At 51.9% G+C, this 122,030-nt stretch overlaps 6 protein-coding genes and 1 long non-coding RNA gene across 9 annotated transcripts in view; 3 read left to right on the forward strand and 4 right to left on the reverse strand.

The window, feature by feature from the left end:
* LOC144260848 (alanine aminotransferase 2-like) overlaps positions 1-1,374 on the forward strand; it is a 19,672-nt gene extending 18,298 nt beyond the window's left edge. For both annotated transcript variants that reach the window (XM_077809688.1, XM_077809687.1), the window contains 2 exons: positions 47-159; positions 507-1,374. In XM_077809688.1, coding sequence (XP_077665814.1) covers positions 47-159; positions 507-597 — 204 coding nt within the window. In that variant the 3' untranslated portion in view covers positions 598-1,374. The remainder of the gene's footprint in view (positions 1-46; positions 160-506) is intronic.
* A 6,744-nt stretch (positions 1,375-8,118) lies between these two features.
* Positions 8,119-23,088, forward strand: LOC144261330 (alanine aminotransferase 1-like). Its single transcript, XM_077810769.1, has 10 exons — positions 8,119-8,241; positions 8,872-8,961; positions 11,458-11,566; positions 11,978-12,056; positions 14,579-14,711; positions 15,049-15,292; positions 20,566-20,675; positions 21,370-21,525; positions 21,633-21,745; positions 22,998-23,088. Exons 1-10 carry the CDS (start codon positions 8,119-8,121, stop codon positions 23,086-23,088), a joined length of 1,248 nt encoding a protein of 415 aa, XP_077666895.1.
* A 2,438-nt stretch (positions 23,089-25,526) lies between these two features.
* On the reverse strand, positions 25,527-33,096 carry LOC144261331 (fucolectin-4-like). Its single transcript, XM_077810770.1, has 5 exons — positions 32,900-33,096; positions 32,139-32,436; positions 27,277-27,448; positions 26,404-26,606; positions 25,527-25,698 (listed from the first exon to the last, which is right to left on the reverse strand). The coding sequence occupies exons 1-5, from the start codon at positions 32,982-32,984 to the stop codon at positions 25,542-25,544; spliced, it is 915 nt and encodes a 304-aa protein (XP_077666896.1). The 5' UTR covers positions 32,985-33,096; the 3' UTR covers positions 25,527-25,541.
* Positions 33,097-46,864: 13,768 nt separating this feature from the next.
* SLC33A2 (solute carrier family 33 member 2) lies at positions 46,865-51,446 on the reverse strand. 2 transcript variants are annotated; one of them, XM_077809690.1, is made up of 6 exons: positions 51,111-51,446; positions 49,654-50,392; positions 49,240-49,387; positions 48,834-48,940; positions 47,982-48,091; positions 46,865-47,486 (listed from the first exon to the last, which is right to left on the reverse strand). In XM_077809690.1, exons 2-6 carry the CDS (start codon positions 50,333-50,335, stop codon positions 47,313-47,315), a joined length of 1,221 nt encoding a protein of 406 aa, XP_077665816.1. In that variant the 5' UTR covers positions 50,336-50,392; positions 51,111-51,446; the 3' UTR covers positions 46,865-47,312. The 2 variants fall into 2 exon arrangements, with proteins under 2 accessions (XP_077665816.1, XP_077665815.1); XM_077809689.1 differs by having other exon boundaries at positions 51,075-51,446.
* A 1,814-nt stretch (positions 51,447-53,260) lies between these two features.
* Positions 53,261-96,062, reverse strand: RECQL4 (RecQ like helicase 4). Its single transcript, XM_077809691.1, has 25 exons — positions 95,950-96,062; positions 94,448-94,571; positions 91,781-91,814; positions 90,461-90,570; positions 88,851-88,994; positions 85,542-86,707; positions 84,263-84,362; positions 78,589-78,718; positions 72,884-73,006; positions 69,494-69,640; positions 68,787-68,879; positions 68,371-68,507; positions 67,763-67,846; positions 66,756-66,944; positions 66,156-66,338; positions 65,429-65,624; positions 64,240-64,517; positions 63,553-63,690; positions 62,747-62,909; positions 61,115-61,244; positions 59,681-59,853; positions 59,136-59,322; positions 58,124-58,289; positions 56,038-56,146; positions 53,261-54,425 (listed from the first exon to the last, which is right to left on the reverse strand). The coding sequence occupies exons 1-25, from the start codon at positions 96,060-96,062 to the stop codon at positions 54,304-54,306; spliced, it is 4,539 nt and encodes a 1,512-aa protein (XP_077665817.1). The 3' UTR covers positions 53,261-54,303.
* An 88-nt stretch (positions 96,063-96,150) lies between these two features.
* LRRC14 (leucine rich repeat containing 14) lies at positions 96,151-105,738 on the forward strand. The gene is made up of 4 exons (XM_077809692.1): positions 96,151-96,215; positions 100,104-100,471; positions 103,880-104,521; positions 104,964-105,738. Exons 2-4 carry the CDS (start codon positions 100,149-100,151, stop codon positions 105,532-105,534), a joined length of 1,536 nt encoding a protein of 511 aa, XP_077665818.1. The 5' UTR covers positions 96,151-96,215; positions 100,104-100,148; the 3' UTR covers positions 105,535-105,738.
* On the reverse strand, positions 105,573-119,469 carry LOC144260852 (uncharacterized). Its single transcript, XR_013345060.1, has 2 exons — positions 118,767-119,469; positions 105,573-110,565 (listed from the first exon to the last, which is right to left on the reverse strand). It is a non-coding gene; the product is annotated as an uncharacterized LOC144260852 (long non-coding RNA).
* Positions 119,470-122,030: the final 2,561 nt, after the last annotated feature.

The raw sequence follows: 122,030 nt of genomic DNA on the forward strand, positions 1-122,030 counted from the left end.
TGCTCCCCTCCCATCTCCCCTAAGCCCAGCCCTTGCTCCTCCCCAGGCCCGGGGCTTTGCCCCAGACATGTTCTTCTGCCTCCAGCTGCTGGAGGAGACGGGCATCTGCGTGGTGCCAGGGAGTGGCTTTGGGCAGCGAGAGGGCACCTATCACTTCAGGTAAGGGCCCCCCTGGCCACGCTCCGCACCCAGATCCCCTGGGAAGGGCTGGCAATGTGGAGCTGGGAGAGACCCAGCAGTCTGCACCCCCGCCCGAATCCTGACACCCACCCCCTCCGCCCGACTCCCACAGCTGCTCACACCCCCAGTCCTACCTGCCATCCTCCTGCCCCTCAATCCTGACCCACAGCCCTGCCCCCTCAGGAGGTCTCTGACTCCCGCTTTCTCTTGTGCCCGCTTGCGCCCAGCTGTGCAGGGTGATGGGGGGGTGTTAACAGGAGCGGGCGGGGGCTGGCAGGATGGGCTCAGCCAGGTGTCCGGGGCTGAGGGGATCTCTCTGCCCACAGAATGACCATCCTGCCGCCTGCGGAGAAGCTCCAGATCCTGCTGAAGAAACTCAGCCAGTTCTATGCCAAGTTCACCCGGGAATATTCCTAAGGTGCTGCCCGGGGCAGCCGCCCGCTCTGCCCTGCCTGTCCATCCAGCGCCCGCCGGGGGCTGGGGCAGCTTCTCCCTCTGGCCGTGGGACTGGCCCTCCCCGCCCCCGTGGCCCAGCTGGCTGAATTCCACTAGCCCCGTGCAGCCTGCTGGGCACTGCTGGATGAGGTGCCCTGGCATCTGGGCAGGCCCTGGCATCGCCAGTCAGTGGGACCTGCAGCTGGGCTCCGGCAGCACCCTCTGTGGTGCACCCCCATGCTCCCTCTCACGCACGTCCCCTGGCCAGGCTGTATCAACAGCACTGCTCCTGCCCCCTGGTCGGTGCCAAGCCCCAGGTGCCCACCAGCTCCTCCCCACCCACATACTGCCTTGAGCCATCTCGTCCTGAAGTGCCTTGTTCCCCCACCTCCTCTGCTGGCCCCCGTGGCTCTGTCTGCCCCACAGGCCAGGCCAGCAGGGATCCCTGCGCCACCCCCTTCCCCGGGCTACAGCGGGTCGGACAGAGCCACCCAGGGATCCAGGCTGGGCACACGGTGCCTGCCCAGGTGGAGAGCTGCCTGCCGGGGGCATGGACAGCTGCAGCCCACGGAGGGACGTGCCCAGCCCAGGAGGGTCTAAGTGTCCCTATTTGAGCCTGCGGGGCTTTGCTCTGCCCCCGCCCAGCTCGTCCCCAGGGCCTCCCTGCGCCCGGGTCCTGGGCAGAGACGCAGCCGGGGGCTGCGCGTGGGCCTGGCCTGGAGCCCCCAGAGCAGCAATAAACAGTTAATGACTGAACAAGGGCTGCCATGCTGTGTAGGGGGGGTGGGGGGTCATTGCTCTGGAGGGGGGGCCCACGCTGGGACACACGGCCACCCCAATCCCTGCCAGTGTACGGCCCCGCAGGAGTGAGCGCCACCTGCTGGCCACGCTGCTGCTGCTGCCCCACCACCAGCCGGGCACCGGCAGGCAGGTGGCAGTGGTGGGGCTCTGCCCCCATCTTGCCGCCCCACTGTGGGTCTCTGCAGCCCCCTTGTAGCTGAAGGATGAAGAGCAACAGCTCTACTAAGCAGGAACCTGCCCACATGCTGCAGCCAGCCCTTGCCAGGCCCGAGGGGCCTGCTGTGTCTGGGTGTGGGGCTGGCCAGGGTGGGCGCAGTGATGCTGGGGAGCTTGCCAGCTTTCACCCCTGTTTTGTGCTCAGTGTAGCTGGGCCCTGGAGCCACAGGGCCGGGCTGCAGGGAACGGGCGGGATTCAGCATCCCATGGAGAGCGAGCCGGGTCCCCTGGTTCTCCCGTGGGGAGGTGGCCACAGCTGGGGGCAGGGGAGACATCCCATGGGGCAGAGGACAGGAGCTCGAGAAAGGAGGAGGCCGGGGAGGGAGGTGCGTCCCTGGGGATGGAGTCAGCTCTCTGCCCCACTTAGTGCCATAGTTGATACAGGGGCAGGACATGGGGGCGGGGGTTAAGCTCAGGGGTCAGCCCCCGGTCATGTGTCCTGTCCCCCGCACCTGCCCCACTCAAGACTGGCGCCTGCAGGATGCCCCGCCGGACTCCCAACAGCAGCGAGAGATCGGGAGGGCACCGTCCCTGGGGTGAGCACAGCGCCGGCGTCCCCTCTGTGATGAGCTGCAGAATGGCCACTGTACACCTGGGCTCGGAGACATGACGGCGCCACGCGGCCTGTGGTACCCTGTGCCCCCTGCCACTGCCCAGGCCTCGCCCCTCTGCATGCCGGGCCTGCCTGCCGCCTGGGCCACTAACAGCTGCTGCTGCCCTGCCGGGGGGTCAGCACCCACCAGAGCCAGCCGGGGAGTCGCTGCAGCTTGGCTGGCACTTGGCACTGCCCGACGCTGGTAGGGGCAGAGCTCTGGCTGCCCAGGCCGCAGCCAGCTGACTGATAAACCCACCGCTGTATGGAGAAGGCTGGTTGGTGTCAGGGCAGATCCTGGCTAGGGGCGCTGGGCCCTGACGAGGAGCCAAGTCTCTGCCAGGCGTCAAGGGCAGAGCTCCCTGGGAAGGCAGGAGGGCTGGAGCCCAGACGGGCAGTCTAGGAGGCGGGGAGGCCGTGTGGCCTGCCCTGAAGCAGAGTGGGACCCCTGGGGGGTCTGCCCCACTGTGGGGGTTTCTCCAAGGGACTGTTTACAAGGTGGGGGAGTGTCACAGTGGTCCTGTGGATCCGTGACAGTGGGGTAGGACGCTGCTTGTGGAGTAGGGGGGCAGGGTGAGGGCGCAGCCTGGAGATATGGGTGGGGGGGGTCAGGGTGCTGCTGGGGGGAAGGACCAGGGGATCAGGGTGCCACCCTGATGTCAGATACAAAGAGGGTCAGGGCACCACTTGGGATAGGCACCGGGGCGGGGGGGGGGGATCAGGAGGGCTTGGCCTTGTTTCAGCACCCATCAGCCCAAGGGCTCAGCCAGCAGAGCCGCTCTGGGTATGAGGAGCCGCCTGAAACCCAAGCGGCGGGCTTGGCCCATGTCCGCGGCCCGGGAGCTGGCCAGGCTGTGTGTGCCTGCCAGTGCGTTGGCAAGGCCAGCCCATGGGGCGCGAGCGCTGTCAGCAGTGGGCACCACTGGGGAAGGAGCAGCCGTCCTGCCCCAGCCAGCAGAAGCAGGTTCTCTTCAGCAGCCAGCTGGATGGCGCCATCCATGCACCACCTGCCCTGGACCCAACCTGCCACGAGGAGCAGGACAGCACGGCACGAGCCGGGGCCATGTGGGCGGCAGGAATCGAACCTGCAACCTGACTCCCAAAGCACCAGTGCTAAGGCCAGACCCTCCAACCCAGCAGTGCCCAGCAGGCTGCGATGTAGAGGGCGACATGGACGTGGGTCACCAGGACACTAGTAACAGACAGGGTCTTTCCTTCTACCATCTCACGGCACGTCCCGGGGCAGGGCAGGAGGGGAAACTGAGGCATGGGGAGGGGAAGGGGCTTGGTCACACATTACACGGCAAGTCAGTGGCAGAGCTGGAAAATGAACCCAGGTGTCCAGACCCCACTGAGGTGCTCTGACCCACCAGGTGAGGCTGCCTCTGCCAGGACAGTCCCAGGCATTTGTAGCCAGCGTCCCCAGGCAGCTTGTGTCACGCAGGCAGAAGTGCGACTAGGACAGGCTGAGAATGGCCGGGCGCTCGCCCCCAGGACTGACCGTGCCAGCCCCAAAGGGGCTCTTGTCTCTGACTCACCCGTCAGGCACCCAGGGTTGATGACGCACAGCACTTTGGGGGGCTGCAGTGCCCCCGGCTTTCCCAAGTACCCGCCTTGATCTCCCCGATATCCAGGGCCCAGGCGCCTCCTCGTCCAGGTGGTACTGCACCCTGACGGCACCGGTCAGTGCTACGGCGTCCGCATAGAGAGGGTGCCCGGGCACCAGCAGCAGCATGCCCGCCCTCCCGGGGTCCTGCTCATTGACCACCAGGGGGAGGACAAACTGGGCAAGGAATCAGAGAGGTCAGACAGCTCGGCTCTGACCTCCCGGCCCCCAGGAACGTGGAACCCCCTGCTCCCAGTGACATACACCACCTCAATAGCTGAGCTCGCCCACCCCCACAGCTTCCAAACAGGGCCTGTCCAGCCCTAGGAACTAGGTGAGCCATCCACTCTCCCAGTGAGGCTGTAGGGAAAGCCCCAGTAACTGGGGGTGCTGCGGGGAGCTGGGTAGGGGCACTGGCTGTGGGGGAGCTCCCAGCTACTCCATTCCCAGCCTCACCCAGCAGGGGGTGCTGTGGGGAGCAGGGCAGGTGCTCTGGCGGGGGGAGGCGCTCCTGGCTACTCCAGTCCCAATCTCTCCCAGCAGGGGGCGCTGCAGGGGGGCGCAGGCTGGGAGCTCCCGGGCAGCTCGGCCATGGCAGACGGGGCGTTATGGTCTCTCACATGGTGCTAGGATTAGCGACTTGGTTACGTGGGGGAGCTCAGCAGCTGAAGGGGAGCCCGCCCCCCTGGCCCCGCACCTGGGCAGGGCAGTGCCCAGGTTACCTTGCCTATGAAGGTGATGGGTTTCCGGCCCATCACATGTGTGGCTTGGAGCTGCAGTCAGTGATCTCCTGTCAGGGTCTGGGTGCGCCCTAGGGGAGGATCAGCTGGACATTCCCCAGGGCCTGCTGCCCACGGCCCTCAGCACTTGTTACCCACATTGACCCAGTAACCCCACAGCCCCCTCCACCTCTGCGAGGCAGCTCTGGGTTAGCCCCTACGAATACCTGGGAAACTGAGGCACGGAGTGAGGGAGGGATTTGCCGAAGGCCCCACAGCTCGTTAGTTGCAGAGCCACAAATAGAACCCAGGAGTCCTGGCTCCCAGGCCCACCCTCCCTCCTGATACTGTGGGGCTCAGGGGCTGCCTCCGCCATGTACCAGGCTCACCCAGCAGCGAAGGACTGACCGTGCCCAGTTCACGCTGCAGCCCTTGCCAGGAGAGGTCCCAGCACACCTCCAGTCCCAGGCAGTGGGGGCCAGGGTCTCCAGGTTCCTCCAGCTCATCCTGGCGCTGGGGTTTCAGGACTGCTCTGAGCACCGGGGCCAGGGCAGAGCGCCCACAGGATGCCCCCAGACTGGCACCTCCCCCCCTGCAGATGGTGACTGCAGGGGCCCTTTGCCAGAGCCCTGTGCCCTGCCCACAAACAGCCCGTGGTTGAAGTTTAACCTGCCCTGTCCCTGCAGCTCAGCCCATTACGCCAACGCTGGGCAGAGGAAAGCACACAGGCAGCCACCCGCCCGGGGCCCTGTGGGGGCAACCCGAGATCTCCCCACATGTCGATTCCCTTGGCTCTCTCAGCCTGGCAGGCTGTTCCATTCGCTCCCTGCCGTCTGGCCCGGGTTAGCCTGGGCAGAGAGGGGGCATGGGCTGTGCCCACATGGGCACTGAGACACGACGGGCCTGGCCTGGGAACAGCGTGAGTGTCTCCGCTCTGATCCCATGCCAGTGGCTCACAATGCCACCCAGCCCTGCTCAGAGGAGTAAAGCCTCCGAGTGGGGCTGCTGGCCACCTGCAGGCCTGTCTGGCTGACCCATCTCTCTCTGCAGCCCTAAGGCATCACAGAGCTAGTCCGGAGGTAAGGGAGGGTGATCACAGTCCAGGTCCAAGAATCAATCCTGAAGCACTTACATGAGAGGAAAGTGATCAGGAACAGTCAGCATGGATTCACCAAGGGAAGGTCATGCCTGACTAATCTAATCGCCTTCTATGATGAGATAACTGGTTCTGTGGATGAAGGGAAAGCAGTGGATGTATTGTTTCTTGACTTCAGCAAAGCTTTAGACACGGTCTCCCACAGTATTCTTGTCAGCAAGTTAAAGAAGTATGGGCTGGATGAATGCACTATAAGGTGGGTAGAAAGTTGGCTAGATTGTCGGGCTCAACGGGTAGTGATCAATGGCTCCATGTCTATTTGGCAGCCGGTGTCAAGTGGAGTGCCCCAGGGGTCGGTCCTGGGGCCGGTTTTGTTCAATATCTTCATAAATGATCTGGAGGATGGTGTGGATTGCACCCTCAGCAAATTTGCGGATGATACTAAACTGGGAGGAGTGGTAGATACGCTGGAGGGCAGGGATAGGATACAGAGGGACCTGGACAAATTGAAGGATTGGGCCAAAAGAAATCTGATGAGGTTCAATAAGGATAAGTGCAGCGTCCTGCACTTAGGACGGAAGAACCCAATGCACAGCTACAGACTAGGGACCGAATGGCTAGGCAGCAGTTCTGCGGAAAAGGACCTAGGGGTGACAGTGGACGAGAAGCTGGATATGAGTCAGCAGTGTGCCCTTGTTGCCAAGAAGGCCAATGGCATTTTGGGATGTATAAGTAGGGGCATAGCGAGCAGATCGAGGGACGTGATCGTTCCCCTCTATTCGACATTGGTGAGGCCTCATCTGGAGTACTGTGTCCAGTTTTGGGCCCCACACTACAAGAAGGATGTGGATAAATTGGAGAGAGTCCAGCGAAGGGCAACAAAAATGATTAGGGGTCTGGAACACATGACTTATGAGGAGAGGCTGAGGGAACTGGGATTGTTTAGTCTGCAGAAGAGAAGAATGAGGGGGGATTTGATAGCTGCTTTCAATTCCCTGAGAGGTGGTTCCAGAGAGGATGGTTCTAGACTGTTCTCAGTGGTAGAAGAGGACAGGACAAGGAGTAATGGTCTCAAGTTGCAGTGGGGGAGGTTTAGGTTGGATATTAGGAAAAACTTTTTCACTAGAAGGGTGGTGCAACACTGGAATGCGTTGCCTAGGGCGGTGGTGGAATCTCCTTCCTTAGAAGTTTTTAAGGTCAGGCTTGACAAAGCCCTGGCTGGGATGATTTAATTGGGGATTGGTCCTGCTTTTGAGCAGGGGGTTGGACTAGATGACCTCCTGAGGTCCCTTCCAACCCTGATATTCTATGATTCTATGATTCTAGGTGCTCCCCAGCCAGAAGAGGAATCCACCTGGCACAAAATTGGCACAGCTGGCATCAATGCCCAGCAGAGACCAAGGTCCATGGCAACCTGGCTCCCCTTGGGAAGAATGTCTGCCCCAGATGGGCACACTAACCCCTTCCAGGCACCAGGGCCACCAAGCTTTGTTCCCATCCCGGACAGCTGGCAGGAGCCTGGCCAGGGCAGAGGCATCTTGTGTCTGAGCAGCAGGCATGGTCCCTTGGGAAGGAACATGCCTCTTAGCATCTCTCAGCTGTGCCCCTTGGCCAGACGCAGCAGGGCACCAACAGGGATTGAACCCATGGCACGCAGCACCAAACCACAGGCAGGTGCGGCTCCAGCCCTTGGCTGAGCGACTAGCCGGCTGTGCTGGGGCTGGCCACTGGTGGGAGCCATGATCACACACCTGGTCCCAGGCATTATCCAAGTCACAGACGGTGTCTCCGCTGCCCGTGGGCCACAGTGAGTCCCCGGGGAGCTGAGCTGGGTCAGAGCTGCGCTGGCCAAGCCTGCTCCGGCCCCCCCAGAACCAGCGAGGGGCCACGCACCATTCGCTAGTGCAGGGATTTTGCAGTGCACTGGGGGATGCCTGGGACACACAGTCCCAGGGGAGGGCTGGTCACAGCCGTGGGGCAGGCAGGCCCTGGCCCAGCCCTTGCCGAGGGGGAAGCAGACCCACGGGAGGGCATTGCAAAGCCCGCTGTGCAGAGCAGCGCCCAGGGGCAAGGACTCAGGCCCACCTAGAGCTGTAATGCCCCGAGTGTCCCCGAGGGGGCAGCATCTTCCCCTTGGTGTAAAGCATCCGTGGTGCTGCGGGGGCCCTGGCCAGGAAGGATGCTCGGGCGTGTTGCAGGGGGCCGCTCCGCGCAGGGGGCTGGCTGGAGCCGAGCCTGTGGCCCGTGCCCTGTGCAGTGCTCCGGGGGAGGCGGCGCTAATGGCAAACCCAGCAGTGCCGGAGCTGAGGGCGACTCTCGGGCTCATTAACGAGTAACCCAAAGGGCCACCTTTGTCCTCTGGTGGGGGAAGGCGAATTGGACCTTCGAGCCGGTCTGCCCCCCACCCCCGGCAGGGCTTTCGGCAGCCCTGCAGCGAGGCAGGCAGCAGCCCCGCTGTGCGCCCAGCGCGGGGATGGCGGCGCGGAGGAAGGTCCTGACCCTGGACTCCGTGAATCCGCGCGTCAAAGGCTCCAGGCTCCCCACGCTGGGGCCCCTGCTGGAGGGGGCCTCGCAGATCCAGCGCCAGCTGGCGCAGGTGAGGGGCATTCTGGGAAAGTGTTCGGGGTATTCTGGGCACCGGGGGGCACAGGTCCTGGGTCCTGGCTGCGGGCGCTGGAAGTGCGGGTCTCTGCTGAACAATGGCTCCAGCGCCGGCCCCCTGGGCTGCCTGTTTGCTGCCCTTGCTGAACCCAGGGCACCGTCGCCTGCGTGGCCAGCCAGAGGGAGGCCTGTGGAACGGCCAGCACCACTGCCCCCGGGCATCGAGCGTCCCGCAGCCCAGCCCTGCCCTGGTGGGCCTTGGCAACCGGTTCAGTCAGTCTCACCTGGGCAGGGCCAGTCCCCAGCTCCCTGCCCTCTCTCTGGGCCAGCCCTGCGGGGCTCAGGGGGCCAGCCCCTAGCTCCCTGCCGCGATCCAGTCACCCCTCCTCACATCTCCCCCTGGGCGGGTGCACCAGCCTGGCTAGAAGAAAGGGGCTGCAGGGTGAGGGTGAATCTGGGCCAGCCAACCTGTGCCAGAGCTGCCCAGGGGGAGAAGGGCAAATGCAGCCTGTGCTGGGGAGCCTGTCCCCAGGGGAAGGGCGGGGAGGGTCCAGCTCTGGTAACGATGACTCAAAGCCCCCCTCCTCCCCCCCCCCGGTGGGGGCACTTTGCTCTCTGCCCCCAGGGAGAGGAGAAGCCCTTCCGGGAGGTCATCTGGTGCCACTCGAGGGACCCCCACGCTGCAGGCCGAAGACCCATCACCTTCCTACGCCAGGTGAGGAGCAAGGATCCCCCTTGCAGCCCCTGTGGAGAGCAGAGACCATCAGGACCCGCTGGGATGCCCCCCGCACCCATTCCTGCCGCACCCCGTGTGGGAGGGAGCAGCTAGCAGGAAAGCCCCAGCCGGGTTTTCCCCCGCCCAGCTGCAATGCAGAAAGCAGCCTCCTGCCCATCCCTGCCCCTGGCGCCATGCAGTGCCCCCAGCCATTCTCAGACTCAGGGGCACAGACCTGGGCCCTGGGGAGCTGCACAAAGCCAGCGACCAGCAGCCCCTGCCGTGGGGAGACCAGCTGAAATAGCAAGACATGCAAAGGGCAAGAGGGGAAACTGAGGCTCACAGTCACCCAGCTGCAGAGCTCAGGGTCATCCTGAGCATGAGCTTCCCCTACCTGTATGAGCTACCACCCATGTCATTGAGTGTCTTTATGAGTCCCCCCCCATGAGCACCCCACAGCATACACGTCCCCCTCGCTATGCCCCTGGCCTTCCTCTGCCAGCTTCCATCGGAGCATCCCAACACGCAGGAGAAGCCCTGGGGTGAAAGTCATCCCCGCGTGGAGACCTAGCCTTGTGCGAGTCCTAATTCAGCCCTCAGACTCAGGGCTGTGCCAAACACCCCCACCCCCACCCCCCAGTGCACTAGGCCTGGCAGGAAGGGGGAGTGAGCCCAGAGCCACGCGAGTCACATGGGGATGCAGGAGACTCAAGCCCAGATCTCATGACTCCCAGCCCTGGGCCCGACCCCCCCCCGATCCTCTGCCTGACCCCAATGCCACAGCTTGGGCCGGTTCCTGTCTGCGAGACCCCCCGGCTGGCTCCACATCGGAGTTTACCCCTTAGTAGCTAATTGGGTCCTCATTCATTGTATAGCCTGCGCAAGCCCTCCCTTAGACTCCCTACTCTGGCCACCGGGCGGCGCTCACGCGCCACAGTGCGAGGGGCTGTGGGGCTTTACAGCACTGAGGGTGCTCTGGGCAGGAGTTAGGGTGGCTAGTGATCTCGACTGGGGCAAAGCCATGGGGCCAATCCGGCCGGCCGCTGCATTGCGCCTAGTGGGACACTAGCCGAAGGTCGTGCACGGAGCCCCTCGGCAGGGCATGCTCCCCTGCTGTGCGGTCCTCGGAGCAGGGAGGGAGTCAGATCGGCTGCCCTGGAGCTGGCCGCGGCTCCGGCATCCCCTGCCGCCCTACAACGGACCAATGGCCCCAGGATCCTGCCCCTGAGTAATGGCCAATACCAGACGCGAAGCGCCCAGAAGCTGTAATGATGGGCATTGTCAGGGTTCCCTTCCCCACCCTGAACTCTGGGGTACAGATGTGGGGACCCGCACGAACGACCCCCTAAGCTTATTTCTACCATCTTAGGTTAAAAATTCCCCAAGGCACAAATCCCTTTTGTCCTTGGACGGTATTACCACCACCGCCAAGTGATTTAAACAAACATTCAGGGAGGGCCTCTTGGAGCCCTATTCCCTCCGCCCCCCAAAATATCCCCCCAAGCCCTTACACCCCCTTTCCTGGGGAGGCTTGAGAATAATATCTTAACCAATTGGTTTTAAAGTGAGCACATATCAACCCCCCCTGGGTCTTAGGACACTGAAAATCAATCAGGTTCTTAAAAGAAGAATTTTATTTAAAGACTCCTGGTCAGGGACCGATGTACGTCAGCCAGGGTTTGCAGTGACGCCCCGAACAGAGCAGGATTTATTAGCCAAGGGGCACCCGGCCTCTCAAGTCCTTAGGTCAGCAGAGAAATGCAAAGGTGAAGGGCTGTCACCTCCAGTTTGGCACCGTCTCTGTCCGTCCCTGGGGGGAGCTGCTGTGTCTTTCCAAGGGGCAGCCCTTGCCCCAGCTGCCTGCCCCCTTTGCTCCCCAGCTCAAGGCCCTTGCTCTGTGGTCCTGCAGCCAGGTGGGGGAATCTCCTCCCTCCTGTCCCTGACCTGCACTGACGGGAGCTGGTCCTAGCCAGTCCTGAATGACCCATTGGTACCACCCCAGACGCTTACCTCACATGACCCCCACCACAGGTCTCCTGCTTTGCCCAGGAGCATTTTAACCTTTCTGCAGCCACGGGGGAGTAAACCCCTGTCAAGTGCAGCCCTGCCCTGCTTCAGTCCGAGAGATCGGCCAGACCATTCCCAGCCCTCCCCACGCAATGCTCTGCCACGACAGGGGCTTCCTAGCCCCCAGCTGGGGTGACCGGATAATCTCACCATGGGGGAGGGGAGGGAATGGGGCACCTTTCGGGGGGTGGGTGGGTAGGAGGGAGCTGGGTCCAGTCTAAGGGTTGAATGTCCCACCCTCCCTTGCTGGCTGATCCGCCCCTGATTGCGGGGGGCTGGCTGCTTGGGAGGGCTGGGGGCTGAATGCAGGGAAAGGGGTGTTTTCCAAAGGGCACTTGGCTGGGCGTGGCTATTGGTGCGCTGGGCTGTCAGTCACCTTCGCTCCATTCCACCCCGTGCGCTGACTGCCTCTGGGCTCTGCTGTTACAGGTGGCTGCCATCTGCGCTTACCCAGAGCTGCTGCATGCCGACTCCATGCCACGGGACGCCAAGCAGCGAGCCAGCCGCATCCTGCCGGAGCTGCACAGCTCCAGTGCGGGTACCTGAGCACCGCAGCCTCCGTCGGGATAGACCTCGCCCGGGGAGCTGGGCCTCCGGGCCCCGCCGCGCCCAGGAGTAGCAGCTGAAACCTTCAAAGAGAGGGGCCATTAGTGCCAGCTGTGGGGTGGGGGAGGCAGTGTACTGGCCCCATCTGCGTTCCCCCCGGGCCATCGACTGGCCATGAACAGAGCTGGGGGGCCTTCCCCGTGGCTGATCCAGAGAAGTTTGCCGGTGGAGGCACTGGCTGTGGTGGGGACTGTGTGGCACAGAGTGGGGGGCTCTGCCAGGACCTGTGGGCTGGCTGACTGCCCCTGGTTCTGGGGGCAGAAGGAGCGGGAGGGTCCTTGCTCTTTGCCGTTCAGCGGCAGAGTCTGTACCTGACACTGGGCTGGGTCCTTCTCCCATGGAGCGTATAACATGGAGTACGTCACCGCTGCCATCCCCCAGAGGGTGGCCCGCTACCTGGAGAGGAGAGATGGGGGCATCCGGTGCGACCCCGGTGTCACGGAGTCCCCGAGCGATGCTCTGGAACTGCTCCCTACGACGCCAAGAAGAAAGCCAAGGAAAGTGTGGGCCCCTTACTGAATGAGGGAGGCAACCTAGTGACAGAGGATGTGGAAAAAGCTAATGTACTCAATGCTTTTTTTGCCTCTGTTTTCACTAACAAGGTCAGCTCCCAGACTGCTACGCTGGGCATCACAAAATGGGGAAGAGATGGCCAGCCCTCTGTGGAGATAGAGGTGGTTAGGGACTATTTAGAAAAGCTGGACGTGCACAAGTCCATGGGGCCGGACGAGTTGCATCCGAGAGTGCTGAAGGAATTGGCGGCTGTGATTGCAGAGCCATTGGCCATTATCTTTGAAAACTCGTGGCGAACCGGGGAAGTCCCGGATGACTGGAAAAAGGCTAATGTAGTGCCAATCTTTAAAAAAGGGAAGAAGGAGGATCCAGGGAACTACAGGCCAGTCAGCCTCACCTCAGTCCCTGGAAAAATCATGGAGCAGGTCCTCAAAGAATCAATCTTGAAATACTTGCATGAGAGGAAAGTGATCAGGAACAGCCAGCATGGATTCACCAAGGGAAGGTCATGCCTGACTAATCTAATCGCCTTTTATCATGAGATTACTGGTTCTGTGGATGAAGGGAAAGCAGTGGATGTATTGTTTCTTGACTTTAGCAAAGCTTTTGACACGGTCTCCCACAGTATTCTTGTCAGCAAGTTAAGGAAGTATGGGCTGGATGAATGCACTATAGGGTGGGTAGAAAGTGGGCTAGATTGTCGGGCTCAACGGGTAGTGATCAATGGCTCCATGTCTATTTGGCAGCCGGTGTCAAGTGGAGTGCCCCAGGGGTCTGTCCTGGGGCCGGTTTTGTTCAATATCTTCATAAATGATCTGGAGGATGGTGTGGATTGCACTCTCAGCAAATTTGCGGACGATACTAAACTGGGAGGAGTGGTAGATACGCTGGAGGGGAGGGATAGGATACAGAAGGACCTAGACAAATTGGAGGATTGGGCCAAAAGAAATCTGATGAGGTTCAATAAGGATAAGTGCAGGGTCCTGCACTTAGGACGGAAGAATCCAATGCACCGCTACAGACTAGGGACCGAATGGCTAGGCAGCAGTTCTGCGGAAAAGGACCTAGGGGTGACAGTGGACGAGAAGCTGGATATGAGTCAGCAGTGTGCCCTTGTTGCCAAGAAGGCCAATGGCATTTTGGGATGTATAAGTAGGGGCATAGCGAGCAGATCGAGGGACGTGATCGTCCCCCTCTATTCGACATTGGTGAGGCCTCATCTGGAGTACTGTGTCCAGTTTTGGGCCCCACACTACAAGAAGGATGTGGATAAATTGGAGAGAGTCCAGCGAAGGGCAACAAAAATGATTAGGGGTCTAGAACACATGACTTATGAGGAGAGGCTGAGGGAACTGGGATTGTTTAGCCTGCAGAAGAGAAGAGTGCGGGGGGATTTGATAGCTGCTTTCAACTACCTGAAAGGGGGTTCCAAAGAGGATGGCTCTAGACTGTTCTCAATGGTAGCAGATGACAGAACGAGGAGTAATGGCCTCAAGTTGCAGTGGGGGAGGTTTAGATTGGATATTAGGAAAAACTTTTTCACTAAGAGGGTGGTGAAACACTGGAATGCGTTGCCTAGGGAGGTGGTGGAATCTCCTTCCTTGGAAGTTTTTAAGGTCAGGCTTGACAAAGCCCTGGCTGGGATGATTTAACTGGGAATTGGTCCTGCTTCGAGCAGGGGGTTGGACTAGATGACCTTCAGGGGTCCCTTCCAACCCTGATATTCTATGACTCTATGATTCTATGATTCTATGACTCTGGGGAAGTCTCCTCTCTGGGATCAGCCTGTCTGCAGGACACACAGCTCACCCAGCTTCCACCTTCCTGGGTCTGACCTCGGAGCATTCAGCATCCTCTGCCCCTCCGTGCGCTTCCCACAGCGAGTCTGCCCAGGTGGGGTCCTGGAGAAGCCAGAGGGTCCTGCACCCCAACTTCGCAGTCAGACGTGACTCTCAGCCAGCCAGTAAAACAGAGATTTATTAGACGACAGGAACATGGTCTAAAACAGAGCTTGCAGGTGCAGAGAACAGGACCCCTCAGCTGGGTCCATTTTCGGGGGCAGTGAGCCAGACAACCACGTCTGCCCTTCACTCCATGTCCCGGCCAGCCCCAAACTGAAACTCCCTCCAGCCCCTCCTCCTCTGGGCTTTGTCCCTTTCCCGGGCCAGGAGGGCACCTGATTCCTTTGTTCTCCAACCCTTTAGCTCTCACCTTGCAGGGGGGAAGGGCCCAGGCCATCAGTTGCCAGGAAACAGGGTGTCGGCCATTCTCTGTGTCCAGACCCCCGCACACACCTGCCCTCTAGGGCTCTGCAATGATCATACACCCTTACCCCACCCCCTAGATACATAAGAACTGCCTAGGGGAAACTGAGGCACCCCCACACTATTCAGAGGAAACATTAAGAACACTCCCACTTCGTCACACCCAGGAACATCGTCACATGTGGGGGCATCACCATGGCCATAGCGGTGAGTCCACCCTGCAATCTGCCCAGACCCCAGTCTCTGCTGCAGGCCATGAGCAGCTCCAGACGACCTCAGGGGAGATGCTGCAGCCCCCAGGTGAGGTGGAGTTGGCCACTGTCCCAGGGAGATAACGGGGCGGCTTTAGAGCTCTCAGCCAGAGCTCCCAAAATAGGAGAATCCCCTGTGCTGGGAGGGCCGAGGAGGGGCTAGAAGAGGGGCCGGGACAAGGCCAGGGCTTAGTAATGGGCCACCTGGGTCCCTGCTGTAACGCCAGCAGCGCTGGGCCAAGGTCTTCAGGCGGGGACTGCTGAGGGGCAGCAGGCCCATCAGCAGAGAGGGTCCCACCCAGAAGGTCCTGCCAGCCCTTGTCCTCCCTCGCCCCAGTGGTGTTGCGTGAGCCCGGGGCAGCCTGTGCTCTCTCTTCCTCCTCCAGGATTTCCTCTCCCTGGTGGTCAATGAGCTGGACCCCAGGAGGGCGGGCATGCTGCTGCCTGTGCCCGGGCACCCTCTCTATGCGGACACTGTCGCCCTGGCCGGTGCCGTCGGGGTGCAGTACCACCTGGATGAGGAGGGCGGCTGGGCTCTGGACGTTGGGGAGATCAGGTGGGTGCTCGGCCAAGCCAGGGGGTACTGTCCCCCCAAAGTGCTGTGTGTCATCAACCCCGGGTACCCGACGGGTGAGTCAGAGAGAGCGGTCCCCTGCCCCACTCTGCCCTCATCAGCTCTCCTCCAGTGTGCCTCGGGTTGCTGGGGAGCAGGCAGCCTGACCCTGCTGTGGGTCCCGCAGGGAACCCACCTTGAGGATCTGCTGGGCTCTTCCCCGTAACTGCTGCACCCTGGCACCCAGACGCCAGGCCCTGGTTCACCCAGCGCTGCCCCGCCCAGGAGGAGAGCCCAGTGGGGTCAGGGCCCACACGGGGTGGGAGATCACAGCCAGGGCCATCAACGCACAGAGCCTCTCTGGGGCAGGACGGAAAGGCCATAGTCTCCCAGGGGAGCTAGGAGAACAGCACACTCTGGCTGCCTCAAACATAGGCCCTTGGCACGGAGCAAACCCCGTTCCCTGGCCTGCCTTGCCCGGGTGACGTATCAGCCAGGAGACAGAGGGGCAAGAAATGGCTGTGAAAGCTTTGTGGGGCAGGGGAGGGAGACAGCACCCAGCACCAGCGACACACCCTGCTGGCTGCGGGGGGCAGGGGCCCTGGCTGGTAGGGCAAGCGGGCAGCAGCAGCCCTGGCTCACAGGGAAAACTGGGCTGGAGGGGGGACTGGGTAGCAGGGCCCCAGTCTGCAGCTGAGGGGTAGAAGGGGTTCTCAGCAGGTGGTGTTGGCTGGAACGATCAGGGTGGGAGCGGCCAGGCCAGGCTGGCAGGATGGCTCCACATCTGACTCAGTCCCAGCCTTGGCAGACCGGGCGACCCCACCCTCTGCCATGGGGGACTTCAATCTGAGCGACATATGCTGAAGGTCTCATGCTGCCAGTACTAAAACATTCTTGGAATTTCTAAACATTATAGATGACAATTTCCTAACTCAAAAAGTGTTGCAGCCAAGGGAGAGAATTATTAGACCTTGTCCTAACAGATAAAGAGGAACTGATCACAGAACTAAAAGTTAATGGTAGCTTAGGTACAAGTGACTTGACTGGATCACATTGATAATGCACAAGCAGAATAAAGTCTAGACCACTCATGTATATAAAAATCCAAAATCATACCATTGAGGAAGAAGGCCATGGTGTTTGAAAAAAACCAACCTGGATTATAGTGGAAGTGAAGGCAGCTGTAAAAAATAAAAAATATATATACAATAAATGGAAGAAAGGGGAAACTGATAGTAATGAATATAAATCAGGAGTTAGGAATTGTAGAAAATTGATAAGGGAAGCAAAGGGACACAAGGTGAACGCTAAGGCCAGCAGGGTTAAAGACAATAAGAAGGAGTTTTTAAATATATTAGGAACAAAAAGAATCCTCACAACAGTATTGGTCCATTGCTAGATGGAAATGGTAGAACTATCAATAATAATGCAGAAAAAGTGGAACTGTTCAATAAATATTTCTGTTCTGAATTTGGGGAAAAAACAAATGATACACTCTCATCATACAGTGGTGACAACATCCTTCATTCCACTAGTATCTCTGGAGGATGTTAAACAGAAGGTAATAAAGTCAGACATTTTAAAATCAGCAGGTCCAGATAATTTTCATCCAAGAGTTTACAAAGAGCTGGATGAGGAGCTCACTGAACCATTAATGTTGATTTTCAGTAAGTTTTGGAACACTTGGGAAGTTCTGGAAGACTGAAAGAGAGCTAATGTTATGCCAGTTTTTTAAAAGGATAAACAGGATGACTTGGATGATTATAGGCCTGTCAGCTTGACATTGGTCCCAGGCAAGATGGTGGAACAGCTGATATGGGACTCAATTGATAAATAATGAAAGGAGGGTAATATAATTAATGCAAATCAAAATGGGTTTATGTAAAATAGATCATGTCATACTAACTTGATATCTTTTTGATGAGATTACAAGTTTGGTTGATCAAGGTAATAGTGTTGACATAATACACTTAGCATTTGACTTGGTATCACACAACATTTTGATTGAAAAACTAGAATGATATAAAATTAACCTGGTGCCCATTAAATGGATTAAAAACTGGTTAACTGATAGATCTCAAAATGTAACTGTAAACGGGTAATTATCATTGAGTGGGTCCCGCAGAGATTGCTTCTTGGCCCGATGCTATTTAACATTTTTATCAGTGACCTGGAAGAAACCATAAAATCATCACTGATAAAGTTTGCAGACGACACAGAAATTGGGGAAGTGGTATAGAACCATAGACTATCAGGGTTGGAAGGGACCTCAGGAGGTCATCTAGTCCCATCCCCTGCTCAAAGCAGGACCAATCCCCAACTAAATCATCCCAACCAGGGCTTTGTCAAGCCTGACCTTAAAAACTTCTAAGGAAGGAGATTCCACCACCTCCCTACGTAACACATTCCAGTGTTTCACCACTCTCCTAGTGAAAAAGTTTTTCCTAATATCCAACCTAAACCTCCCCCACTGCAACTTGAGACCATTAATCCTTGTTCTGTCCTCTGCTACCACTGAGAACAGTCTCGATCCATCTTCTTTGGAACCCCCTTTCAGGTAGTTGAAAGCAGCTATCAAATCCCCCCTCATTCTTCTCTTCTGCAGACTAAACAATCCCAGTTCCCTCAGCCTCTCCTCATAAGTCATGTGTTCCAGTCCCCTAATCATTTTTGTTGCCCTCCGCTGGACTCTTTCCAATTTTTCCACATCCTTCTTGTAGTGTGGGGCCCAAAACTGGACACAGTACTCCAGATGAGGCTTCACCAATGTCGAATAGAGGGGAACGATCACGTCCCTCGATCTGCTGGCAATGCCCCTACTTATACATCCCCAAATGCCATTGGCCTTCGTGGCAACAAGGGCACACTGTTGACTCATATCCAGCTTCTCGTCCACTGTCACCCCTAGGTCCTTTTCCGCAGAACTGCTGCCTAGCCATTCGGTCCCTAGTCTGTAGCGGTGCATGGGATTCTTCTGTCCTAAGTGCAGGACTCTGCACTTGTCCTTGTTGAACCTCATCAGATTTCTTTTGGCCCAATCCTCCAATTTGTCTAGGGCCCTCTGTATCCTATCCCTACCCTCCAGCGTATCTACCTCTCCTCCCAGTTTAGTGTCATCTGCAAACTTGCTGAGGGTGCAATCCACACCATCCTCCAGATCATTTATGAAGATATTGAACAAAACCGGCCCGAGGACCGACCCCTGGGGCACTCCACTTGATACCGGCTGCCAACTAGACATGGAGCCATTGATCGCTACCCGTTGAGCCCGACAATCTAGCCAACTTTCTACCCACCTTATAGTGCATTCATCCAGCCCATACTTCTTTAACTTGCTGGCAAGAATACTGTGGGAGACCGTGTCAAAAGCTTTGCTAAAGTCAAGGAACAACACGTCCACTGCTTTCCCCTCATCCACAGAGCCAGTTATCTCATCATAGAAGGCAATTAGGTTAATCAGGCATGACTTGCCCTTGGTGAATCCATGCTGACTGTTCCTGAACACTTTCCTCTCCTCTAAGTGCTTCAGAATTGATTCCTTGAGGACCTGCTCCATTATTTTTCCAGGGACTGAGGTGAGGCTGACTGGCCTGTAGTTCCCAGGATTCTCCTTCTTCCCTTTTTTAAAGGTGAGCACTACATTAGCCTTTTTCCAGTCTTCCGGGACTTCCCCCGATTGCCATGAGTTTTAGACTGACAATGAAGAGGCCATATCACTGATACAGAGCGATCTAGACCACTTGGTAAACTGGGTGCAAGCAAACAATTTGTGTATTAATATGGGAAAATGTTAATGCGTACCTCTGGGAACAAAGAATATAGGCCGTACTTACAGGCTGGGGGTGGTCATGGTGGAGAATAAGCTGAATACATGCTCCCAGGGTAACGCTGTGGCCAGAAGAGCAAATGGGATCCTGGGATGCAGAAACAGGGAAATCTCGAGGAGGAGCAGAGAGGTTATGTCACCTCTGTATGTGGCCCTGGTGTGAGCGCTGCTGGGATCCTCGGTCCAGTTCCAGCCTCCACAATTCAAGAAGGATGTTGATAAATTGGAGAGGAGTCAGAGAAGAGCCATGAGAATGATTCCAGGATTAGAAAACCTGCTTACAGGGGTAGACTCAAGGAGCTCCATCTATTTAGCTTAACAAAGAGAAGATTAAGGAATAACTTGATCACACTCTGTAAGTATCTACATGGGTGGGGTGACCAGATGTCCTGATTTTATAGGGACAGTCCCAATTTTGGCGGCTTTTTCTTATATAGGCACCTATTATCCCCCCACCCCCATCCTGATTTTTCACATTTGCTGTCTGGTCACCCTATACTTGGGGAACAAATATTTGATAATAGCCTCTTTGATCTAGCCGAGACAGGTCTAACAGCATCCAATAGCTGGAAGCTGAAGCTAGACATATTCACGCTGGAAATAAGGTGTACGTTTACCAAGGGCAGTGGGGGTTTCTCGATCACTGACAGGGTTTAAATCCAGATGGGCTGTGTTTCTAACAGCTGTGCTCTGGGAATGACCTGGGGGCAGGGCTCTGGCCTGTGTTACACAGGAGGTCTGACTGGGTGATCACAATGGTCCTTTCTGGCCTTGGAGCCTGGGAAGCTAGGAAAGAGAGACAATAGTGGTTCTTATTGGGGTCCCTGCTGGGAGGCCGGGGGAGGGGGACAGAAGTGCCTGGGTGCCCTCTCCAGTCCAGTCTCTATTCCAGCAAATAGGAGCTTCCAGGTTTCCAGGCCAGGCTCAGTTAGCGTCTCTCACTGGGACCCCTCTGCACTGGCTCCCTGCCCAGCCATTGCCAACTCTCACAGACCCATACAGACCTGCTCCTGGCGCTCACAGCCTGCTCCCTGGCTCCTGCGGCAGCAGGTTCTGCACACAGGTCCCTGGGGTCTGTTCCCTGCACCTGGTGTCCGATCTGCTTTCAGCTCGCCACAGAGCCACCGCCCTCCTTCCCCATGGGCCAGGTCACCGCCTGGGGCAGGGCCCCCTCCCGTGGGCAGGGGTATGTGCCTGCGTGTTCATCCTAGGGGTCATGGATCAGCGGGGAGGGGGTTGTTTCATCAGGAGACAGATCAAACCAGGGGCACAGATCCTGTAGTGACTGCTGGGGGGGGGCCTAATCCACCCTAGTGCCAATGGGGCTTGGGGCAGAATCCTCTCCTAGCACCAACTCCATGGGGAAGAGCCTTGCTGGCAGCTGATGGCACTGACTCTAGAGGTGGAAGAGCCCTGACCAGTCCAGCCCCTTCTACCCAGAAGCTGTGCCCCAGGGCTCTGACTCTCAGTGACCGGGGTGCAGGGGTGGGCATGGCCCCTGGAGCTCACCTCTTCTCTGCTCAGGCAGGGGCGGTTTCCGGGCCGGCTTCTTTGAGCTTGTGAACATTGACCCAGCAATCATGAAATGCTTCTGCTCCTGGGGAATGTCCGTCTACCCCCTGATCCTGGGCCAGGTTCTGCTGGATGCCCTGATGGAGGCGCTGCTGCCTGGGGACCCCTCCTGCCCGCACCTTTATGGCAGTGGGTGATGCATGCTGCATGGCAGCGTGGGAGGGATGGGGGAGTGGGGAGGGACACAGCTGCAGGGTGCAGGGAAAGGCATGCTGGGGGAAAGCAAGGCAGGATGGTCAGGGACTGGGGATGCAGCACCTGGGTTCAGGGGGAGAGGCAGAGACGCTAGGCAGAACATGCCAAGGGCAGGTCCAGAGCACAGGTAAGGCGTGAGGGCACAGGTGGCTCCAGGGCATGGCAGGTGAAGAAGCAAGAGGGCATGGTGCTGAGGGTTGATGCTGGGGCACAGCCGACAGCTGGGGTGTGGCAGAGTCAGGGCGGCTCGAGGGATGCCAGGGTGGTGCCCAGCTCAGGAGGAACCAGTCTCCTCTGCTGCTGAGCTGAGCCCATCAGGCAACACTTGGCCTGGGGCCGGGGCAGGTGTTGGTGGAGAGCTTGGCCCCCCGAGCTGCTCTGGGGCTGCAGGCTAGTGGTTAGAGCAGCATCTGACAGCCAGGGCTCCGGGTTCTACCCCTGTCTCTAAGCGGGAGAGGAGTCTAGTGGTTACAGCAAGGAGCAGGACTCCTGGGTTCTAGTCCCAGAGGATAACACCTGCCTCCCCCACTCAGCGCTGTGGGTCTCTCTCTCGGCTCCCAGGGGAAGCAGGCAGTGCTGAGCAACCTGGCCCACAAAGCGCAGCTGACCCAGGAGATCTTCGGCCCAGTGCCCGGGATCCGCTGTAACCCCGTGCAGGGCGCCATGTACTCCTTCCCCAGGATCCAGATCCCAGCCAGGGCGGTGCAGGAGGCCCAGGTGAGAACCGGACATGGAGCAGCCCAGTGGTGGGTGGGGAGCAGGCGTGGCCCAGCCCAGCCAAGAGCATGGGGCGTGACCCTCCTGACGCCCTGTCTTCCTCCTAGGCCCTCAGTCTGGAGCCTGATTTCTTCTTCTGTCAGAAGCTGCTGGAGGCGACGGGGATCGTGCTGGCCCCAGGGAGCACCTTCGGGCAGCGCCGGGGCACCCACCTCGTCAGGTACCGCAGGACGAGGAATTCCATTTCAGTGACAGGCAACGGGGTCGGGGCAGGTGACTGAGGACAGAGGTGGGGTTTGATGAGGGTGGCAGGTTGGGGTTCAGTGACGGGTGATGGGGTCAGGTTCAGTGATGGCATTTGGTGATGGAGGCATGGGAACAAGTGAGAAGGAGGCGATGAGAAATGGGGTCGGGTTCAGCGATGGGTCAGGCGTTGGGTGGTGGATGACAGGGTGGGGTGGGGAGATGGGGTCAGGGTCAGTGATGGGGTTTGGTGATGGAGGCGTGGGGATGGGTGAGAAGGTGGGGTTGGGTGATGGGGTCAAGGCCAGAGATGGGTCAGGGGTTGGGGGATAAGTGACAGGGTGGGGTGGGGAGATGGGGTCAGGGTCAGTGATGAGTTGGGTGATGGGTGACAAGGCAGTGTTGTGTGATGGGGTCAGGGTTAGTGATGGGTTGGGGGGTTGGGTGATGGGGTCAGGGACAGAGATGGGTCAGGGGTTGGGTGATGGGTGACAGGCAATGGGTGACAGGGTCAGGGTCAGTGACGGTTTGGGGGTTGGGGGATTGGTGACAGGCGTTGGGTGACAGGGTCAGGGTCATAGAATCATGGAAGATCAGGGTTGGAAGGGACCTCAGGAGGTCATCTAGTCCAACCCCGTGCTCAAAGCAGGGAGTTACTCCTGCCCCCAGCGAAGACGCTGAGGATTGTCTTACAAACCATCACAGACTTCCACTCCCAGTTCCTGCAGAGATGGGTCAGGGGTGGGGGGATGGGTGACAGGCGTTGGGTGACGGGTTCAGGGTCAGTGATGGTTTCGGGATTGGACGATGGGTTAGGAATGAGCTCAGGTTGGCCTCGACTCGTGCCTGGTGCCTACAGCCCAGACGGGGTAAAGTCCCTTAATTGCATCCACAACATGATCCTTTTCATAATCAGGCTTCCCCCATGAATCAGGCCCTGGGCCGCAGGCTCCTGCAGAGCCGAGCCCTCCTGTATCCCTGCACCGGGGCCGTTAGAGAGGGAGGTGCACCGGCAGGGACCAGCCGGCCCATCTGCATCTAGGACCAGGGCAGCAGTGCCCCCTACAGCAGCGTCCCGGAACTCTGCCCGCTGAGGGTTCAGTGGCCCAGCGCTGAGGCTCTCAGCCCTTCTCTTCAGAGGGTCGCTCAGGGAAGAACCCCCAGCCCAGGCAGGAGCGAGGTCTTAGCCCAGCACCTTCTCCCCAGTGACCTTCCCTACCCCTCCTCAGGGTGACGCTGCTGTCCCCAGTGAAGACGCTGAGGATTGTCTTACAAACCACTGCAGACTTCCACTCCCAGTTCCTGCAGCAATATTCCTGAAGAGTGGGTAATTATTCCTGGTAGTTACATTGAAGAAGATGGGGATTAATTTGAGAATTGAAAGGTGGATAAAGAGGAGACTACAATGGCCATACTGAAAGGTGATCTGTCAGGCTGGAGGGAGACTACAGATGGAATTCTTCAGGGATCGGTCTTGGGACCAATCATATTTCACATCTTTATTAATGTCCTTGGCACAAAAAGTGGGAGTTTGCTAATAAAATTTGCAGATGACACAAAGTTGGGAGGTATTTTCAATATGGAGGAGGACTGGAATATCATACAAGAAGGTCTGAATGACTTTGAAACCTGGGATAATAGCAATAGGATGAAATTTAATAGTGCAACATGCAAGGTCAGGCACTTAGGGACGAACAAGAATTTTTGCTATAAGCTTATCAATTGGAAGTGACAGAGGAGGGGAAAGACCTGAGTTGATCACAGGATGACTATGAGCTGCCAATGTGAGGCGACCATGAAAAAGGAGAATGCAGTCCGAGGATGTATCAGGCGAGGTGTTTTCAGTAGAGACAGGGAAGTGTTAGTACATTATACAAGGCACTGGTGAGCCCTCATCTGCAACACTGTGTGCAGCTCTGGTCTCCCACATTTAAGAAGGATGAATTCAAACTGGAACAGGTGCAGAGAAGGGCTACTAGGATGATCCGAGGAATGGCAAACCTGTCTTATGAGAGGAGACTCAAGAGCTTGGCTTGTTTAGCCGAACCAAAAGAAGGCTGAGGGGAGATCTGCTTGCTCTCTGTAAATACATCAGAGGGATAAATACCAGGGAGGGAGAGGAGTTATTTATGTTAAGCACCAATGTGGACACAAGACCAAAGGGATATAAACTGGCCAGCAACAAGTTTAGGCTTGAAATTAGACGAAGGTTTCTAACCATCAGAGGAGTGAAGTTCTGGAGCAGCCTCCCAAGGGGAGCAGTCAGGGTAAAAAAACCTAACTGGCTTCAAGGCTGCGCTTGATACGTTTACGGAGGGGATGGTAGGATGGGATTGCCTGCAATGGCGTGTCACCGATCTGCGACTGCTAGCAGCAAATACCTCCAACGTCTGGTGATGGGATGCTAGCCGGGGAGGGCTCTGAGTTACGATGACAGAGATTCTTTCCCAGGTGTCTGTCTGGTGGGTCTTGCCCACATGCTCAGGGTCTAACTGGCCATATTTGGGATTGGGAAGGAATTTTCCCCTGAGTCATATTGGCAGAGACCCTGGGGATTTTTCACCTTTCTCTGCGGCATTGGGCATGGGTCACTTGCAGGTTTAAACAAGTGTAAATGGTGGATTTTCTGTAAGGTGTTGTCTTCAGATCATGATGTGAGGACGTCAGTAACTCAGCCAGAGGTTAGGGGTTTGTTACAGGAGTGGGTGGGTGAGGGTCTGTGGCCTGCAATGTGCAGAATGTCAGACTAGATGATCATGCTGGTCCCTTCTGACCTTTAAGCCTATGAGTCTACAGAAAGTGAATGTCTCCTTTGGCCATTTGCCCACAGCAGAGTCACAATACAAAGTGCCACGAATGTCTGGGTCTGCTCAGCAAACACGGCTCCCTGGGATAGCAGGAGGCTGGGGGGCAGGATTGAGGGGCATCGGCCGAGCCGTGGGGGAGGACGCCAGGATGATGACAGCAGACGTACATCAAACTGTTATGACGGGAACTTGGCCGCACTCCTCCACACGTTAATAGTCACCTTGCTGCCCAGGCTCGGGGCTGGACACCGCTTTGTTGCCACTGCCTGGCTCACATTTACTGTGCACGATATATGGGTGAAATTCAGCCCTGGCATAAGCGGCTGCACAGCAGAGTTGTGCCCAATTGCACCTGCCGGGAATCTGGCCCCATGTCAGCTGTCAGCTCTGCTCTTCCAACCTCCTGGGGCTCCTCAGGGTCAGAAGCGTCCCAGAAGGGGCCAAGCAGCTGCAGAGTTCGTGGATGGGCAGGCCAAAGCCAGCCCCGCTCTGCTGATGGCCCAGGACTAGCAACGACAGCAGGGCAGCTGGAGTTGTGGGGAGAGCTGTTAAGGAGCGTTGGGTTGATGGGGGAATGGAGAACAGGTGCCTCAGCCCCAGATTGGGAGAAGGGGCAGGGGAGCCAGAGAGCGGGTTGTACTTAGGGGGTGAGCAAGCTGGGGAATGGGCACTGGGAGGAGGGAAGGGCCGGAAGCAGCAGCAGAAGAGCTGGATTAACCCAAAGCCATCTGGGGTTTGGAGCTGAGGCCCCCGTGGCTCATGTGGGATCAGAACCACGTTGCTGTAGGGGCAGGGAAGGGGAGGGGAGACATGGCCAGAATGGCGCGGAATGGAGACAAACGACAGGAGAGACGCAGGAAGGGACCAATGGAGTTTATCAGGTGAAAGCGGCTCATTTCTGCACCAACCTCCCTCTTCTCCTGCCCCCATGCTTCCCCTCACCCTGGACTGTGTCACTCCTGCTTCCTAGCAGGCACCCACGGGGGTGCCGTAGACCTCGACCTCACACAGGATGAGATACTCCTCCCTGTCCGGGATGGTGATGGTGACGTAACGGCCCTCCATCCCTTTACAGGAGATGTTGCTGAGGGATCCTGGTGCGGTGTCGGTGATGGTCCCGCAGCTGCAAAGAGCAGAAGACAAGAGCGAGAGGCTGAGATTAGGGAGCACAGGCGAGTTGGCAGCAGGACTGACGACCCTTTAACTCTGAGCCTGCAGAGCCCAATGCACGGAGTGAATGACAGACTGTAAGAGACGCTGTGTCCCTCTTCCCGTCACAACCCAACTCCGACTAGAAATAGGGTACGCATTTCATCAGTCAGGGTCATTAACTGAGGGAGCAGATAACCAAGGACACGGTGGATTCTCCTTCCCTTGGAGTCTTTAAATCAAGACTAGACAACTGTCTAATAGATACACTGCAGCTCACACTGAAATGATGGGCTCAGCATAGAATCACTCTGTGAAGTTTTCTGACCAGTGTGATACTGGAGGTCAGCCTAAGTGATCGGAAAGGTCCCTTCAGGTCTTAGAAATCTATGATCCTAGGAAAATCAGTTCCTGTTGACTTGGATGAGATAATTCTACACGAGGAGCAGCTCTGAGGGCAGAGAGAGAACATGCAGGGGGGCCTGGAGAGGTCGCTGTGCTCAGCGACATGCGGTTCCCTTCCAGCCAGGAGCTGAGAGCACCGCCAGCCCAGCGCCTCCAGCCCCAGGCAGCTCCGAGGGGAATAGACCTCGCCCTGGCCCCGGTGGCAATGAGACCCAACCCCTGTGACTGAGCTGGGAGGAGTCGTCTCACTCCAGAGCATGGGAAAGCAACTCACATGGGGTCGTCCTTGCCATGGCCAGCCTTGGAGTGTCCCGCGTGGATCTGGGCCCCCTTGATTCTCTCCCCACAGCAGTCCTCCCTGTTCTTCACGATCACCGTGGAGATAGAATGCTGAGAGTCCAAGTCCATGTTCCACCACGGCTCTGTCTCCTGCTCGGTGTGGGTGCAGGAGTCATCGTCCAAAATCCAAGTTCTGAGCTGGAATCAAAGGGCGGGAAGAGGGGAAGTGGGACATGCCCATCGTTAGGGTACGGGGCGCCGGAACAAGGAGGGGGCAGGGGAACATGGCTCTCCCATTTTTTACTGGCCATAAGGACTAGCAACGGGGGGAGGGGACGAAGTCTTGGGGGGGAAAGAGGCGGTGCAGGAGCAGGGACTCGGGGGAAGGGGTGGCATGAGGGTGGGGTCTTGGTTCAGCTGCTGGTGGCCCCCCCCCCACACAGTTAGGAAGTTTCCGCCGCCTCTGCTAGGGGGGCTCTAGACACCCTTTATCCCACACGGAGCCAGAGCCATGTCCCAGCAGCGACACACAAACCAGCCTCTGCATGAGAGCCAGGTTCCTAGTGGGAGCCATCGCCCCAGGGGACAGGAGTGACAGCAGGTGAGTGCTGGGTTCTCAGCCCCGACTGAGCCTCTCAGCCCCCCCACGTCCCATACCCAGCTGGAGCTGGTCCCCCCAAGGCAGAGATGGGGCAAGATGTTCAGATGGAACCTCCCCCCTCTGCCCCTGCCAGCTGGAGCCCCTGCCCAGGTCAGCGGTGGGAAGGGAAGAGTGTCCCAGGGTTTCTGCTGTCTCACTAGGCAGAGGTTGGGGCAGAAGGGAATGGGGTAGAACATAAAAGGGAATAAGTTTCCATTCACATTATGCCAGCTCCTTACCCACTGGTGATAGGGGACAGCCCTGAGCTATGACCTCAACCTCACACAGAGTGAGAATCCCCCTCCTGCCTGGGATGATGATGGTGACGTAGCGGCCCTTCAGCCCGTTGCAGGAGATGGTGCTGACGGATCCCAGTCTGGTGTCGGTGATGGTCCCGCACCTAAAAACAGAGCAGAAGCCAAGAAGACAAAACAAGATAGATGTATTCAAGTCAACAGGGCCTGATGAAATTCATCCTAGAGTTCTTAAGCAATCTCAGAACTATTAACGATTTGTTCAAGAACTTATGGAGGAAGGGTAAGGTCCCAGAGGAAAGAAAAAGGATAAACATAGAACCTCTCTCTAAAAAGGGAAACAAGGAGGATGTCAGGAATTCTAGATCAATCAGCCCAACTTCCATACCTGGAACGAGACAGGAAGAAATTATTGAACAATAAGTTCGTTCAAACCTAGAGGATAACAAAGTTATATTTTGTAGCCAGCATGGATTAGTTGAGAGCAAATCATGCCAAACTATCTAATTTCCTTCTTTGACATTGGTCTAGTACACAGGGGAAGTGGCAGATGTGATATATCTGGACTTCAGTGTGGCTTTTGACACAGTCCCATGTGACATTCTCACAAGCAAACTAGGGAAATGTGATCTAGAGGAAATTACTAGAAGGTGGGTGCACAACTGGTTGGAAAACCATACTCAATGAGTAGTTATTAATGTCAAACTGAGGGATGTTTCTCGGGGTTTCCCATAAGGGTCGTTCTGTTTTGAGTACTGTTCAATATTTTTATTAAGGACTTCGATGATGGAGTGGAGAGTGTGCTTATAAGATTTATGGGTGACACCAAGTTGGGAGGGAGCGCAAGCACTTTGGGGGAAAGGATTTGAATTCAAAATAACCTTGATACATTTGAGAACTGGTCTGAAATCAACAAGATTCAATTCAATAAAGACAAGGGCAAAGTACTGCCCGTAGGAAGGAAAAATCAAATGCACCACCACAAAAGGGGGCTTAGCTGGAGTACCGCTGGACAGGATCTGGAGTATCACGGATCCCAAACTGAATAGGACGTAAGAGTGTGATTTCATTGCAAAAAAAAGCAAATGTCATTCTAGGATGTATCAACAAAAGTGTTGTACGCAAGACATGGGAGGTAATTGTCCTGCTCTATTCAGGACTGGTGAGGCCTCAGCAGGAATACTGTATCTAGGGTCCTTCGGGTTTGGGTTTTATTTTGTTTAATTTTTCCCAGGTATTTATCTATGTTTATTATAACAACAAAAACAGGTGAAAAAGCGATGGAAAAAACTTAATTTTTCTGGATAAATATGGAGGTTTATTTTGGTGGATGGAAGGACTGGGGGAAAAAGGATGCAGTAGATGAATGCTTGGATGAACAGAATTCAACGTGGTTTGCTGCAGAACTAAAAGAGAACTCAAAACACAAGGCCACCTCCGAGTTTAAGAAAACAAGACCTCTCTAATCCGCAAATAAAACTTTTCATTTGAAAAAAACAGGGTTACTGTTGTCAACGTAGAACTCTGACCCTATCAATACTGACATTTAATAATTGGGCCACACCATTTGCAGCGCATACACTCAACTTCATCCTTTTCTTCTATTGGTTTTTTTTAAACTTTTGAATATTTCCTTGTATTCTGAAACGTATTCTGATACAGATTTTCGTTTTCTTCCCATTTTAGTGTCAAATCTTTAAACCACTATCTGCTAATAGCTTGAAATGTGTACGTCGTGGGTGTGAGATTCATCAGTACGTTCAGATGCGCATGCCCTTCAGGGCTTGCGTGCGAGCCTGTTTGTTTATTAGGTGTATCTTCTGGACTAATACAGAGCCTTACTTCAACAGGCAGCTTTGTGTTATCGTCATACCTAGCGGTTATGCAATGGATTGTATTTTCCTAATAAAACAAGGGTTTTTTATATACTTGAATGATACAAAAGTAAGGAGAAAAATCGGATAAAAATGGATAATGCTTTTTATAAAACCCACGATTTCTTCGGTAAAAATCAGTTTAAACTAAAAATAAAGGGGCTTAACTATATCGAATTCTGGGCACTGCACTTTAAGAAAGATGTGGACAAATTGGAGAAAGTCCAGCGGACAGTAACAAAAATGATGAGATGTTTAGACAACCTGACCTCTGAGGAAAGGCTGAAAGAACAGGGTGTGTTTAGTCTAGAGACGAGAAGGCTGATGGGGGTCATGATAACAGTCTTCAGACAGGACCCAGGTTGTGTCCCAGGGTAGCAGGCCCCTGAGGAGGTCAGGCACCCAGCCTCCCCGTGACAAGCTCTGCTAAGGAGAAGGAGCCAACCCAGATCCACCTGTGAGCAGTTAATTCCCTAGGTGGCTGGGTGTCCGTCAATTAGTTAAGGAAATCCTGGGCCTAATAAAGGGTTATGAGGGCTCAGTCAGGACACACAGATCACAGAGGAAGCTCCTGAGGAGAAGAGCTTCTCAGGGGAGCTGGTTAGGGAGCGCCCCAGGAAAGGGAACCTAGGAAAGGTGTCCTGGATAGAAGAGATGCTAAAAGCGGGGAAATGCCAAGTCTGGAGGGAAAGCTGGTCATAGAGAAGGGACCTTTCCAGCCAATGGCAGGTGCTCCAGGTCGCAGAGGAACTACACGTCCTGCAGAGAAGAGCTGCAGTGATTTGACCTCATGGGGGCTGAATCCAGAGAGGGAACCCTTCCAAGGTGATGGCAGGAAGGCTGACTCCAGAGCAGGAACCCAGGTTGAGTGAGCCTTACGGGCAGGACCAGATTTCCAATTATGCACAGTAGACATGTGCCATGGGGCTCCGGCATTCTAGGGGTACCCAAGGTTGCCAAGTATGCAATTTTCTACCCAATTGGGCTATTTTTAGCTGTCAGTTGCCAGGTTATTTTTAGTAGTTGCGAGTTGTGGTATTTTGGGCTATTTTGCTGCCCTGCTGATGCTGGCCACACTGCTCAGGAGTTCTCAAGAGGAAGGGAGCCTCTCCATCTGCACCATCCACTGCCAAGATGCCCCACACACCGCCGGTCTCATGTCGTGCCCTCTCCCCTTAGGTGACGTTTTCAGCATGCACAGAATTCTTGCCTGAGAGAAGTAGAATTTATTTGTTCTGCAGAAAATGTGCTCCAGTTCCACCATTCACCCTCCAGGGGTCGCTGTGGCTCCAGAACACCCTGAGCCGGCTGAGGCTGACTGGTCTGGCGGGTGGCAGCAAACAGCTGGCAGGCAGGTGGGGGGGGTTCCTCAGGTGACAAGTCACCGCAGCCTCCTTGGAGCCAGGTTAGGAGGCAGAGGGGGGCACACAGGGCTGCTGGTAGGGGGGTCCCAGGGCCACGTGGGGAGGGAGGAGGGGCGCTGAAGATGCTGTGCCTAGGGGCACGTAAGGTGTAAATCTTGCCCTGCTTACAGGTAAGGAGCCTGGATGAAGGAGATGGATGGAGTCAAGCGGGGCAGACAGGCGAAGGTTTACTCCCCTCCTCCCTCATCTAGGATTCGTGGGGATGAACGCTGGCTTGTGTACTGTGGTTTGGCCTTTGGTTAAATAAATTAGACCCCTGATGGGGCACTAATGTTCACTACATCCAGCCCTCACTGAATTCCCTGAAAGCCCACAAAGGGAAACAGAGGCAAGGACACAACCACAGTTCCACACTCGGACTGTAAGAGGCGCTCCTGGGGCATGTGACCAGCAGACCAGGTTGTTACAAAGAGATCGGCGATCAATTGCTCTCCATGTCCACCAACAGTAGGACAAGAAGTAATCTCCTTAGTTTGGAGCAAGGAAGACTTAGATTAAATGTTAGGAAAACCTTTCTGGCTATAAGGACAGTTCAGTATTGGAATAGGTCACTAAGAGAGGTTGTGGGATCCCCGTCACTGGAGGGGATTAAGAAGAGGTTACACTAACCCCTGCCAGGGATGCTCTAGGCCAGGGGTAGTCAAAAGGTGGACCGCAGGCCAAATCTGGACCACCAGACACTTTTGAACACACCCCAGAAATCTTTTTATCGCCTTATTAGCATCATTTGTTTATTATTTTCTCTGGAGTCTGTATCTTGACTATACCTTGACCAGGAACTTTGGAGCTTGACAAAAAATAATTGACTACCCCTGGTCTAGGTATATTTGGTCCTGCCTCAGCATTGGGGGACTCACTAGATGTCCTCTTGAGATCCCTTCCTGCCCTACATCTCTGTGTATCTATACAGGGTGAAGGGAACACTGTAAGAGATGCTGCCTGCCCTACTCCCCATCACAACCCAATTCAGACAAGAAATAAGGTTCACTGTTTTATCAGTCCGGGCCATTTACCACTGGAGCAAATGACTGAGGGACTCGGTGGATTCTCCTTCCCTTGAAGTCTTTATATCAACATTGGACATCTGTCTAACCGATGCACTATACCTCACAGAGAAATTGTGGGCTCAGTGCAGAATCCCTGTGTGAGGTTTTCTGGCCCGTGCAATACAGGAGGTCAGACTAGATGATTGGAAAGGTCCTTTCAGGCCTTAGAAATCTATGGATTTCAGAAAAATCTGTTCCTGTTGCCTTGGATGTGATGATCCTACCTGGGCAGGAGCTGTGACGGCAGAGAGAGAACACGCAGGGGCCTGGAGGGATTGTTCTACCCTGGATTGCCCTGCAGCGGTCGCTGTGCTCAGTGACATGCGGTTCCCTTCCAGCCAGGAGCTGAGAGCACCGCCAGCCCAGCGCCCCCAGCCTCAGGCAGCTCCGAGGGGAAGAGACCTCGCCCTGGCCCCAGTGGCAATGAGACCCAACCCCTGTGACTGCGCTGGGAGGAGTCGTCTCACTCCAGAGCATGGGAAAGCAACTCACATGGGGTTGTTCTTGCCATGGCCAGCCTTGGAGTCTCCCACGTGGTTCTGGGCCCCCTTGATTCTCTCCCCACAGCAGTCCTCCCTGTTCTTCACCATCACCGCGGAGACAGACCGAGGACTGCCCAAGTCCACCCTCCACCACGGCTCTGTCTCGCAGTTGGTGTGGGTGCAGGAGCCATTGTCCCAAATCCCATTGTGGTTTCCATCCACGGCCTTTTCAGCCCTAGCTTTTTCAGGTCCGTAATTCTTGTATGTGGAGGACTGAGTGGCCAGGCACCACAGTGCCAAGTTCCAAGCTGGAATCAGAGGGTGAGAAGAGGGGAGGTGGGACGTGCCCATCGCTAGGGGGGCTCCAAACCCCCTTTATCCCACACGGAGCTGGAGCCAGAGCCATGTCACAGCAGTGACACACAAACCAGCCACTGCATGAGAGCCAGGTTCACAGTGGGAGCCATGGCCCCAGGGGACGGGAGTGACAGCAGGTGAGCGCTGGGTTCTCAGCCCAGGCTGAGCCCCTCTCAGCCCCCCACGTCCCATACCCAGCTGGAGCTGCTCCCCAAGGCAGGAATGGGGCAAAATGTTCAGATGGCACCTCCCCCGTCTGCCCCTGCCAGCTGGAGCCCCTGCCCAGGTCAGTGGTGGGAAGGGAAGAGTCTCCCAGGGTTTCTGCTGTCTCACTCGGCAGAGGTTGAGACCAAAGGGAATGGGGTAGAACATAAAAGGGAAGAAGTTTCCATTCAAGCTGTGCCAGCTCCTTACCCCCTGGTTGTGCGGTGCATTCCTGAGACACTCCAGTCCCTGCCAGGATCCCGATAACCATTAGTAGATGCCAGAGAAACTCCATCCTTGCACTGTCAACATAGAAGAGCACATGAATATTTTATTCAGAATAAACTACAGCCATAGCAAGTTTCAGATGAGCAGCTCATACATGCAGTGGGAGTTCTGCTGGAGGAGAAGGTATTTGTATTATTTGTATGTGTAGAGGCTTGTAGGGGCTTTGTGCTGGGAGAGAAGCTGAGTCCTGATTAGGGGGCGGGGCTTCTCTGACTCGGGGTCCTATAAAGGGAGCCAGTCAGCCAGACAGGCCGTGGCACAGGAGCCAGCAAACAGAGCTGTAAACGGGAGTTTCAGTGGAGTTTGGATTGTTGGGGGTTTGTTTTCGCTGTGGGTGGTGGCGTTTTGGTGGGGTTTGTGTTTCCCAGACTAACAGGGTTTAGGTGGGAAGGCGATGACAGACACAGAGGCAGCAGTGGGAGTGACCCATGTCGTGGAAGACACAATGAGGATGACTGGATGTGGAAGCTGCGGCATGTACGTGATCCTGGAGGGGGCACCTGGTAAGAGTTTTGTCTGCATGAAATGCCGCCTGATAGACCTGATGGAGGAAAAGATCCGAGGATTGGAGATGCAGGTGGAAAGCCTGGTTGAGTTTAGAAGGGGGTTCGAGCAGATTGTGGAGCAAAGACATGAGGCAGCTGAAGGGAAAAGCTCAGACTTGCAGATGGAAGCAGGACTGAGGAATTCTGAGGGGAGACTGCTGGGTGAGGAAAGTGGACAATGAAAGCATGTGACTAAAAGAACCAGGCAGAGGAACAGACGGGCTAGTGAAGGAGAAATAGAGCTCAAGAATAGGTTTGCAGAGTTGGAAAATGAAGAAGGGGCTCAGCAGGTGGTCACTAAAGGTGGAAGGGCAAGGAAGAAGAGAAGAGCAGCTAGTCCTGTAGGAAAAGGGGAACAGTCAATGGAGACTACACCAAATATGAGCCCCAGGAGGATACAGGACGGGTTGAAGAGGATTACAAGGGAGAATAGGAATGGAAAGAACTTGCAGCCAGAGGTAACAGGGGATAGACCGGAGAATCGCACCGTCACCAGGAAAAGGCAGGTCTACGTGATCCAGGACTCCTTACTGAGAAGAATAGACAGGCCTATAACCAGAGCTGATCCAGAGAACAGAAGGGTGCTGTCTTCCAGGTGCTAAGATACGGGATGTGGACCTGAGGCTGAAGAGGATCCTAACAGGAGCCGGAAAGAATCCACTGATTGTCCTTCAGGTGGGAACAAATGATACGGCTAGATTCTCGCTGGAAAGTATCAAGGGAGACTATGCCAAGCTGGGGAAGACGCTTAAGGAAATTGAGGCTCAGGTGATCTTCAGTGGGATTCTGCCTGTTCCTAGAGAAGGACAACAAAGGTGTGACAAGATTATGATGATCAACAGATGGCTTAGGCAGTGGTGCTATAAGGAGGGCTTTGGGATGTATGGCCACTGGGAGGCATTTATGGACAGAGGACAGTTCTCTTGGGATGGACTTCATCTGAGTAGGGAAGGAAATAGACTTCTAGGATGGAGGCTGGCACAACTGATTAAGAGAGCTTTAAACTAGGAATTTGGGGGAGATGGTTGAGAGATGTCCAGGTAATCTTCATGCCCGATTTTAGCATTCAGAGGGAAGAAAACAAAAGTAAGAAAGGGTACAGCCATGGTAGGAGAATGGACATAAGGAGGAAGGGCAGTGTGGATACCAGTCTAATAGGTCATACTGGCTGTAGAATGACATGCCTAATCGGGTAAAGAATGTGAGTGAGGCCAAACAGCAAAAATTAAGATGTTTGTACACCAATGTGAGGAGCCTAGGTAACAAAATGGAGGAACTAGAGCTACTGGTGCAGGAAGCAAGTAATAATAATCGGGCTCAGATTTTCCTAGATGCGATAGCTGATGGATTCCTTCATCAAGTAGTTGCTGAACCTACTAGAGGGGATGCCATTTTAGATTTGGTTTTAGTGAGTAGTGAGGACCTCATAGAAAAAATCAGAGAGGTGATTAAGAAAAAGCAGAAAGCCTACTAGGAGTGGAAGATGGGAGGGATCAGCAAGGAAAGTTACCTTATTGAGGTTAGAACATGTAGGGATAAAGTGAGAAAGGCCAAAAACCATGTAGAGTTGGACCTTGCAAAGGAAATTAAAACCAATAGTAAAAGGTTCTATAGCCATGTAAATAAGAAGAAAATAAAGAAAGAAGAAGTGGGACCTCTAAACACTGAGGCTGGAGTGGAGGTTAAGGATAATCTAGGCATGGCCCAATATCTAAACAAATACTTTGCCTCAGTTTTTAATGAGGCTAATGAGGAGCTTAGGGATAATGGCAGGATGACAAATGGGAATGAGGATATGGAGGTAGATATTACCACATTTGAGATAGAAGCCAAACTCAAGCAGCTTAATGGGACTAAATCGGGGGGGCCCAGATAATCTTCATCCAAGAATATTAAAGGAACTGGCATATGAAATTGCAAGCCCATTAGCAAGAATTTTTAATGAATCTGTAAACTCAGGGGTTGTACCGTATGACTGGAGAATTGCTAACATAGTTCCTATCTTTAAGAAAGGAAAAAAAAAGTGATCCGGGTAACTACAGGCCTGTTAGTTTGACATCTGTAGTATGCAAGGTCTTGGAAAAAATGTTGAAGGAGAAAGTAATTAAGGACATTGAGGTCAATGGTAAATGGGACAAAATACGACATGGTTTTACAAAAGGTAGATCGTGCCAAACCAACCTGATCTCCTTCTTTGAGACAGTAACAGATTTTTTAGACAAAGGAAATGCAGTGAATCTAATTTACCTCGATTTCAGTAAGGCGTTTGATACCGTGCAACATGGGGAATTATTAGTTAAATTGGAAAAGATGGGGATCAATATGAAAATTGAAAGGAATTGGTTAAAGGGGAGACTACAGCGGGTCCTACTGAAAGGTGAACTGTCAGGCCGGAGGGAGGTTACTAGTGGCATTCCTCAGGGGTCGGTTTTGGGACCAATCTTATTGAATCTTTTTATTACTGACCTTGGCACAAAAAGCGGGAGTGTGCTAATAAAGTTTGTGGATGACACACAGCTGGGAGGTATTGCCAATACAGAGAAGGACCAGGATATCATACGGGAAGATCTGGATGACCTTGTAAACTGGAGTAATAGTAATAGGATGAAATTTAATAGTGAAAAGTGCGAACTCATGCATTTAGGGATTAATAACAAGAATTTTTGTTATAAACTGGGGACTCATCAGCTGGAAGTAATGGAGGAGGAGAAGGACCTTGGAGTATTGGTTGATCACAGGATGACTATGAGCCGCCAATGTGATATGGCCGTGAAAAAAGCTAATGCGCTCTTGGGATGCATCAGGCGAGGTATTTCCTGTAAAGATAAGGAGGTGTTAGTACCGTTATACAAGGCACTGGTGAGCCCTCATCTGGAATACTGTGTGCAGTTCTGGTCTCCCATGTTTAAGAAGGATGAATTCAAACTGGAACAGGTACAGAGAAGGGCTACTAGGATGATCCGAGGAATGGAAAATTTGTCTTATGAAAGGAGACTCAAGGAGCTTGGCTTGTTTAGCCTAACCAAAAGAAGGTTGAGGGGAGACATGATTGTTTTCTATAAATATATCAGAGGGATAAATACTAGGGAGGGAGAGGAATTATTTAAGCTCAGTACCAATGTGGACACAAGAACAAATGGATATAAACTGGCCATCAGGAAGTTTAGACTTGAAATTAGATGAAGGTTTCAAACCATCAGAGGAGTGAAGTTCTGGAACAGCCTTCCAAGGGGAGCAGTGGGGGCAAAAGACATATCTGGCTTCAAGACTAAGCTTGATAAGTTTATGAAGGCGATGATAGGATGGGATAGCCTAATTTTGGCATTTAATTGATCTTTGACTATTAGCGGTAAAGATGTCCAATGGCCTGTGATGGGCTGTTAGATGGGTGGGATCTGAGTTACTACAGAGAATTCTTTCCTGTGTGTCTGGCTGGTGAGTCTTGCCCACATGCTCAGGGTTCAGCTGATCGCCATATTTGGGGTCAGGAAGGAATTTTCCTCCAGGGCAGATTGGAAGAGGCCCTGGGGGGTTATCGCCTTCCTCTGCAGAGTGGGGCACGGGTCACTTGCTGGAGGATTCTCTGCACCTTGAAGTCTTTAAACCATGATTTGAGGACTTTAATAGCTCAGACATAGGTTAGGGGTTTATTACAGGAGTGGGTGGGTGAGATTCTGTGGCCTGCGTTGTGCAGGAGGTCAGACTAGATGAACATAATGGTCCCTTCTGACCTTAAGGTCTATGTATCTTATTCCAAGACACACCCTGCTATTGTCCTCCTCTTCAGATTCATTGCCATTTGCTGCAGAAAGAGCATTTGCATGACTTGGCTTTCCTTCTCTGGAGGTGCTGCAGGCCCAGGATGCAAGGAAGGGCAACTTGAAATGGAGCCCTAAGCTCATCCCCAGGCTGAGCTTTTCCTGACGCGTTTAAAGGAGGAGTTTCCTCTCATGGCCCATCTCCTGTGACATTTGCAGTGAAACCAGCCCTCTGGATTGGAGGCTCGTCTTGTGCCAGCTGACTGGGCTGATTCTGATCCCACAGCAGGGGAGACCAAGGTGAGTGACGGGTGAACTTGGGTGACTGGTATTAAATGAGGATATTGATATAACAAGTATCCCAGAAACTTGGTGGAAATGATGATAACCAATGGCACATGGTCTTACTAGGGTACAAAATATATTGGAATGACAGAGTAGGACATGCTGGTATGGGAGTGGCCCTATATGTGAAAAAGAAGAGTGTTAAATATAGTAAAAATTTTAAATGATTTTTAAATTATTTTAAATGATTCTCAAGCTGTGCCATAGAATCTTTATGGATAGAAATTCCCTGCTTGAATAACAAGAACATATCAGTAGGAATATCCTACCGATCACCTGTCCAGAACGGTGATTGCGAAATGCTTCTTGAGATTTCAACTAACCCCATGTTGCCTGAGTACATGTCACTGCAGCCCCACAACCCATTTGCTGCTTTCTGCCCCCGCCCCCCGCACTGTAGCCCCAAGACCGGAGAAGCTCTGCTCCCACGCCACAGCAGAGAGTGAGAGCTTCACCAGACCTGGGGCCTAAGCGAGGGTCCAGGCACTGGGGCTTCCCCAGCCCCACCTGCCCAACGCTTTTGCCAGGGCTTCAGGCTTCCGCTACCCCATGGCAGATTTCTACTGGGGTGGGGTGCCTATTTTTCCAGGCTCCCCCAGTTGGCTGAGGCCCCTAGGCATAGGCCCTGCAGGCCCATTGGATAATCCGCCATTGGGCACAGCTGGAGCACCTAGCTCATTTCAGCATCTAATGGAAAAAGCTGTGGGAGATATGAACTTGCTGCAGGTATTGGTCGATATGGTGACCTGATTCTATGCGGGAGAAGTCTGAAGGAGCATGAAGAAAGCCTCCTGGACACATTAGACCAGCTTGAAGCCTATGGACTGTCTTTTCCCAAAAGGTTAGCAGGTGAACAAGGGTTTAGGAGGAAAGCATGACGGTCAAACAAAAGGACCAATAGAAATGGACAGAGGTGAAGAGACGGGTTTGGGAATAAGAGTATTGCCCTCCCCTACCGCTTTTGGATTGACCAGGGCGGTACGGATATTTACTGTATCCAATGGCCCATTTACTTGCAATAGTGACACGCTCCATCACTGGGTCCCTAGGTGTGGTGGACAGTGGGGACCTTGGTTTGGCCTTCCCCTTCTCCCCCTGCAATGGATGGCTATTACAGGGTCCCTGTATGTTCTGGAACTGAAAGGTCATTAACATAGTTTTAATGTGGCGGTGAGAGTATTTGGGTTTTATTCAAATTCTTATTTTTTCTTTGTTTACAGGTGCTAATTTTTGCTCCAGTCAGCTTTCTTTGGGCAGACTGTGAGAATTTTATTTAACAGCTTCTTCCTGATTTTATTTAACTTTTCCTGGTTATGGCCTGGATTTTGCTTGGGCCACTGAGCTTCTTCACAAAGGCGACTCAGTGTTTCCCTAGGCATGCCCCCTCGTAGCAGCTGCTTTAAATCTGCCCATGTAGAGTTATAACAGTTTATAACAATTTGCAATTCCTCTTTGAATTTAACAGGGTCCTCTCTTATTTTTGGGAAAATTTTTAAGTAAATTATACAATTCCGTAGCAGACCAAGGTGCATGGGCAGACACCGAGGTCTCATGACTTGAAGCACCAATGCCCGGGAATTGGCGCAAGGGGAACATTTCCTCAGTATGAGGAGTCACTGTCTGAGGGGTGAATGTAAGGGGCTTCTGTTGCTTAATATTTCTTGCCAGCTTAGTTGGATTTAAATTCTTTGCCAATTTTCTTTTTATCTCTTTTAATTGTGTTGTAAGTTTCTCCTAGGAGTCCTTGAGACTCCTTATTTGAGATTCACGGCACCGTTTTTCTGTTTCTCCATACCAATCAAAATATGCTTCCATTTGGCTTGGTCCGACATGGTTGGCAAGAAGGGCACCCCGGAGGTGCACAATCTTGTCAAGGTCGAAACTTCCCTCTACAGGAAACTGAAAACTGGAATTGTCTCTTGAGTACCAATTCCATTTTTTCAAAAACTTGCAAGTAGAGGGACTGTAATTAACATACATGTAATAGGCTGGGGTACCTTTTGGCGGGACAATGCTCCATTTAGACTCACTGGCCCCCATTCTGATGAACTAAACTATTACTGCACAGACAAAGACAAAACACAAACCGTGTGCCCTTTTGGCAAGCCGGTGATTCCACACTGCCCCACTTTTTCTGGCGAGGTGATCGGTCTCCCAGTAGCCTTCCTGGTCCAGTCCCAGTACCTTTCTGGCGAGGCGGAGGCCACCTTGGACCACCGGCTCGCAGTACCTGGAGAACTTTCACGCAGGTCACTCACACCGGGAAGGCTTGTTTAGGGCGTCCACCACTGTCCTACGGCCCCGCTCCACAAAGAGTGTCTGCCGATGCCGCTTACTCTTGCATCAGTTGAGGCTTTCAGACCAGTTAGTGGCTCATCTCTCAACGGCCCCAGGCGGGAGCCAGACACAGGGGAGGAAAGAGGGTGCGGGAGCAGACCGTCTAAGGATGGAAGGGATGGGGTCACACACTCCTAGACCTGGACAGTCCCCTCTCCGGTCATGCCATGCAGAGAGAAACCGCCAGGGTCAGGGTCGTACTTTGACTCTTCTCGGTGCGGCCACAGGGCGTGCGTTAGAAACAACTCTGGTCACGGACCATCTGGCCTTGCAGAGTGCTCTGGGCGTCTTCCTGTGACCCTCACTCACTCAACTCTTTCACACCGGCACACAAACCCAGGCCAGAGGCCTAACCAGCCACCTAGTGGCTCTTCCCGGGGAACTAAACCAGAGTCAGACAAACATAGAACGAAAGGGCATCAGGCGTGTCTGGCAACAGAAATAGTTCTTAGATCCAGCGCGTAACTCACCCAACCCAGAGCCTACGGGCAGTCCTCCACTGGAACCCCAATAGAGATTTAAAAGGTCTCTCACCTTTCAGATGGCTGGCCGGTGTCCAGTGGGGAATGGTCCACGGTCCTCCAGTCCTGGTGATTCGTCGTGGATCCCGGACAAGCCCTCAAATTGTGGTGGAAAATTAATCACGCGTTGTGTTTGAAATCAGAAATCGCCTGAGGCTCATATCTTTATTCAAGTATACGTATACAGGGAGACGGGTTTCAGAGTAGCAGCCGTGTTAGTTTGTATTCGCAAAAAGAAAAGGAGTACTTGTGGCACCTTAGAGACTAACCAATTTATCTGAGCATAAGCTTTAGTCTTTAAGGTGCCACAAGTACTCCTTTTCTTTTTGCATATACAGTGAGAGTGAGCCATAGCTGCTCTGCATAAGCAGAAAATACAGGAGTTTATATAGCTGAAAACTACAATTTGTTAAGCACATTTCCTTTAACAGCATTTTTCTTATTTGGCATATAGTGCAAGCTCTAACAACAGCTTTCTTTATTTGGGATATAGCAAAACAAGCTTTTCCTGTTATTGACAGGCTGCTCTTTGCAGTTAACGGGTCTTTCCTAATTTCTAGCTGTTAGGGTTACATTTCTTAAACTGTGCTGTTGTAACTGCCCCACAATGGAATTTTCCTCAGCCTCTTCTTATGCTTTTACACACTGTGACAGGGTCAGGCCAGATGGCTACAGGAGAGTGATAGAAGGCAGATGTATTAGCCCCAGGTTAAGTAGGTCCCCTTTCCCTGGGTAAGGTAACAGGGAAGGTTCCAGAACAATCAGGAACCTTCTGGAGACAATTAAGACTGACAGGCTGATTAGAACACCTGCAGCCAATCAAGAAGCTGCTAGAATCAATTAAGGCAGGCTAATCAGGGCACCTGGGTTTAAGAAGGCGCTCACTTCAGTTCATGGCATGCGTGTGAGGAGCTGGGAGCAAGAGGCACTAGGAGCTGAGAGTGAGAACGTGGACTGTTGGAGGACTGAGGAATACAAGCGTTATCAGACACCAGGAGGAAGGTCCTATGGTGAGGATAAAGAAGGTGTTGGGAGGAGGCCATGGGGAAGTAGCCCAGGGAGTTGTAGCTGTCACACAGCTGTTCCAGGAGGCACTCTAGACAGCTGCATTCCACAGGGCCCTGGGCTGGAACACAGAGTAGAGGGCAGGCCCGGGTTCCCCCAAACCTCCCAACTCCTGGTCAGACACTGGAGGAGTTGACCTGGACTGTGGGTTCATGAAAATGGCCAAACTGAGGGCTCCTGTGAAGCTCCAAGGCGAGCAAATCCGCCAATGAGCGCAAGACCCCACCAAGGTAGATGAGGAACTTTGTCACAACACACAGTTAGCTTGACCAAAGTTTTAGGCCTACTTGGGAAGTTTAGGCCTACTGGGTTTTCCTCCACAGGACTAAAGCTGACAACTGAGAGATAGCCGTTCTGCAGAATGTCCATCATGTGGTTGGGACACATAGTATCACAGGAGGGTGTAAGTACAGCCCCTGATAAAGTAGAGGCTCTTGCTACATGGCCCTGCCTGCCAAATGACAGAGAGCTCAGGCCCTTTCTAGGATTTAGTGACTACTATCACAGATTCATGAAGAATGACACCGCTATTACACGCCCAGGGAATGACCTCAGCAGCGGATACCCGTCCAGCAACGAGAAATGGAAATACAAGACAAAACCTAAAAAGTCCACAAGGCCTCCTAAACAGGAATGCCACCATCCCGTGCAGCCTTTTGGGAAGTGATGGGCTGAGAGGCATGTATCCGTATGGAGCTCAGTTCCAGGTGTGGACAGACAACGACCCATTAGTTTAGGTGTTGACAAGTGCTGAGCTAGATGATACGGGTGGGCATGGATGGCTGCATTGGCTAGCTATGAGTTCAGCATCCAGTGTGGATTGGAGAGAAGCCATATCGATGCTGATGCACGATCCTTTGTCATCCAGGAGCTCCAGAGCTGGCTGTAGCTCTGGCTGATGGAATAAGAACAATCTGCCTAATTTGAATACAAGTTCGACTCCAACTGTCTGTAACCCTTCTGCCAGGTGGCTAACACAGCAGTAAGTGGATCAATACATATAGTGTATTTACCTCTTGAGAGCCATCAAACTGCACAGTGAAATGGCAAATTGGCAGGGGAGTTGTCTTCATCCAGTTCTTCAATTAGATTTTGAAATTGTCTGTGACTGAATGCATTTGAGAGAATGAATTTCACAATGTGCAAGACAGGTTTCATGATGTGATCAAATTTGAGATTTTTAGATACCAGTTGCTCCCGATGAATAATACAGTGAAATGTCCAAAATTCGGGAAAGCTCTCGTCAGACTTACACAGCCCTACTAATCCATTCACAGATCCCCACATGGACGGAGCTCTGACAATTGCAATGGCAGTGAGCTTCTGTAAAGGCAAGTGGCTTTTTGCAACTACCAACATCAACGCCTCCTTTAGATCTCGTCCACGAGTTCTGTCCTTTAGTGACACGAAATTGAGGAGTTCTTCCCTTACAACTCAGTTGTCAGACACAGTGCAGACAAATACCGATAATAAGGTTTATCCTGTGCATGGCACAACTCATCCAAAGTGATGCTCAAATACTCACACTGCTGAAGTTGCAAGTGCAGTTGCGATTCGATGTCACTGTTCAGGTCGAAGATTCTGCAATCTATTGTGTGGTGTGAAAGCTATAGGCCAGAAATTTTCTTCTGTAGATTCTTGTTCTCTGGTGACAGGATTGAAATCACATCAGTGAGGCACATTTTTATAAGCTCTCCTTCAGAGTAGGGCTTTTTCACGTGGGCTATGTGCCAGGCCACATAAGAGGAGCCTAATGTTACAATCTGTGATCGGTTGGCAAATCTGGTGAAGACCTGGGCTTCTACATCTGTTTGTTTTTTCAAAGTTTTCAGTTTTAAAGTGCAGAGTTCAGAACCTTGTGGGAATTCTTGATCCATATGTGCAAGGCTCGAAGCGAAATGACGCTGCAGGTTTGAAGATTTGAACTGAGAGATACACGTCTGGCAAAGAAGACACATGGCCTTACCATGACGTTCAACAAAAAAATACTTATTCTCCCACTCCTGTTGGAAGCCTCGATTTTCATCTGTGTATTTTCTTTTCTGTTTGCATTTACGTTCCATTGTTAGATGGTGTAAGAAAATTTTTGATTAAAATTTTCCACACCAGCTAGTCACCATATGTTTTATTCAAGGAGACACTGGTGCTGGCCAGGGGGTGCTGGACCCCTGGCACTGTCCCAGGCCCTGCCCCCACTCCACCCTTTTCCCCAAGTGCCCACCCCCACCTCTGCCCCGCCTCTTCCCGCCCCCTCCCCGAGGGAGCCATGTCCTCGTTCCTCCCCCTCCCCCCCCGCCGAGCCTCCTGCACATCGCAAAACAGCTGATTGTGGCGGGCAGGAGGCACAGGGAGGGAGGAGGAGGTGGTGCTGGGGGAGGGAGGGGGAGGCTGTGCACCACGTCCTCACTCCTCCCCCTCCCCCCAGAGCCTCCTCAATGCCAGGGCTAGGATTATAACAGGGTTTAAAAGAGAACTAGATAAATTTGTGGAGGTTAAGTCCATTAATGGCTATTAGCCAGGATGGGTAAGGAATGGTGTCCTAGCCTCTGTTTGTCAGAGGGTGGAGATGGATGGCAGGAGAGAGATCATTAGATTATTATGTGTTAGGTTCACTCCCTCTGGGGCACCTGGCATTGGCCACTGTCGGTAGACAGGATACTGGGCTGGCTGGACCTTTGGTCTGACCCAGTCTGGCTGTTCTTATGGTTTTAAAAGGGCCGGCTGACTCCACTGTTGACAGTGTCTGTCATTTCTGTCAGACCCCTTTTTTCAAGAACAACAGCAGTTTGAGAGGGGTCAGTTCCTGGCCTTTATGTGAGTCCTTAGACTAGGGGGCCTTTCCTGATGGCATAATACAATTGCCTTTGCTGCCTTTGATCACACTTAGTCCCATTGTTCAGGAAATGGGGGAGTAGCATGAGTCCTGATCATATTACCCTAAAGCTGCTGCTTCCTGGAGCCTTTCATCCTCCTCCTATTTCATTAATATGCTTTCCCTTGAAAATAGTTGTAAAGTGGAATCGGATTGTAGAGCACTTTGAAATAGCTGCTGTCAGGGCAAAACTTCTAGAAAGAGCCTGTGAGAATACAACTCCTGCGCCACCACCCCATTCTCAGAAAGCTGGCAAGGGCAGGAGTTGAGCTCACAGTTCATGGTGAAGTGACATGAGGTAATGATGCATGCCTGGGTGGTGGAAGCAGAAGCATCGCCCCCTGTTCTTCCACTTCCCCCAAGGCCACGCCACCTGGCTGGAATCTGGGGCCATGGTAAGAGCTGCGCAGGGAGCCCTGGACCCTCCATCTGCCCAGGGAAGTGCTCCCTGGTGACCCTGGTGGGCAGGGACACTGACCAGAGGCTGCTCTTGGGCACCCTGGTCCCCTGCCCAGGGCAGGTGGAGGGCCATGGGCTCCCCACAGCTGCCCGGGCTCCCTGGGTGGCTTTTACCACAGCCTACGACAGTGGTCCCCAAACTGGGGTGCACACAGTGGGGGACACAGGAACATTTTGGGGGGGGTGCAGTAGGGCCTGGGTCAGCCATCATGGGGGTGGGGAGGCAGGACCACCCTGCCCTGCTCCGGCTTCACCCCAGCTGTACCTCCAGCCCCGCTCCCAGCAACGGCCCTGCTCCCAGCCCTCGACTGTGACCCCCGTCTTCTGCTCCCAGGTCTGGCCCCGGCTCCCGGGGGGGCACTACTGAAAAAGTAACAATACATCCTGTTTTGGCCCCAGACAGCCTAACTTTTTTGTCAAAACTGGGCATTTGTCCCATTTGCTTGTCAACTGATCACCAGTTGGCAAGAGCAAATGGTACAAATGCCCAATCTTGCCAAAAGGGGCTCGGGGTGGACAGACACGCCTTGGGACTCAGCAAGGTGTGCAGGGACCTGCCTGTGGACAGAACTCTGAGGTTTTTCCAGGCCATGTGGTGGACAGCTTGTCTTTGGGACAAAGAAAGACAGACCACATGGCAAGAGACTATAAAAGGCTGCTGCAGCTCCTCCATCTTGTCTTCAATCCTGCTTCCTACCTCTGGCGGGACTTTACTACACTGAAGCTTTGATCCAAGGACTGAAAGACCCATCCCAGCTGTGGATGGACTCCAGAGACTTGATTTGAACCTGCAGTTTATTCTATCACTGCTGCAAGCCTGAACCAAGAACTTTGCCATCACTGTATGTCATTGATTCTGTTTAACCCATTCTAGCTCTCATCTCTATCCTTTTCCTTTTATGAATAAACCTTTAGATTTTATTTTCTAAGGGATTGGCAACAGCATGATTTGTGGGTAAGATCTGATTTGTATATGGACCTGGGTCTGGGGCTTGGTCCTTTGGGATCGAGAGAACCTTTTTCTTTTACTGGGGTATTGGTTTTCATAACCATTTGTCCCCATAACGAGGGGAACTGGTGGTGATATTGGGAAACTGGAGTGTCTAAGGGAATTGCTTGTGTGACTTGTGGTTAGCCAGTGGGGTAAAACCAAAGTCTTCTCTGTTTGGCTGGTTTGGTTTGCCTTGGTGTGCACAGAAACCCCAGCCTTGGGCTGTAACTGCCCTGCTTGAAGCAATTTGTCCTGAATTGGCACTCTCAGTTGGGTCCCGCCAGAACCAGCATTGTTACAGGGGCATCGCTCAGAGAGAGCTGGGTTACAGTTGAATTGACTTTAACTTTGCATGTCATGGTTTAAGTTTAGCCACTCTTCATATCCTGGAAGAGCAAGCAGCAGCACCGGGCAAACTTAATTGTGCATGAACAAACATTGCAGGGAGTAAAAATATACACTGCCACGTCCTATGTGCCTAGTCAGTCTGCAGCAGAGCCAGGGCCAGCTAGTTTTCTTTTTTTAATCCATACTCTAATTATGATACTTTAACTATTCTAATGTGGGAGAAAACTCCCCCCAGCAATGTGTCAGGCGTTTCCTGGACACACTTGGTCACATGCCTCTCCTCTGAACTCTGAGACAGCACCCAGAGCCTGAGGAGCTGGGAGACTGACCTGCCTGCTAGCTCAGAAGGACTCTGCTACGCACAGACACAGGGCCCTGCGACAGCAGCCCAGCTGAGCCAGAGTTGAGCACTCTGCAATGTGGCTGGGTGCAGCTTGCACCAGTCTAACCATTAACAAGAATATCAAACCCTGGAGCTTGCACGAGATGGACAAGAGCCTTGTAACAGCATGGGCCTAGTAACCGACAGCCCCGCTCCTCCCTTCCCAGGGCTCCAGCACAGGGCCCAGTCTGAACACCGCCTCTCTCAGCAGGGTGGAGTGAGTGTGGTGCAGGGGCAGGAGAAGGAGACACATTCAGTAAACAAACGTTTTAATTTCAGATCCCAGAGGCTGGAGTGTGAGCGCAGCACCGAGCCTGCGCCTGGTTGTTGCAGCATCCCTGGCTCGGCACAGACGGGACCTGGCTCCCTAAGGCAGCTCTGGGGAAAGCAAGGAGTGTAGGCCATCCAGGGGGCGGGAAAGGAGAAGATCTTAGATGTTGGTTACAGTTGCAGAGACACCCACAGGGAAATGCGGAGCCTCTGCAATTCCTGAGGGCTCCAGCAGGAGGTGCAGACACTCAGTGTCTTAGGATTTGGCCCTGAGATGTTTCATTTGCACAGGCATTTTTGGGCTCCTTCAATGTCCACTAGGAGTGCAAATTAATACACCTGCTCGAGACCCCTGCAAGTCCAGCCAGGGAGATTCTCAGCTGTCCATCCCTTAGCCTGGCCCACTCACAGTGAGTCCCTGTAGAGGCCAGGCACGTCTCCTTCAGCTCCCGCCAGGAGGCACATTCAGGACGTAGAGCACAGAGGTGAAGGAGAGGAAGAGGAAGCAGCAGAAGCTGGATGCAAAGCCCAGCCAGTCCACGATGCTCCCCACAAAGCTGCTGAATGCCAGCTTGCCCAGCACTTCCAGGGTGGCCAGGAAACTGTAATGAGTGGCCTGCAAAGGGCAGACACGCACCAGCATGAGGGGTGGCAAACACAAAGAAAGACCCACTTACGCTGTCAAACAGAGGGACCAGGTAGCCCAGATAGCGCCTAAACCCTGCCCAGCCAAAGGCTGCAGGAAAGGGCCAGGAGCCCCAGAAAGCACCTGACTGTCATTCCCTTCAGCAGCTTGGAGCCAAGCCTCATCTCCAAGGCTGCAGGGTGGCCTGTGACCTTGGGCAACTCAACTCCCTTTTCTGTGCCTGAGTTCCCCATCTGCCCAGTGCAGATAATGCTTCCCTCGGGGTGCATTCACGACTGGGAGGGCCATACAGAGACTCAGATCTCAGGGCTCTTCACTAATACTGATGAGTGAACCGTCTCAGCTGCCTGCTGACACTGGTGGATCCTACATTAACATCCCCAATGTGCAGACAGGGAGGCAGATGTGCCCATTGATTCTAGTCCCCCTTGGGCCACATTTCCAGAGGTGCTGGTTGCAGGGTACCTGTATGCTGCCATCCGCCCTCTGCGTGCACTGCATCATGATGCTGAAAGCCAGGGTGGTGATCAGCCCTCCAATGAAGTGCTGGACACAGATACTCAGGATCGCAGCCCCTATACACACAGCAGGACATGGCAACGGGGGAGTAATGCGGGTGACCAGTTCAGGGTTGGAGAGAAGCATGGCACAAGTGCAGGACTGGGAGCAGCGTCTCCAGATTTCTGCTCCCAGTTCTGACGCTGATACTCTCTGTGGCCATGTACAAGTCACTGGACCTCTCAGAAAGAGCTGGGCAGAAAACGGGGTCCCCCCCCGCGCAAGAAAACTTCTGTGAAAAAACTAAATTGTTTTCATCTAAATTTCATAGAAAAGTTCAATTTTCTGGTGAAATATTTTAGTCCCAAAGTAAAATATTTCCATTTGGAAATGCTAACAAAATGCCACCTGGGAGGTGGAGTTTGGATGCCTCAGACTCCCATTCTCCTCTATAGGCTGGGCTTCCATATTGAACTACATTTCCCAAGATGCTCCATGGTCTTCCCTCTTGGAGGGAGAACAGGGTGCCTCATGAGTGTCCCTGGACGTGCTGCATCATGGAGGATATAGTTCAGCCATAAAGCCCGGCAGCAGATCCAAACTGAAATGTTCTGGTGGGTTTGGTTTGACTAAATCAAAATTTTCCATGGAAAGCAAAAACCCGTTGCCCAAAATATTGTATAGTTGAAAACCCAGTTTTCCATCAAAACACAGTTCTGAGGGAAAATTTCTGACCAGCCCTACACTGCCTCTTGGTTCTCTTTCCCTTCACCCCATATCAACAAGGAGCTCTCTTATGCTCAGCTTGGTGGTGCTCACCTTTGAAGAGAGAGACTCCATCATCGTAGATGAAGACCAAAAAGGTCTGTAAGTTCAGGCTGCAGAAGCGGAGCAGTAAGAGAGCCTTCAGCAGAGACAGTGGCTGCCTGGAAAGACGAGACAAACCCAACACAGAGATGGTTAAGGAAGCCAGTGCAGCAGAACACTGCAGGCAGAAGAAGAGCAAGCAGAACAGAAGGGGAGGGACTGTGTTTGGTTCCTCCCCCTTTGAGTGAGCAGAAGGATCATGAATCAGACACAGCAGCTGGGCCCAAGAGCAATCAAAACAGCACCAGATATCTCACTGATCTCTCCTGCTACACATGCCTCTCCCAACCCACGTACAAACCAGCCTTTTTCACCCCATACAAGAAGGGAGGTGGCAGAGCCCCATTCTACACTTAACCTCTGCTTGGACATCAGCTGGCCACCCAGTGAGGAACCTGTGATGGAGAAGACCATGGCTACCACTCCATTCCAGAAGCCAAGTTGCTGGGTGGAGAATCCATGGTCCAGCAGGAAGAGTGGGAACATGGTGGTGGTGCCTTGCTCATCTGCAAGGGAAAAGGACACAATCAGGTGAGCCACAGCCAAGTCTATGCTCTATCAGACTCTTCCCTGCATGCAGGGGTGTCCAACAGCACAACAGGGAGCTTTAATGGCTCTGCTCGATCCCTAACCCAGCCCTGGCGGGTGACCCTGTCTAGATTTACAGCTGTTATATTCAATAGCTCCTTTCCACCTGCAGCCCTGCTGAGTGCTCCACTCTAAACGCTCCTTTCCTTAGAGGAATCCTAGCCCTCACCGGGCAGGCACTCACCAAGCTTGTAGAGGAGGACAAAGCCGGTGGTCCAAAGGGTGCCCGGCACACGGAGGAGCTCCTGGAGAATTCTCCAAGGGTTGAAGGTTCTTGTCCGGGGCTGGCTATCCTGGGAAGGCCATCCTAGCGTGAGCTGCAGTTCCGGAGCACTCCACACATACAGTATGGCCAGAAGATAAATGATGGCCAGAAGCAAGAAGAGAACCCCCCAGCCCAATAGGTGCATCAAGGTCAGGAGGCCTCCTCCTGCCAGCACGGAGCCTAGTTTGTAAGCCACCACTTGGATGGTGTTGCCGTACCCGATCTCGTCCTGCCACAGGAGCCCAATGGCTACTCCGTCCACTGCGATGTCCTGGACAGAAGCAAAGAAGTTCATGAGCAGCAGCATGGCAGCGACGGGCAGGAAGTTGGTCTCTGGCGACATAGTGGCACATGCTAGGCAGGCCAGCACTAGTCCTGACATGCTGAGCACCAGCCAGGTCTGCTTGGTGTGGTACTGATCCACTAAAGGAGCCCACAGCATCTTGAGGATCCAGGGCAGGTAGAGCATTTTGGCCAAGCTGATCTTGCTGAAGGAGAGGCCCACGCTGCGGAGATAGATGGGCAGCAGGCCGGACTGTAGCCCATATGGCATCCCTTGGACGAAGTACAGGCCTCCCAACAGCACATACTTAGAGTTCATCCTTCAGCCCCAGGCCGAGGGCTCACACAGGAGAAGGTCTGGGGGAGATCCGCTGAGCTGTGGGGAACACAAACAGACAGACATTACATTGGGCTCAGCGAGGGGAGAGGCCCAGCACAGCAGGGGTTAAGGCATGGGCCTCGGCCTCAGCTTGGGAATTCAGGGTGTATGTACGAGGAGTAGGAGAGGGGGCACCAGCTTGGCTGCACAGGCCAGGCCCTGGAGTCACCTGATGCCATGGTAACAGAGAGACCATGTAGCCACTGCTGTCAAAGTGACAGCCACACCCCAGTGCTACCATGGCAACACCCCCAATGATACAGCTAGGGCCTGATACCATGGTGACAGCCACACCCCAGCACTGCCATGGCAACACCCCCAATGATACAGCTAGGGCCTGATACCATGGTGACAGCCACACCCCAGAGCTGCCATGGCAACACCCCCAATGATACAGCCAGTGCCTGATGCCATGGTGACAGCCACACCCCAGCACTGCCATGGCAACACCCCCAATGATACAGCTAGGGCCTGATGCCATGGTGACAGCCACACCCCAGCGCTGCCATGGCAACACCCCCAATGATACAGCCAGTGCCTGATGCCATGGTGACAGCCACACCCCAGTGCTGCCATGGCAACACCCCCAATGATACAGCTAGGGCCTGATACCATGGTGACAGCCACACCCCAGTGCTGCCATGGCAACACCCCCAATGATACAGCTAGGGCCTGATACCATGGTGACAGTCGCCACGATGACAGGGCCACTTACTGTGACCATACAGACAAGACGGCAGACCCCCCAGCCCAGTGAACCCCCCCAGTGGGCGGGGCTCACCCCCCCCGCTGCCGCTCCGGGGCGGGGCTGCGAGGGGCTGACGGCTCCTGGGGTGGGGGTAGGGCCGTAGGGGGAAGAGAAATTCTGGGGTCTGCAGCAGCGCCTGGGTCCTCCACAGCCACGGAGAACGCGGAAGTGCCGGCTAGAGGGACCGCCTTTCCCGCGGCGACCCAGCCACGCCCCCTGTCTGGCTGTGCCAGGCGGCTCGGAGGGTCCCGTCTGGGCTGCTGCTCGTTGGTATCGGGTGGCGGTGGGCCCTTCTAGCATGCCTCTCGCTCTTCTCTATGGCTGTGGAGGACCGACCGTGGCGTTGCCGTGCTGGGCCGGCTACCTCTGACCCCGCCCCTCCCTGGATAGACCCCTCCCTGGGGGCCGGGCCAGAGGCTGCCTGGCAGCGGGGCTGGGGGACCCTGGCGCCAGTTCTGCTCCACTCCAGCTGGGCCCAGGCCACATCCCTGGCCCTGGGGGGGGGGCACCCCCTGAACCCCCCATGCCACCCTCCTAGAGCAGCACCCCCACCCCTGCACTGCCCCACACAGGGCCCATGCCCCCTCCCCCCAGGAGCCCCGCTGCCCAGACTGCCCCCTCTCCTGGCCCCTGCACCCCCAGATCCCCTCCCCACACCCCAACCCCCAGCGTCGCACCCAACAGCGCAGAGCTCATGGGCCCCCCGCCTGCGCCAGGTCCCACCTTCACCAGCGCCCCAGCCTGTAGCACGAACCAGCCACATTCCTCCCCCCAAGCCGGCACCAGCGCCTGCTACGGCATGCCAGTGCACCCCCCCAGCCCCACCTCACCCCGGAGAGACACCGTCCAGTTACATAGTCCTTGACCTTTGCTAAAATGGGTAACAGTAGGGGGAGGGCAGCAGATAGGGACCAAATGTGGTGCCCCACCCCGCTGCCCAGTACCCATCCCCCCCAGCCCTAAACACACAGCATGGGTGTATTTCGCATAGGCCTCGCCCCTGAATGGAGGTTACTTTCCATCACTGACCCTTCCCCTGCACCACTCTCCAGGCTGCTGCGATAAGCACATTCTGTGCCCTGCCAGTCAAACGCTGACTTGCCCATCTCTGACCCCAGCTGCCTCTGCAGCCTTTCCTGCAGCCGCTGCCTGGGGGTCAGAGATGGGCAAGGTGTGGGGGTGTGCAGGTGTGGGGGGCCGGCAACGTCAGCTACAGGCTGCAGAGAAGAAGTGGTGGAGGTGCCCCTTTGTTGAGGGGTGGAGGGTGTGTCAGCAGAGGAGCTAAGGGTTGAATGACCCCTGGTAAGGTCCCTCTCACCTCCAGAAGTGGGGGCCCTCCAGAGCAGGGCAGCGGCAGGTTGGCAGGGAAGCTTGCCGTCCCAACATCCAGCCTATGCCTGTTTGTAAGAGGCCTGCAGGCTTTCAGTTAGCCAACTTTCAATGGCATGAAAATCCAGTTACAGCCATTAGCATACGTTACGCATGTCCCTGTACAGAGTGCTCGATACAGAGTGCGGGGTCAGTTAGGAGATACAAAAGGTCCATTGGAGGGCCAGTTCTGAAATCAGTTCTACACACGTACTTATTAAGCTACCAGAGCAGCTGCAAACTTAGTGGATTTAAAATTTAAAAAAAGCTGAGAGAGGAGTGTTATAGATTCCAAGGCTAGAGGGGACCAAACAAGCATCTGACCTCCTGTATAACACAGGCCAGAAAACTGCCAGCTGGGAGTGCAGGACTGTGCTGGTACCTCGTCTGGATTTGGGAGCTTCTCCCACGCACATACCCAAGCATCCCCTAACCTCTCCTCATACCAAGGTGCAAAGTAGCGTAACCCAGTCTGTCCCACTTGAAAACAATGGTTGGCTGTGGAGGTTGGCTTTTGGGTTTAGTTTATGCTGATAAAAACCAAAGGGGTGGGATATGCAAAGGCACCGAGCTTCTCAGTAGGTCAAGGACTAATCAGGGCTTCTCACTCTCCCAGGTGCCTTTGAAGAGATCACTCCACATGCCCAAATCCCCCACCCTGCAGTGCCCTACCGCCCCCAGCAGCTCCCAGGGAGACAGGCAGAGTCTTGCAACTCTGCTCACACAGCAGGAAGGGAAGGGCCAAGAGGTGAAGTCAGGCACTTTAAAAGACACTCTTTATTAGTGTGACTATAAAACCCAGATATGGTCCCAGATGGAAGAGGGGAAACAAAGATTTCAGATGGTCAGTGGAAATAGAACAGCACTGAAGACACTCCAAAGGCATTGGAACGGATAGTGAGCAACAGACAATTGTTAGCGAGGGGAAACACAACAACAGTCAAAGCTCAGATGTAAATACACACTGTTACTTTTTACACACACTATGGTACGTTGGGAGGGGCATTCTATCTCCTCTGCACCATCTAAATGTATGGAAAGCATCCCACCCATTCCTGAATGGGCCAAACGTTGCCACCTCCCAAGATGGTTATTGAATATCCAGTGGGAACTGAACGTGTCTATTCACAGCCCATGTCTGAGAAAAGTCCAGCTGTACCCAGTCTGCCCTCCCCCTGTACCGGGGGTGAGAGGCAGGGCTGGGGCTGGAAATGTGCTCAGATGTTGTACAATTTTGCAAAATGAGTAGAACACCATAGTGGAGTTAGCCCTGAAAAGTGAGAAGACAAGCCCCTGGCACACAGGGCTGGTGACTCGCCTCCCTGAGTCAGAGAGGTGCGTTTGCTTGGGGCAGGTCTAGGGGACTGAACCTTAAAAGGGACATTTATATACAGTCAACTGGATAATCGCCCAAAGCCTCTTCCTCCCAGCAAGCTTGGGAGCCACCCTCAGGCTCTGTTTTCTCGCCCAGCCTCCTTTGGGCACAGCCCACGGCGTATCCTCTCCACTTCTGAAAAGCAGGTACCTCGCCAGGTGGGATCTGCAGAGGAGTCCCCAATGCAAGTGGGAGCCCCAGTTCCCTGCACTGGGTTAACTGGGACTAGAATCACGACACAGCCATTAGATGAAGGTCCCTCATGGGAGCTCCTGGGATCTGCAGTGAGGTGAATGGAATACAGGAGCTATGGCACACAGAGCCATGGCATGCAGGGCTCCCCGGCTTTGCTCTGGTGGCTGTTGTGATGTTCCATTTCGCTGCGGGTCAGTGACTGACGTTCCTGCCCTCGCAGGCTCATTTGCATCGGATAATCTCCTCCGTGGCCAGGCGCATGATTTTATTGAAGTCAAAGTGGATGTATTTCCTCCAGAACCTGCGGTCTCGTCCATAGACCTGGGCAGGGTAACATGGGCTCCCTGTTCAGAGAGAGAAAAAGCCCTGGTCAGCTGCTGAGCCCATCACCGGCCTGTCATTCAGTGGCAGTGCCTAACTCGAGACAGAAGAGTGGTCAAAGCTTTCACACAAGCGACCTCGACATTAACAGCAGCTGAGCATATGTGGCTGGGCCTAGGCATTCAGAGGCCGGATTCCCTGCTCCATTACACCAGGGTCACCTTCTTGAGTTCCGTGGAATTACCCCTGTGTCAAACAGGCCCACAGAGCTCTAGGAGACTGTAACCTTGTTCACACAATGACAACGTCCCTGGACAGGTCATCTAAGGGGACTGCACCCAGGTCATCTGCCTCTAAAAGCATGAGCCTCTATTGAGCTAAAAGGCCTGTGTCTGTTAGTTTAAAGGCAGTAGCAGATTCCTAAACCTATATGTGGTGTGGCTACTCGAGGCAGACAGAGCCAAGCTATCAACAGGGGGTCCTGTGCAGGAGGAGGGAGGTATGTCTACTATTTTTTATCATCATCATCATCATCATATGCCCCGCAGTTCACCTGTTTGATATTATCCTGCCAGGCAGCAAGGAGTTAAATCAGAGGAGGCTGTTAGGGGAGAACCAAGAGGAAACCAAACAATGGTGAAGGTAAGGTACAGTCCCACAGATCACTAAGGGTCCTCCAGCAAACAGCGGGGATGCAATTAATTGGGGAATACCCCTGGCCTGGCTCCAAGCAGGCTGGTAGAGTTTATTCTTCCCAGGCCTGAACTCAGGAGCAAAGGGATACTGAGCAGCTGGAGGATGCTGGGTCTAGAGAAGGAAGGGGAGTGGAGTGAGTTGCTGGGGCTGCCGGTGAGCGCTGACAGGGATGCAGCAAGCAGGCTGGCTCCCCACCCAGAGAAGGGGGGAACTTACCAAGCTGGCAAGGAAAGATGAAGATCAAGGTCAGGGGAAACGTGCTCACAGGCCGTTCTTGTTCTTACCCTTCGCTCTGCATTTTCTGGCCCTTTGGAGTGCATTCATGAGACTATGCTTGGGACAAGCTGGTTTTGTCTCTCTAATCAGCTGCTGCCAAAGGCCCCCGAAGGAAAAGGGCTTGCAGGTGCCAAACAAGCCGGGCCACTTGAGTTAACATCAGTGGTGGCCAGGGTCCTGCAGCTCAGATGCTCCATCAGAGAGATGCAAGACTGTGTGATTCCTCCCAGAAAGAGGGGAAGGTAGCATAACCTGTCCTCAAAGGGGCCAAAAAGCACAGCTTGCCCTGTAACCATGACAGGTACACACTCTCTGTGGCTGGGGAAGCCCACCCTGAGCATCAGAGGTCCCCTGCAGCTCAAATCCCGCATGGATTGCTAGAGTAGGGGTAACACTCCACTCCCTTGGACTGAGGGGTTGCATACCATTTCACAATAAAAGACAAGGACAGCAGCAGGAGCAGGTCCCAAAAGAAGCCTTCAGTTTCCAAGCCAGCCCCTTTCACCATGGCCATGGTTACAAACACATTTTAAGGAGGGTTAAGGTGAGATCTGTGCAGCGGTTACAGAGATCAGGCAGAAAATGCCTAGTATTATGGAAAGTCATATTACATAAGTAGCAAAAGGCAGATAGGATTCCAGTCTTGCGCTCGGCTTGCCTTACCAATGCCATGAAATATCCTGGCAATAGCTCTGCCAGAGAATTTCTCATCCTGGCGGATGGACAGGAAATTCCGGATGTCCGAGCGGATTTGCCCTTCCCACTCCCGCAGCTACAGAGAAAACATTTGAAATTCGTTAGGCTTTGGGGGGAAAATAAGCCAGGTTCCATCTTGGTCTCCGCAGAAGGTTCCTTCTCTCTACAGCCTCGTAGTGTTGGGAGAGACCATTTCTTGATCAGATAAATCCAAAAAACAAAAAACAGGGCTAATGAGCACTCACAACCCACTTCACACCAAGGGATAAAATTAACTGGGACCAAATCAGTGAGCTGTGGTCTCATCCTGTGCTTGGATTTAGGCCATGTCCACACGAGCAAGCTGACAGCGGCACCTCTGTAAGATCTCTCGTGTAGCTGCTCTACGCTGGCGGGAGAGAGCTCTCCCATCCACATCATTAAACCACCCCCAATGAGCGGCAGTTGCTACGTTGGCAAGAGAAGCTCTCCCGCCGACATAGCACTTATGCACCTGACCACTTATGCCGGCGAAACTTATGTCGCCAAGGGGGCTGGTTTTTTTCCACACCCCTGAGCAACATACCCTTTTGCCAACAGATGGTCGTGTAGGCCTTAGATAGTTTTCTTTTGGTTACAGAATAGGGACACACGATAAAAGCCGTATTTCAAAATACAGTGCAATACAGAAACCTGGATTAGACATTGTTGTCCATCTAACACACTGACTCTCAACCTTTCCAGAGTACTGGCCCCCTTTCAGGAGTCTGATGTGTCTTGCATACCCCCAAGTTTCACCTCACTTAAAAACTACTTGCTTACAAAAAATCAGACATAAAAATATGAAAGTGTCACAGCACATTGTTACTGAAAAATTGCTGACTTTCTTATTTTTATTGATATAAAATAGATCAGTTGGAATATAAATATTGTATTTACATGTCAGTGTATAGTAAATAGAGCAGTATAATCCAGTCATTGTCTGTATGAAAGTTTAGTTTACATTGAATTCACTACATAGTGTTTTTATGTAGCCTGTTGTAAAACTAGGCAAATATCTAGATGAGTTCATGTACCTCCTGGAAGACCTGTGTACCCCCCAGGGGTACATGAACCCCTGGTTGAGAACCACTGATCTAACAGACCCTCAGATTATGGAATCAGGGGAAAATCCTCTAATTTACTTTTCAGCATCATGGCTGATCACTTTTGCTCTTTTCTGTTTGAAGAGTGAAACCAAAAGTGATCACTTTCACTTTTTTTTCTGATCACTTTCACTTACTGGTTGTCTAGTACAAGGGTGCTGCAGGGAGAGTGTTTAAACAGGGAGTGCAGGGAGACTTTTTAAATGAGAAAAAAAAGGGAAAACAAAAAAGTTATGGAAATATTTCTACTCCCATCTGATCCAGTAAAACCCTTACCAAGATACCCTTTTAAATTTGTATTTGGGACACTTTGAAGATGAAAAGTGTAAAGTACTAATTTTGAAGTGCCAATGACATCAATGGAACCAGGACTGGCCCTCACATGTTGCTAACAAGTCCTAAATTTAAAGGTGCAGAATCATTTGATAGCATCCCTTTAAACTTCTAAAAGCAAAGTGCAACGAAGGAAAACACACCCACCCCCACCCACCCCCACCGGGCAAAGTGCTTCCATACTTCAGCAAAAGAGAAGGGTCTCAAATCCAGTCACAGAATGTTCACCAAAATGGCAGCGCCAACGGTTTTAAAGCCAGAGTGAGACAAGTGTTTCCTAGATTCATTCGCTTGCTCTCTCACATACACACCCCCTCACCCCTTTCAAAGCTTGACATCCTTTAATCCAGGAGGACCCAGTACTGCCATGGATTTTGATCCACTCAGAGCATGCACACACACACACACAGTCCATCACATCCCACCCAGTACAACCATACACTATACAGACAGCCTTTCTAATGCAACAGCTGACACCACATCTACTGTCTACATGCCATGGTTTCAGGGGTATCAGAAATGCCAGCCTGCAAGTGGCTCAGATGGGCTCAAAACTAGATACCAACAAAAGGAAGTAAACAAAGGAGTTTGCTCACTTTCATGTTACTGAGATCTTCTGCCTCCTCTTCTTCCCCGCGCATTAGCTCGGTCTCGTCCAGCACAGGTTTCTTCTCAAAATAGTCCATTAACAAGGCCTTCAGCTGGGAGCTCCTCTCCTTGTCCACACGCTCCGAATACAGGGTGCTGGCTTGGCAGGCCACACTGCCCAGGAAAAGGTGTGTTAGTGTTAAATCGTGCACCACTAGATCTTAGAGTGCAGGATAACTGGAGAAGTGAGTGGGATAAGCCACAGGGAAGGAGGAAGAGCAAGAAGGGACAGGATCCCAAGGGTAGGGGAAAAGGAAGGTGATGCGTATAGAGCAGGACAAGCATATTCTGTCCCTACCCTAGAGTTCTAATCGTTCCGTGCAGGTTCTTCTCCTGCCCTGGAGAATATCTAAGTATCTGGCAATCACGTCCGGAGTGATGGGATTTGTATCTCCCCTGCGTGGTTCGTTTTCTCATCCTCTCCCCGGGGAGGAGCATGCATGCAGGGAGCAGTTTGTTTGGTAGGGCTTGGAGTTGGAATGGCCACACTGCTTTGTGTTTATGTCAGAGATGGCAGACCAGTGGAGGGGGCAAGTTCTTTGCTCCTGTGTGAGCACCGCCACTGGCCCCGGTCATTTCAGGATCTGGGTCACAATTATGCCCCTCATTTTCAAAAGCTTTCCATGGACTTCCCCAGCCACCCTCACGGACCTTCCGTCTCTGCTCCCCACCCCAGCCAAGCAGTACCAGCCTCCTCGCTGCCCCACGCACTGTCTGACCTGCTGACAGATTGCCTGCGTTTCGCCCTGTACCACTGCTGTCTAACTCATTGCTCCCACTCCGCTTCCATAGTCTTATCACCAGCACATATTGCAGTAACTCCCGGGGCCTCCCTCAGCGGGGAAGGGAGGGTGGAGGTAAGAGGCATGAGGTGAAACCTCTTTGTGGAGGCTTTAACTGGAACTGACCGTCCGGGGTGTGCAGAGTGGGGCTGGGTTCCCCACAGCTGCCCATGCTCACCTCTGGAAGGCCCTGAAGCAGGCTTGGAGCTGGCAGAGAGTGGTTGTTTCCCGCGCCGTCACCCGGTGGTGCAAGAAGTTGCACACAGAGTCCATTTCCTGGTCTGTGAGGTCTCCGTAGGAGCGCAGGTGAAAGGACAGGTCGCTGAACTCCACCAGGACACCGCTCTTCCCAGTGCCATGGCAACCTGGCAACAAGGCGGGGGAGGGGCTCTTTATGGGAACTGACTCAGGATCACTAGATGACACACGCACAGCAAGAGGGGGTGCACTGGTACAATCTCACCGCAGAGGACACAAGAGAATCACAGAACACAGGGCTCCGAGCAGGGCCAGAAAACGGTACATGAGCTCTGAGTGCCCAAGAGGGCCAATCCCACAGACACCCGTGGCACTTTTAGAGCCCCTGCCCACTGCAGATGCTACAGAACTCATGTGGACTGCAGGAGGAGGGGGGATTTTATCCTTCCACCATAGCTCTCTCTGGGGCTCCCTTCCCCAGCTCTGCCCCTACTCCCCGGTGCCCCGGAGAAGCAGTCTCAGCACCTTTCTGTAGCTGTGTGTTCCACTGGAGCTGGCGCAGGGCTCGCTTCACCGGCAGAACCTCCCAGCCCATGGAGTCGCTGAGTGCAATCACGTCGAACTCCACAGAGCTGGCGTGCGTGTGATCCACCCCTGCCAGACGCTCCCGGGCCAGACACACTGCGATGGGCGGGGAGCTGAGAGCAGGAGGAGAGAAAAAGCCGAGGATGCAGATGCTGAGAACCCAGAGACAAAAATCAAAGCCAGCAGCAGTAACATGGGAACTGGGGAGGGGAGAAGGGGACTAGCGCAGGGAGCCAGGAACTCCTCCAAATTAGATCTACCTCTGACACAGACTCCCTCTGCAGCCTCGGGCCTGTCTCTTTGCAACCGTTGCCTACCGCTCTGCAAAGTTGTGAGGATCAATGAGGTAAGATATGCAAAGCTCCGTGTATCTTTATTAGCGTCAGGTTTGCTGCACTGGCCCCCCACATCGGTGTCTGTATGCCGCTGCCAGCTGACCCCTGGAACTGCAGAGGTAGGCGGGAGACAGCCAGCCCGGAGGCTGCTGGCCAGCTGTGCAATGCTGCCTGTAGAAGGCACTGGGTTCCAGGAGGCACCTGTTTACGCACTGGGCACAGGATCCAACTCCTTTATCTGAGCACTGTTATTCAGCCCCTTGTGAGCCCAGCTGCTGTACTCCCTGGCCAGTGGTGTAGTGACCAACCTGGCAGCCTGCATTGAATCAGGCAGTCACTCCTGCAGGCAGCAAGCATCCAGGATGAGTGCAGCCCTGCCATCCCACTCCCTCTGGGCGTCCAACAGTACTGAATATAACCCCTAGCACAGCAGTGCAGTGCAAGGAGCCTTTCAGAGGAGAGCTCGAATCTATTGCCCCCTCTGCTCCCCGAAACACGCCCCCCTACGGCACCACAAAGCAGCCCCACCTTTGTGGGGCACTTCGCTGTTCCTTAGCCAGAGGACGCACAGTGGAAGAGCCCTACCCAGCTGTGCTAGACTATTCCTCCGCCAGTGCAGAGCGTCTGCCAGCCCAGTCTCCAGGGCGTGGGCCTGTCTCTCTCTCAGCATCCCAGGAGATGCGCTCTCTATCCTATTCCTCATAGCTCCTCCCGGCAACGTTCCAGATTTCCTCCCACGAGTCCTACTTATCCATCCTTCAACCTCTTCGCCCCCCTCCTCCAGGTGCCAGCTCCCGCAGTGCTTGCTGGCAAGAACATCCCCAAGCTGACCTCCTCCCTACCAAGTGCAGTCACGGCTCTGGTCTGAGTAGCCCTTCCCGGTAAGGAGGTGCCCAGAAGCAGATGGAACTGTTTCGAAGCTGGGTCTGAGCTGATTAAGGCATTTCCCACAGAGTTCGCACATCCCGAGAGGTCTCTCCATTCCCCGCATGGAAGGGCTCCGATTTCATCACTCCCCACGCCACGCAGTGACTCTCACCTTTTTGCGGTTGCCCGGAGCTGCTGGGGGCCCCCGTAACACACCACCCGGCAGGAGGAGAAAGTGGGGTGCAGCAGCTCCACCCAGCACTGTGGATGCAGCTCCAGGTAACACAGCAGGGTCTCGATGCCTGTAGCAGAAGAGAGGAGACATGCGCCAATCACGGAGCGTTCCGGTGGGACTGGCATGAGCTGCAGTCATCTCTCAGAGTCCCACTTCGAAGAGCCAGGCTTTTGGTTTCTCTGTGTCCGCACGCTATGGCCCACCTCTCCCCGGGTGCAGCCTAGCCTCCCATGCCACCTGCTTACTGCCCCACACAGGACCTGCGACTGCCCTCCATCTGGCTTGCTCAAGAGCAGGGCATGGTGGGACATGAGCCGCCCCCTCTATATTAAAGGGGAGGAGCTGCACGAGTCTACATTCTCTATGCACAAGGCACATCTATGCACATCCCTCAGGCTCACAGCAAGCTCGGGAGCAGCCCCAGCCTGGCTGGAAGGTAGTGATAGGATACAGAGGGACCCTGACAAATTAGAGGATTGGGCCAAAAGAAATCTGATGAGGTTCAACAAGGTCCCTAAGTGCAGGACTCTGCACTTGTCCAAGTGGCTAGGCAGCAGTTCTGCAGAAAAGGACCGAGGGGTTACAGTGGACGAGAAGCTGGATATGAGTCAACAGTGTGCCCTTGTTGCCAAGAAGGCCAATGGCTTTTTGGGATGTATAAGTAGAAGAATTGCCAGCAGATCGAAGGACGTGATCGTTCCCCTCTATTTGACGCTGGTGAGGCCTCATCTGGAGTACTGTGTCCAGTTTTGGGCCCCACACTACAAGAAGGAGATGGAAAATTGGAACGCGTCCAGTGGAGGGCAACAAAAATGATTAGGGGACTGGAACACATGACTTATGAGGAGAGGCTGAGGGAACTGGGATTATTTAGTCCGCAGAAGAGAAGAATGAGGGGGGATTTGATAGTTGCTTTCAACTACCTGAAAGGGGATTCCAAAGGGGATGGATCTAGACTGTTCTCAGTGGTAACAGATGACAGAACGAGGAGTAATGGTCTCAAGTTGCAGTGGGGGGCGTTTAGGTTGGATATTAGGAAAAACTTTTTCACTAGGAGGGTGGTGAAGCAGTGGAATGCATTACCTAGGGAGGTGGTGGAATCTCCATCCTTAGAGGTTTTTAAGGTCAGGCTTGACAACGCCCTGGCTGGGATGATTTAGTTGGGGATTGGTCCTGCTTTGAGCAGGGGGTTGGACTAGATGACCTCCTGAGGTCCCTTCCAACCCTGATATTCTATGGGCAATTTTCAAACACCAGACACAACGGCTGCCTCTCCCCGTCCCCTGATGTACCCGTTGTGCCTCGCCAAGTTTGTGAGAAGGAAAGGGGAACAGATACAGCAGCAAGGCCTGGCCTGACCTATAATGGAAGACAGGGTCAGCCCTACCGGATCAGGCCACGTCCCAGCCAGCCCCGCCATGATCAGTCTGCTCTGCCACCAGCACAAGACGTTGCACAAAGGCAAACAAGCCCACACTATCCCGGCCAGAAGCCCCGTCCTGCCCACAGAGCTGAGGGGAGGAAGAATCCTTTCCAGATCGCCACGCCAGGAAGCAGCGTGAGCCTCACCTTCCTCTCGGATGTCCAGGGATTCCACCGTCTGCTGCACAGGGATGGCACGCTCGTGTTTGTAACACACGCGCTGCTGCCCACTCATCCTGTCATCCCGACATGCCTGCTCCTTACCGGCTCCCATGAGCTCCATCAGCTCAGCGTCCAACACCTCGCCCCCCTGCAGGGAAACAACGCCGAGCCCTTCTCAGGCAGGAGGTACCAGAGGCGAGCAGCTGGGGCTGGAGGCCTCCTTCCTCCCTCAGAGCCCACACATGACAAGCTCCCAAACAAGGTGCCCCACCTGGCTGGGACATGGGCTGCAGCTCTGCCCCAACCCACTTCTAACCAGGTTCAGATGGACCCTTGATTTTAAGCTGAACGGGCAGCCTTACTTGCCCCTTGATCTCCAGAAAAGGTGCAGCCCAGGGGAGCTGCCCTACCGCTGCCCCATGTACAATCCCAGGCCTGCGTGTCTACATGATCCCAACGCATAGGGTGACCAAATGTCCCGTTTTTATAGGGACAGTCCTGTTTTTGGGGACTTTTTCTTATATAGGTGCCTATTACCCTCCACTCCCTGTCCCGTTTTTTCACAGTTGCTATCTGGTCACCCTACTGATGTATCGTCTCCAGGGGCCAGAGAGAAGGTTACTCTCTGAACCTGCCATCAGACAAATGGTAAGGGGGCAGGCCAATCAGATCAAGATGGAGCATGGCATGCTGGGACCTGTAGGCCCCACAGACTGCACTGCTGTATTAAAGGAGAGAGGGCAGCCCAGGCCCTGCGTTGGCCACCCTGGCGCTCAGGGCTCGTTCCTCACCCTGCTGAGGTCCTGTTGTTTGCGGTGAAGCTCCAGGCACTTACAGCGAGAGAAAACCTTCTGAACTAGCTTCTTAATGGTGAAAAAATCCACGGTGTCAGCGTAGATGTGTCGCCTGAGCTCATGCAGATCCCCGCCCTGGGGAGGACAAGGAGCCGGGGAACGTGGGGTGAACAGTGAGACACACACAAAGGTGAGAGAGCAGCCCCTGCCACGCACGCTGAGCCTGGAGCTTCCCAGCTGCTGGTGGGGAAAATGAGGCCAAGAATTGATGCCTGCTTGGGACTTGCTGAGACGGAGGCTGGGCAGCGAGGAACAAGGCAGTAGGACGTTTCGCTGTCAGTCCTTGTGGTGGGAGGGAAGAATCTGGATGTGGGGCAGGTTTCCTCCTCACTCTGGACTCAGTGCTGGTCCAAGCCTGTGACTGGCTCCAACAGCGCAGGGCTTCAGGGCCAAGGATTGGTTGTGCCAATCCTTGAGCACCCTATAAGCCCTAGAGAGCCCCGGCTATTGGATTCATTGGGGGCACGAGAGCCATTCACCTTCCTATAATGGCTGCAGCATCCAGCTACTCAGCAGACTAAGCAGGGGCGTCAGTCAGGCTGGGATTTCGACTGGCTGCAGCAGAGGTGGCTGGTGGGGTGCCCTGGCTCTTGGCTTAGCCCCCACCCCTCCGGCAGCAATTACCTCCGGATCCAAGAAGAGATGGCAATGCGCTGGCTTCCCGTCCCGTCCCGCCCGCCCAATCTCCTGCACGTAGCTCTCAAAGTTCTTGGGCATGTTGTAGTGAACGATCCCACGCACGTCGGACTTGTCTAGCCCCATGCCAAAGGCCACCGTGGCCACCACGATCCGCAGCTGGCCGCACATGAAGTTGTTCTGGACCCGGCGGCGCTCGGTGGCACACATGCCACCGTGGTAGGAATCGGCGACCCACTTCAGAGGGCACCGGATGCTTTTCTTAGCTACGCCACAGACATGGAGAGAGAAGAGAGACCACCACTGAATGATCATTAGCACCGATATTGGGCTTCTCATTCTCAGAGAACCCTGCAAGCGGTCACTAATTCATCAGAGGTGGAAACGAGCAACAGACAAAGCATTTAGGAAACACACACCCCCGGTTAGTCGCCCCCTCGCTGGGTAGCAGCGACATCATCTGCTCCAGATCAGCAGGTGACTAATTCCCATTCGTTCTCCCGAGAGGGTTTCTAAGATGGAGCTTTAAGCCTCGATTTTAAGCGATTCAGTCTTTGCTCCTCATTTACGGTCTGTAGCTGAGATTTGGGTGTGGCTGAGCCAGAGCTCCCGGCTGCAGGGGTGGGATTGGTTCAAGCTGCAGCCAAGGAACAGAGTCAAAAGCCTGAGCAGGCCAACAGGCCAGCCAGCAGGGTCCTTGGACAAAGCGCCCTTCCTGACATCACTCACGTGGCATCCCCTGAGGTGGTTTAGCCCTCCCGGCCACCACACCCCGCCATGTTTGCTACGATGGTCTGTAACGGGGGAAGCAAAGCCCATGCATCTGAAGCTCACAGAAGGCATTTCCCTGCCCTGCCAGGATGGGTGCTTGGTGTGGGGGAGGGGAAGTGAACTTCTCCTTCCTCTGAAGAAGTGTCAGGTATTTGCACTGTCAGAGGCTCGCTGCTGGACTGAAGGGCCCAGTGGTCTGAGCCAGCATGGAAAGCCCTGTGTGTCTTCGACTACTCCCTCCAGACGGCAATTCCATCCCTAACACGCTGCGTCCCAGTGGCCTCTGCTCCAGTGTACATCCGTTCACAGATGCCCAAGGCTGGTGCACAGTCTAATCTCAGGGGAGGGGCTGGATCGTGCTTCGCTCTCGGTGCTGCAGGAAAGCCCAGTGACGACCTTTTCTTACCCTTGGCTTTCTTCCTCTTCCCAGCACTATCGTCATGGTGCTGCTCCTCAGCAGTCATGGACTCCCTGAGCGTCACGCCCTGGAGGCGCGTGCGGATCAGTGCCGCAATCCGGGCTGTCTCCTCTCGCCGTGTGCAGTAAACAATGACCGAGTCCAGGCCCCCAAACCTCTCTCCCTGCAGCAACGAGACCAGGGCCTGGAACCAGACAAGGAGAGAATGAGTCTCTGCTCTACAGACGCTTCACTCTCGAGGAGCTTCTCAAGGCAACTCACTCCTCTCACAGGCCAGAAAAGTCCACACCTGAGCTTACGAGCCCCCCAAAGGCAGGAACACTGACCTGCTCCCATAGACAACTCCCCAACCCACTCCTGGTGAATTCCACTCCCTGCACAGCATAGAACGAATACGTGGGGATCCCAGAGAAAGCATGGCACCCCAACAGATCCCAAAGTGAGGCTAAGAGACACATGGATCATTTCATGCACCCTCAGAGAGCAGCCACTTGTGGAGGAGACATGCACGGCAGCCGTCTAACAGCTCCCAAGAACGCTACGCAACCACTGAGGTCAGAAAGGAATTAATCCTGTACTGAGCTGAAACCACAGGGGGAATTTAACTTGATCCCCGGAACTTGGATTTAGAGAGATGGCAGAAAGCTTCTCTAGTCCTTCAACGACCATGCGAGTCTCTTCCAAGTTCCCGGAAAGCCCTGCTCCCCCTCCCTACCTGATCCTTGTCCCTGTCCGTCGAGACCGAAAGGTGCAGGTTTGGGGGAACAGCAGCAGAGCGCACGGCTATCCCCTCCTCCTCCTGGATACCCAAGTGATGGGCCACATCCTGCGCTGTGGCTAGCGTGGCCGTGGCCGTAAGGCCCAGAAGGCAGCGCACCCCTAGGCGATCCCGAAGAACCTGCAGCGAGAAGAGCCGTCACTCCTTAACGCCAGGGGCTGGCATTTCCCGGCCGAGAGACAGTGGTGTGCTACACGTGGGGTACAGCTCTCTGGAGAATCCCAATCCCCCCCACACCCCAACATCACACCACAGCTCAGGGCAGGAAGCGAGGACGGTGCCTCAAGAGGCAAGTGGAACACAGGGGGTCAGAATGCAGTTACCCAGGAGGGAATTAGCAGCCAGGAGTTTGGTCTGACAGCTCATCTCAGAGACTGCGACCCTAGAACCCCTTTCCTGGCACCACGTCTCATTGCTGCTGCTAACACAGAGACAGCAGGCGTGTGAGTCTTTATAGCCCTGGCCATCTCCCCGCAGGCAGACATGTCACGCCACGCTGGTGCCAGGGAGCTCTGGCCAGATCCCCCCCCCCCGTACCTTACAGAGCCGCAGGTAGCATGGGCGGAAGTTGTGGGACCACTCAGAGACACAGTGTGCTTCATCGATACAGGCAAACGCCACGGGGGGGAGCTGGTCGGCAGCGGGGAGACAGCTAGATCCCGCCCTGCCTCCGCCCACCAGGGCCTCCGGGGAGAGCAACAGCACATGCACCTTCCCTCCCTTCACCTGCAAACACGCACAGCATCAGGAAGGAGGGGTTACCCCCGTAAGAATTACACATACCCAGCCCCGCCCCCAGAAACACACACACCGGGGGGTGGGGGGGGGAGAGAAAGGAGGGGGAGCTGGGTGGCCCATGGGATTGGATAAATCTCAGCCCCTCCAACCCAGCCCTCCTGGGGGCCAGAAGGTCTTTCCCATCCACTGGCTGCTCGGTGTGAGAGGAGCTGGGCGCTCTCAACTCAGATGCCTGCACCTCAAAAGACACCAACACAATTAGTACCAACTGGTCACTGTAATGGCCTCTTCAGGTTCTCCCGGCCCTCCCACTCCCCATCCCTACTGACGTGGGGTGGGAGGCGTGCAGGGTACCTGTTCTCCACAGCTGCCCATCCAGCTCCCCTCACCAGCCAGAAATGCATGCCCAATCAGCACTCATCAGAACAGCCCCAGGGCTGTCTACACACACTCCGGAACATGGTCAGGTGTGTATTTAAATCGGAATCGCTCCATATGTGGCCAAGCACTGCCCTAGGGCGAGCCCAGCCCTGACAGCAGTGGGTATTTCCCACCAGTTCCCATTAGCCGGCACACGAGTGGTCTCTGCCCCATCAGTTAGACCAGATCCACACCCAGCGTCTCAGAGCAGCACTCCTTAGGAAGGGACAGGGCGCCGCACGTAGCAGGCCTGCGCCCCAAGCCAAGTGACAATGCCCTGGGCTCCTTATACCCTTCCGAGGAGGGTGGGCAGCCAGTCCAGGATCTGAGAGCAGGCTCAGATTCGCAGCTCCTACAGGAGGGTCCCATCACCCCAGGCAACTCACCCTTTCTATAGCAGCCTCTCGCTGGCTCTTCGACATGTTGGAGTGAATGCAGACCGCCTTCAGGTGGGGGGGAAGCCCTGAAACCTGGGAATGAAGTGCATTACACGCACACATCAATGGACAGGGACAGGGCTCCTCCGCCACTCAGTCTGGGGGCCTGGCTACAGACTCAATGTCCAGCAGCCCAGGGCTCCATTGCAACCCTTGTCAGAGGCTTCCAAGATGTCCTGCCTGGCACATCAGAAAGAACAGGGCCCTGAGCAGAGCGGAGAATTCCCAGCAACCCCCTGGAAACAGGAGGGATCTGGAGATGGGAAATATTTATCCCCAAAAGTACCACCCCTGGGGGGTGAAGAGCCCCAACAGCAGAGTGTAAAAAGAGAGAGTAAAAGGGGGATGAGGGAGTGGATGAAGAAAGGACAGAATCGGGCCCAATCCGGCTTCTACTCAAGTCAATGATCCGGCTTCTACTCAAGTCAATGATCCGGCTTCTACTCAAGTCAATGGGGCCCCGAGTGCTTCCCCTGAAGGGACAGGGGCGAGGGAGAAGGCCCAAGGGAAGGAGCCCCAGTGCAGCCAGGCTGCGATCAAAGCCACGTCCCATTTACCTGGTCATCCATCAGCGACACGAGTGGGGAGATCACCAGGGTGATGCACTTGGACCGCTTGCCATACAAGTACGCAGGGAGCTGGTAGCACAGCGACTTCCCCATCCCCGTCGACAGGACGACCAGCGTGGACAGACCTGGCTCAGAAACAGCAGCAGCAGAGTCAGCGGCCACGATCCTTGGAATCCCCCGGAGGAGTCAGCGTGGGAAGGGGGCAGAGAGATGTGGTGGGCGCTGGTGCCTTCCCCCCCAGCCCTGGCTCATTTCAGCACTGGCGGTCTGGGGGGAAAGTGCTCTCGGGGCTAAACCCTCATTAGGCAAGTGTTAGACCAGCCCTCAGGTGCCATGAATGACCGTTCCTGAGTGGGTGGGGATGGGCAGGAAGGATCTACTTCAGGATAAGACAGACAGGTTACCTGAGAGAATCCTCATGACAGCCACCTCCTGGCCCGGGCGGAAGGCACTGTATCCCAGCTCAGACAGAGCTCGAAACACCTCCTGTGGAGTCTCTGCACAGCACGGAGACACACATGCAGTCAGGAAAGGGCCTGCAGTGGAGTTCAAGGCCCTGCCAGTTGCAAAGCCCAAGGGAGGACTAGGCCAACGGTGCACACAGGCAAGGAGCTGCTAGCACAGAGAACGAGGGAATGGTGTCAAGTCTCCTGGGTTCTAGCTGAGCTTTGGGAAGGCAGGTAGACTAGTGGTTACAGGAAGGGGAACTGGGAGTCAGGACTCCTGGGTTCTATTTCTAGCTTTGGGAGCGACGCCTGGTCTATTGCTTAAAACGGGACGACGAGTCCGATTTTATTCCCAGCCAAAGCCGTTCTCCCGAAGGGGAGCACGGGCATGAGCAGAATGCGAAGGCCCCTCATTGTCATGCGCCCACGTTCCCCTCCAAAGCGGCAGTGCCCTTCCTAGAGAGACCTGCAGCACCAGGGGCCCTGAGAGAGCAACCTGCTCAGTGCAGAATGCAGATTCCACACCACGGGGCTGGTGCCTGTGGCAAAGCAATGCAGGTTTGTCTGCCCAGCTGCACGAGCAAGGTCCAGTGCATCCAACACGAGTACAGCACATACTCACCATAATCCCGTTCCCTAGCACGGCTGCCTTTCACGGCTCTTACCTCGCACCTTCCCATCCTGCCCCAGCCCATAGAGAGGCTCCATTGGTGGGGGTGGAGCAGGTGGCTCATACACGGGCCTCTGCATGCGCAGGTCGAACTCCCCCTCGCCAGCCCTCTCGGGCCCGGCTTGGCCGCTTCTGCTCTCAGCTGGGGATGGAAAGGAACAAGCCAATGGAACCCAGGCTAGGTTTATACGGTACTTGGCTGAGAGGAGATCCAAGGTGCTGGCGACTCCACCTGTGGCTCTTTCCCCGGGGTCAGTACAGACCCAGTGCCGGACAAGCCGCTTGCACTCACACTAGCTACAGCCCAGAGGTTCTGACCCCTTCTGGTCGTTAAAGACTCTCCATGAGTTGGGATATTAACCCCAGCGTCCTGGTCAAATACAAACCTAGGGAATTATCTTCTACCTCCTTCAATTCCCTTGGTGGTTTTAACTAGATGCAGGATTCTCCTTCACTTCCTGTCCTAGCCTGCTGAGTGGTGTGGCTGTGTGCTGGTAAACAGCTGTTATGTTCCACCCCAGAGGGGGATGCAAGGATTCTCCTCTGCGTCTCTCTGACACGCAGTGTTTGCAGGGCACTTTATGTAGCGCCTTTGATCCAGAGATCCTAAACATTTGTCATCACCACCCTCCTGGTCAGGCCTCAGCCCAGGGCAGGGATAGACAGCACATGGTTCTAGTGAGCAACCTGCTCCGGGCCAGAGACGAGCCACTTCCATCTTCGCTCACCACGCTAGGCCCTGCCGCTGCGTTTGATACCACTGATCACCAGATACACCTGTCTGGCCTCCAAAAGGCTGCAGGGGTGACTAGAAACACCCCAACCTGGCTCAGGCCCCTCCTCTCCAACCAACTCCAGAGAGTCATTGTGGGTCTCCACTCCAAAGCCCTCGCCCCCTAAGTCCCACAAGGCTCATCCTCATCCCCATGTTATTCAGCACCTGTAGGGAGCCAGGGAGATGGCCAGGGCTAACGGCCAGCAGGACACAGATGACACCCAGCTCTGCTGACCTTGCACCCAACCAAGACTGAAGGGCCTTGTAGGAAGTAGGACAGAGTTTCCGAAATTTTCCTCCGTGGTATCCCTCACTGTTGAGGGCATTTTCCTTCAGACTGAGTCAGCCTCAGGGTCATTTAGGTCTCCTCCATGCTGTTGGATACTCAGACAGCCATGGAGACATACTTCCATCTGCAGTCAGGCAGAAGTCTGCGCCCCCTTCTCTAGCCTAGAGCTGGCCATCCAGCGATTCATGGCCTGGCTTGATGACTGCAACCCAAATCTAGGAATGAAACCACAAAGCCTGAAAAGGCTCAGATGGGTACAGAATGCAACAGTCTCTCTGTGGCCGCACAGGTCACCATGAACACATCTCTCTGGCATTGCACTCTGCACTGGCTCCCCACAGAACCCAAGAGATTTGCCTATGCCATCCAAGAGATAACTCTCCCTCAGCAACTGTGGCCTCCACCAACAGCTCCGCCCCACTGGGGCAACAGAACTACCAGCCACTGGAGAGTCTTAGGAGTACAGGAGGCAGAACTTTCCTGGGAGCTGGGCCTAGACTGGAACTGGCTTCCTCAGGAGATATGAGACCAGGGCTTCACCACGCTCAGGACTCAGTGAGAGACTCATTGCTTCAGTGTAGCTTTCCTGTAACAATGTCTTGACATACATACAGCATAGCCACACATGCAAACATATACCACCAAAGACAAAGAAAACCTATAAAGCAATCGAGCTGTTTCCTCTACAGTCTGGGATGGAAAACATGAAAGAGACTTCTTCTTTTCCACTCTTTGGGAGGCCTTTAGTGGTGGGAGTTATAAGCACCTGGATGGACAGAGACAATCCTCTTTCATGCTCTGTTGTAAAGAACTCTTACAGCAAGGTCTTTTGCATTCAGAATTAATGAGAGCTCCCCCTCCGGGCTGCCAGCCACTCAGATAACAATAACCCAGTCTGTATTGTGGCTAGAAGTTATGCTTGGACTTAAGCATCAGCAAATTCTAAAACCATAGGGGCATCATCACATGCTGAAACTTCATCACACAGAGCATATCAGCTCCAAGACAAACACCACAGCTTTTGTGTAGAGGGAAAGGGGGATGCTTTTGTTGTCTGTGTGATGCACTTTGCTAAGAGCTGGCCGTATGCAGAGAAGGGCCTTTTGTTCTCAGAGCTGCTGCAAGAAAGTTCGAAGGAGACACACACAGAGCACTCTCCTGGAGACTCTGCTGTTATTCTTCCTTGCTTTCTTTCATCTACAAGACAAGTCAGCCTGGACACTCGTGCAGGGTTTGCTCTTTGGAAGCCAAACAAGAGTGAGTTGAACAGGGCTATGGCACCCTTTAGTGGGCAGGATGGAGTCATTAACACTTTACAAATCAAATGGGTCTTGCGGGAGATACAAACTGCACCCCACGTCTAAGCAGAGACAGGATGGAAGTGGCTGCAGCTTCCTTAAGCTGCTGAGCCTAGCACTAGCTGCAGTACGGAGCTAGATCAATGTGCGAGGCAGGCTGCACAGCAGGGGTGAAGAGAAGGAGTGATGGTAACAGAGCAGGAGCTAGCTTCAAGGGATGTTGTCAGCTGCTGAGGCCCACTGCAGACAGAAGAGGGGCGCACCAGCATTCTTCTGCCTCGTCTCTCCCCTCTAGCTCGGACCATTTCGTATTGATTGGCGTATTGGCACAGCACCAGGGGCCACAGGCACTGATCAGAACCCCGCTGCGCAAAGCGCTCTACAAACACATGTACTGGATTCGGATGAGCTAGCGTTACAATACGTACAAGAGTCCTGCTGTCTGAGAGCCAAGCCCTGGCAGGACCCCCACTGAGGATTTTGGCTGACGGCTCGCCCTAGGGTCTTCAAAATTTCATTGCACTGAGAAGGGAGCAGATCCAGGCATCTGCTTCCTCACAAGCACATAGCAGAAAGGCCCAGTCCAGGACTAGAAAGAGTTAGAGAGAAAAACCCTTTGTTTTTGTAGGGTTGCAACCATGTTTGTTTGCTCCTCCAAAATACTTTGCAGTCTAGTTCAATTAAAAAAAGAGAGACCGCAAAGTTTACCAGCAGGTGACAGTCCAGACTGCTGTTATTTCCACGAAAGGTCACATTTTCACCCATCCAGGACTGTGCTCCCTTTAACATGCACCCTTCTAAGCTCCCATCTCAGCTTTCCTTCTACAGATGCAGCTACAAAACTGTATACAAGTACTTAACCTTCCAGCTAGTCACGGATAGCGCTGCTACTCCACGACCAGCCTCTAGGAGCCACTGGAGAGCAAGGCAGACGTGCCCCCGCCATTAAGCGAAGCCAGCCCTCCTGACTTACCCAGGGAGCAAACCAAGGAACAATTAACCTCTGTGCCATTAGAGTCTCACCTGAGATCTTGCTGTAAGCCGTGTTAGTCATCCGGGCCACTTCTTCCAGAGTGGGCAATGGCGTCTCCTCTTCAATAGCTTCGCTGTTTTCCTCCAGCTGTGGGTCAACAGCTGGAGCTAGCCCTGCAAGGCAGGAAGAGTCTCACTCCTACAGGGGTGGCAGTCATGGGAGGGAGGGGATTCTGAAGGCCAGGGCCTCTCTGTCCCAGCATGTAAATTTGCCAGCCCTGAACAGACGCAGCACTTAGAGCCAACTGCGTACCCATTGCAAAGCAACACTCAGTAGCCTGATCGCTACATGCAACACATTTCACACCAATGCTTTAAAGAAACAAAACTGATACATGTCCTAATGGAGGCATAGGTCATCGCTGGTCATTGTGTTTGTCACTTGGGAACTGGCCCAAGGTCCAGGATCTGCTATATTCAATCCTACACTAATGGCTAGACTACAGGACCAAAGCGAGTTTTAAGCTGCTTATGGCTGATCAGGTTGTGGGACATCATAAGAACAGCCATACTGGGTCAGACCAAAGGTCCAGCTATCCCAGTATCCTGTCTTCTGACAGTGGTCAATGCCAGGTGCCCCAGAGGGAATGAACAGAACAGGGAATCATCAAGTTATCCATCCCCTGTCGCCCATTCCCAGCTTCTGGCAAACAGAGGCTAGGGACACCATCCTTGCCCATCCTGGCTAATAGCCATTGACGGACCTATCCTCCATGAACTTATCTAGTTCTTTTTTGAACCCTGTTATAGTCTTGGCCTTCACAACATCCTCTGGCAAGGAGTTCCACAGGTTGACTGTGCGTTGTGTGAAAAAAATACTTCCTTTTGTTTGTTTTAAACCTGCTGCCTATTAATTTCATTGAGTGGCCCCTGGTTCTTGTGTTATGAAAAGGAGTAAATAACACTTCCTTCTTTACTTTCTCCACACCAGTTATGATTTTATAGACTATCATATCTCCTCTTAGCTGTCTCTTTTCCAAGCTGAAATGCCCCAGTTTTATTAATCTCTCCTCATACGGAAGCCATTCCATACCCCTAATCATTTTTGTTGCCCTTTTCTGAACCTTTTCCAAGTCCAGTATATCTTTTTTGAGATGGGGTCACCACATCTGTACGCAGTATTCAAGATGTGGGCGAATCATGGATCTATATAGCAGCAATAGGATATTTTCCTGTCTTATTATCTATCCCTTTCTTAATGGTTCCCAACAGTCTGTTCCCTTTTTTGACTGCCGCTGCACATTGAGTGGATGTTTTCAGAGAACTATCCACAGTGACTCCAAGATTTCTTTCTTGAGTGGTAACAGCTAATTTAGACCCCATCATTTTATATGTATAGTTGGAATTATGTTTTCCAGTGTGCATTACTTTGCATTTATCAACACTGAATTTCATCTGCCATTTTGTTGCCCAGTCACCCAGTTTTGAGAGATCCTTTTGTAGCTCTTCGCAGTCTGTCTGGGACTTAACTATCTTGAGTAGTTTTGTATCGTCAGCAAATTTTGCCATCTCACTATTTACCCCCTTTTCCAGATCATTTATGAACATGTTAAATAGGACTGGGTCCAGTACAGACCCCTGGGGGACACCACTATTTACTTCTTTCCATTCTGAAAACTGACCATTTATTCCTACCCTTTGTTTCCTATCTTTTAACCAGTTACCAATCCATGAGAGAACCTTCCCTCTTATCCCACGACAGCTTACTTTGCTTAAGAGCCTTTGGGAAGGGACCTTGTCAAAGGCTTTCTGAAAATCTAAATACACTATGCCCACTGCATCCCCCTTGTCCACATACTTGTTGACCCCCTCAGAGAATTCTAGTAGACTGGTGAGGCACGATTTCTCTTTACAACCACCATGTTGACTCTTCCCCAACATATTATGTTCATCTATGTGTCTGACAATTTTGTTCTTTATTATAGTTTCAAACAGTTTGCCCAGTACTGAAGTCAAGTTTACCGGCCTGTAATTGCCGGGGTCTCCCCTGGAGCCCTTTTTAAAAACTGATGTCACATTAGCTATCCTCCAGTCATTTGGTACAGAAGCTGATTTAAATGATAGATTACAGACTAGTTAGTAGTCCTGCAATTTCACATTTGTGTTCCTTCAGAACTCTTGGGTGAATACCATCTGGTCCTTGCGACTTATTACTGTTTAGTTTTTCAATTTGTTCCAAATTCTCCTCTAATGACACCTAAATCTGGGGCAGTTCCTCAGATTTGTCACCTAAAAGCAATGGCTCAGGTTTGGGAATCTCCCTCACATCCTCCACCATGAAGACCGATGCAAAGAATTCATTTAGTTTCTCCACAACGGCCTTATTGTCCTTGAGTGCTCCTTTAGTATCTAGATCATCCACTGGCCCCACTGGTTGTTGAGCAGGCTTCCTGCTTGTGATGTACTTAAAAATGTTTTTGCTGTTACTTTTTGAGTCTTTGGCTAGCTGTTCTTCAAATTCTTTTTTGGCCTTCCTCATTATATTTTTACACTTCATTTGCCAGAGTTTATGCTTCGTTCTATTTTCCTCAGTAGGATTTAACTTCCACTTTTTAAAGGATGCCTTTTTGCCTCTCACTGCTTCTTTTCCTTTCTTGTTTAGCCACGGTGGCTCTTTTTTGGTTCTCTATGTTTTTTATAATTTGGGGTATACATTTAAGTTGAGCCTCTATTATGGTGTTTTTAAAAAGTTTCCATGCAGCTTGCAAGGATTTCACTTTTTGTGCTGTACCTTTTAATTTCTGTTTAACTAACCTCCTCATTTTTGTGTAGTTCCCCCTTCTGAAATTAAATGCTACAGTGTTGGGCCGCTGTGGTGTTTTCCCCGCCACAGGGATGTTAAATTTAATTGTATCATGGTCACTATTACCAAGGGGTCCAGCTAGATTCTCCTCTTGGACCTGATCCTGTGCTCCACTTAGATCAAGAATTGACTCTCCTCTTGTGGCTACCAGGACTAGCTGCTCCAAGAAGCAGTCATTTAAGGTGTCAAGAAACTTTCTCTCTGCATCCCGTCCTGAGGTGACATGTACCCAGTCAATATGGGGATAGTTTTTTTATTTTCATAGCCTCTCTAATCTCCCTGAGCATTTCGCAGTCACTATCACCATTCTGATCAGGTGGTCTGTAATATATCCCTAGTGCTATATTCTTATTATTCAAGAATGGAATTACTATCCATAGAGATTCTATGGTACAGTTTGGTTCATTTAAGATTTTTACTTGATTTGACTCTACGCTTTCTTTCACATATAGTGCCCCTCCCATACCAGCATAACCTGTTCTATCCTTCCAATATATTTTGTACCCTGGTATTACTGCGTCCAGTTGATTATCCTCATTCCACCAAGTTTCTGTGATGCCTGTTATATCAATATCCCCATTTAATACGAGGCACTCTAGTTCACCCATCTTAGTATTTAGACTTCTAGCACTGGTATAGAAGCACATTAAGAACTTGTCACTTTTTAGCTGTCTGCCATTACATGATGTAATTGAATGGGACTTTTTTTCATTTGACTGTTTCTCATCAGATCCTACCTGTATTTTATCATTTTCCATCCTCTCCTCCTTACTAGGGCATAAAGAATCTCCATTAATAGATCCTCCCCGAAGGTATGTCCAAACCACATGCACCTCTGCACCTGTTGGCGTTTCCCCCAGCCCTTAGTTTAAAAACTGTTCTACAACCTTGTTAATTTTAAGCACCAGCAATCTGGTTCCATTTTGGTTTAGGTGGAGCCCATCGTTCCTGTATAGGCTCCCCCTTTCCCAAAAGTTTCCCCAGTTCCTTATAAATCTGAACCCCTCCTCCCTACACCATCGTCTCACCCATGCATTGAGACCCTGCAGCTCTGCCTGTCTAACTGGCCCTGCACGTGGAACTGGGAGAATCTCAGAGAATGCTACCATGGAGGTCCTGGACTTCAACCTCTTACCTAGCATCCTAAATTTGGCCTCCAGGATCTCTCCCCTATCCTTCCCTATGTCACTGGTTCTTATATGTACCACGACCAGCAGCTCCTCCCCAGCACTACACATAAACCTATCTAGATGTCTCAAGAGATCCGCAACCTTCACACCAGGCAGGCAAGTCACCGTGCAGGTCTCCCGGTCCTCGCAAACCCAGCTATCTATGTTTCTAATGATCGAATCGCCCATTACTAATACCAGTCTCTGCCTAATAACTGGAGTTCCCTCCCCTGGAGAGGTATCCTCAGTGCGAGAGGATACCACGGCATCATCTGGAAGGAGGGTCTCAACTATGGGGTCATTTCATAGAATCATAGAATATCAGGGTTGGAAGGGACCTCAGGTCGTCATCTAGTCCAATGTTCTCCTTCCCTGAGGCTTTCATCCTCTTCAACAGCACAGAGGCTGTCAGACCAGGGGTGGGACCGTTCTACTCTGTCCCAGAAAGTCTCATCTATGTACCTCTCTGTCTCCCTTAGCTCCTCCAGCTCAGCCACCCTGGCCTCCAAAGCCCGAACACTGTCTCTGAGGGCCAGGAGCTCCTTGCCCCAAATGCACACACACATCTAGCTGAACTGGAGGGAAAAAGGCAAAATTGGACCGAGATCATGAAATGATTAATAAGATCCAATATCTAGCTCTCTGCAAGCTGGTGGCCTGGACAAACCCTTTCAGGACGAGTCACTTTTCTTGGGAACGCTGGAATTGCCAGACTGGATCAGACCCAAAGTATCCAGTCTCTGACCAGCATCAGATGCTTCAGAGGAAGGTGTAAGAACCCTGCAGTAGATGTGGGATAATCTGCCCCTACATTAGCTCTCATCCTGGTCTCTAGTAGTTAGAGATTGGCTTAAACCCTGAAGCAGGAGGTTTGATGTCCCTTCCAGTACTTCTTTTACATGAACTACTCTAACTCTGGATTCTCTGGTTATCCATAGGCATTCCAATCCCTTTTTCAGTCTTGCTAGGTTCTTGTCCACAATGACATCCTGTGGCAGTGAGTTCCACAATCTAGTTACATGTTTTCTGTAAACGTATTTCCTTTGATCAGTTTCCCACTTTTCAATGTCACTGAGTGTCCCCTTGTTCCTGTGCTGTGAGACAGGGAGAGCAGAAGCTCTCGATCTCCTTCTCTCGGCCATTCATTGGGTTATAGACTTTTAACATGTCCATTTTTCTCTTCTCCGAGGTAACAATCTTAATCTTTTCAGTCTTCCTCTGAGAGGTTTCCCGCAAAGGCCATATCCTGAAACCAGCAGGAGGGGAGAGGAGAGATTCCCATTGTTACTCCTCTTTCTTGATGCTTGGCATTGGCAAAGTTCCCTATTGCCTCTGGCAAACCACAGTCTTTATTGTCCTACACTCCTGGGGGCTCTCTGTATTCATTAGCTCTTGTGTTGCATTCGCATTCATTGCTGCACAGCTAACATTTATCCCATGCTACTGCTGTAATTTATCCAGCATTAAAAGGTAAAGTGGGTTGAACTTTATAACCTAACCTGTTAGTGCAATTAAGTAAAATCCGGGAACAAGCCCTGCCATGCATCCAGCTGACCCATGGCCACATGTCAACCTCCCAAAATATTACTATTGCCAAGCATGGCTGTCCCGAGCACAGTGTCCTTGTTTATGCAGCAGCTCCCGACACCAGTGCGGGTATCTGTGATGTGGGCTGTTGCTTTTTCAGGTTGGCCCAGCTGGCCGGGGGAGGTAGAAAGCCTTACCTCTGCCCTTACACTCCGAGGCCCAGTGCCCCGTTCCGCCGCATCTGAAGCAGGTATCTGAGCCCCTGTCGAAGCATTTGCCACCTCCTCCAAACCATTCGCCTTTCTTCTGCCACTTCTGCTTCCACACCTGTAAAGGGACCAGCAGGCCTAAGCCAGGGCCTTGCTTGTAAACCAAAAAAGCCCCACCAGAAACAGCCAGATTAGGGACATAGGAACCTCCTACATCTCCACACCCCATCAGTGATCACTCCTGGGAAATGCACCACCTCTGGGGGTGGCAGTCAGCAGGTATACAACAGTGCACAGCAACACTGCACAACTGTTAGGCCAGGAAGCAAAACAAAGGAGAATTCTGAATTCATTTGAAACTGCAGATGATGGGAGGCTAGAAATGACTTTCGCTGGAAACTGGCCTTTTGGTAGCTCACTTAGCAAACGTGCTGGAAAGGGACTCCTTGTTCTCACCACTGGGATGAAGAAGCCTTAAAACCGTCTGCATTTTCCTCAGTTAAGTTAGACTATAAGGTCTCTGGGGCAGGAAGTGCCTCTTGCTCTGAGTTCCATGGAATCCAAGACCAGCAGGGACCATTGCAATCATCTAGTCTGACCTCCTGTGTCACACCTGCCCCAAAATAATTTCTAGAGCGGATCTTTTAGAAAAACATCCAAGGTTGATTTAAAAAGGGTCAGTGATGGAGAATCCACCACAACCCTCGATAAATTGTTCCAACGGTTAACTACCTTCACTGTTAAAAATTTACGCCTTATCCCCAGTCTGAGTAGTCTAGCTTCAACTTCCAACTTTTTGCTGCTAGACTGAAGAGCCCATTATCACGTGTTCCCCATGTAGGTACTTATAGACTACAATCAAGTCACTCCTTAACCTTCTTTTTGGTAAGCTAAGTAGACTGAGGGTATGTCTACACAGCACAGAAAAACCCGCGGCCGGCCTATGCCAACCGACTCGGGCTTTTGATTTTGTTAGATTCTGTAAGAATTTTCTTTCCAAAGCCTCTCCTAGCAGCAGTTGCCATCCTCACCTGTCCTTGAAGCTACTCAGATGTGATACAAGGTCAATCATCATCCAGAGTTAACCCAGGGATCAGCACTTCCACATAAACTGTTTTGAGAAGCAACCGACAAACCAGATATTTTTATATTGCTTGGTCCCTTTCCCTGTGGATCACCTGTTTGCAGAGGTGCTGTGTAAACATACCAAGCTTTAAAAATAAAGAGGCTTTTCTTTCAGCTAAAATAAAAATGTATTTCTTCCCCCCGTTCCCCACTTGACATGCTTTCTCTCTCTCATTCCCACAGCGGTCCCCTGTGCATCCCAGCAAATCTTCGCTAGAAGGCTAATAATATATTTCGGTAGCACCTCTCTTTGGAGAAGGCTCCTATGGGGTACTGCAAATTGTGTTAAAATTACAAGCTATCACTCTAAGTTTGCAAGGGGTTTCCAGGTCCTGCTGGCAGATTAGGGGACTCTGTAGGGAAGTGTGAAACCTGGGCCTTAAGCATTCAGTCTGCTGCAGACATCCAGTCTAGAGTAAGGTGGGGTGAGTTGTGCTTTGCTGCCCTAGGGAGCAGCCTGCTTTGTTTTGCTCCGTTTGTGATTCTTGCATGTTAGAATTCAGAATTCTGGGAAATAGAAGTATTATGTTGCAACATTCCAGCAAAAGCATTTTGTGTTTTTATCTAAACTTCTCTGTGCATATGCCATGAACATAGCAGCTCCAAAGTATTTTACCCACAGCACCTATTAAATGCACAAACTACATTTATGTTGCACAGTTAAAATTAAAAATGAGGCAGGAAAAGCAAGTGTTATAGTTGCCACAGTAACTAACAACTACACCACACACCTTGTACAGTATGTGGCCTATTTAACCGAATGCACCCCTGTATTCACACCCTACATGCTACTGTAATAATCTTTGTACAAAATACATCTTGTGAGGTATCATTTGAAAACTAACTACTCACTGGTTAATAATATCACTATAAAATGTATGTGGCAACATTACATGTAAAGTTATGAATTTCCCATGTGATGTTCTTAGCACATGTTCAAACCCACATAGCCCTGACTAGGCAGAAGTTGTTAAACAGCGTTGTCCTAAACCAGTGGTCTCCAACCTTTTTATGCCCAAGCTCACTTTTTGAATCTAAGGGCAACCCAGAATCTACTCCGACTCTTCCATCTCCCACTCTCTCCGTCACTCACTCTCCCCCACCCTCACTCACTTTCACCAGGCTGGGGTAGGGGGTTGGGATTCGGGAGGGGGTGCGGGCTCTAGGCTGGGGCCGAGGGGTTCACAGTGTAGGAGGGGGCTCTGGGCTGAGCCTGGGGCAGGGGGTTAGGGTGCAGGAAGTGTGCAAGCTCTAGGAGGGAGTTTGTGTGCAGGCGGGGGCTCCGGGCTGGGGCAGAGTGTTGGGGTGCAGGAGGGGGTTTGGGGTGCTGACTCTGGGAGGGGGGTCAGGGCTGGGATTTGGGATGCAGGAGCGGGTTTGGAGTGCTGGCTCTGGGAGGGGGCTCAGGGCTGGGGTACAGCCTCCCGCCAGGCAGCACTTACCTCCACTGTCCTAAACAAAGAAATGTGTGTTTACCTCAATTTACATATAAGTAGTAAACAGGCTTCCTGAGGCAGCAAGGCGGGTAAACCAGTTCCTCAAAGAGGAAGGACAAGCCCAGGCCTCTACCCTGGTGTCATCATGGTTAACTGGTGATCTCCAGTCACATGGCCATTCTTTGGCAACGAAATGGGGCAGGAGCAGATCAATCTGCATTTTAGCAAACAACCACATGGAACCTCTTTCACCACGAGACCCATGGCTCTGTTCTCACAGCTGCAAGGAACTTTATCTAGAGGTAGCCCTGAAGAAGATGCATTTCAAAGGGTGACTGGACTACAAAAGTGAGGGGCAAAAACACCCAAGGTTCTCTCTCTACCTCTCTCTCTTTTACTTAAGATGACAAAAAAAAACAGCCCTTTGACTTTGGAGGAGTTCCTGACCTGACAGTTTGGCCAGCAACATTGCTGGGAACCCATGGTAAGGATTTTACCTTGAACCAAGTCTAGTTTGTTAAGTTTTAGCTGCTAGAAAGCATTTTATCTTTATTTCTTGTGTAACTATTTCTGGCTTTAATGCCTTATGCTTGTACTCGCTTAAAGTCTCTTTGTGGTTAAATGAACTTGTTTTATTTTCTAATCAAAAACTAATCCAGTGTTGTGTTTAAACTGAACCGTTTGCTACTTCAACTGGAGTTACGCAAACGGTTGTATATTGACCCCTCAATGGACCTGTAATATCTGAGCTGTCCAGGAGAGGGGTGGACAGTGCAGAATATGTCTTGAGGAAAATTTGGGACTGGGAGTGTGTCGGGGTCACCCTGCCAGTAGAACCAAGGCTGGTGGAAGCCAGGGTGTGACTGCTGTGTTGCTGTTGGGGTCAGAGCTGTGGCTATTCACAGACATTCAAGGCATCACCTGCATGCTGGCAGGCTGCTTGTGAATGGCTCAGGTTGGGGGCTACTACAGTAAAGCATTGTAAGGCACCCAGGGTTGCAGGGCAGACAGTGACACAACCCCTCACTGGAGAACTGTTTCCAATAACACCCCTTTCAAAAAAAAATGGTTGACGGGAAATTGCTCAAAACAAAAATGATCTTTGGGCAGAGACCAGGAATGCAGTTTCACCCTAAAATGTGAACCTTTCAGAAAAGCCTGTGAAAACGGGACTATAACTGAAGAGATTGTGGGTCAGTGATAGCACTCGCTACCAAGCAGAGTTACAAGACAGGAATCCTTTCAGATGTGCAGCAATCTCTGCAGCTAAATGCAGTGGTACTTAACCCAGCAACATTACACAATTTAGGACAGGAAGGGAAGTCAACTGTATCCAATTCAAGCTGTGTGGACTGGAGGGGGATTAAAGGAGGCAGAATGCAGCTGCCCATGGTAGAACTTGGCTGGAACATAAGGGTTAATTCCACTGCTCTTGCAAGAAATGCCTTGGGAGCTTTGACCTCATCTGATCGGTACCTCTGTTTAACATCTTATCTGAGCAGGCTGGAATTCGCCACATTATACAAGTATTCATCATCTACAAACAAAATCTGTGCTGTTGAATTCCCCGTTATTTAACAATTCTTTGCTTGGCAGCGAGATTAAGCCAGTGCCATTCGCCTGTGGATCATCAGATCAGCGAACCACTGAAGTGTTGCCACGATGTTAATGGAAGGCTGTTTCTCCTACTGGATTCCAGTACACTGGGCGTGTTTTGCTGAGAGAGTGATTCTCTAAACTAAACCAAAACTAATTCTACAGCATGCCCCGCGGCCGAAGGTGCTAAGAATCTCACTCGGGGCTCTCGCGTGGCCTTTGGAAAGGAGGAACTGGACAGATTTTAAAGAACCCAAAAGGAGCATCCTGCCTGCTGAGTTCTCTGTGCTCTATCATTGCCTTAGGCATGTTAGACGGAATGGCATATTCTACAGCACAGGCCTCAACACTTCAAAGGGATCCTGTCAATGTCAGAAGGTCAGCAGCACGCTCCTGCCTGAAAGCCTGCTGCAGGCTGTGGTTGCAAGCAACACTGCAGGCCCTGATCTGACAAGTTACTCCCCACGGACAGACCCTGGCACTCACTGACATCAGTGGGGCTCTGCCTGGGTGCAGGATTCTGCCCTCAGAGTAACTACCAGGATCAGGGCCTAAGATCCCTATAAGTTTGAGATCAGAGAGCAAAAATGATTCTCTTCTTCCCCTCCATTCATTTACCACATGCAACTGACAGCACTTTGTCCAGTCAGTCTCGCCATTCTTCAGCCCCACTGTCCATTCAGTCACCGTTTCCCAGTCGTATGGCTCTTTCATGCAACAACAGGGAGAGGAAATGTTTAAAAAAGAAGAAAGGAATTTTTTGACTGTAAAGCCACAGAAACTAGCAGAAGGTTTCAGGGGCCAGGGCAGAACCTGAAACTGCTTTAAACTTACTTGAAAAAGTGACTAGATTTCAAGCTTGTTGAGTCCCTTAATAAAAAAGGCAAAACCTAGCAAGCAAACAGGTATAAATACCTAGCTCCATCAGAAATAGAGTCTGCAGCACAGAATGAAACATTCAGAACTGCTCACAGCCTATGCCCCGGGAGGGGTTTTAGATGGGGTAAGATCCAAGTTACCTGGGAAAGAATTTTCTGTAGTATCTGGCTGATGAATCTTGCCCATATGCTCAGGGTTTAGCTGATCGCCATATTTGGGGTCGGGAAGGAATTTTCCTCCAGGGCAGATTGGAAGAGGCCCTGGAGGTTTTTCGCCTTCCTCTGTAGCATGGGGCACGGGTCACTTGCTGGAGGATTCTCTGCTCCTTGAGGTCTTTAAACTACAATTTGAGGACTTCAATAGCACAGATATAGGTGTGAGGTTTTTTTTGTAGGAGTGGTGGGTGAAATTCTGTGGCCTGCGTTGTGCAGGAGGTCAGACTAGATGATCATAATGGTCCCTTCTGACCTAAATATCTAAATATCTAAATATCTATGAGGGCGGGGATTGGGAAGGAGAGGTTAGCAGCATGGAAACACAGGAAAATGGGAAATGAGGGCTGTTGCTCTTTTATAAATGGGGGTCCTCCCCTTAATTAGCACTCACCAAGCAATTGGTCATCTCACCTGCTTGCGAAGGTGATGTCCTCTCAACGCGTAACCTTTAACATGAGATTTCTTCTTCAGGTTGAGTCTGACAAAGTTGCCATCTTTCTTTACAGGGGCCCTGGAAAAGCAAGTCCAGATGATAGAGTCAGGTAGCGTGTATGTTGCCCATGAAGATGCACTGGATTGTATTCTTGCTGCAGTGAAAGCTGGACAGCATCAAGGAAGGCAACATGGAGCAATGGTGAGAGATGGGGATAGGTCTAGTTTCATTTTCCCAAGCAGACCGAAATGCAAGTAGTAAAGCTGCATCACTGGTGAAATGAACACCAGGCTGCTCTTCCCCAGCACCTCCCATCCAAGGATTTCAAAGTGCTGCAGAAACAATTAATCTTCACAACCCCCCACGACATAGATATCATCATCCCCATTTTACAGAGGGGGAAACTGAGGCATGGAGAAGCTAATGACCACATTTTCAAATCTTGCTTTTCTCATTCTGGGGGCCCTGATTTTGGAGAGGCCACCTTGAGACACTTTGGCTTGACTAGCAGAGGGGTTAAGCACCCACAACTCTAATCAAAGCCAATGAGTGTTTGTGAAGAAACAGGCACAAGGGGTCTCATGTTGGGCACCAAAAATTAGTGGAGACTTCGGACAGCGTTGGCTTGAGTGTGGCCCAAAGTTACACGCTCCGTCTGTGGGAGAGCCAGGAATGGAACCGAGATGCCCTGACTCCAAGTACCATGCTTTCCACATGAGACTACCCAAGAGAAGGGCCAGATTCTGCCACTCTCTCACACACACTGAAGATGACCTTATTCTGAGAACAACCCCATTGATTTGGGTGGGGGTGGGGAGCTGGGGAAAAAATCTGTCCCCAAGCTATATTTTTAAAGCAATGTTTAAAGAACCCAATACATTCTTAGTAACATAGGGAGGGAGATATTCTGAAACAGTCAGTACTGATTGCTACTCTTCCCCTCAAGGCTCCAGAGCTAGTTTAGAACCCCTGGAGTCACTGCGAAAGGAGCCGGCAGCTCAGCTCTTACTTGTGCTTACTTCGATAAATGCTCTGGATACAGATCCTCTTTCTCAATCAATATTTAATGTGCCATCTGCCTCAAAACGGGATGTGGAGGTGCTTTGACAAGTAGATTGGAAAGTCATCTAGCTGCCTCTCTATATTTAAGACAAGGACAACTTCTGGCTACATCATACAACCCTGTGGGCTGCATGTTGGCCACCCCAGCTGTATTCCCAACCCCAAGGCTGAGCCACCAGAAGAGACCAAACCCACCTGCAGATGCTGGCTCTGCTGCTCCATTTGTGCTTCCCCTCCCCTTCGACTTCTCCAAGGAGGTTTTCAGAGAGCATTGGCACATCCCTTCCCTTCTCCTCTTTAACCTCCACAGGCTCCCCATCCTCTTCCAAGTTGCTTTCGCCTGGCTTTGGCTCACAGATGGCCCCTCTCACTTTCTTCTTCATGGAGACGGGGTTGTCTCTGGCTGATGCATTAGTCCGCCTGAGCTTTGGCGCCACAGCACCATCATCTTTGCTGGCTGTGGCAGTTCGCTGCCTCTTTTTATTGGTCGCTTTGACCTTCTCGGGTTGACTGGGCCCGTCCCCTGTTCTACAAGAGGCTCCTCCCTCCCCTCCTGAAGCGTTACCAAGCTTTTCCTGCTCTGCTCCCTGATGGGCATCCTTGGGGAGATTCTTAGGTTTACTGACACGTTCTTTGGCAATGCTGATTTCAGTAGCACCAAGCGTTGAGTCCATCCTGCCGTTCCCTTGGGTTTCACTAGTACCCTGCTCATCCTTCACAGCCACCCTGTACACATCTCCACCACCTTTAATTAGATCATCCCCCTCCAGGGCAGCTCCTTGCCGGTTTCTCCTAGAAGGATCCCGGTGTTTCTGCAGCTTCCAGCTCCCCAGGGGGCAGTTTCCAAGAGGTGGAACATTCTCGCTTTCCAGGGACTGAGCCCTAACTCCAGTGGTTTGGTTCAGGGAATGGTCATGCAGAGATCGGTCAACATTCGCCTGCAGGGCAGGGCCTGCTTTTGTCTGATCTTTGTTCCTGCCATTTGAGGTAGAAGCACTTTCCTCTCTTGGTCTCTCCCCTGCTTTCTCCCTGATGCCCTGACACCTGTCCAGCCAGCCAGGATCCAGGGAGCCCAGTCTCTGGGCCACCGTCTGCTTCAATTGCTGGAATTTATTTACCTCAGGGCTCGGTTTCAGCCCTCCAGAGAGGATGGTGGGCGCCAGCCCCAATATCGATGGTGGGAGGTCTCCTAGCTCATTAGGATCAGAGTTAGTAATGCAGTCTTTGTCGCTTTTCAGCGATGGCATCTGGGGGGGCTTTGGAGATGCACCCTGGTTGCTGTTGTCCGAGCTCTTCTCCAACAGGAGCACAGCTGGCTTCCCTCGGGGAGTCAAGGACTTCCTCAAAGTTATGGGACGCTCCTGCAATCGGAATTAAACAGCAGTAAGTTTTCAGCATTCCCAGTCCCAGTCTAGGCCCTACACTGCTCCTCTCCATGCCACCCCTATGCACAGACACCCTTGGAATCCTGCTTCCCCAGGCCCTTTCCCTGCCCAAATCCAAGTTGCTCCTACAGAATCACTTCTTCCAGGATGTCCACAACAAGGGACACAAACCAACAGCTAAAAAGCAGCTCCAAAGCATTCCTTCCTCTGGGCTTCCAGGTGCTTCCATCAGCTCTGCCAGCTCTTCAGGGCAAAGACTGGCTTCACTGCACAGCCTCCAGTGCAGTGTCAGCACATATATAACTTAGAACAAGCCCCAAAGAAAACATTAGCTCTTTAAAAACCAAAGAAGAGCCAGTCATGCTAGTGTCACAGCTACTCTGGGCAGCAGTTCTTTGGTGCGCCAAGGGCTTCCAAACAGGTTGCATTTGCTTTCACGCATCAACTCTCGACACACATCTTCTGCCCACACTAAAGGGAAGATGCGAGAACAAAGACACTTTTGATGGACGCCTCCCTCTGATAAGAATGAGCGACACTTTTAGAGCGCCCCAAAGGATGCGAAGGGCCACATTCAACTGGCCTCACTCACGATGCAGTGTGAGTGCAAGATCCAGCAGAATTTGGCCCAGATAACAAGCTATGTGCAGAGGGATCGCTTCAACAATCACTGAAATGCAGCCACCTCTGGAGTGGAACATGACAGCTGTTTTAAACTGCTCAAAAGCTTTGGGACAGGAAGTGAGGAATATGGCATCCAACAGAACCTGCTGGCGAGGTTTTGTGCTGTAGAACGTAGACACCTAAATGAAATCTGATCATGACACTGGAAGTAATGCCTCTACTCCAGGGGAACATGCCAGGGGATTTTTAGTGACAACAAGGAGTCAGGAGCTCTGGTTTAGGCAGCTTTCTAAGGATTCAATATTACAACGGGATAGTAAATATCCAAACCTAATTTCCATTGCTTCTGAAAATACCCACTTTGCTTTGAGTGGGAATTAGCAGCCTCTTAAAGGAGAATTCCTGTGATTTCAGTCACATGTGCTGAACACATCCAAGAGATCTCACCGGATACCACACTCGTTTTCATTATGCAGCAGCTCCTGAGCGAAAGGGTTTAACCAACCCATGAGAACTACCTTTGTGAACAGCACCAAGCAAGGGCAAATCAGAGATTTATTAGCTATTCGGGGGGAGGGAGAGGGGGGACTAAAACCAAACAAAATGTATCATCCCCCTTTCTCCAGCCTTGTTATTTGATCACAACAGAATCAGGTGAAAGAGGAGCCTCACACAGCACCTGGGGTGCAGTCTAACCCCTCAGCTGGTTTGCAGTTCACCTCCGTGATCTCAAGAAAATGGATCATGTGACTCCAGCGGGGCAGCCTCACCTTCCTCAGCATCGTTTGAGCTGAGCCCCTCTAACTCGTAGAAGGTTTTGCAGAGTTCACAGGTTTGAGCTGGTAACAAGGTTCACTAAAAATCTGTTGGGAACTCACCCCTGGGGCCCTGCCTGGAAATGCAGCAGGGCATTTTCCTCCTCTTCTGAGAAAGGGCCATTAGCAGCTTTGAGAGGTGCTTCCTGGGCTCTCTTTCCACTGCCTGTCATGCAAGCTTCTTTTCAAGCTGCGCCTGCCCACGCTAGCCTTTGGCACCTGCCGTCTCTGAGAACAAGGAGAGCTTCTCCTTTTGAAAGGAGGGGAAGGATCAAACTCTTGCTGCATTGGCAGCTTGCCTGGAGCTCACCTAGCAGGCAGGAAAGGGAGGTGATTACGCAGGCTGAGCCTCTGTAGTAAAGAGAGGGGCAGCTGCAGGCTACAGCTCCCAGCATTCAACGTGCCCTCTTGATCTAAGCTTGGCCTCCCGCGGAGCAGTCCATCCCAGGAGCTGTAGTCCCCCCAGACTGCACTTCTGCATTAAAGAGGAGAGCAACATCACTGAATTCAGTGAATCACACGTTGGCCACCTCTGCTCTTTGGGCCTAGACATGAGATTCTGCCTAGTGAATCCATTCAGAGCGCTAGAGCGATCACACAAATGCTACTCCTTCGGAAGCCCAGGGGTTTGTTCATCAAGTTACCCAAACGTCAAAGGCCCTTTCACGGAGTCGCCAGACCTTTATGGCCGCTCCCAGGTTGGTTTTTAGCTTCATTCCAAAATACTGCGCAGACGCCTTTAGGGTGTCACGGTCTTGGGGGCTCAGCCTGGGGGCTGTCTGCCCTCGATTCAGATGCGCACCCCAGCAACCCGAGTCAGGAGCCTCGAATAAAAAGAAAACAGTTAAACCAAGCTAGAGCACGTCTCTAGGAGCCAATTAGAGAGCACAGACACATGATCACTTATCTCTGAGATGGGGGGGACGGGGGATGAAAAGCCAGAGAGCACCTACACATTTATAAGGAACACTGTACTATCTGTCAGCCCTCCCGAGAGCTGGATGGAAAACATCAGGCCTTCAGGTGCGTATCAGCCTGTCATCCTCTAGTGCAGTGATTCTCAACCAGGGGACCGCGAGCAGGTTTCAGGGGGGCCGCTAAGCAGGGCCAGCATTAGACTTGCTGGGGCCCAGGGTAGAAAGCCGAAGCCCCACCGCATGGGGTTGAAGCCTGGACCCCGACCCCCGCCACTCGGGGCTGAAGCCGAAGCCTGAGCAATATAGATTTGTGGGGGCCCCATGGCATGAGGCCCCAGGCAGTTGCCCTGCTTGCTACCCCCAAATGCCAGCCCTGGCTTTTATATGCAGAAAACCAGTTATTGTGGCACAGGTGGGCCGTGGAATTTTTACAGCATGTTGAGGGAGCCTCAGAAAGTGCAGCAGTTCCCAAACTTTTGAGGGCCCACCCCTTACCCCGTCCACACCCCACCAGCTTCCCTGAACCAGGGCTAGGAGCGGGACCATGGATGGGGGGACACATGCACACATGGGGGGGGGGGGGGGAATAGCTCAGTGGTTTGAGCATTGGCCTGCTAAACCTAGGATTGTGAGTTCAATCCTTGAGGGGGCCATTTGGGATCTGGGGCAAAAATTGGGAATTGGTCCTGCTTTGAGCAAAGGGTTGGACTAGATGATCTCCTGAGGTCCCTTCCAACCCTGGGATTCTATGAGATTCTATGGGTAAGGGGGCCGAGGCTGGGCCGGGTCTGGGGGCAGGAGCAGAGCCGCAGATGAGCTGCGGTGGGGGCTGGCAGCCGGGTCTGCAGGTGCGGCTCCACTCCTGGCCTTGCCCACAGGGAATGGAGTCGCAGCCAGAGGCCAAGGCGTGCAAGGGGACGGGAGCTAGGGATGCAGCTGGGGGCTGGACTGGAGCAGAGCGGGGGTGGGGAGGTGGGTGGAGGGCCTCTACAAGTGCCTCTCTACAGCAAGTTAGTCACACCAGCTCTCCAAGTGGGTAAAGTCACGGTCCATGTAATTAGGTTGACACAGTATCAGCATAGACTCTGTGTTGCTTACATTGACTGTTACTAGCCTCCAGGAGCAGTCTCCCAGAGGACACACACTGCCGGCACAAGGAGCCAAGCGTGCAGATAATTTAATAACTGTGGTGGCTGTATGCCGATGTAACTTAGGTCGATGGTTTCAATCCCTCCACACTCAGAGCTAGCAAAGTCTGTGCAAGTTCTGCATACACAAGAGCTGCAGGATCAGGTCTTGTCACAACCCCCAGAAAGAGATGCCACGGCAAACAAGCTGCTGAGCTCAGCAAAGCACAAGCGTCCCTTGGTTACCTGTTCCATGGCTGGGGTTTGTTTAGCAGCTTGCTGGCAGACTGAGCTGGATTCAGGGAGGCCTTGATGCTCTCTTGCTTGCTTTAGCGCTTTATACTCTCGGTATAGTTCTGTGCATTAAAATAAGGATTATAAGAGTAGATTTCATAAGGTAGCTGAGACATGCTCCATGGTCTTATTTCTGTTGGAAAACCCAAGCAGTAATGGACTAGTAAAGGAAAGCATACACCCATTCCCCGAAGAACAAGAATTCTGTAGATTTAAGTTTGGAGGGGTTAGATTTGTACATAATTAATTATGTCTAAAGACCCTTTCCTGACTTTTGACAGCTAACTTTTTACACTAGCTGGAATTTATAAACACCAAAATCATCCTCATTGTTATTTCTACAACATTTAATGACTGGCATTGAGATTCACAACTGATTGAGAAATTGAAGCATAATATTTGATAACCATATTTCATGTCTTAAAAACACACACCTGCTTAAAGTTACGCACATGAGTTTTCCCGTTGAGTTAAACCAACAACTCCCATGTGTGAAGTTAATCATGTGTATAAGTATTGGCAGGATTGGGCCCTAAGATTTCGTTTCTAAGCATGAAGTAGTATGTGCTGAAAGAGTGACCCCTCACACATGTCCCATCAAAGCATACATCATCCACGTGCCCAGCTGAGGTGTCTTATGGGCCTGGGACCCTAACTACAACTGATTTCAATGGGAATAATGCTGGAATTTCTCCTGCTCCCCATTGTTTTTGGGTGGAGAGAGAAATCCAATATTACTGACATATGCCAATTGAAATCTAATATTTCCAGGCCTAACGTCTTATTACAGACTTTGAAATATTTCAAGTCTAAGACTGAACATTGTTCTCTTCTCTTTAAATAAACTTTTACTTTAAATGCCCGTTGTCTATATTTTGTCGACAAACATAACAATAATTTTACTATTATCTAGCACTCTCCAAGGATCTCAGAGTGCTTTATATAAATTAGTATAGCTCCCAGTGAAGCAGGGCAGCAGCATCTCAAGTTCACAGAAGGGGAAACTGAGGCAGAAATATTAGGTGACTTACTCAATGTCACAGGGAAAGTATGTGGCAGAGCTGTATGGGGGTGGGGAACCATCCTACTTACCAATCACCCCAAGGGAAAGGAGAGCCTTTCCGAGGACAGCTATAGCAAAAGCCTTATCTCCTTTGCAGTCAATGGTGATTTTCCCCCATGGGCTGATCCTTCATTAGTGACACAGGCACACCCTACCCCTCACCCCATGGAGCAGCTGTGCAGTTCGGGGAGTTTATAGCTCATACTTACTCTTTGTCTCCTCTGGAGCCTCTTCCATATCAGTCTGTAAAACAAATACTAAACTATTAGGCATTAATCCCAGGTGTGTTTGGAGAGAGGCTCTATCCCCCCGTCCTGCTTGCTCCCTGTGTTCCTTCTTCACTTGGAACCACCTTCTCCCACCCTATGCACCAAGTGCCCTAGGCATCCTGCTTCAAGGACTCCTGAGAACCCTTCTGTTCCACATTGTTTTCCAGCTGGAATGACTATCAGCCCCTCCATGTTTATCCTGCACGGTTCTTATTCAAACCTTTATGCTGCAACCTTTTGGGGACAGAGATGCGCTCCATCTTTCATCTGGTGCATATGACCTACTGCAAGGCACTTTCTACATGTCAGTGAGCTAGGTAACTAAGTGATACCATCCCATCTAGCTCCTAATTCAGAGGAAAAGGTGCAGTAAGAGGCCAGGTCTCCAGATTACAATGGTAGAAGTCATATTAATAACTCTTACCACATAGCACTTTTCAGATACAAAGCCTGTTCCACACATTTCAATAACCTCTCTACCCCCCGAGAAGTAGCAAAGTATTATCTTCATGTTACAGATGGGGAAACTGAGACACAGAAAGACTCAGACTTGCCCTAGACAACAGAGGGAGACAGTGGCAGAACCACAATTAGTTCTTGTCTAGTGGTCTGGGAATTGGGAATTGCTGATACTCATAGAATATCAGGGTTGGAAGGGACCTCAGGAGGTCATCTAGTCCAACCCCCTGCTCAAAGCAAGACCAATCCCCAACTAAATCATCCCAACCTTCTCACCCCAACTGCCTCAACCTCCTTGAAAGGACATACATTAGGGCACAGTTAGAGCAAATTGGGGCTTCTATTTCTCAGGCTTTATTGCTTAATGAAATTCAGGGCAATTTTTTGGGGCAGATACATGGAAAAGGAAAAGGCCAATTTTTTGTGCAGCCCAACATTTAATTATTTTCTTTTAAAACATTTGTGGTGCCCTGGGCACTGATGTCCCCGTATTGGTGCACAGTGTAAGAATGGGCTGTTATAAATTAATAGATGGTGACTTAAGGCCCTGACCCTGCAAACACTTATGCACGTACTTCACTTTAAGCACAGGTACGGTCTGTTGTCAGATGTTCGGCTGGGTGTATGTGTTCTCTCCATGTGCCATCCCAGATCTGTGCATGCAGCCAGCACAGCAGATGTCCATTGAACCGCTCAACGATCACAAGATCCGTTAAAGTACAAAGGCATCCGGCCAGGTTTATTGTCAACAAAGCATGATAGTAGTATCCCGCAGACTCTAGCGGGCCATTACTACATGTATGCCCTTAACAATGGATGCAGCTCAGTGAATGGAGGGACCTTCCATTCCCCGCTAAGCTAGACAAAGACATCCCTCCGAGGTACCATTTTATACACCGATACAAACAAGTTCCCTATTGCCCCTCTGACATAGGTAGTTACTGCACCCTGATGTGGTTAGTTACCAACCTCTGACATGGCTAACCACCACCCATTACCTTGTACCTGTTGGTTTGATCAATACATCTCTATCCATCACAAGGTCATCATCTTTAGGAGGGGTCAGAGAGTTCTCATTACCTTTTTTTCTTTTGGGGGGGGGGGCGGGGTTGTACCATACTTGGTATCGGGGTGTTCTGGTACCACCCTTCTGGGATGTGTTTGCACAAGTGTCCTGTGCCTAGCTTTTCTTAAGAATGTGTGTTTTTGCAATACCAGCCCTGTTCTTGCCAGGTTCTGTGAGCTTGCAAGCAGGCAGAGTTTCTGCTAACTTTGCTTCATATCAGCAAAGCTTGACCACTACTTTAGCTCAGGCCTTAGGTCTCAGACCAGGCTTCTGATACAAGGCCTTATGTCTCAGGCTCTCTTTCTACTACATTCCCCACTTTTTGCCTTTTTATGGGGGAGATGTTTACCCATCGTTCTGGAAAAGTATAATGCATGGACTGAAGATGACCCAGTGGGCTAAACACTGTTATATGGCCACCTTACTTTACCATTCATACATTCATGCCTCATCTGTCCCTTGGTCTACACATTCCCCCACATGACTGATGGACAGATTTTCTTTTCAGTCCCTTTTGGTGGGCCTGGGAATGTTAGGCCCAGGACTTCGATTGAGGAATGTAGTTTTATGATTGATCCTTGGGGTCACTCCCAGATAACATATATGGATATGAGAGCCTGACTTCACTGGGCCTCCAGACATTACCATAATCCAAGTAAATAATAATCTTTGAATCTCTCCAATCCCCCTGCGAGACTATCCTACAGAATGACAGATTACCCATTATTAAGAATTCTTCCCTGATATTCAGTCTTAAATCCCCCCTCCCCGCCCTTCTTGTCATCCCACTCTTCATTTTATGCCTTCTTCATACCACCTTGAACAATTTCTGGCCTTCCTTGGCATTTGAATTTGCAGACAGTTGGCACACCAGGATGTTGCTCAGCCAAACTGAAAAGATTTAGCTCTTTTAATCTTTCCTCAAATCAGTGCAGACAGCAGCAGAACCACATAATCCCCAGCACAGATGAACAAGGGCAGATTTAAACCTACTCTTCTCTGTCCTGTATTTTTCTTTTGCAAAGCTACTCTTAAACCTCTGATTCCTTGAGTCATATCCCCTCCCACCCCTGCACGGGTACCTTGCTCGGTTTCCTCTGGTGCTCCTGAAGAAATGTCGTCTCCCATTTTTTCAGCAGGACTTTGACCTCGTTGTATCTGTCCATGGTTCCGAAGGCCTGACCCTGCTCTGAAGAACTGCACCAGCTGTAAATATTGCACAGATCTTCAGATTAATCCTCTCCAGAACCAGCCCTTTGCAGTTTTATTAACAGGCAGATATCCCCACCGCTTTCTGCTGAATAGTATGAGGTCATCATACAAGCACCAATCTACAGGCACATCCAGGAGGAAGTCAGTGTGATATAGGGCGAAGGCTCTGACCACTTTAGTCACTGCAGATGGTGTCTGGCAGGAAACTGCACTTTAACAGCTAGTAGTGGGTACTTGCCACCAAGGCTGCTAATCCGCTTGCTAACTCAAGTGGTTCATGCTGTCTGTGCTCCATAGATGGGGCTACGGGACACATCCCCACTATGGTTTGAAATCAGTGCAGTCTACCGCTTCGCTTCCTGTCCCAAACTGAGTTCCCATGTTCCACTCAAGAAGGGAGTGCAATATTGTCACAGTTCAAAGCAACTGCACCAGTATCTCCCCTTAGTGGCTCAGCAAGGGCACCCACTCTCAGGCTCCTAGCTCCACAGCTGATGCCTCTCCAGGGTGGAGAATCTGTGTCTCTTTGCTGCCTGAGCAGGGTATTGTCAGGGTGAAGAGTTCCCTGCCTTCCGTGTATTTCCCAATAAAGACTGTCTGGCTAAACAGACCTGCCTGCTTTCTCTTCAGAGACAGATAACAGAGGGGTTGCTACAGATTACCACCCAGAGCTTTCTAAGCAAGCCTACTTTATTCTTAAGGTAAAAAGCATTACAGAGAAGACATATTAAAACAATCAAAGAATCTACACCCGTACTGATCAGCTTACCAGCGTTCACCCCAATTCTAATGCAGGTTCTGGCAGGATAAGCACTTCACCCCTCCTCCCCAGGGGAGTCTTATCACAGCTTCCACTCAGAACAAGCATCCTCATGACAAGTTCCATCCACCCTCTTGTACAGCTCCATGGGGTCTCCGATCCGGAGTTTCCAGGCGCAAGTCACTAGTATACCTTGCCTTCAGAGGGGGAGAATTTGCACACACACACCCCCACCCCAGGTATTCCCTAAGGAAATCCACTTTACAGGTATTGTTCCACAAAGGCCTCTGAGCTGCCTCAGACCTTCCAGAGGGGAAACTGAGGCACAGAAGGAGAGACTTCACCAGGGAGACACAGCGAGTCAGTGGCAGAGCTGCCAATAGAACCCAGGCGTCCGGGACCACCTGAGAGGAACCCAGGCGCTCGGGCTCAGCCCCCGCCTGAGGGGAGCCCTCTCCAAAGCCCGGAAGAACCCAGGCACCTCCCCGCCGCCCCCGCGCTAGAGGGAACCCAGGCGTCCGGGCTCCGTGCCGCAGCCCCGCAGGCAACGGAGCTAAAAGACCCCGAAGCCCCGGACTCCCCCGCGCCGGCCCGGCTGGCTCCCGCACAAACCTCCCGCCTGCCCGGAGCGCCCACCAATAGGAGCGGCTGCAGCGGGACGCGCGAGCCAGCTGCCCAATCACAGCCCCAATCTCCAAGGAAACGCAAGGACCCCGCCACTCCATTCCGGAAAACGTCGTCGCGCGCCCGCCTCTGCGTCACCACGCAGACCCGGAAGTGCGGTGGCCTCCGGTGGGGCGGGGCCTGCAGAGCCCGGAGCGGCTCCCGGGAGGGAGGCTGAGGGAGCGCGCGCGCGGGGCCTGACCGCTGGGGAGACGGTAGGGCCGGGGGCCTCCTCGCGGCTGGGGGGCGGGGCCTCAACCACGGCAGCGTTGGGGGAGGAGCATGAACACACACACCCCCCCCCCCCGTGAGAGGAGAGGTCTGAGGCGTGAAACCCCCGAGGGCTGGGCCTGGAGGGTGAACCCCCCTGCGGGAAGGGGCGTGAACCCTCTGAGGCAAGTGGGGGAGGGTCTGGAGTAGGTGGGACATGAGCTGTCTGGGGGGCAAGGGTGAAATGGGGAGAGGGGGGCCTGAGCCCCTCCCAGGCAGTAGTGTGTAAGGGGGGGCGTGACCCCTTCCCTGGGGGGCCTGAGCCCCTCCCAGGCAGTAGTGTGTAAGGGGGGGCGTGACCCCTTCCCTGGGGGGCCTGAGCCCCTCCCAGGCAGTTGTGTGTAAGGGGGGGCGTGACCCCTTCCCTGGGGGGCCTGAGCCCCTCCCAGGCAGTTGTGTGTAAGGGGGGGGCGTGACCCCTTCCCTGGGGGGCCTGAGCCCCTCCCAGGCAGTAGTGTGTAAGGGGGGGGCGTGACCCCTTCCCTGGGGGGCCTGAGCCCCTCCCAGGCAGTAGTGTGTAAGGGGGGGGCGTGACTCCTTCCCTGGGGGGCCTGAGCCCCTCCCAGGCAGTAGTGTGTAAGGGGGGGTGTGACCCCTTCCTTGGGGGGCCTGAGCCCCTCCCAGGCAGTAGTGTGTAAGGGGGGGTGTGACCCCTTCCCTGGGGGGCCTGAGCCCCTCCCAGGCAGTAGTGTGTAAGGGGGGGGCGTGACCCCTTCCCTGGGGGGCCTGAGCCCCTCCCAGGCAGTAGTGTGTAAGGGGGGGGCGTGACCCCTTCCCTGGGGGGCCTGAGCCCCTCCCAGGCAGTAGTGTGTAAGGGGGGGGCGTGACCCCTTCCCTGGGGGGCCTGAGCCCCTCCCAGGCAGTAGTGTGTAAGGGGGGGGCGTGACCCCTTCCCTGGGGGGCCTGAGCCCCTCCCAGGCAGTTGTGTGTAAGGGAGGGGGCGTGACCCCCTCCTTTCGGGGGCCTGAGCCCCTCCCAGGCAGTAGTGTGTAAGGGGGGTGTAACTCCCACAGCTGGAACAGCTGTCCATTCCCCTAATCCTGTTGTGGGGCATTTGTCCTCCTCTGCTGCTCTGTTCCCAAATGTCTCTGGAAAAGGGGCTGCAGGTTCTGTTCCCCTCTGCCCCTGAGGGCTGTGGCTTTGTGATATCTGCTGCCCCGCTCACCCCCCCTTTGGAGATGTCTCCTGCAGTGTCTCCTCCTAGCAGCTTCCTCTATCGCTTCCAGCAGAACCAGGCCCAGAAGAGCAGGTTCCCCTGCAGGGGAGTCGGGGCTCGTTCTGCTGATGCTAAAGCATCATTTCTTGTAAGAGCTGCCCCCTCTTGTTGGTCAGTAGGTTGTAGTTTAGTCTGCTCCAAAGGTGACTGGCTGAATCCTAGCATCTCCTAGTCTAGCTATCCCTCTCTGCCCTTCTTCTTTGATGTTGGCTGGGAAATAAAGGGAGGAAGGAGAAGAAGGGGAAGGGGCTATGGGAGTGCTACCTGGGACATGAGGTTATCGTTCTTTAATTTCCCCATGTGTGTGCCACTGACCAGCCTCAGTGGTGTGGGAGATGGCCAGGATTTGGTGCCACGATTGGCTGTACCACAAGGTGATGTTATGGTCAAGTGCAGTGGGATGAGGCATGGGTGGGCCACATTGTGGGATGGGGGGTGTGCTCATGGTAATGGAGCTAGTTGGTTTGAGAAGGTATACTAGAATGTCTCTTGCACTGTGTTTGGTCTTTCAGTGCTTGAACCCCCAGATTCTGTGGCTGAAACCCTCTGATGGCCAGATTGTTTGACTGAATAGGTGGAACAAGGCTGCTAAAGGGCCAGGAGGGGTCGCTGTCCCTTCCGCCTTAGAATCATAGGGTTAGAAGGGACCATAAGGCTCATCTACTCTAACTCCTGATCTAACTTCCTTGAGTTCTGTCAGGATCAGCATAAGGAGACAAGGGAGGAGCAAACCAGCATGAAGGTGGGGGCCAAGTGGTAATCTGCCAGTGCTGCCTTACTTCTTCTCAGCAGTCTGGGCAAAGAGTGGCCAGTATCCCTGATTTATATTACGTGCTGTTTAATCCATAGTAGCTGGCTAATACAATCCCAGATTCAATCACAGATGGGCTGGACGTATTGACGGTTGTAGCATTTATTTATATTATAGTAGCATCCAAAAGCCCTAATCACAATCGAGGTATGTTGTGCTAGGTGTTGTATAAAAACGTGGGGAGAGACCACCCCTACTAAGTAATTAAAGACAAGATGCAACAAGTGAGTAAAATATAGTAGGCTCACATGCTTACATAGACTAGCTAGTGCTCAACTGGAGAGTTCCTGATCATTCTGATAATGTCTTCATATCAGTATATGTAATATCCGCAATCCCCAGTGATCCGCTAACTAGACATGGATTTGGAGGAGGAAAGGGCAGTGGTATTATGGACCGGTTCGGGGACAGAGCTCCAAGCATGAGGTAGTATAGAAGAAAGCACAAAGATGGTTCTGAGAGATGTGGACAAACTGGTGGCTGAGGCAGATGTTATTAGCAAAGCAGAGTCGATGGGAGCAGTGCGGTAAGATACAAATGGGGATAGATAGGGAGGAATGGATACTTAGTTCAGCTTTAGGATGATTGTGTTAGGGCAGTGACTGTGCTTTTTGGATCTGACGTCACGTACAAAGTGCTTCCCATTTTGACAACTAAGATGAGTTTGACTGAAGACTAAGGAGTCCTAGGAGACGCTATTAATTCACAATTCCTAGCATATTGAGCACTCCATCTTTCTCCAGGACTCCTAGCAGAGCCAGCTAAGGTGTTGGGTCTCTTGGACTGAGCCTTACTGCCCTGCCCAGCTGCAGTATCTCTGGGAACAGTGACTGTTGTGTGTTGGCTCAAGATCTAATGCTACCGAGAGCCATGGGATTGCTCCACAGTTTCTGGTTCCATTTATGTTAAGTGGGGGCTCTTTGGTTCTGAGCTTTCTGGTGAAACTTAATATAAGTGCTGTTGTGATTACAGTTGTGAAAATCAGATCTTTGCTACCTGCAGGCAAGACCATTCCCATCAGGGTGTGCAAAAGGGGCTAAGTCTAAAGATGAATAGATCTTATTAGTTCCAGAGCTCTAAGGGATGCTGCTGCCTGCCCCCTGTATTGGAGAAATAACCATTTTAGTCCATGACCATAGACACATTGGCCCCATGCTGTTCAAGGTCAGCAGTGGGCTATAGATGACCTGCTAGAGGTTGAAGAAACAGTAGAGACATGTGGGCATCTTGGAAGAGAAATTGGGGTGGAAAGCGAGGAACTTGGTGGTCTATACAGTGTGGGGGGGAAAGGAAGGCTACAGGGAGGAGACATGGCAAGGGAAGAAGAGCTGTGAGCTGGTCAGACAGGACCTGCACCCTGACTGGCCTTGTAAAATCAAGAACCAACAATGCTCTGGAGGCTTGTAAACAGTTTAGCAAATTGGACCCACAGGGTTAAATTTCTGCTGTTCTGGGGCTTCCCCTCTGATTTCTAGGCCCCTCCTGTTGTGAGAATGTCAGTGGAGTACTGGAGGCAGGTGGGATCCTTCCTACCTGAAGTTGCTGAGCAGGCAAGTGTGCTGGCCTTCTACCCTTGCACTGGCTTCCCAGATCTGTTCTTTCACTGTGTGGCTGGCTCTCAGAGAGCAGAAGAAGCAGAACAGGTCAGATGAGGATGGGGTATGTCTCTCCTGCCCACTCATAAGCAGCTGCAGGGGAACAATGCAAAAACTGGTTAATTCCTGGTGAAAGTCAGGGATCTCATCAGGAATGTTGCACTGTGTTCTGGGGGCAGGTGTATTATTAGGTGTTTCTCTTCTCTTTCAGTGGTTCCGTGAAGCTGGGGCTCTGGCTTGCTGCCTCCCTGCAGCCATGCACTCCCTCGTGTTCCTCTGTGCACAGAAGGTGGTTTCCCATCACTCCACGGTGCACGGTGCCTTGGAGTTCATCCCAAAGGAGTTGTATCCAGTCTTGTTCAAAGCAGCTTTCATGAACAAGAAGACCCTCGTGCTGCAAGATCTGGTGCAGACATGGCCTTTCCCAGTACTGAGTTTCCAGAAGCTTTTGCGGAAGTGTCAGCACTGTGACCGTGCTCTGCTCCAGGAAAAGCCCAACAAGCTATGTGTGCAGACTGTCATCCTGGGAGTGGTGGCCTACCTGAATGAGGCTCTCGAAGACAGACTCCACAGCCAAAGGTACCTGTCAGCGCATAGCTCATTACCTACTAAAAGGGTCATGTGCTGATGAGACTAAACCAGGGGTCGGCAACCTTTCAGAAGTGGTGTGCTGAGTCTTCATTTATTCACTTTAATTTAAGGTTTCGCGTGCCAATAATACATTTTAACGTTTTTTAGATGGTCTCTCGCTATGTCTATATATTATATAAGTAAACTATTGTCGTATGTAAACAAGGTTTTCAAAATGTTTAAGAAGCTTCATTTAAAATTAAATTAAAATGCTTATTTTACACCGCCGGCCCGCTCAGCCCGCTGCCGGCCTGGGGTTCCGTTCACCTAGGCCAGCAGTGGGCTGAGCGGGGCCGGCGGCCGGGACCCCAGACCATCAGTGGGCTGAGTGGCTCAGCCCGCTGCCGCTCAGCCTGCTGCCAGTCTGGGGTTCTGTCCGCCGGCTCCTGCCAGCCAGGGTCCCGGCTACCGGCCCCGCTAAGCCCGCTGCTGGTCTGGGGTCCCAGCCCTGTCCACATAGAGTAGGTACCTACCTTCTTCCTGGTTCTAGCCATTCTCTTCCCCCCTCTCTGCACTGACATGAGGGTGGGAGTGCGCTGAGCACGGGGTGAAGGAGCAGGTTGGGGTGCAGGGTCTGGCCAGGAGCTAGAATGAGGGAGGGGGTGAAGGGTTGGGGCAGGAGGTTTGGATGTGGAGCTGGGCAGCTCCCATTTGGTGCAAGGGGTGCAGATGGGAATGTGGGTGGGTGGGTGTGTGTGCGTGCAGGAGCTCCCGTTTGGTGTTCAGGGTGGGGATGTGGGGGGTGCAAGAGTCAGGGCATGGCGTGGGGGTGTGAGGAGGGTGCAGGAGTCAGGGAAGGGGGCTGGGTATGTATGGGGGGTGCCAGAGTCAGGGCTGGTGTTGTCGGGGGGTTCAGGGGTCAGGGCAGGGGGCTGGATGTGTGAGAGGAGGGGTCAGGGCAGAGGGCTGGGGGTGTGGGCTGGGGTCGTGGGGGTGCTCCCAGCCCCCTGCCCTGAGCGGCTCATGGCAGGGGGCTGGAGGGGATACACCGATTCCACCCCCTTCCCCAAGGTCCCCGGAGCAGAGGCCGCAGCATCGGCTGCAGGGAGGGAGAGGAGGAGGGGCAGGAACCCAGCACGCTAGGGGAAGAGGTGGCGGGGAGGGGAAAGCTTCCCTGCCCTGCAAGGAGAGAGCTGGGGGGGCGGAGAAGAGCGGGCCGGGCTGGGCAGGATTTTTAATGGCACGCTGCTGTAGAGATAGCCGTATGCCATTAAAAATTGGCTCGTGTGCCGTCTTTGGCACGCGTGCCATAGGTTGCCGACCCCTGGACTAAACCATATGGGGAGGTGGGAGAGGAGACTTATAGTAACACACTGACAGTGGAGTTCTCAAACTTTTTTCTTGCTCGGCCACCCTTTGAAAATATTTGAGGTTGTGATGACCCCACTGCCCCAAAAGTGATAGCAAAATACTCTACGTACTCATGAGCACTAAATGAAGCATGGAATCATTATCCTTGCAGCCAAAGGCACTGAAGCCTCTCGAAAAGTGTAAAGCAACAGTTTTCAGGAATAAATACGTGGACATTTAAGAAATACATTTTCTGGGTAAACAAAATAGACAACAGGATAGAGTTTGGGGAGTTGGAAGCCTCTTTCAGTGATTGTGGGAATAATCATAATGTCCAAGGATTGTGGCTTTCTGTGCAACTATATACAAATAAGTATCTGGACACTTCGTGCGAGGGGTGCTGCTGTTTTGAAGCGCACAGCTTTTCTTTTCAATCACAGCTCCAGGGACCTCAGGCAGACCCTTAAATCATCCTCCACATTCAGTTTTCATTTTTGAAATATGAACAAATGTCCATGATTTGGCATTGCCACGCTTACTTCTGTGCTGCCTTCAGAGCTGGGCGACTGGAAAGCAGCGGCTGTTGTACCCCTCCCCTGACAGTCTCCTCTATTTGGGAGCTTGAAATATGGTAACCCTAGCAAAGGATCTAAAGGTTATCACAATATTTTTTGTGATCTCATGACACCCCTATAATAGCCTTGTGACCCCCTTTTGGGTCGGGACCCCCAGTTTGAGAAACACTGCACTAACGTTAAATGTTATTGACCTGGGGCCTCTGGCCCTTTAGTACAGCCTGCAGTGATGATCCAGTAGGGCTGGGACAAGCTTTGCTTTTGTTCTTGGTTGTGTGACAAGAAAATATGGTGGTTTCCGTATCTGGGCTAGTAGTTCCAATTGAAATTGCACTCTGTGTCCCTCTGGAGGAAAAGCTGCTGATCTGAGGCGCTGGGTGCTGACTTAAATCTGGGTGGACCAATTGTTCCAGGTATCTCTTACCATATTAAACCTGGCATCCAATTTCAGTTTCCCCAAATTGCAGTGGAAGGGGATGACTCTCAGGTAGCAGCTGCTTGGTAAATGCCTCCTCTGGCTCCTTGCATGAGATTGTGCTGCAGACTGCACTTTGGAAGCAGGCTCTTTGGCCATTATGCATGTGGTTTCTCTGCATTGTGGCACTACCAGCCTGTCTGCAGCATTAAAAAACTTCCATTTGTCAAGTGACAGGCCATAAGCAGCTTTGGGAGGTGGGACACAGTGCAGTAATTCCTGATGGTTAGCCACTGGTTTTATCCATCCATGAGCATTGCTCTCTTCCCTTTGGAAATGGAGGGAACAGTGTTAAATCTCAGCCTATCTTAATCATTATGCAGTGCCCAAAAGTACAAAGTGCTTTTTATTTTTTCTGTAAAACAAAGTCCCTGCCAGGGAAGGCAGTGAGATTCACTGGATAGGGGTTGGAGCGGAAACCAGGAGACCTAGAATCAGGAGACCTGCTTTGTGACCGTGGGCTTTCCCCCTCTGTGGAACAGGGACAGTGATACTTAGCCTCCTTCAGAAAGCTTTGAGATCTATGCCTGAGATGCTCTAAATCTTATCGGCACTGAATAGTGTCACTCTTATTTTACAGTGGCGGGAGATGGAGTGGGGAAGACTAAGGGTTGCAGTAAGATCATGTGGTTCCTCTGTTCTAGAATGAACAAGTGACCAAAAGACTAAAGATAGGCAGAGCCAGAGGGCGTGCGCCTGAACTGCTAAACCAAAGAGCTAATCCTTAGGCTGCGTGTCACATCGTCTGAGCAACACAAGTGGCCCAGTCTTTACAGCTGCCACGAGAAGGGAGATGAGGCCCCAGTCCTGGAGTGAGTGTGTGTCTTTTCAAGCCAGTAATTGATACGAACACCTCTCCCTCCCCCGCACTGGGTTCTGGTTCCCAAGCCACTGGGAGAGTGACTATATGGCCCTGTGTGGGGAATGATCCTGCAGTGGCTGGGTGAATGAAGTAGATGACCCAATAGGTCTTTTCAGTCTCTCATTTCTTTACTCCTTTTTTCTTGTCTTCCCCAGCAAGAGGCAGCGCCTGCAGGTTCTGGACATGACGGGGCTTCAGGATGATGGAATAGACCAGGGCCCAGAAAGCATGAGCCTGTGGTCCAGGACAGTGACCCTGGCAAAAGCCTGCATCGACATTTCCAAACACCAGAGCAAGTGCACGAAGCGCACCCCAAAGCGGAGGAAGGGCCCCTACAGCAGCTCGGTGGCTCTGCTGCCACCACAGCCTGTGTCTGTGGAAGTCCATGTGGATCTTTTTGTGAACAGCACCTCTTATGGAGTCCTTAAAGATGCCTTGCAGAATAATGCCAACAGCATGCTGCGGCTGAAGTGCCGGGATTTCCGGGCTGAGGAGCTGCCCATTGCAAGTACCGTGGGGCTCCTGGAGTTCCTGGATCCCACGGGTGTTCGGCAGGTAGATTTGAGATTCAATAACCTGGGGCTGTCTGGCCTGAGGGTGATTCTCCCGCACATGGCAAAATTCACCAATCTGGTCAGCCTGAAGCTGCCCTACAGCAACATTGATGTAAGACGGCTCTCAGCGGGGATGGAAGGAAGCCTCCACTACTTCGCCACCCAGCTCAGTAGATTGTCCTGTCTCAAGGAGCTGAATTTGGGCTCCTCCAGGCTTTCCGGAAAACTAAGGCAACTGCTGGGGTAAGCTGTTTGTAGGGCCGAGGGGGCCCAGCTGCGGGCTGCACTGGCAAATTGACAGGAGTGTGAGTGACTCTGTATAATAGATTAGGCTGCAGCTCTTCTTTTGTGACCCCTGGAGACTACAGGTCCCATCATGCAATGCTCCATCTTGATCAGAGAAGCTTCTTTGCATGTTGGGACCTGTATTCTGCAGCCTCCTTTAACATGAAAGTTTGGCCAGTGCACTGCAGGTCCCATCGTGCAATTCTCCGAGCATCCAGACTTTATAACTAGCATTAGGGATATTCGTCACCATACGAGTCTGCAGCTTTAACATTGGTCTTGATTTGGCCCTGAGCTACTTGGTGGTGTGGCCTTTTCCAACCATTTTGATTTCTGTCCTCCGCGAGCTACAATAGTTATCTAAAATGGAACTTACGCTTACAATCTTTCTTCCCACCAGCGATTTGCAGGGTCCCTTGGAAAGCCTGGAGCTGGCCTTCTGCTACCTGCTCCCCAATGACCTCGCCTATCTTTCCCAAAGTCTTCACACCCCAACCCTGAAGAAGCTGGACCTCAGCGGCAACAACTTGTCTGACTCGCTTCTCCAGCCCTTCCAGCATCTCCTAGAAGAGGCCTCCTCATCCCTGCTCCACCTGGACATCATGGAGTGTCGCCTGATGGATATCCATCTGGAGTCGCTTCTCCCAGCCCTGTGCCGCTGCTCTCAACTTCGCTACCTGGGGGTGTTTGGCAACCCCCTCTCTACACGGGGGCTGAAGAACTTGCTGCAGAGGACCATGGGCCTATTGTACTTGCAGCTCGTCATTTACCCCTACCCTGTGGATTGCTACAGTGAGAACCTGCCATGGCCCCCCACCTCCTCTAACCTCTTGAATGGTTCTGTGGATGAAGAGAAGTTTTCCAGGGTGAGTGCTGAGCTGCAACAGATGCTGCTGACTGCCAGCAGGACCGATGCCATCTGGACCACGAACTTATGCAGGCACAATACCTTAGATTATTTTAATTTGTAGCTCACCAGGAATGCAAAACTAAGGAGAAAACAAACTGATCAGGCTGATCATTTTTAATGCCCCTTCAAAGTTGAGCGTTTCAGTGGACACAGCAACAACATGTTTATACACGTTTTTAACAACATCTGTTTAGTGCACGAATTCAAATGGAAGTTCTCTTCTCCCCTTCTGCACTCCATTCAGTAAAGCTGAGATTAAAGCTGCCAGGCTCTATGCCTCTTTATCCATGGCTTATCCCAGATAGTGCCGTTGCTATCCTGTCTTGCTGTGCCTGTGACCCCCTTACCGCATGTAGCTTCTTACGTGCCCCTTACGTGACTCTTACGTAGCCCTGCAGAATTCTTAGCAAAGTGTACTAGCCACAGTACATATGCAGCAGCCCAACAATTAGAAGGCCCTTCTCAAAACACCGATCCGTTCCTAGCTTCTGAGCAGTCTGCTCCTCTTTCCCTGCATGGATTACCTCATCTGAAAACCCCTCTCTCCACTTTTCTTCTAATGTATCCCATCATTCTCTCACACGTGTGCAGAGGGCTTAGAAATTTTACCAGTCATGTAGCAGCCAGAGCACTAACCCCACTAGCCAGACAGATGTGAAAGGTGGGGAGACCTATATTTAGGGACAACTCTACTATATTCCCGCTCGGCTGCTGCAAGTGAGGTGTCTTGGGTTACTCTCTCCTTCCCCCAGCCTTCACTTTGGAGTCCTCCTGTGAACTGAATATTTCTTCCATCTCTGCTGTTGCATGGAACTTTCCTAAGATTCAACAGAATAAAATTGGCCCAGTTCTTATCCATTTCCCAGCTGCTTGCAGAGTATAGTAGTGGTGAGACTGACAACACCGCTGTCGGTTTTCACTGCTGCGGGTGCGTGGAAGATCTGAGTACCAGCAGAGGCATTGGCGTGGTATGCAGACTGACTGTTCACACTCCGCTTGTATGCAGAAAGCTTCTTCACAACAGAGAAGGCTAGAAACTTACTTTTTTTTTTTTAAATGAGAGCTTAGATCCTGCAGAAGATGATTCATGCTCCCTGGTATACTTACCAGCATGGGCATGTGGAGTTTTTCAGCTTGGTGTAGGGGCTGAGTCTCCCTTCCCCTTCCCTACGCTCTCACTTCTTCTCCGTTTGAAGAATACTTTCTCTGGAAAGCCTCGTTACCTGGCCGAAGTAGGTAGTGTTACAGTCACAGCCAAGGCTGAAGTCCTGTTCTCTCCACTGAGACCCACTTCTCCTCTAAACATTTTGTCCTCCTCTCCCTCTCTCTCTGGCTTGGCACACACCCAATACTTCATCTCCCTGGTCGATCTATCCACTCGCTCCAACCTCTATGGGGACAGCTTTTGCTGATCCCTCTTGGCTTCTTCTCCATTCAGCTTCTGGTCTCCTATTGCCTTGAATATCAGACTTTTGGTGTAAAAGCCTCTTTGCTTGGAACTCAAACTAGAACTTTTACTAAGTACTACAAAACATCCAATAGGGAACAATCCTGTATTAGCTGAGAGGGACATAAAAGATCTCTTCCATCTACCTTATGCTCTCGGCTTCTGCACACCATTCCATACTCAAGCCGTGCAGCTATCCAGTTCCCTTATGGGGTGGGTTTGTTGCTACCTGTCTAACTTATGTCTGGTACTGGCTTCTTTTTTCCCTCATTTGTAAAATCCCACAAGGTTACTTTCATGGCCCTCTGCCCTATCTACCTGCATAGTCATCTTATCACTCCCTTCTAGCTTTAACTCAGGCTGATTATACTCTACTGCACATAACTTGATACCTTCAACGATCCCTCTCTTGACCAGTTAAACTTCTGGGCTCATTTAAACTCCCATCAGCTTAAAGTCTTCAAGCCCCACCTGTTTCTCTTGGGCAGGAGGACCTCCCTCCCATCCAACTCCATTTCCCCTCTTGACACACACTTGTGGTTTGCTTCTGCTATCTGTAACTTTGGCATCGGACTCTGAACTCTCCTCTCCTTCCCACATCCTCTATGGCTGCATATTTGCTTAGATAAACTTCTTTGATCTGGCCACTTAGAGGGAATAATCTTGCCCAATGGGGGGTTAATTTTGTGTGAGACTGCCCAGCTAAGGGACTTTGAAAGCTAGTAACTCATTCCTTCAGCACATTACCCTTGTCAGTTTTACCTGGGCTGCCCCTCTGCTTAAATTCTCCTGTTACTTTAGCCAGTGAATGCAGCCCCTCTCCAAAATCCACTCACATCTGTATATATCCTCTGTTTATCAACCCCATCCTCAAACAACTCCACTAGATCCTTGAGCGTTCAAGATCCATTTAAAAATATACTTTGTACTAACCTTACCCGGCCACTTTATCTCACATTACTCCCCCTTCTCTGCCTGTGTAAAGCTGGCCGCCTCTCTGGCCCTTCACACAGTCTCCATACTCCAATCTCTCTTCAGATGAAAGATACTCTACAAGATAAAGTGTCTTATGACCTGGGGACTTTCTCACTGGAACAACTCTTTAACTAGCTGCCCTTTGGCAGAGGTCACTCTGCTGCTGGACACACTTGTTTGAATCAAGACTGTCTTGGAGCCACTGTCTCTTTCTACCACCCCCCTCTGTCCCAGTGACGTGGAAAACAAGTACAATGTCGCATTCACAGTGACGACATCGCTGCAGGAGCCACTAGCAACACGGTGTGAGCGCAAAGCCCTGGTTTCAATAACAGCGCTTTGGCCATTAGAATCATAGACATGTAGAGCTGGAAGGGACCTTGGGAAATCAAGTCCAGTCCCCTGCACTGTGGCAGGACCAAGTAAACCTAGACCATCCCTGACAGGTGTATGTCCAACCTGTGTTTAAAATCTTCCAATGATGGGGGATTTTAACAACCTCCCTTGGAAGCCTGTTCTAGAGCTTAACTGTAGAGTTAAGTTAGAGTTAGAAAGCTTTTCCCAATATCTCACCTAAATCTGCCTTGCTGCAGATTAGGCCCATTACTTCTTGTCCTACCTTCAGTGGACATGGAGAACACTTGATCCTCATCCTTTTTATAGCCACCTTTAACATATTTGAAGACTGGTATCAGGTCCCCCATCAGTCCGCTTTTCTCAAGACTAAACATTTTATTTATTTAACCTTTCTTTTTACCTCAGGCTTTCTAAACCTTTGGTCATTTTTGTTGCTCTCCTCTGGACGCTCTCCACGTTGTCCCCATCTTTCCTGAAGTGTGGCGCCCAGACCTGGACACAGTAGTCCAAATGTTACTATGTGTGGGGCGAATAAAGTGAGAAGAGATTAGTGTTTGAAGGCGATGGGTTGCAGGCTGGCTCCCTCTTCCCTAACTCTCCTAGCAGTGTGCCCTGAGCCCCAGGGGGTCTCCAGAGCTCTTAACACTTTAGAGGGGGGAAGTCACCTTTGAGGGTATGCTGCTGGTCTTGTCTATCTGCCCAAGCTGGGAAGCATGCTCCCAGCTCTGGTGCAGCTGTATCCTAAGTGTGTCTTCCTCGCTGTATGTCAGCTCCCATCTCCTCCTCCTCCCACCCTTGGCCTTGCCCACCTACCCCTCCCTCCTTCATCTCCTCCTGCTTACTTCTCCACACCCTTTCATGCTGCCCCCTAAGCCTAGAACAGTCCCCATTATTGACTCCCCTCAAATCTGACATCTTTGGGCACCTCCAGTCACTCATCATCTCTGCAGCCCCCTCTATTCCTGTCCTCACGCCTGCTCTTAAGAGATGAAGCTCACTCTCTCGCCTAGCAATCTGCCCTGTCCCCTCTGGTCTGTCTTTTCACCATGTCTATTTCAGATCCATGGAGCAGGCACTTTTTGTGGCTGTGCACATCAATTGTACTAGACCCCTCTACAGCAATTAAATAATCTTTTTCATTCCCTTTCCGTCATGGACTACTATGAGCCTCTCACTCTAGCCGAAGGCAGTGGTGGCTACTGATGGTTCAACCAGTGTTTTATTTTTGGAAATGATCTTGCATTTGTACAGCACCCTCTCAGCTAGAAAGATCTCACGGTGTTTTGCCAACTACATACGAGAGATTGTCTCATCTGTTGACGACATGCAGCCACCTCTGGGGTGAAACACATTCAACAGTGCAACAACACGTTAGGACACAAGCAAAGAATGCTGTGTCCATTTAAATCAGAGGAGGGGATTCAGGGAGGCAGAAAGTAATTGCAGGAGGTGGAATTTGATCAGTACACTGGTGTTTTGACGTTTGGAGAAAGCACTGTGAGAACTCAGCAGGATCCTGGTTTTATGTGTCCTTGGAAAAGGGATTGCCATATTTCCAGCTGCGAGTGAAGTCTACAATAGCCAACTTCTCCAACCACTGAAATGGTAGGAGGGAACTAGCCCTTCGCATCTCAAACAGGTGGGTCAGGGTAGAAGAGAGATTCCTCACATCCGCAGATCATTGCCGGAGAAACCAGGCAAGCTACTCTTTCAAGTCTTAGTCCAAGGGGCCAAACATTCAAATAGTAACATGCTGTATCCATTCAAAACCAAACAACAAAGCATACCCTGCCCCATGATGCCCTATGGGACACTCTCCCAATCTGATCTTTCCAGAGGATGTTTGGGGGCTTTGCCTGTAGGTTGCAGTCATGATCATGAGACCAAATTGGATTGCAGTGGAGAACAGTCTGAAGAGCAATTTCTTTGGGACTTGTTAATCCACAGCAAAGGGAAAGTTTGCTGTCCAAAGCAAAGCTGTACTGATATTAACATACCATGCTCGACATGACTCCCCTGAAAGGGTTAGCTTCCATAAGGCAGAAGCTGCCAACAACAGTTGTCTCACTTTTGGGACACCATCAACCAATGGGAGTATGTTCAGATGATGTAATAGCTTCTAACTTGTGTGTCATTGGTTGAAAGTGTTTGTTGCTCGCTATTATCCTGGAGAGTTATGGGGTGGAGTTGGACAGAGATTCTCCCTTTCTTATTCAGTTCAGCCAAACTCATTAAATGCCGGACTTGTTTCTCTAATTCTCCTCTGCACTGTGGATTAGTATGGTCCAAAACCTCCAAGTCACTTCTCAGGGCCTAGAATTGAGGATAACGTGAAATTACTGACCATGTAAATTAGCTAAGATTCTTAGGGCACTAGCCCGAGCAATGCTTAGCCACTTTCAAAGCATTAGGGCCTAGACATGGCCATGTCATCCCCTTGCTCTTGCCAGGCAGTGAAAAAGGCTGCACATTGGGTTTGGAAAGTGATATGCTATTTACTATGACTAATCTTGAGTGGGCAGTTCAGGGATGTCCGCCACAGTGATACACAAAACTAATGCAAGAAGTTCAACATTATTAACGATAAAAGGCATATGTCCAGTCTCAGAATAATCCACAGAGCAACATCCAGTGTCGGTTCATTCTTCTGAGAGATTACAAGGAAAGACAAAATGCATTAAACCCTTAGTCCAGCCTTTAAATTAATTGATTTAAAATAATCTAACCTGGAATGATAAACTGGTTCAGAAATACATTCCAGTCGATCAGTCACTGTTTCCATTATGCATAAGATTCAGTAGTTTTAATCCCTCCCACTTTCTGTCACATAGGGGAGAGCTAGTTCATTTAAAGCAAAATTTAGGTGACAGATTCCCTTACACTTGGAACCGATCTTGCTGCTTTCCACTAGGCAGGCTCCCTCTGATACAAATTAAAGTATCTGCCAGTTTCTTGAAGTCCACATTGAGCACATTATTACTGTAGAATAGACAGCAATAAAACTTTTCTATTTTGGCATTTGCATTGGCCGCCTAAAGCCTCTTTTGCTAGAGAGGGCCAGCGTGGTCATTCTAGCATAAAGCATGAGTAACCGGAGCATCCATCTATTAGTGTGAACTGTTCTTGCACTGTAATTAGCTATCAGATAACAACGGGGTTGTAGTTCTTGTCACTGGGACTTTCTTCCCCTATAGTCTGAGCTATCCCCCTTCTAGATTCCACCAAGAGATTTTAATGAAACCCCTACAGAAATGTACCTGGCCGTGTTCTGTATTAGCCATTAGAAGCCTGTGATTCACCTTAGAAAAAAACCACCACTTAATTCCTGAACAATAAGTGGTTCTCTTTTTATGCCCTATACAGCCTGGCTGAAAATACATCCCAGGGGAGCAAATACTAATGGTTTGTGCTTCCTTGGCACCTTCCATTGCAGGATCTCGCCAGGCTTTACAAACACTATTTACTTTAGTCTTTTAACTTGTCTTGTGAGTTACAGCCATAGCACTGTTCTCATGTGACAGCTGGGGAAACTGGAGCATATCAGTGTGGCTTTCCTTGGCTGTTCTGTTTCCATGTTTGTAAGGGCAAATAGCATCAGTTGGATCATGAGCTTCTAGGGCAGCGGTTCTCAACCTATTTACCATTGTGGGCCACATATGCAGCTCCAATCTACTAGAATTCTTTGAGGGGGTCAATGAGCATGTGGGCAAGAGGGATCCAGTGGATATAGTTTATTTAGATTTTCAGAAAACTTTTGACAAGGTCCCTCACCAAAGGCTCTTAAGCAAAGTAAGCTGTCATGGGATGAGAGGGAAGGTTCTCTCATGGACTGGTAACTGGTTAAAAGATAGGAAACAAAGGGTAGGAATAAATGGTCAGTTTTCAGAATGGAAAGAAGTAAATAGTGGTGTCCCCCAGGGGTCTGTATTGGGCCCAGTCCTATTTAACATATTCATAAATAATACGGGAAAAAGGGTAAACAGGGAGGTGGCAAAATTTGCAGATGATACAAAACTAAGCAAGACAGTTATGTCCCAGGCAGACTGTGAAGAGCTACAAAAGGATCTCACAAAACTGGGTGACTGGGCAACAAAATGGCAGATGAAATTCAATGTTGATAAATGCAAAGTAATGCACATTGGAAAACATAATCCCAACTATACATATAAAATGATGGGGTCTAAATTAGCTGTTACCACTCAAGAAAGAGATCTTGGAGTCATTGTGGATAGTTCTCTGAAACCATCAACTCAATGTGCAGTAGTGGTCAAAAAAGCAAACAGACTGTTGGGAATCATTAAGAAAGAGAGAGATAGTAAGACAGAAAATATCCTATTGCCTCTATATAAATCCATGGTACGCCCACACCTTGAATACTGCGTGCAGATGTGGTCCCCACATCTCAAAACAGAGATATTGGACTTGGAAAAGGTTCAGAAAAGGGCAACAAAAATGATTAGGGGTATGGAACGGCTTCTGTATGAGGAGAGATTAATAAGACTGGGACATTTCAGCTGGGAAAAGAGACAACTAAGGGGGGATATGATAAGTGGTCTATAAAATCATGAAACGTATGGAGAAAGTAAATAAATTATTTACTCTTCATAACACAAGAATTAGGGGCCACCAAATGAAATTAATAGGTAGTAGGTTTAAAACAAATATTTTTTCACAGAACGCACAATCAACCTGTGGAACTCCTTGCCAGAGGATGTTATGAAGGCCAAGATTATAACAGGGTTCAAAAAAGATCTAGATACACTCATGGAGGATATGGCTGTTAGCCAGAATGAGCAGGGATGGTGACTCTAGTCTCTTTTTGCCAGAAGCTGGGAATGGGTGATGGGATGGATCACTTGATGATTATCTGTTCTGTTCATTCTGTCTGGGGCACCTGGCACTGGCCGCTGTCGGAAGACAGGATACTGGGCTAGATGGACCTTTGGTCTGACCCAATGTGGCTATTTTTATGAGTGTGAGAGCTTAGCAATCGAGGAGGCGGAATTGGTCAGCCTCCCTGCCCAGCCTCGCTGGGGGGAAAAGTCTCCCAACCATCCACCTGGCACCTGACCCTGCAAAGCCCTGGAAAACAGTCACTTTCCAGGAGTTATCTGGCTACTTGCCAGTGTGTCAATTCCACCACCCCCTTGTTTTTATCCATCTCAGATTTTCCCTTCCCAAGCAAGGTGCTGGGTAGGAGCATTGCTGACCTGAACCTCACATTCCCAGGAATTAAGGCTGTGATACTGGAGAGCTATTTGCTGTGGGGTGAAACTCCCCCACCCCAGAACTCCCAACAGGCTACAGCTGGGGCCATCCACCACCACCCCAGCTCCAGGGGAGACCTCGTCAGGCTGCCCACTCATCAAGCAGAGGGACAGTCTGTAACCTCAATCTGCCTTTTTTCTCTTCCAGGCTGGCTCTAGTTCTCAGGCCCCTGGGATCTGCTTCCTTCCAGGCACAGCAGAGAGATTCTGCTCTACCAGGGCAGGCTACTGCTACCTGCTTTCTCTCTTTTCTGTTCCAAACCCCTCCTTCAGCTGGGGCATTTCAGGTAGATGTGAGACAGAGCCAGCTGCAGCTGCTCTGCATTTTGCATCACTACCCTCTTCATGCCCTGCCCCATCACAAAGGTTGTATGCCCCCTCAATGACCTTGGTCTTTCGAGAGGTGACCAAAAGGCCGTTAGTCTCTCTCATGGGACTTCAGACACCGGTGTGCCCTTTTGTGCAACAGTCTTCCAAGAATTGTCCCCTCCAGCCATAACGGTGAAATACAGTTCATTCACCCTGCTTGCCAGCTCAGTACAGGCAGGAAACCCAAATGGGCTGTTGCCATCAAGGCCCCAGAGAGTCACAGTCTAACAAGTGACAAGCATTATCATGATTTCTTCCGTGAGGCGGCCACGCTGGCTAGCAGGTCTCTGCTTTGGGGAAGTTAAGGTTACCCTGATTCCATTTAACGGATATTAACCAAGAAAACTATGGGAAATGAGTGAGCCCAACGCCAGCGCTGTGACCCATGTACACTCCCGTGGCGCAGCACTGCTACCCAGCCATAGAGAGAAGCATTTTGCAATCTTGTTGGGCTTGGGAACAAGGAGTTGCTAGACTGGATCAGAACCGAGGTCCATCTAGCCCAGTCTCCTGTCTCTGACAGTGGCCAACACCAGATACTGCAGAGGAAGGTGTAAGAATCCAGTAGCAGAATGTGGGATAACTGGAGATCATCCTGGTCTTGAAAGGTGAGAGATCAGCTTAAACCCTGAGGCAGGAGATGACAGGACAAGGAGTAATGGTCTCAAGTTGCAGTGGGGGAGGTTTAGGTTGGATATTAGGAAAAACGTTTTCACTAGGAGGGTGGTGAAACACTAGAATGCGTTACCTAGGAAGGTGGTAGAATCTCCTTCCTTAGAAGTTTTTAAGTCAGGCTTGACAAAGCCCTGGCTGGGATGATTTAATTGGGGATTGGTCTTGCTTTGAGCAGGGGGTTGGACTAGATGACCTCCTGAGGTCCCTTCCAACCCTGATATTCTATGAGGTTTAACATCCCTTCCATCTGGTGATCTCAGAGAATCTCGTGAACATTAGAATTGCCTCATACCCACAACACAGGGGCAACTCCTTTAGGGCCAAGCTATTAGCTTCTCAGCTGAGCCGTGATAGCTCCTTCCATTGATCTGCCCTTCCACCTATTGAGCCCAGCTGTAGGAGACTGTGCTTATCGATCACCACCCAGTTCTTTTTCTAAGCTGTCTTTTCTTTACCTAGCCTGGGTTTGGGATGGGGAGACATTACAGGAACCCCCACTTGTTGCCTTTTGCCCAAACATTTGCTCTCATAAAGCAATTCCTCTTTCTGCAGACTCTACTGCTCCACGGGCATAAAATGATCTAGGAATCTCCTGCATTGACACTCTGATGTGGAGGCAAGAGATAGTAGGATTTACGTACTCCCTTTAGCCTGCATTAGTGAAGTTTAAATATACGTGACCACAAATTTATGCACAAAGCTATATGCTCCCTCTAATTGAGAGATTAATGGGCTGCTGCTGAGAGTAGCTCCAGGCTTATTAACATGGAGTCTGTTCACCTCCTGCCACCTGCTGAAATCAACAAGGGGCATTAAGTGCCTGGTGCTTACTGCAAATTACAGGGAACTTCAAAGTGGTGCACTCTAGGATGTGGCGAAGTGACAGCTCGTGTGAGGAAATGAATAACGCTAAACACTGGAGCCCAGGAAATGCTGGCAGAGAAAGCCCTCTTGGTCAGCTGTAGGAGGTAAGGCAGCGCTCTGCCCCTTTGTTGAAGCTGGGAGTGGGGCTGCAGGACTGCTTCTCTCTGTGCAGCAGGGCAAGGGCCAGGATTTGAACTGGAGACCTGGCTGTAAGGCAGGTTTAGTGGAAAGGCTTTTGCTGCAGGTCTCTCCCCCTGTGGCTCTTTGCTGGGCCTCAAGGCGAAGGGCACGGCTCCTCGTTTTGGCCGAGCACATGCTTGACCTCTGGCTAAGACGCTCTTGCTTCCCAGTCTGTTCCCTACTGCCAAACCCCTCGTCAATCTCCCGCCTGGACAACTACAACCTCCTTCACCGGCCTTCCCAACAGCCACCTCGCTCTCACCTGAAATGCTGCTGCCACCCAGCTTTCTCATTGGCTGCTCGGATCATATCACCCCACCCCCCCTTCACAGGCTCCACAGCTCCTTCTGCAGTTTCCAAGGTCCTGCCCAGTTCTCACCTGCCTGCATCAGTCCCCCACCCCTCTGGTCCACCAATACACCTCCCTGCCATGCCCTGTTGTTTCCTTACCCCTCCCCAGAGCACACTCTGACCCCATACTCTGCACTACCTCCCCTTCCTCCTTTTCCCACAGGCCCTGAAACAATCCACTGCTTCCTTTCCAGCAATCAAAAAGCAACGGAAATGTTTTTCTAGAGCTAGGAGCCAATAACAGCACCCATAGGTTTATTCTGTGATTACCTCCCTCCCTCCCGCTTGCCAGGTATAACCTCCAATCTCCTCCAGCTTATAATAGTCAGCAGAGTTTATATGTTCTTCAGGACACAGGCCAGCTGAGTAAAGCGCCCTATGGCACTGTAGCTGTATATTAAAAAATAAAGCCAGCAGAGGGTTCCCTGCTCCATCTGTTCAGACGAGGAGGCCAGTAGGAATATACCTAACTTGACCTGGCCAATGCACAGAGCCACAATTCCTTGCATTCAAGGATCTCAGTGCAATTTCTGTGCATTAATGGAGTCAGCCTTAAAATATCCCCAGACGGCAAAGAAGCACCCAGCTTGACTTTCCGATCTCAGGGGGCGTCTCCAGCAACACAAAGCCCTATTCACAAGGAACTAAAGCTAGTCTGACCGGAGCCGGAGGCAACAAACACAGTGTCCCATGGCACTGCTGTTAGAGAGGCGCTTTTCAGAGCAGAACAGCATTGCACTACACCTTGCTTTTGGTCTATGAGGCTTGTTTTACTCTTTGAACATGTCAGATCCACTTAGCAAACAGCGAGATGGACCATGGGGGATTCTGTGGTTTCTTTCAGCCCAGTGGCTTGGGAAATTTTTGCACTAGACTGGGCAAAATATTAGCAAAAGAATAGGCACTGACGAGGAGATGGATTGCATGACCTACTAGGTCAGTTTCATGTCTATCTTCTATGAGTCAGTTAAAGCCAACATGCTCTTTTTGTTATGCTACAGCTCAAGGCAATCCAGCTCAGAGGAAAGGGCCTATTAGCAATTTATACTATTGTTGCAGCCACAACAAAAATGTTATAGACCCGGCCTAAGCAGCTGCAGCACTGGCTGGTGGTTGGAACAGAAGCCTGAGGTCTTGAAGACCAGCGTTCATTTCTGCCTAGGACTCTCCTGGTAGCCTTGAGCCTCCTTAATCTCTTTGTGCTTCAGTTTCCTCTGTCAAACAGCAACAACAACTATGCATCTTTGTAAAGTGCTTTGAGATCCTCAGCGGGAAGATGTTGTATAAAGGCCAGTTATTATTATTTGTATCCTGGTTTTTAAGCGATAGACAGGTGGAATACATCTTTTAAGGTATTTAGAATGGGGAAGATAATCTCAACCCTATTCCAACACCTGGGTGTGTGTGTGAGGGGGATTATATTTAATTTAGACTGCACACCCCTTCCTTGTTTTTATCGTGGGAGGGGAACCCCCAGCACATTTTGGGGCTTTTGGAAAACAAATACTAAGGACTGAGCTCGTTCTGTTTTGCAGTCTCTTAAGTACCCCTGGCAAAGCAATGGTGCATACCTCAGCGTGGGATGCACAGAAGACATAGCCGGGGGAACTGTGACTTGAAATGCCAGGACAAGCAGCATGGACAAATAAAGGGCACTGGGCCAAGTACCATGAGGATCTGGGATCTATTCCTGACTCGCTGGGTGACTCCAGACAAGTCACGTCACCTCTCTGTGTAACCGTTTGCCCACCCATAACGTGGAGATGTTCGCCCAAGGCATTCCTTAGTGTGCTTTGTTTGAGTCAGGATCCCTCACCTGCCACAAAACAGCCCTTTAAATTAACATTTTGCTCCCGTCCTGTACTGTTTCCCCTGCATCCAAGCTCTTAGCAAGCACAAATGAACTATGCCTCTCTGCACCTTTGTACAGATGGGGAAACTGAGGCACAGAGAGGGAAAAGTCACTGATGCAAGGTCGTTCAGCAAGTCAGTGGCAGAGCTGGGAATAGAATCCAGGCATCCTGCCTCCCGCTCCCATGTGCTAACCACAAAAAAACCCTCCTCCCATTAATTCCTTTTCCTACCTTTTTCCCTACAAAATGGGTAGTGCTGCATTAGAGATTTGGAGGACATTAGCTACCCAGCTATATCATGCTTTACAAACACTCCACTCCCTGGGAGACAGGTACGCCTATGCCCATTTTACAGATGATAAAACTCAGATTGCCCAAATGAGTTAAGGTCAGAGCTGGTAGATCCCAAGATTCTTAGTCCCATGCTCTGACCATCAGATCATGCTGCCTCACTGTTGTATGTAAACCATGGAATTTCTTTCTTCTATGAGCACCAGCATTAAGGGTTTCTCCTGCCATACAATCTGCTAGCAGTGCTCGCTGAAGAGCTTAAGGTTGCAGCGAGGAGGTTTGGAAGTGAACAGAGGTGGAGTGCAAAACAGCATTCTAAAGCTGGAGCTACACCTCTTTGACTCCTCATTGCTGCATCAGTTCATGCCTTCAAAGGATATACTTCATTTCTTAGTGTGCATGGACAATGCTCTGAGATCAGCCTGTGCCCTATGCCCAGCAATTGCTGGGAGAAAGAAATAGCTGAACTGCATGTATCTAAACTCTGCTCCGGCATATGAACGTAACTGATGCACTGTTTGGGAAGCAATTGTTCCTCTCTAGTCAAATCACTTCCAATCTATGCTGGTTAATTGAAGTACATTTCTAGTTCACCAGGAAGGTGTGTGGCAAGAACCAGCTGAGAGGAGTTTAAAAGGCACTCTGTGGTTTGAGAAGTCCCTACCTTGTTTAGGAAGCACAGCCTTGTGGTTAAAAGGCACAGGGAGAGTCAGCACATCTGGTTTCTTGGGGAATTTAGCCAAGTTGCTTCACTTCTCTCCATCTCCGTTCCTCCATGCGTGGAAGGGACCCGTACTGACCTAGCTCCCAGGTTAGGCTGTTAATGTCTGTTAAGTGCTTCTGAGTTCCTCGGATGGAAAGAATAATTGAAGCATTAAGTGTATTTATAGTTGAGACATAGCATCATTCTCAAGGTTGTAGCAATGTAGCGCTGGGTAGCTGTGCAGCCTGAAATGCAAACGAGGTGAGTGCTAAGAGGACAGTTTGTTAACCATTTGTCCTTACCACTTCTATAGATAAGTGACAGACATGTAGGCTCCGAACAGAGCCTAGAACAGCAAGCGCTGGTCATTAAAACAGCAGCCTGTATGATTCAAGTGTTAACGTGAGCCATTTGACATCTGATCAATAATACAGACGCTTCTCTGCAGCACAATTCTAAACACAGATTGGGCATACAGCACAGCTGAAGGCAACCACTGGATCTCTCTTGTTACTGCTGAAAAGTTGAGGTAGCTGTTCATTTGATTGGGTATGCCTTTAGTGGGCCAGATTCTGAATTCACTTACACAGACGGAAATGTAAAATATCTCCCTTGAAGTGAAAGGAGTTATTCTGGATTGAGACAAGAACCAAATGCAAGCTTGTCTGCGTGAAACTAGGGAGCATAACCAAAACTACTTCAATGACACGTTTTTACTCTTCAGTATTCAGCCCATGGTTAGCAAGTAACATCGAAATGCTCCTTTGGTTCAGAGAGAACCCACTAATCCCAAAGAGGTTTGGGATGGAAACAAGGACACAGTTGGGCAGCTTCAGGCCTAAAATCTGACCATTGTGTTACAGTTTAGAACTGGACTGGACAGGGGAGAGCAGTACTGTCGGTATCTATTCCAACCTAGGCCGATGTAGAAGATGGACTAGCTGGTCTCTCCAATCACCTAACTCTATACCCGCTTAAAACTACCGTCAACTGAGAAAGATTCTCACACAGTCCACATGTTTGTGATGCTATGAGTGATGGTGACACTTCCAGTCCAAGCCCTTAATTTTCTGGTGAAAAATGTTCCATTTGGATTGAAATGTCTCATTTTGTTCTCAGCGAAGTGATTTACATCAGGTAAGAACTGCTTTCAGAAGTTTTGGGAATCTTAAAAGAAACCAACCACAACTCAGTGGATTTTTTTTAAATTTAATTCACATCTGGACTGGAAGGGTTTTTTTAAATTTCAGAAGATTTTGTTTGCCAGAAGCTGGGAATGGACGACAGGGGATGGATCACTTGATGATTCCCTGGTCTGTTCATTCCCTCTGGGGCACCTGGCATTGGCCGCTGTTGGAAGACAGGATACCGGGCTAGATGGATTTTTGGTCTGACCCCAGTATGGCCGTTCTTATGGTTTTTAAGAAACAAATGAATTACGAGCAGAGAACAGACGCACCATAGAACTAATCCTGCAACTGAAAGAGAAAGGGACTGTGATCTTTGTAAAATCCCGTTGTGCTGTGATCACAAGATACAGGGCATGGCTGAACGCTCAGAACAGCGCAGCACTGGGCTTGGAGAAGGGTCTGGATGATTCAAGGAATTTGTAATAGGACACACGGCCTCCACTTCTAGGGCACCAGTTCACATGACCCACGCCAGGTAACGGCTTCAGTGATGAGCTAGTGGCTATGCACGTTTCCGATGACCAGTGGCCTAAGAGAAGGAAGTTGTTTCTCTGTCCAGTTTCTAAATGGCATCACAATCAAAACCCTCGCTGGCAACTACACTCAAGAGAGCAAGATGTAAAGGAGCCTAGACTCTTCTCGGGCCCCTAAAGGCGATCCCCTGTCCAGGACAAGGGGGATCTTACACTGCACTGCTCGGAGTGGAGCTGTCCGGGAACAGAGGACTTCAGCCTTCAAAGGGGATGGTGGGGAGCGCTACCTTGAGCTCCATGCAAGAGAGCACGTCTGGAGTGCCTGGCTGCTTCAGACCACACACACTGAACTGTATGTTCATAAAGGTCGCCACGTAGCTCAGGGAAGTGGAAGTGCTGCAGCCTCCCTCCTCAAGCAGGTTGCGTCTTTTCCAACAGCACAGATAGGATGCTTTACAGTGCATTCAGCAGCCCCTCTGCCTGCATGAGCACGGGGGGGGAACGAAGGCAGCATGGCCACACACCCTTGTGGAACAGTCAGACTGAGGCCACGCAGGCACTGCGACCAGGTCAGGGACAAGCAGCACTTGGCTACTATGTTCCAGTACAACATAGGACAGAACGACCTCTCTCATGGACTGACTGTTGTGTCTGTACAGCACCTAGCATAATGGAGTCCTGGGCCAGGACTGGGGCTCTGAGGCACTACGGAGGTACAATCCTGTCTCTCCTTACCCTACACAGTGTGACCAAACCACAACCCCCATCGAGCACAGCTGTATGCAGGAGGAACAAAAACCGTCACTCTGTGCGCATTACTGATGCGCCCATAGCCATGGGAATCACTTCAGGCTGCAGAGCCCCACAGTTCCAATCTATTCTGTACTACAGAGTTTCTTCTACCGTGCTCATCATTGTATCTGAGCACCTGCCTGAGTGCATTAAGCAACATAACCACACATCTGTAATGCCTTCACTCTCATCCTCTCCCTACATGCAGGGGAGCGTTTTCTTTTGCATAGATACACACACACTGCAACATGTTTGTTAGAGAAAGCAAGGCAATGTGCTCAGAGCGGATGGTGGGGAGGTTTGGGGTGGTCCTTGGTGCCTGGGGGTGGGGGTTCATTCCATGGGCTCAGAGTGATCGCTGAGGAGGCTCTGTCTCCTGCACAAACAAGCTTTATCCTCATTGTTAAGAGTCCCATGGTGCCAGAGGAATGGAGTTGTCAATAAGGGTTTGCATCCTGGAGCTTTAGGTTCTTTTAGATACCCTGGGTCCAGGCTATGAGGATGAGGACCAAGACCTTGAACCTGATTCGATGTTCTTGGGGAAGCCAGCATCATGAGCAGAGGAGAGGAGTAACGTGTTCCTGGCAGCCAGTGTTGCTGTGCTCCCTACCATCCTCATGGACCCACTGTGGGGATGGAGATTGCAATCGCGATCAGTGCTGCTGGCACAGAGACAAGCAGAGCTCCTGGAGGTGAACATGAAATGCTATTAGGGCTTGTGGCAGGGAGGGCTGTGAGAGAGGGAGCGACAGGAAAAGCAAAGCACATTT

The sequence above is a fragment of the Eretmochelys imbricata genome, chromosome 2 (genome assembly GCF_965152235.1).
Source record: "Eretmochelys imbricata isolate rEreImb1 chromosome 2, rEreImb1.hap1, whole genome shotgun sequence".
Taxonomy (NCBI): Eukaryota; Metazoa; Chordata; order Testudines; family Cheloniidae; genus Eretmochelys; species Eretmochelys imbricata.

Coding starts and splice junctions, on each gene's coding strand:
- LOC144261330 (XM_077810769.1), top strand. CDS start 8,119: ATGGCGGCGCGGAGGAAGGTCCTGACCCTGGACTCCGTGAATCCGCGC. Junction 12,057..14,578: donor AGGAGAGATGGGGGCATCCG/GTGCGACCCCGG, acceptor CGTCACACCCAG/GAACATCGTCACATGTGGGG. Junction 21,526..21,632: donor GGGCGGTGCAGGAGGCCCAG/GTGAGAACCGGA, acceptor TCTTCCTCCTAG/GCCCTCAGTCTGGAGCCTGA.
- LOC144261331 (XM_077810770.1), bottom strand. CDS start 32,984: ATGGAGTTTCTCTGGCATCTACTAATGGTTATCGGGATCCTGGCAGGG. Junction 32,437..32,899: donor ATGCACCGCACAACCAGGGG/GTAAGGAGCTGG, acceptor CTCTGATTCCAG/CTTGGAACTTGGCACTGTGG. Junction 25,699..26,403: donor CATGGCAAGGACGACCCCAT/GTGAGTTGCTTT, acceptor TGCTCTTTGCAG/CTGCGGGACCATCACCGACA.
- SLC33A2 (XM_077809690.1), bottom strand. CDS start 50,335: ATGAACTCTAAGTATGTGCTGTTGGGAGGCCTGTACTTCGTCCAAGGG. Junction 48,941..49,239: donor CAGCTGATGTCCAAGCAGAG/GTTAAGTGTAGA, acceptor TCGTCTTTCCAG/GCAGCCACTGTCTCTGCTGA. Junction 48,092..48,833: donor TGGAGTCTCTCTCTTCAAAG/GTGAGCACCACC, acceptor CTGTGTGTATAG/GGGCTGCGATCCTGAGTATC.
- RECQL4 (XM_077809691.1), bottom strand. CDS start 96,062: ATGGAGTGGCGGGGTCCTTGCGTTTCCTTGGAGATTGGGGCTGTGATT. Junction 69,641..72,883: donor GGCTTACAGCAAGATCTCAG/GTGAGACTCTAA, acceptor TTCCATCCCCAG/CTGAGAGCAGAAGCGGCCAA. Junction 59,854..61,114: donor CTCCGGGCAACCGCAAAAAG/GTGAGAGTCACT, acceptor TCCTGCTCTCAG/CTCCCCGCCCATCGCAGTGT.
- LRRC14 (XM_077809692.1), top strand. CDS start 100,149: ATGCACTCCCTCGTGTTCCTCTGTGCACAGAAGGTGGTTTCCCATCAC. Junction 100,472..103,879: donor GACAGACTCCACAGCCAAAG/GTACCTGTCAGC, acceptor TGTCTTCCCCAG/CAAGAGGCAGCGCCTGCAGG. Junction 104,522..104,963: donor AAACTAAGGCAACTGCTGGG/GTAAGCTGTTTG, acceptor TCTTCCCACCAG/CGATTTGCAGGGTCCCTTGG.